At 38.8% G+C, this 144179-nt stretch overlaps 4 protein-coding genes across 8 annotated transcripts; 2 read left to right on the top strand and 2 right to left on the bottom strand.

The window, feature by feature from the left end:
* The first annotated feature begins 40557 nt into the window (after positions 1-40557).
* On the top strand, positions 40558-65857 carry TMC3 (transmembrane channel like 3). Of its 2 annotated transcripts, XM_086620632.1 has the most exons (23): positions 40558-40604; positions 44302-44458; positions 45709-45852; positions 47166-47241; positions 50205-50286; positions 50995-51101; positions 52132-52230; positions 52323-52465; positions 53204-53351; positions 54252-54295; positions 54456-54603; positions 55391-55500; positions 55661-55739; positions 56238-56477; positions 58052-58180; positions 58858-58925; positions 59164-59292; positions 60113-60223; positions 60756-60881; positions 62252-62330; positions 62528-62570; positions 63692-63989; positions 64715-65857. In XM_086620632.1, the coding sequence occupies exons 1-23, from the start codon at positions 40583-40585 to the stop codon at positions 65559-65561; spliced, it is 3429 nt and encodes a 1142-aa protein (XP_086476758.1). In that variant the 5' UTR covers positions 40558-40582; the 3' UTR covers positions 65562-65857. The 2 variants fall into 2 exon arrangements, with proteins under 2 accessions (XP_086476758.1, XP_086476759.1); XM_086620633.1 differs by lacking the exon at positions 52132-52230.
* A 706-nt stretch (positions 65858-66563) lies between these two features.
* Positions 66564-71635, top strand: STARD5 (StAR related lipid transfer domain containing 5). The gene is made up of 6 exons (XM_086620634.1): positions 66564-66653; positions 66729-66778; positions 66919-67051; positions 68402-68519; positions 69527-69620; positions 70182-71635. The coding sequence occupies exons 1-6, from the start codon at positions 66564-66566 to the stop codon at positions 70327-70329; spliced, it is 633 nt and encodes a 210-aa protein (XP_086476760.1). The 3' UTR covers positions 70330-71635.
* Positions 71636-74209: 2574 nt separating this feature from the next.
* On the bottom strand, positions 74210-107074 carry IL16 (interleukin 16). Of its 3 annotated transcripts, none has more exons than XM_086620087.1 (20): positions 106691-107074; positions 96897-97033; positions 96050-96182; positions 93671-93764; positions 93080-93219; positions 91133-91243; positions 89653-89767; positions 89369-89442; positions 89062-89275; positions 87458-87575; positions 86164-86296; positions 85208-85295; positions 83986-84461; positions 81450-81588; positions 79166-80258; positions 78483-78666; positions 76749-76850; positions 75783-76035; positions 74786-74911; positions 74210-74528 (listed from the first exon to the last, which is right to left on the bottom strand). In XM_086620087.1, exons 1-20 carry the CDS (start codon positions 107057-107059, stop codon positions 74335-74337), a joined length of 4293 nt encoding a protein of 1430 aa, XP_086476213.1. In that variant the 5' UTR covers positions 107060-107074; the 3' UTR covers positions 74210-74334. The 3 variants fall into 3 exon arrangements, with proteins under 3 accessions (XP_086476213.1, XP_009989000.2, XP_086476212.1); XM_009990698.2 differs by having other exon boundaries at positions 81450-81585; XM_086620086.1 differs by having other exon boundaries at positions 93080-93224; positions 93673-93764; positions 106691-107059.
* Positions 107075-135498: 28424 nt separating this feature from the next.
* Positions 135499-140730, bottom strand: CFAP161 (cilia and flagella associated protein 161). 2 transcript variants are annotated; one of them, XM_086620515.1, is made up of 7 exons: positions 140668-140730; positions 140413-140502; positions 140004-140239; positions 138730-138814; positions 137789-137947; positions 136613-136686; positions 135499-135685 (listed from the first exon to the last, which is right to left on the bottom strand). In XM_086620515.1, the coding sequence occupies exons 1-7, from the start codon at positions 140728-140730 to the stop codon at positions 135499-135501; spliced, it is 894 nt and encodes a 297-aa protein (XP_086476641.1). The 2 variants fall into 2 exon arrangements, with proteins under 2 accessions (XP_086476641.1, XP_086476642.1); XM_086620516.1 differs by lacking the exon at positions 140413-140502.
* Positions 140731-144179: the final 3449 nt, after the last annotated feature.

Genomic DNA, 144179 nt, shown 5'->3' with positions numbered 1-144179 from the left:
CTTTTCAGTTGAGTAACAGTCACTTGCAGAGGCCCTTTGGATTGCTTTGATAAAAGCATTCAAAAAGATCAAAGAGAAAGCGAGACTCAGCTGGTGGCCTTTCCCTTTAAAGCAGTAGCTTTTAGGCCATGTCTACACTACAGACGTTTGCTGGCAGGGCTTTGTCAAGCCAGGTTTGATAAGGAGTTTGACCCCTGTTGGGCAAATCTGTGGAGGGAGAAGCCCTCAGAGCAGATAGAGTTTTCCCGGCGATGCAATGCGTACTCGCTTGGCAGGAGGGAGCAATAACCGGACCTGAATATGCTCAGAGGTGCAAGTGCAGTTTTGTCAGTTGAAAGAGCATTTGCACACAGGAGTCCTTGACCCTCCTGCTGCAGTGGCACTGACCTTCTGCAGTGCATCACTGGCACGACCTCAGCCTGGGCTTAACATTGTGCTCCCCAGTGCAGCTGTGCTGCCCAGGAAGCAAAGCAACGGAGCCTAAAACTAATAGTGCTCTCTTAGCGAAGACTCTGAAAGAAAAATGGTGAAATAACTGTCTGGTGTTCAACTATCTTCTGTTTTAGCCTGTACTGACACAGAAACTCTTGCTAGGGCAGGCTTCTCTTTCAGCTGGAATGGGTTTACCCTCTACAGTTTAATTCTATCTCATTTGCTGGAAAACCTTTATATACAAGCAAGACATCAGTTTCTCTCCCCATAGTTGAGTTTTTAGTCAGTAGAAATCCTGCTGTGAAGATCAAGAGAGAGAAGGTGGACCTTTAAAACGTGAGTGGCCTTGGAGGTTTTTCAATTTTATTTTTCCATTTTACTGTTTTTGCTTTTATTTAATCTAGGGTTTTAAGGTTTATAATGTTGCTAGGTGTACTGTACTTCCAGTAAAGGTTGAGTTCTTTTTAAGTATGATTTGAATGTATTTTTTTTCCCCTCATGTTATTGTTTTAATGATTTTTTTAAAAAGCATGATCTTCAAGCCTGCTTTTTGCAACAACCTACTCACTTGAGAGACTGATCCAAAGCTCTCTGAAATCAATGGAAAGCCTCCAGCAAGTTTCATGAGCTTTAGCTAAGGCCTTTTTTGAAAGCATGAAAATGAAGGCTTTTTTGGTTTTCACTGTTGCATTCTTAAATCTGAATAAGTAGAAAATTGGATTTATTACTCATGGAAGTGGATCTACAATAACAAAGGACCTGTAGTTCTCTCCTGTAAAAGATATAGTTTGGCAAGATGTATAGCAGGTAAACCTTACAACGTGAAAAATGTAGACAACTGGAATTAGCTGCAACCAAATGTACCCTGGAACCAAGGCTGTAATTTATAATATAGTCAAGAATGCATTTCAGACTCCTCAGTCAATAAGCTAATGAGAATAAGGTCTGTAATTAATTACAAATCAACTGGATCAATACCCTGTAAATGAAAGATATGAAATCGCTAACATTTGGATGAAACTTCTTTGCCAAGTATATTTATAAACCTCATATAAAATATGATATTTATTAAAAGAATAAAAGCTCCTTTCACTGTTCCAAGGCAGCACCGTGAGTGCTTGATTTCCTTTTGCTCTGAAAATTCAGCTGAACTGACTTTATTTCAACAGGTTTTCTTCTGTGTATAAAAGAACTGAACACACCTTTTACCTTTCATTCGAGACCTTATGATGAAACATAAGAGCCATATATAAGACTCTCAGGGTGATGTTATCCATGACTTAACGGTCAAAACGTCTGAAATGATGAAAGTTTGTGGCCAAACGATTCTCCTTGTGGATGGTAGGACCTAAAGCATTCTAATTGATGATCTTGTTGGGAACCTAACATCTTGTCACACTTAGAGAAATAGTACCAAAAAGGGCAGCCAGGCAGTGAGGAGATGGGCTAATACTAACACTTGAAAGCAGCTCATCATCTGTATGGGTCTCCAACTTCAAACAACTCTATGCCTTTATAACTTGCAAAATTGGGAGTGCTACTTAGCTGGAATCCTTTTCATCTGGCAGCGATGATTTTCTTCATCTATATTCTATAATGTTTTTTCTTTTTATTAAAAAGGCAGAGGACGGTAATTTCCAAGGAGGAAATAATAGTATTAAACATGTGAATCTGTACCTTTTTTGTAAGGAAGTGTGTTTTATTACATTGCTACGAACTTTTTACTGTCCTTTTTGTGGAGGCAATGGAAATCAGAGGATATTGTATATATGGTAAATATTGTAAATGTACGCAACATTAATGAGAGTTTAACTGAACAATAACTGTTCTTGAACTATAACACATTAATTGATATTTGAGATTTTTTTTCAAGCAGGCGAACAAAATGTCCTAAAAGACATTGACAATAAAGGAAAAGGTTAGGGCTTTATTACATAGTTTGCCCCTGTATCTTCACTGTAGAAGCTCCAGGATTTAATTTTTGTCATCATAGTTTTTCCACAGAGATGCTACTAGGCTTCCCAGGTTGTCTGAGTTCCTGGGGTTGCTTGTTCACGTTAAAAATGTACCAGTTTTGTTTGCTGTTGCAGAGAAGAGCGATTTTTTTTAATCTTTTTTTTTAATATACAAACAAGGAAATCAAACTTTGCCCGCATAATGTTTCTGGTTTCCCTATGGAAGTCCAAACCACAGTAGCCATGGGAGTTGCTGAGGCATGATGCGTGAACAGGATGCCTTTGTTTTCTTCATCTTTTAGGGTAGACTGGGGCTGTGCTTTCCAATTTAGTGAAAGAAAAGATGAAAATATGGAGAAAGAGAGAAAGAGAATCTAGCAAAGTACATGAAAGTCAGTGAGCCCTGACCTACTGAAAGAGGTTGTTCTGTCTACAAGGGGAAAATATCTGGAGCAACTCTTAGCAGAAAGTACAAGACTAAGGGTGTTTACTAACTTTTTTAGACTTTCCAAATTCAGAAGTGTGTTGATGCTCAATTTTTTTTTGCTTTATTTTCTTCGCTGCTTTACTTTTCAAGAAAGCCCCTGAAGCCCCTTTTTATTTAATGGTAAAATACTAATAAATCAAAGTATTTTCAATTATGTTAAAATGCTGGTATTCGTCATGTTGACTATGTTTCAAACAGATATTTCTTACAGTACATCAGTTGATTATTGACTGAAAGTTTAAAACACTAGAATGTTTGATACAAAAATATGTTAGTCTCTCAGCCTTGTATATTGGGAAGGATACATAATAAGAAATATAGCTAAGGTGTGTAGTACTGGATGATTTTAGAGAAAAACGTGTCTGGCTGACAGCTTACAGTATAGGAAATGACAGGAGTGATATTTGGCTGCTATCATCATCTTAAATTGCAGCTCTACCTTCATGCTGCTTCTGTCTGACTTCAGGTGGGACAGTAGTTGCGTTGAAGTCAAATATTTTGTGCTAATGTTTGAGGCATACTGAGTTTCATTCCCCGTTTGCTTTTCCAGCTCATGAATCTTGCTGTTTAGAATATATTTCTTTTTCCCCCCTCCTTTCCAGATTTTTAGTTAAGACACAGTGTCCCTATCTACCCAAACCTTCAAACCCATGTGAGTAGTCCCACAAGCACAGTAGTGACAGAAGTCGTCTTAGAATCTTGGCTGCTGTCTGGGTTTCATGAGACTTCCATGAAACCTCTTCAATCTGGGCTGTGGTTTTCTTTTCAGGTAGCACATTGCTGAGCTAGACTAGCTCTATCAAGGCTAAAAGTATTAAATCACCACTGACATTGCAAGTTTTCAGGTGAGAGAAACACAGTCTGTTTCCATGTGAATGACCTCCTTGGCTCCCAAGACACTTTTGATACTTGGAACAATAGTGGGATTTGTTTCTAGTTCTCTTTGTTCTTTCTTATACTGCATCTTTTCTCAGTTTCTTCTAATGAAATATTTTCTTTTTACATGTTGCATAATAAAAAGTAGATATGTTGGTGTATTTTAATATGTCCATTAGTCTAAAGATAAGAAGTAAGAAAACTGTAATGACTGTTTGTGATTCCATCAAAGAAAACCCTTCTTGGAGTAGAAAATGTGTCATGATGGTTGTGTGTTATCACAGCCGCTAGAGTTTCCTGTATCATTTACCTCTTTCATTATATTTTTTATACAGCCGAGAAGCTGTCCTACCACTTATTTTTCACATTCAGACTTTTAGTACTTTTGTCTTGGCTATTTCATCATTCTAAAGACTCAGTTCTGATTTGAGTTGCTATTTCTCACTTGCAGTGACAGTAAGAAATATTACTTGACCTCACCTGGGAGAGGGATTTATTATATAAATGTCCAAGCATATGCTGTTAAAAGAAAAAAAATCCCAAATGAACAATGAATGAATGATTCTATTTTAATAGAAGATAATATTAAAGTAACACTGACAAATAAATACATTATAGTTTTAGTCAAAATGTTAGTGGTATCACTGATGATGATACAGACACCTGCAAATTACCAGAGAAAATGCCTGCATTTCACATTTGTAGCATTAGCACTGCAAAGCCAGGACTGCTCCTATTTCAAATGCATCCTACGTGCTCAGGAAGTTGCAGATAGAATAGAAACGTCTATGAAATTTGTCCAGCAAGAAATTCTGTTACAGTAACATTAGCTAATTTCCATTTAACCTGGAGAAACATAATCATTTTTTGTCTGCATTTTCCTCATTAGATATTCAAATGAAATTTAAACATATGAAATCTGCATTACTATGAATATATTTTTTCATTAAGCCACAGAAACTAATTGGCACTGAAATTAGATTTCACATAAAATTCATGAAGTTAAGTCTTTTAAAAAATCGAAAACATAAAACAAACACAACAAAAAAAAAAAGCCACAGCAATCAGACAAAACCTGCTCGTGGTTTCACACAAAGATTTTAGTCAACTAAAGAATGCTGCCTACACAACTCCATTATAGGCCACTTTACTTTCTTTTCAGTTAATCATTAGGTTTCCTAAGTACAAACACATTATGACAATAATCAGGTTTTAATTTAAATGCATTTTTAGTTTACCAAGTCAAGCAGTTTTCCTTCCTTCCTTCTGATGTGGCTCTTTTGGGGAAAGTGAGGGTAACATCATAGAATTTCTTACTGTCTTTGCCATTGTTTATTCAACTATTTTTTTAGGGACAGACTGTGAACCTTTTGCAGTTACTAGCATGATAAACCTATTGGCATTCATTGGTCTCATGGTGTAAGTAAGCGGGAGAAGAAAAGGGTTTCAGTATGCCCTTTGTGTAAGGGACTTGTAAGTGACGCAGCACAGGTGAGCTGAGAGAGCTGGGAGAAGCAGACATCTTGAAACACGAAGCTAGATGTAATTTCTAGTCTTACATTATATACCACTCTTTCAAGAGCTAGCAGTGGTCAGATATGGTGCTTGTTTTGTGGTTTGTTTTTTTTTTTAAAAAAAAAAAAAGACAGACAACACTTATCCTAGTATTACAGGCTAAAATTCTGAGATATACCACAGTATGGCCATTTAATAGGTGATAGAACAGAAAAGCAGCCAAAGCAGCCTCTTTGGTGGGGTTCTCTCTCACCGTACAGGCATGTTCTCTTCCACAGAAATTTCAAAGGTCATGCAACATTTTCTTCTTTAAAAAACAAGGGGAAGAAAGAGTTTATAGTATATATGAGCCTTTTCTGTTCCACATTCATCATTTCCAGCAAGGGAGATGACTTTTGTGTTGGCAGATGACATTAAGCAACAAGTAGTGCTCCGAACAGCAATGAGTCCCTCTCTCTAAGAAACATCTGCTGCATGGGGAAGGCGTGCAGTGAAGAGTGTGTCATATGTGCTGCTTATATCCGGTGGGCTTAGTTAAAATAAACAGCGAGATAAGATTTCTTGCTTTGATTTCCAAGTCTGCAGTTACTTTGTTCCATCACCTTGGTCAATTCAGTTCAGTTTACCTAGTTGTAAAATGTGTTCCATAATGTTTACTTGATTTACTGTGATTAAATCTTCTGTTACTAGTTTAGGTCCCCTTTGTTCTAGTTATTGTATACATTTATGAGAAATTGAAGTCTGCTTCAGGGAAGGTATTACCTTTGTAAATAATGTAGGCAGAGGTAGCAAGAAATTCTAGGATGCATTAGGGAAAGTTGGGCAGCTGGGAACATAGCTAACATGATCAGTTTTGCAAATACGATTGAGAGGTGCTGGATATTGAACTAACATCTAGTAATTCATGAATTAGTATGTTATCTACTCCGTCGTCTAAAGGAGCTAACATAAATTTTTTGGTAATTCGTTAAAAGATTTTCTGAAATCCTTGAAAGATTCTAAAAACTATTATATAAACCATACACAGTTTTTATGCAAACTGCACAAAGTAAGCCATATAAAAACAATATCTGGTAGGAGTGGGGTTGTTTTAAAACTTGTATTTTATCAAATTGACAAATGGAGAATTTTGATTTTTTTTAAACTAAAACAACCACTAATTTGTCATAAATGTTAATATTAACTAACTTTTGCATTTTCCTCCTTGCATGTCCTCACATAATTTCTGGAATTGGTTTTAGTAGCTACGTAGATTTATTTAAATGCTGTATCTGGAGTCAAACACTCCTTCTGATACAGCTTTTAAGTTAAAAATACACATGTTCATGGCTCACAGTCAAGTCAGCCTATAATAAAGCTCAGCTTTGTTGTTTAGTTTTTACAAGACAGCAGTGTAACAAACACTATACATGGGTTGCTTGAAAGTAACTACAAAAAGATATGTTGTATAGAGCAATCTCTGGATTTTTAAAATCTATTTTAGCGTTCTGACACAGCATCTCTTCGGTATAAACTGCTGCCAACAATAAATACAAATTAAGTGTGTCCCCAGCCTGTTTTATGAAATTATAGCACAATATTTTGAAATTATGCTGGTTTAAGAGACAAGCAAAAGTGCTGCTGGCTCTGGCTTGCTACTGTAAATGTAAAACATTAAAATGATGATTAATGAGAAATGGATGGCATTCAATCCTGCCCAGGAAATTCAAAGTCCTAACAGGGAAAGCAGGCAGAAATATGTGTCATGGCTCTGGGCCTCATTTGTTTTCTTGAAAGTTGCAGATCTCGGGCAGAGGAGGATCTAGAACTTAAGGAAAACCCAATAGCATTTGATTGCGTGCCCTAGGAAGGAAGGGATTGCTCTAGGTAGTGCTGAGTGGTAATTTCATTTTGGCACTGTTTGTCTCCCCTCTCTTTCCTCATCTGCCAAATTCACTTTACTTTGGCACTGTTTGGTCTGTGACCTTTTTATCTAACTTGCTTCTGGGGTTTGTTAGTTATTTTCCTTCATTACCCTCATCATCTGACCTGAGTGATTGCCACTGCTTACACATCCTTCTCCAAAGGTAGAGATTGTTATCCAAACCCAGAAGAAAATGCTTGGGCAGCATTAAGAGCTAAACATGAGCCAGTGGGTTAAAAGTAAGCAGACTGAAGAGTTGGTCTACACCAGCTTTTTCCAGTTTTTGAACATGGTTAAGTGGCAGCCTGGAGAGCCCTCATGTGACAGGGAGACAGGAGAGAAAAGAAGGAAGAGAAGCCTGTTGAGAGTTTCACTTCACTGTCTGAAAAACTGTGCTTGCTCTTATTCTTCCCTTGTATCGATTCCATCCTTCTTCCAAATGTTTCTGTGGCCACCTCTCACCTTCCTCAGCAATAAAATAGCAATAGCATGTACGCCTAGCTGCTGCTCAAGTGAGTGATTCATGTTTTAAAATTCCATTCAACACATAAAGTATGAAGTGGTATTACTGATCTGTTAGCACTTACCTGTTACTATCCTAGCAACATTCCACTCTAGGCATTCGTTTTAATTGCTCAATATATTTATTCTTCAGAAATCTTCTCTCCCCTGTAGTTTGGAAATACGAATGGATCTGAATGACATAAAAGCAAAATCTGACTTGGGATATACTGATATGGATAGAAGATATATTGATATGTTCTTTTAATGCTATATTTATGAGACAGGTAAAGTCAAAAGAAGAGAACAGTTATGTCACTTATGCAGAAGACCCTTCAAAAAAAAAGTCTTCACTGACACTGCTAGAAATACCCATAACTTCATTCTGATCACGTTTAGGTAACATAATAATTCTGCAGCCAGGACTCTTTTTTCGTGATTGTTATAGTTGTGCAACTAAATTGAAAGGAAATAAGTAACGTATTTGGGGTGAATTTAACGTCATTAAGTTGAAGTGTATCATCTCCTTAAAAAAGTTAATGTGGCAAAAGATTTAAAATGTATGTTAATTAATAGATACTAATTACTGTAATCACATCAAGGTATAATTTTCTGTAATCATGACTGGTTAAATCCTTCAGTGATTATAATGCCATCATTTCAGTGTCTTGTTTCTAGCAAGATATTAATTTCTTGTGAGTAGTTTTGTAATTGGTATAACCATGTCTTAAAAGCCCATTGCTTTTGGGGGGAAAACATCACTTTCAGAGGCAACAAAGATTCATAAAGGCAAGAGAAGCTATTGTAGGTGGATGTGCAAATCAGGTAACTGCAGGTGTGCCATGCCATTGCTACTCCTCTTTTGAAAACCGTTGTGATCGCACAAGGAAACCAGAATCCAAAGAGACATCCGATGCTAACACTGACTTCTCCCAACTTAAATGAAAAGCGGTGGGGGGAAGTGAAAAATTTTCAGAAAAGGAGACCTGATGTGTATGAGAGTCCTGGAATTCTCCTGGGCACTGCACACACACAACACAGAGGTCCTTCATAGAGAAACACATGTCCACACTGCTGTGGACATCTAGAGTGACTTGACAAAATTGTTGTGACAGTGAAAAGGGCTGATATCTTCTACAAATTTAAGGGTAAACTGCTATACTGCTTAGCTCCTGCTTTAATCAAAATTAATATGGACTTTTGTAAGCCAAAACAACAAAGAGGAGTCTGTTTTGTAACATTTTTCTGAGTGTCACTTTTCCCAGTGTGGCAAAGGGAGAAGGAACTGTTTTGCACTGGAAGATTCTGCACTGTTGTCAAAGGAAGGCATTTGCAAGTTACAGATGTTTACTATGTCAAAGATTTTTTTTTTTTTTTTTAAATCTCTCTTTTAGGACAATTTTTAAAAAAAATAAGTGCTGAAAAAGAAAAGTGCTTCCTAAGTCTAAACAACTCCTTGCTTGATAGCATCTTTGACCATCTATAAGTTAAATAATTGCACTTTTGAGAAATTTATTGTCCAGCGAAATCTTTCTTATTTCCTCTTAATGGCCTTGTTCATTGAGAAGAAATATGTAAATAATGTTATTACCAGGGAGGAGAGTTAATAGCCTTTAATGGCTTAAATTCTGCTAACAATCATGCCCATGAGGAACTTCTTACATGAACAGTCCTGGTAAACCCAACACGTGGTAAAATTACTCATACAAGTAAGTGTCTGAGAGCAAAATGTCAGTGTTACTCTCCCACATTCCTCTTGTTCCTCCACGAAAGAAAACCAGCACATGAACATCAAAAGGCATTTTTAGTCTTAATATGTCCCAAATAAGGATTTAATCTAGATTAAATAACTGTTTTGAATATTTGCTGTAACTGTTAATTATTGTTTGATTTTTTTTCTATTTGTTTCCTAGCTTTTAGTTCTTGATTTAAATCATCTGTAGTGTTCCTACTTAGTGTGTTCACTTGGTATTTAATGTTTGTAATATCTGTTCATTACAATTTAACAACCTCTACAGTTAGCTGCGTTTTACTTAAACTGAACTTATTACTCTAAAAATGTTCTGGAATGAGTGATGTATCAAAAAAACCCCAAAAATAACTTAATCTTGTGTCCTGTTAACAAGGCACTGCATATTTGTTTAATTATAAATGCATATTCAAAACATATACAATAAGCCATAGTATACTTATCAAAGACATACTGTCTGTAAAAAGCTGTAAGTTTTATCTGACATAAGGTTACTTCAAAAGTTGCATTTTCCCCTGTGGATACTGAAGTTATCCAATTATACTTATTTATTATAATTAGTGCATTCTTTGTACTGTTGGTTCCTGGATGCATGTTTTAATTAATTGATAAAACAGTTATTTCTCTAAACCAGTTAGTAAAAGTGAGTTTTTGGAAGCAAGTATGCAAAATTTCCCATGGTGATTTTTTGGGGTTTGGTGGTTTGGGGTGTTTTTTGGTCTGCTGTGTTATCCTTCATGCTAATGGCAAAATAAAAACTGACTGCATTTAATTTAGGCTGATTGTAAGTTAACTCTGTTTCTGATCTACAGCTGCTGAGAAAGTTAACTGAGTCACCCCATAATTAGGTCTTTGCAGCAGTGTCCTCCTACATAAATGGGCAGACAGATTCCTGGTTGTTCTCCTGAGGTCATCAGTGCAACTGAGGGACCCATCTAGTGACAGGTACTTACATTCATTTGGAATTTTTAATCATGGCTTAACACTTGTCAGCTTCAAAGCACACACTGTTGGGAAATTAGTGTCACATCACGTGATACAGCGGTTGTAAGTCTGCAAAGAAAACAGATTGATTATTTTTTTATCTTCCACAGCTAAGGTTAACTGTCCGGACAGCTGTGAGTCAAGCCTTCAAGACACGCTGCTTTATCTGATTGGTCTCAGTCTTGATCTGGCACATGAAAGGAAATGTGAGGAAGTTTCAAGCAGAGAGCGTTTTGCAAGTCCAAAGATCAGGGTAAGGTCAAGTTCGCGTGCATTTTCACAGTATCTCATTACAAACGTAAAAACAAGTGCTGTGCAGACAGTAGGAGGTTTAGTGCAGGAATGGTTTCACCGTCACGAGATTTACACTGCTGGAGTATTTTTCATGTTCTGTTTACCAGCATCAAGGAAAAATACTACAGTAAAGAAAGAACAGTTTGGTGGTGTTTTGGTTTTTTTGTGGTTTTGGTTTTGTTTTTTTTTTAAAGGTGACTTTTTCCATCTAGGGAGCAAACATACAGTGACTTCATCTAAGTTTTGATGTTTGACTTTCACAGGTGTTGCCAACATCTCATGGGGATGCAGGGTAATGTTAGCATTTAGTTAAGGAGTAAGTTGTCATTATTCATGTTACATTAATTTGGCGTATAATGTGACTGTAAATGCTCTCCTCCTGTAAGAAACTCCCACTTGTTCCATACATTAAGAAATGTGGAGTTACTGCAGGAATCTACGGGGTGTGAGAATACAGCTTTTAAAAAAAATAAAATTAACAATGTCCCTTATGGTTATAGCGAGCCGTGTGTGAAACTTAAGAATTTTAGTCTGCAGGGTAGAAGGGGCTGTCTCTGCCTCATGAGACTCACCAAAAACATCTCCTGAGCTATGGATGAGCATTCCCTTACAAAGCTGATTCTACCTATTGCCTTCCCTGTGGAGAAACTCTGTTCCAGTCTCAGGGCTGGCTCCTTAGTTTGTAGAAATTGTCTGAATTCCACCAAGATCTTGGTGAGATTTCTTAATTACTCATTTTCCTGAAAATTTTTAGATCTTAAATGTGTGCTTTGTTATGCTGCAATGCTTTATGCAATCAGTTTTTCTTACAGGAGAATTGTTAATTAGCTGTACCTTTGAGTTAAAACCACAATTTAAAATTTTGTTAGCTGTTGTAACATGCAGTAAATTCTGTGGTTAAAGGAAGAAGCATATTGAGCAAGACTTGGTGCACTCTCCAGTTCAATCACATAAAACACTATTTTTGTGTGTGCTGCACATGAGGAACAGGTCTGCGCGCTTGTGACTGTTGCAGTGTAAATGTTGTATTTCTCAACATGAACCACAGAGAAGCAGAAGTTGAGTTAGGACCTTTTTTCTCTCCTAAAGTACAAACGCAGAGGGAACAAGAACAGATGCTGTCATTGGTTATGTTTGAGCAGCTCCCATGGGGTCACTGAGTATCAGCCTTTTTCCACTTGGCGTGTTCAGGTATGCACAGATGCTTTGTGCGTGCAGTCATGGTGGACGCTGAACGTCATCCGTACCCAGGGAAAGCACTTTGTTTCCTTAAGCATTTTCACATTTCAGGCTTTTATGTACAGCTCCATTAAATGTTGGAATATAGATGATGCAGCTGCATGATGAAGAATCTTTTCTGAGGTCTTCAGATATCTTCATTGGAGATCCTAAAAAGTAACGTCATCATCCCCCAAACTAAAAATGTACGTAATGAAATTTCAGCTGCCTTTCATGAAGATGCTAATTATAAATGCCATTAAAATATAAGACAATAAATTAGCTATCTTAATAGCTGGCTTGCAAATTAGTCCACTTTAATCATGTAAATAAGCACAGTCAACACATTATGTAAATGGCCACAATAATGGACACCTTTCTAAACCATTTTAGGATCTCTGTTCAAGCAGGTAATTATAATGCTGCAAACTGTAATGTAAAAATGAAATCAAAGTGAGGTAAATGATGTGTTGCTAGACAAAACGTGAAAAGGTGGAACACTGGTCTGTTAGAAATTAGCTATGTTTCTATTTTATTTTAAGTTTGTAAATTCTCCAAGATTTTAGTCTGTTTGGGATTTAGAAGTGGGTGGTGGTAGTGCTTTTGTCTTCAGAAAAGTATGTTTTATAATCAAAAGAGCACAGTGTATGTTTTATAATCAAAAGAGCACAGTCCTGGGATGTTCTGGTCACTTAGATGTTTATTAGGGAGAGCTGTGCACAAGCTGAGACTAAACTAAACCTTCAGTGCAAATCTCCACTGTGCTCCGAGAGGAGGATAATAGAAAAAGGAGCATGACACGTCCTTGTGTTTCCCTTGCTTGCCTTAGTAAGAGCAGGGAGGATTTCATGGGGAATAATAATATGTGCATGTTCAGCTATCCTACAGAAATCAGTACAGAAGTACCCTCACATTAGATGGAAGACTATGTTTGAAAGGCTTGAGGGCTAAATATGTTAGAGCAATTCCTGCATTATTTGTATCACTTCCTTTAAAGTCCCTTCATTTACAAATATTGAGAGCCTAAAAGTATTCCTCTGCTTTTCTGAGTTGTTTTCATCATTTTTTTATAATACCATAAAACCATATTTAACGTCATGCAGTGCTTTCTTCCAGGGAGAGCTGATCTCGATACAAATTTATCCTGATCAATCTGTGTCCAATCTGTTACTGGCTTGATCAGATAGAAATGGATGATATCAGTGAAGCTGGCATATTGCTCCTAATCCTTCCTGCTAGTATGTTCGATACTTGAAAATACCAAAGGTCTAAATTTAAAGGAAGATCTGTAAAATCATTGTACTCTTTCCAAGAGAAAGGGGCAATTCCTATAATATATATCTCATCTCTCTTAAAGTCTTAGTCTGAAATCACTTTTTGCTGCTGTTTGGTCTTTATTCCCATTTATGCTACATTCCCCCAAAAGACACCCCTAGCTTTCAACTTTTCCTCATTATTTTGCAGGTTTTCATAGGTAAAAGTAAGGAGTGTCTGCCTTTAAGCAGGATCTGATTTTCCTTTCTAAGGCAGTGTCTGTCTTTATTGACTTTCAAAGAGCAAATCAATCCCACTAAGCTGCTATGCTTTTTATCCTAATTATTTTTCCATTTGCTGTGAGTGTTTCTTATTCTACATGTGCATTATTATAATTTTGGTCTTCTCCCTTTTAAAAATAATATTAATACTCATTTATGCCTCTTTACTTTCCAGCTTTATTAAGGCATTATTGACTCTAACCTTCATGAATGTTTGCCCTTACATTTTTTCAGTTTGGTGATAAATATGCACTATTGTTGCTATCATTAGCTGTCATTAGTCATAAATTAACTGCTTTAGTTCAAATTCAGCTCCCAGTTCTCCTTGGGTACTGTCAAGAATCCTGCTGCTCCTAGCCAGCCTTACACCAGAGGAGCTGGGAGACCAATTTCAACAATTTAAGAGCCACACTTCAGTACAATCATGCTGTTTATAGTCCAGAATATCTTTTCCTTAAGTATTTTCTTACTCTTTCTTGGCTAACAGAAAACCTTTGGTTCTTTCTGATAGCGTATGCTCCTTGCACTGTCTATGCTAAAATATTCAGACGTTCCAAGACAATGATGTTATAATCCTGAATTGTAACTGCAATAAATTTTTGTGGGTGTTGCTGCCTTTTAGTTCTTTGTGGCAGATCGTATCTTTAATACATTCAATCCCTTCTGCTGTCATGTCTGTGATTGTGCATGAAAAGAATAGCTGCCCAGTAACATAACACATTTTAGTGATGTGTACTTGTGACTTAGTTAATTTTGAGGTGTATTTATCGACTACAAGAAGAATCTGGTAAGATATAGGTTCTTACTTAGTCCTCGGATAAAAATGTCATGCCCTTAATAAATATGTGATGGACTCTATGAAAGACAATATTGTTTGCATTTGTCTCATAATCCACATTTTTAGCTTATTCATTCCATTGTTTGAGTTTGAAAAGCAAAGACAAAATGAAAAGGAGATAGTTTTCAAGAGAAATGATGGTCAGTCTGTGATATTAGGCAAGAAAACTTCAGTGGTGTCATGAGTCAATTTTAAGAAGTTAAAAATAATTCTGACGGGGTCTTCCATGTTAACAAAGTTTATATTTTAGGAATTCTGTATATTCTGTTGTTGATTTGTAATTGGTGCTACACATAAACATAGATGTGTTTTTACCAGGTGAACAATATAGGTTGTTCAGGTCTCCTGGCAAAGCCTGTTTTTATGGTATGTACAACAGTTTTACTTCACTGTAATTTAGTCTTTTAATTCATTTCTTCTCAAGTTCATGCGGATTCCTTGTGTGCTGATATTTGAGCTAATGATGTGTATCTTTTTCTAAGGTTTTAGAAGACTACTATTAACACCTTCTCACTGTAACAGCGAAGATAACTGTCTGGGTATCAACAGGGAAGATGATCTAAAAGCTACAGAATAAGATTTAAGAGTCTTGTTCCAAGGGAGAGGCTAGAGCAGTATCAAGTCATCCTAGAAGATCTGATTTCTTCTGCAAAAAGACATCCTAGACTCAAATACATTGGAAAACTGCGTATTAATAAGCTTTTATAGGGTCAGTCTGTGCGGAGACTGGTGGAGTCTCTCTCTGAACATAGGTTGCCTCAGAAACCCAAATGTTTTTTTTCCTGATATTTAATTATTTTTTCTTTCGTTCTACCCAGTGTATTAATTTCTTTGCTAAAGTTACTCCTTAATTTACACATAAATATGCCAGTCCCCTTCTGTTCCTATCTTAGAAGCAGCATAAGAAATTCAGTTTTTTCTCACTTACTTTTCAGTAGAACACAATCAAAAGTATTTTTTTAAGTAGAAAATAAACTCACGCTAGAGATCATTTTAATAGGTAACATTTAAAAAAACAAAGACTGATGGCCTCTTGTACTCAAAATTCCTTGTTGTTATAATGCAATTTGAATTACTCTCAGTTGGTTTGGAATATATTTTTCTAGGTATAAGCCAAATTTTTTCCCCTGTAGCTTACAGAGAAATATGCAGCAGATAATATAGTACTTGATGCATAATTTTTTGCTCATTGTGAGATGCCTCTTAAATATACACCTTGTATAAATGTACATATATTGCAAGCTAACAGTAAGAAATCCTAATACAATCTATACTGGACAGTCATGTAGATTATTCAGGTATTTTAGCATATAGAATCAAATAACTTTTACAATTAAAAATTGACAGGAAGTGTTCTTAGGATGCAGCAGTATTTCAACATATGCTGCAGTTAATGCCATTAGGAAGGGTTCGATGTAGTGATCTTACACTGATTTCAGGACAGCTGGTGTCCGTGGTGTGAAGGCAGCTACACATATGTATTTATCCTGCTGGTTTTGCAAATAGTGCTTCCCAATATTGGTGCTGCACCTTTCCATTTTAATAAGACATAATTATATTTTTAAACAATGATTGTATTCAAGGTGCTTCTTTAAAGGGTTTTCTCTTCTCTCAGAGGGCTTTCTGGCCTCTGATTTCTCCAGGTCCTGAAAATTTAAAGCAAAATGCTTCCACTAGGCTGGTTTAGGTGAATGTGGACTTTTGAGGGGACAGTTGTGTGTTTCATATTCAGTGGCAAGGAACAGACGTAATGAGTAGAGAGGTGTTATAGATAAAATGCTTAGCTTATGCCTCTTAGCCAGTTGTAGCCAACAGGTGGTACTTTAGCAGCCTTGCCTAGGAGTGACTTTTATATGAGGTAAGGATGAACCCTGGGGCCAGTCTTCAGTGACAACATAAACGAATGTCAGGAAAATTAATTCACTATATTGTCTTCTAGATGTTTGTTTCATCTCTGGAGGAAGATGGAGGAAATCCATGCAGGAAAAATCCACCAAGGGATATTTAATAAAAAGACAACATCTGACTTGAAGTCCCTGAGCCAGAAATTGCTGGAACCTGGGAGAGGACACCTGGGAAAGTATTCCTTACTCTTTTATTACAGTCTTCTGCATTTATCTCCTATCACACAGGATAATTTGGCTTAACCTAGTACAGCTGTTCTTGTGTCTTGCACTCAGATTTATACAGATTTTTTGATACACAGTGGATATTTACATGTCCATTTTAGCTAGTATGTGGTATAGTTCTTCCTAAATCCCCTGTATAGCTAATGGAGGGCAAAATATTCCTGCAGAAGGTGTTTCAGAGAAAAAGCCTAGCTTGGGTTCTCTTTCTCCACATAATTCTCTACCCACTGATAGCAGAGGGAGATAAAACAGCTGAGCTGACTGATATAAGTCCACATAGTGTTGAGTGGTTTCTCCTGATCCCAGCCTGTCCATTGCCACTGAATGTACCCCCTTAAAACAGAACATGCCAATCTGAGGCAAGTCCTTATGTAAGGAAATTTGTGTTGCGCTTATCAGAATATCACATCAGATTTAACAGAGCATCTCAATCATAAGGCAATCACTCAATCTCATTGCTACAAGGAGAACAAGACACAAGGGTGCTTTTTGTTGAGTGTGTGTGGCTTTTTACCACTATTAAGCTGCAGCCTCTGTATCTCTCAAGCCCCCAAGGGACATCTCTTGACCCAACCACTGCTCAGCATGGTGGATTGGGCAGCTCAGTGTCTCTGTGAATAGCTGTCGTTTCAGTGGCGGACCCGTTTGCTGCCAGCGCAGTGGCAAGCAGAGAGCCCGACAGAGGAACAACGTGCAGAGTTGTTTCTTCACGACAGTGGGGAGGACTGTGGCAGGTGGGGTGAGGCTCCTGCAGTTTGGAGGCACTGGTGTAAACGTTGGTGACCGAACCTGCTCCTTGAGCTGGGCTGGAGCTGCCGTGGCACCTGGTCCCATGGGCCCCCAGCCCTGCCTGCGTTTTCTCACTTTCTATGAGAGAACCAGCAGAATAACAAAAGACTATTTCTAACACGTTTCACTGTTTGTTTGTTTTTTTTTTTTCCCGTCTTTGTCTGGGATTATTCTGAACATAGCTTAAACCCGAGTGCCCTCTTCTGATCTTGAAATAGGTGTCAGCTCTCGGCACACCTGTCCCTGCAGCTCCAGCTCAGCAGACAGTGGCAGCCCATTGTTTGAAGTTAGGCAAGCGTTTGGGGACACAATATTTTAATTTTGTAATCAGCTTTAAACCTTTAAAGCCTTCAACATTTACTCTGATCAGAAACAGGAGCTTAGGCAGAAATTGGTCTTTCCGATTTATAAAAAGCATTTTTTTTCTCCCCTGGCAGGAGCTGTAGGCTTGATCTGAAGTCCGCAGAAGTAAAGGGATAAACCCTTATCAGCTCTGGCCCAGCCCTTAACACAGCAGGTTCTGTGGCCAGTAGAGCCACTTAGGCTGAAAGAGGCGTACTACTAACAAGATCTTCAAGGGATGAATACTAATTGAGGATAATCTTGTAGAAAGTGTTACTTTTTTGGACATATTTAATATTGGCAATACTGGTAAGTGATAATTCTACGATTCCTTATTTGGGAGGTTTTTCAGTGCTTCTAAACCAAATTTAGTTGATGTGTACATATATCTAGACAGATGTATGCAACGCACATCAGGTATTCCTCTTACACTCAGACAGCTATAGACTGTATGAATAAGTGCATTCATCATTTATGGGCTGCCACCTCCGGGATGGAAAGCAGCAGCTGTCAAGGAGCACGCAGCAGTGCTGTGCAGCACTCTCAAGGCATATTCAGAAACTCTGCATCCAGTTTGCATTGCAGGGCGATTCCATGCAAGGGGAAGTAGAAACCTCTTCTTTATAAAAATCTATCTTTGTTTTCTAAAATAACCTTAAAATCATAATTTTTTACTGATAACCATTAAAAAAACCCAAATCTAATAAAATATTTGCCCTGAAGGCATTTGATATTTTCAAAGTATGCTAAATGTCACTAAGTCTTCTAACACTAAATTTACTAAAAAAAAAAAGGTTAAGAATTAATTTTCCTGGTACTATTTTTTCTAGACCTTGGCTGTTTGCTAACATTTTAAGCGGCTAATATTCTGTGAACTGAGAGTCGTGCAACTGCAAATAAACATTCTCTACTGAAAAAACTATTTGTTGATAATTTTAGATAGGAATTGTTGAGAGACTGATGGGCAGATTAACACTAGAGGCCTCTCTAGCAAGAGGTTTATCAACACATTAAGCAACAAAAGAGATATTTATAGTACTTTCTTGGAATATGCTTTTTCCAGCTCTCTATTGCCATCTTGAGTCTCTTGCTGCCTTCAACAGAAAATCCAAGGTAGGGCGTAACACATATAGAGACAAAAGGAAAATAGATTTCCAGTCCTGATGACTAGAACCCTCTCCAGTCATCAGGGGTAAGCTAACAGTGTAAGAGAAATGACATTATTTAGTTTAAATGAGATCATACACATCGTGACAAACTAAAGCAAGAGTTGAAGTGGAATGCTGAGCAGTGAGATGTTAGCGGAAATTTGTCGTAACGGGTGGCAGAATAAGGTTTTGGAAAGCAGCTGAGCTCGGGCCTAATGTAGAAATCTCAGATACATGCATCACGCAGAAGCAACTGGTAGTGGCTGTCAGAGGAGCTAATGAGAGTTTAGAATATATTTGCAGGAGATAGAGAAGTACCAAAAGCACAATCCTACCTGTCATGCAGATGTTTTGATATCATCCTCTGTCCTCTAATTGCCCTTCACAAATTTTTTCACCTTCTTCTGAAAATCAGTAAGATAGGACAGAATCAGATATTGTGGTTCCTATGATCCGAACTGCATACTAAAGAAAATGTACAGATTTTAAAGTCCCTTGGGATAGATGACATAAAAAGTAGAATCCTGAGGTCTTCCTACAGGGGCATCTCTCCAACACCTCCTGCTTTCTACTTTGTAATGTTCAGACTTCTTTCTATAGCGGTTTATAACTCTGAGAAGTCTTTTTTCTTACTATTGCCTCTTATTGCCTTATTTCATGCTTGGTGACAGTATTTTCAGCCAGTACTCAGAACTCAGTATTTTATGAGTAATCCACGTCCCAGGCAGCACGAATATGATTGTGAGATCATTGTTACTAATTGAATACTTGGTGGGGGATCTCTTCCCCTCCACTGAGCGCTTGACATATACTAAAAATAAGTTGTTAAAATATGATTCTAATAAAATCTGCTGTCCGAAGCCTATTTTAGAGTCTGAGCATATTTGGGCATAATATTAGCAATTCCAAATACTTTCCTCTTCCAAACAAAAGATACTGTTTTAAGGCGCCATTTACACTCCTTTCTAATAAATCTCATAGTAGTAGCTAACATAGTTTAAACTGTGCTAGTACAGGGTTAAATTAAACCCTGATGAAAACAGCCTGAGCTGGATTTTCCACCCTGCTTTCTGCCACTGCTCTGCTGCAGAAAATATTGGTGTTCCCTCTTAGCTTGTTGACCTGGGAGTTTCTGGAGTGTGTGCCAAGCCGGTACAACCAGCTTCTAGACCCTCTTGACTGGTGCATGGGATACACGGTGGTGAGACACAAAGGTGTAAATTCATTAATGCCCAAATGCAAGTAAAACTTGGAAGGTGTTAGGCCTTAAGACCATAACTCTATAGAACAACTGGCAAAAAGGAAAAAATGTATATTTTGTGCCCGCTGCAGCTGAACAAATAGATGTCTCCCAATCCTCTGGAAACCTAAATTCACTGATTTTTTGTGGCTGTGCACTTATTTCAGTACTTGTGTTGCCTTCCTAGGATTTGGGTGGTTCTTCTGGTTATGTATCAACCTTAGCATTTCTTCAAAAGAACAGCCTAATTTATTGAATTCTGCCTTCTGTAACCTGATCACTGGCAATGGTATTCCAGAGAGGTACTCAAGTACGTGCTAAACAAACCCACCTTAGGCTCTCAGAATTCACAGAGCTGATTTATTTCTAAAAACATTCTTTGGATAGTGTCTACTTGCATTTGATGTTACCACACTGCTGTAGTGCTGCCTTCAAAGTTCCTTTTTACATATTTTCTCCAAGTGCTACATTAAATGATCATGGGATTCTTGGAAAAACAACAGGAAATTATATAATAGTGTCCATAAGTTCCGTGTATTGACTTTTCCACAGACTTGCTAATCTCTAAGCCTAAAAATTGTTAGTAGAACAAAGATATTTGATCTTATTCTCTCTTCTTGGTTCTTGTTTGCATGCTAGAAGCCCTGACCTTTTGCTGGTTTATTACAGAGAGAAAAAAAAAAAAGAATAAGAAAAAAAGAACTAATTATAGAGATAATTGTGGTTTTGATTATAGGAATAGTTATTTAATTTAGTTGCTTTACATTTCTAAGTAACTATTAGCAGGAATTCATATGGACACACTCTGTTACCTGAAAGTAGGTTATAGCTTGCACTGAGCTGCAGCAGCAATTTCTGTACAATAGAATCATAGTTCTGACATAAAATTTGTAGGACACGGAATAAGTAACTGCCTTTTAAGTCTACCTCAGTACATTCAAACCATAAAAGATAACCTATAAAAACGGAGGAAAGCTACAGGGAAAGCTGTTGTCTGTGACATTGCTCCTCAGTAGCCTTATGGGGGTCATGAGCTGTGGAGCACAAGACAAAGATTTCAGTGGAAAATTATAGAAAATCACTCAGTGTCAACATCACAGACACAGGAATAGCTGGAAGGTCTATGCTTTTGAGTATGTCTAAGGGGATCTCAAAGTGCTTCTTGGAAGACTTTGAATATTTATATCTGAGAATTCAAAATCCTTATCTCTTCATTGGCCCGAAAATAGCTTTGCTTTTGAAGATATGATGACTCTTTCTGGGTTTTTTTTGTGGTGAATTTACCAAATAACTTTCCCCTCTTTTGGGTTTAGTTTCCATCTGAGGGATAATTTATCCCCTAGATGCTAGCAATAAACAAGACCTAATTCAGTGTTTAGAGCCTTCCAGCCTCATTTGGATAATTCCTTCAGTAAATTCCCTCCTCATCCAGGATGATTCCTCAATAAATTCTCCAGGCCTGCGGCGGTTGAATGCACGGACTCTGTAGATGTGATAACAGAGTGACCTTTATTATTGTTATACAGACAGCTTTTATAGATTATTACTCTAGCCACGATGTGTCCACGCACCCCTCACCCAGCTGTGATTGGTTACAAACAATAGTGCACGCACCTATTTTAACTTTACTATTGGCTATGCCTAAAAAGGAGCTATTTTTCACCTGCTAAACTAAACATCATTTCCTCACACACTCTATATCATCTTCCCATACTCCCATGTCAGCTTCTCACACTCCCTGCACCAGCTGTTCACACTCCCTTCTCTTTCTCATCCTCATTATCGGTGTTTTCCAACTTCAGAAAAGAGCACAGGCTTAAATCATCAAGGCCGGGCCCCAACAGTAACTGTGTGTATGATTCCACACAGGCCAAGTTGGGTTTTCACCACATTCCTTTACGGTCTCATCACTGGATGAGTCCCAATAGATGTACTAGTCTAGTAAAGTGTTGGAGTGGTGAAACTGTGTCCTTGCCTGCCAGGCAAAGTGCTTTCTCTTCACTTGGGCTGTGCTGTTGACAGTGGCTTACTGGGAGCCTTCGGTGATGCTCCTACCTTGTGCATTCTCCATATACGTTAGAGTAGAAGATATGAATGCAGTTTTAAACTGATAGTCACAAAACCAACAAAATGAAAAGAGCAGTCTACTTTCTCTAAATCCTACAATGAAGTCCTTCACTGTGTTAAAATCACTCAGGTACCAGGAATAGCCTGATATTAGAAGGATAAGGTCAAAAAGTGCTATTTTACCTTAAAGCAGGATACTTTTTTCAGGGAGTAGATGAATTTAATCTCTCCTGATCTCTCCATTGTGACTGCTGGATGGCTTCCAAGACTCAAGCAAGCTCGTGTAGCATTAGGTCGAGTATTTCTGGTTCCTCTGGGTTCCTCTGTAATGAGGCAAAGGACAGAATGCAGTGGCAGACCTTGGTGGTCGCATTTTCTGAGCCTTTCAGAAGGACTCAAAGCAAGTGTAGTTGCTCTGGTTATAGCCCATCAGTCCCAGACTTTACCCTCTCTAGAACAGAAACACTGATAGTTATCCTAAATCATTAAGCACTTTCATGATGATTTAAAATAAAAAAAAAATAATAAAAAAACCCCACAAAACTCAACAAACAAAACAACACAACACCAAAAAGTGACCCAACCATACACCCCGACTTCCTTCTCCACTCCCCCCCCTGCCCACCCCCCCCCCCCCAAAAAAAAAAGAGCCACTTGAGGTGTAACTGCTGTCTATATTTTATCACCACAGGCAGAAGATTCTTTCTCAGACCCACTGTGATTCTGATTCCTGAGTTTCCTACTTCACAACGAGTTGAACTGAGATATGGATTTGTTATTTCTGAATGAGAACAGCTGCTCTTCAGCATTTATATTGACAGTTAACATGCAACAAATTCTGAATAAAACTGATATCAGCTCAATGCAGTAATACACTGAACAGAAAGTTTACTGAAAAATCTTTGATTTTTCCTCCTCCAGCACAAAGTCACTGTTTAATTGTGCTACATAAGCTATTTGCTTTTTATTGCTTGGGAGTTTAGACTGTTTGGAGAGTCAGCAGGTGAAAACAAAATGTATTGGAAACTTGTACTGTATTTCTTGAAAAAATATTGCTCTTATTTAGTTGTTAACTTAAATTTTTTCTCACAGCAGATCGTTGTAGCCATGTTATACTACTATCAAAAAGATTTGATTCAATTAAGGAGGTAAATGAGAACAATGTGTTTTGTCATGATTCAAAGTATAAAAATATTAAACCTCTCCATTGTAAACACTTACATATTGGATAGTGCAAAAATTTGCTTTGGGATAAGTGTTTACAGTGGAAACACTGACCGTTCCTTAAGTAGTCATCATGTTCTGAATGTTATTGCTAAAACCTAGTTACTCTTTCTTCTTTGTTTTCTGACAGACGTGTCAGGTAATACCCTTTCAGAGCATGAACTATCTTCCAACTTTACTGTTTTTAATCAGTGTGGAAGGAACGATTTAATTCACTATCCAATTACAATTCTGAGTATGCTCATTTTAATAGGCTGAGTATTTTCTTAATTTATCTGCTAATCACTAGGAACACATTTGGCCTCAGTTCAGAGACTGTTGTGTCCTAAGTTTCAAGATGGGATTAATACAGTGCTAAGAAATCCAAAGCTGTTCTAGGTAATGGAATTAGAGTATTTTGCACATGCTCAGGTGAGAACAAGTAGGGCTGATTGTACGCTGAAGGTTGTGTGTACTCATCTACACCAGTGCTCATAACGGTCAGGGTTTTTACTAGCTAATGTAACTTTCTTAGCAGGGTTTAATTACCAGGACTAAAAGTGCATGCAACGGCAGAAAAGTCAGTTTATCATGTAATTAAATTAGTCTTGCACTGTTTTAGAGAGATGTTTTTGAGCTAGGTGAATAATTGTATGTAGTTTCATGTATTGACTGTGCTGTAAATGGATTCATGTATTTTCCCTGGAATGAAGCATAGTTTTCTGAAAATTTACCACCTGGTAGGAGTCAGGAAAGGTGAGGTTAACTTCTAGCGCTATCACAAATTTGTTAAGCACAAATGTGCAAATTTTATCTATAAATCAAGGATTAGTTTTGTTAGGATCCCTTCCCTGCATCAAATTAAATGCCTGAAAAACACTGCATGTTTTTCTTATCTAACGGAATATAATCCTTATTATATATTTATGGGAATTGTGGATATTAGAGATTTCTACAGCATTATTTATAAAACTAAATGTTTATTAGAAAGAAGCCTGAGCAAGGAAATCAAGGAGATTGTTTTAAATGTCTAAAATTTGGCCATGTTTTAATTTGGACCTGCTATGAATATAGAACCAAGAAAGGTATTTCTAATTAGTTTCAGAGCATACTGCTAAATAAGAGCTAGTCTCAAAAGTAATCTGTTTTAAAAGATTATTATGTGATTTCATAAAACCTTGAGTCTTATTTTCACTACGAATGGCAGTGCTTGGACATGATATAATGTTCTGTTTCCTGTTGGGCTATTCTTAGACTGAGAAAACCAAGCTTCCCAGACCTCCCCTGAAACAGGCTTATTCCAAAAAAGAAAAGCTGAAAACAAGAATTATTAACATCCCCAAAAGTGAACTCCTACTCTGCAAGATAAATAGAAATAGTTCAGCCATCTGCAATAGTGTCAGAAGAGTTAGGTAACTTACATAATATTTGAAGTCAAGAAGAAAAGATAAGGAAATCATTAAAGTCATCATATGGGCAATATAATACTTTGTGACAGCTACAATATTTAGGAAAGTACATATAGACTAAATGTAGTTTTGATATCACTCCAGGCCACCTGCAAGAGAAATTATATAATTTTAACAGAACTCCTTTAACTGCAATGAAATGTCTGCTTTGATCCCCTCTTGGACAACCATGTCTGCATGTTCCAGGATGATGTACTTGTTTCTCTTAGCATTTTTGTTTCTAGCTATGCAGTGAGAGTTGACTGACAAACAGCAAATGTCATATGCCTCCTCCTCACCCTGTAAACAGAAGGTTGGGGTTAAAAGTGGGAGGGAAGAACGGGAGAGGAATAAATAAGAGCAGAAGAAATTTGGCAGCATCAGAAATCTGTACGTACAATGAAGTGCTGAATGACACATTAAGGTGAACTGCCTTAATTGTAAATTACATTTGGTAAATCACAAGATAAAAGCATTTTAGAAACTAAATCCAACCCATATTGGTATGTTGCATTATCCTGAAGTGACCCTGGGCTACCAAATGTTCTTGCAGTCTGTCCTTGGCAACTTTTGCATTATACAGGTTCCTAAGCCAAATTTGCTAAGTTAAACGTCTGAGCTGTAAATAAAGATCCCCAAAGCCTACTGTGCTTTCTTGTTCTCAGAGTCCCTTCACAGTATGGCCCCAATTCAGCTAAGTACTTAATATGTACTTAAGCCCCACTTAAATCAATGGGATTTAAACGTTTTCTTAAATGCTTTGCTAAATCATGGCCTATTAAACTGTCTATGTTGGAGATCAAATTGTAATTTATATCGCTATGATTTCTTTTTCCGGAGAATTATACAGGAGACCCCAAACTACATTTCACTGTAGTCTTGCTCGAACTGAAGGCTGGAACTGTTTAGAGAGAATGTGTGCAAGACCTGTATTCATCATGTGCAAGAAACAGGTTTTAATTCTTTTGGACATCAACTATCGTAAACTTCTGTTTTCGATAAAGTGAAGTCAAATAAGCACAGTTAAGAGACTGAATGTTTTTCAAGCACCAGCACTTTGAAGATTAGTAACATGAAAATTTTCTTTTTCAGTAATGTTTGCAATCATAGAATCATAGAATGGTTTGGGTTGGAAGGGACCTCAAAGATCATCTAGTTCCAACCCCCCTGCCATGGGCAGGGAAACCCTCCAGTACACCCTGGTAAATGTGGGAACATACAGTTTTTACGGAATGTAGATACATGAAAATATTTGAGGAGAAGAAGACTTAGAAGTTTTTTCTTCTTTGGTTGATTTGATGGCAATTTTGTCTTGGCTATTTTTTTTCCACAAATGCAATTAGGACTGACAAGGAAAACAGCCTTTTGTAGCAGAGGAGAAAAGAAGTTGCCAAAAGGGCCATCAAGAATCCCCAAGTAATTTGATGTGTAGGGAAAATATGTCAAAAATACTGTAACTGTAAATACTATAATTTTTTTAGAAGAGAGTCACATGTCCTGCTATGCCTGGGATGCCCAAAGAGATTACTCTGGCCTTATCACTGGTTGTTTTTTTTAAAGGACTGAGGACGAATGGTGGGAAAGTGAGGACTCTTCTTGACTTATCCTATAATGCAAGCTTTCTGCTTGTAGTGGAAGTCAGCCAAAAGACAGCTCATATGCCAAGAAAGCCCAAGTTAAGAGATAAGTGGAAAATACCAGATGCTTAAATTTGTCTTGGATTTTCTTAAAACTGCTAATACTGGTTTTCTTCTTAATTAGCCAAATAAGGGATAGACTGTGCTTCTCTTTCATGTACAGATATTTTCTGGATCATATAAGAATGAGTTAGTCACCTCTAGGGCATTGCTGTCCATGTAAGAGGAAGTGCTATATGTTGATTTCTTAACATTAACAGGAGATAATTGCTGTAGAGGTCATCTCATACTTCTCACAACACAGATATCCTACCAGAATTGCCCCAAGATTAGGATTCCTGAGACAGCTCATTGTCTGGAAGTCAGTTTAGGTTTCTGTCCTGGAAAGAAATTACTCTCAATTAGGTACATTTCTCAACTAGACAATACTTATTTCCAAAGCATTGTCTCTTTTGTTCACCACTTAGTTTTCTTTTAAGCAGCTAGGTGTTTCCCAAGAGATCTCAGTATTTGGTCTATAACCTCAGGGGTATGGACAGACAAATAAGTTTATCTCTCTTGGATATGAAGTGACCTTCCTGTAAGAGATATTTTTCATGAGCATCTATAAGTGTTCTTCAGTATTTTTGTGCCTCCTGAGAGGTGAGAATAAGTCAAACGTGCATTGAGGTTGTTCAAACTGCAGAATCAAAAGACCATACAGAAGGGCATTTGAAGTAAAGAAAAGGTGAACCTCTCAACTGAGAAAAACTGGTATGGTATCGATCAACTGTAGAATCAGTAGAGTAAAAAAGTAAACAGGTTCTGGAGAAGAGTAGGTGGGATCAACAAAATCATCAATATCAGATACCATAAAATCATTTAAAGTATACTTGTTCTTTGTGTCACTTCTTTCGCTGCATGTTTACAAAGCCTACATCACTTGATTAGTCTATCAAACATATCTGATGTGGCCTCTTCAGACAGAAGATGTAAGTGTTCTGAACACATGTAATTTCATAATAATTTTAATGTTCCATTTGTTTCCATAATTTCATCAGCTATAACTATCTATTCATCTACAGAACTATCATTCACCTACAGAAAAATGAAATACATGCAGGATAGGTTGTGTTTTAAAGCAAATGGATATAAAGGTAATGTTTATATTCAGAATATACTTTAATAATAATTTAATACTAACATTTATTTTCCAAATGATGATGCATGAATTCTAATCCTACTTCAGAATATAAAACATTCAAAAAATTAGAGTTCATGTCTGACTGACAATGCTTGTTATGTATTAAACGATATATATTATCAAAGTGTTTGGTTTTTTTTTTTAACATGTTCAGTGAGCCTTTACAGGACTTCTTGAAAGGGAGGAAATAATAATTTGTTGAGCAGGGAAAGTAACTCTCTTCTCATACTTATCTGATGATACAATTTCTTCATCTTTGTGTCCTCATTGAGGAATCTTTCTTCTGCAACTTCCTTTGTTCCCATGCCTAGATAAAAATTATCACTTCTTTTAAGAATCTTAGAACATTGCAGTGCATTTTATTTCACCTCAAAGGCTGATTTGTGAGTTGTGCATGAAAGCCTTCCATGTTTTCATGGGCTTTTTGAAGATTTAAAGTTTCCCCAAATATTTATTACTACCCACTCTTTTGTCGCAACCATGAAGTATAGATATAAAAAAAAATGCCCCCTCCTATTGTCACATTCTTTATCACGTATTGAATTAAATTAGTAGGGAAAATGGAAAATAAATTAGATTGCAATTATATGACTTTCTTCAAATGATCATGATTTGATTTAATTTCAAATAAAATATTAATAAAGTATTATTTTTTTCTTGGTGGGAAAGTCCATTAATGGAACAGTTTCCCAGGGAAAGAGAAACAAAGTGATTAACTGTCTTTTCTGCTTTAGTAATGAGATATTTCTAAAATAGTTTTGCCTGTTTCAGCACTTGACTTTTATGTATTTATGCACAGGTCTAGAACCTCAACCTATACAAGGTAAGTTGTGGACTTTGTTTTGGGGTGTCTTAACTCTCTTAATTCTCACACTTTTTAGAGATTGTAAATTTCAAGCAGGTTACAAAAGAATATCCTTCAGATTCTATAATAAGAAATAAGGAAAAAATTATACAAATGTCTAATTTCAGTGATGCAATGACTGAAAGTATTTAAAAAAAAAAAACAAACACAAATAAGAAAGATGTCTAAATGTAAATTCTCATGAAAAGCTTCAGAGTTTCAAAATTACATAATTTTGATGTACTTTTATGGTTGTTCTTCAGTTAGAAAATTGAACTCCAGAAATGTCTCGCTAGCTACATGAGGTTTCTGCAATGTTGAAATTAATCAATCAACTCTTCAATAAAAACCAAGCCTCAAATCCACAAGCATGAAACAACAGCTAGTAATGGCTATATAAATTGATTTTAGAAGGTTAAATGTGCACCTTCAGGGCTTAGAGAACAAAGTCTTTACGACCTTATCCAAATGGACAGCTGTGTCACTCACGTTACTTTGCATACACTGTAACGATGAAAATTAAGGGACAGGGTTTAGATGAGGCCACGAAGTTTGATTCATATTGAAAAGTTGCATCAGGGTGGGGTTTTTTTTCAGATTAAGAAAATTTTTTTTCTAATTAAGTCCATGGAAGTCCAACACTGAATCATTTTGTTCACTGCTGGGGCAGGAAGAGGGATATAAAGAATCCGAAGGTACTAAGTATGTGAGAGTAGACTTTTTTGGCTGATGGATGGGCACATTTAAAGGATACCAATAGGGTTTCTTGTTAGACCTAGATGAAAACCAAAGTGGGCAACAGTAGCTGACTTTCATGCTAAGGTTGTGGCTGAGGTTGACATCAGTACTTTGACTAAATTTTAGAAGAATCAGCCTGAAAAATGGGTGCATGATAAGAAGGGGATGTAAATCTGTAAGTAGTTATGCCTAAAGCCTGACTGGGTAGAAATATGTAGGCTTTGGTTTATTGTTTAGCTAAAAGTTTGCTCCAACGTAGGTGTATCAAATGGATTTGAATAAGTATAAGAAGTCTGAATTGCAGAGAAACCTGATAAATGCTAGATTTCAACCAAGAGAGGGATAGAGATGCATTTGGAGAAGTCTTCTGTAGGATAGGTGGTATAGTGACCAGGCATGCTGAGCAGTAATAAGAACAGCTGAATGACAGCTAAACCCAGGAAAAAAGACAGGTTTGACAGTCAGAGTAACCAACACAAAAAGCCTAATTGCAGAGGGCAGAAATGTAATGGCTTCAAAAGATCTTCTAAACCCCATTTATTTCAAAAAAGCAGAAAGAAAACAAAAAATAATCTGGTGCTGATGATTTGAAACGTGCTTATGCAGCATGTAATGACCTAAAACTGCATAAGAAGAACAAAATTAAAAACAAGGAAAAAAACCCAAGACACAAATAAAAAAACCCTCACCAAGCTCAAAATGGGGGGAATTGTTTAATTTCATCCTTTTTAATGAGGTTTTGAAAAATCTCACACGGATTTGTGTTTTTGAAAAGTAACTTTCTGGAGTGTCCCAGTGCGTTTGAAACACTTGGAGCCCTTTGCGGCGCCGCACGTCCAGCCGCAATGCCGCAGTCTCTGCAGCCATCTCGCGGGGACTCTGGGCATGTCCTCTGAGGCAGAGCCAGAGAGGGACACTCCAGTGGTAAGCAGCACGTAACCGTGCTGGTAAAGTCTAAACTCTAAGTTTTACTTCCTCGTCACGGTGAATTTTTATTGGGTCAGAGTGAGAAGAGTCCTATGGTATATGTCAGTGAGTAGTGACTGTTGATTGTGGTAAACAATTTCTCCCTTACATTTAAATCCTGTTTTTTCCTCCTCTAATCACCATGGATTTACTATAAGAGTAAGTATGCAGAGTTTGGGGCACTGGCTACAGAGCAGCTGAAGGTTCCTTTCGCGCTGAAGCTAAATCTATAATGTTATAGCACAGCAATTGTCAGTTATTGCCAATTGCCTTGGAAGGGTTAGCTGTGTTTGACAGCAGTACCAATGGGCTGAAGGCTGAACAGTCCGTTTCTGTTTCCTCCTTCCGTCAACTTAGATGCCTTTTGTTTTCCTGTTCTCTCTGATTATACCCTTATGGTTTCCGTCCTGCCAACTCAACCAGCCAAATTTTACTTGGGGGACGGTATTTCCTTTCTTCTCATAGCTGCTTTACTGTCTTCCCCTCTGTCTTCTTGGCAGTTCCTTGCTCTGTGAACCAGTGAAAGAAAAGATGCTCACTTCACTAGAAATAGCAATCATATTCCTGAGGGGTTTGTGGATTCAGCTTATAGGGAAGGCAGAGATCCAAGAAAGCTTCCTTCAGAAACAGATTTGTCCTGACAGGATCAAGTGATGGAGGTACAGACCATTGAGTTCATAAATTCTTCTCTAAGAACTCTTAGTGCCTTTTGATGATGCTTCTCCCTCAGCCTTCTGCCACAGCACGTGCTATGTGTTCCAGTCGAAGCTCCCTTTCTGCTTCTAGTGCTTCATCGGCAGTTCAGGTCGGAAAGGTAGTCAGAGGCTGTTAACCCAGTCAGGTAGAAATATATTCCTAATATCAGATATCATTTTCCTTTGAATTCCTTAGGGGAACTTCCTGAAGATCTCTAGCGAGGTGGCCTACCACCATTGTCCTATCCCCATGTGAGCTGGGCACGTTTAACTGTCCCCTTGCTGACAGGAGGATTCCAGTCCTCAGGTTTATCTCCAGGTGACCTTGTTTCCTTGATATGGTGGGCAGTGCGGAGACAGTTTCTTGATGATGGTTCATACCTGTCTTCTAAATACCTGGTTTATCATGGGTAAATTTCTGAACTGGAAACTGAGATTGTGTACCATTTTAGGAGGCCATAGCAAAAGGCTGCCACAAAAATCTCATGTCCAAAGCTCTGTGAAGAGCTGAGTAGTTGAACAGGCTGTGGCTTCTGCTTCCTCCTGAGGTTCCTCTGGCCTTGGTCCATCACTGAAGGCAGCTCTGTCAACTGTGCTTCAGAAATGCATACACAAATCATTAAAAAATAAGAAATCTTGTTGTTTGATCAGGGAATGGCAGTTAATTGTATCACTCATTTAATTTGTCAGAGACTATTATCTCCAAGAGATGATCTTGCAATGAAAAGGATTAAACAGCCAAACCACCTACATTTGTGTAAAAAAGCAACATAAATTGATTTGACAGTTATCAACTGGATCCGAGACGCGGGATGACATGCGAGAGCTAAATTGAAGTATAATTACCAGCAGTGTAATAATTATCGATATGGCTATCTGCGTTTTGGAAGACATTTATTACTCAAAGAAAACCTTCAGACATATCAATATTTTCCCTGTAACTTCTGTTCCTAAGAATCTCTCAAGAATTTGTCCTAACCTGATAATTCATATGTTGCTCATATTATTTGCTAAAATATGAATGGCTCATGAACTCTCAGTAAAACTCATTGCTAATTGATCTTTTAGATATTCTTACATCTAGACATTGTGGCACATTCAGGGATGAGAGTGTGCTGTTTCTCATACCAGTCTCACAAAGGAATTCCTTTCAGATTGGTTTGGATATGGTATGAGTCACAGTGTCCTGAGTAAGCGAGCTCCAGCACCAGGTCTGATGCAACCTGTTCCTCTCTAGTTCCTCCTGTTATCGGGTAGCTGATGTATTGCAACATTTCCCACTTCTACAAAATCATATCTTGTGGACACTTCTCCTAATCAGGAGACAAACATTCTAGTCCATTGCCTTCATGCCTTGTCTTTCCATTCCAGGATTTCCTGCTAGGTGCTGCACTGGCCAGAGGGAGAATATTGGAGGAGAAATGCGTGTACAAGAATTTTCATCTTCTAAAATGGGGATTCGTGATCCAGTGACTTGAACCTTTCCCTTTCAGGTATTCTTGGTTCCTAATGGATCTATAGCAAATCACATTAATGTTAAATGTTCCAGGAAATTATTGCATATCATCTCAAATGACAGAATCTTGTTTAGCTACACTCATCTCAGACTCCATTGTTTTGTCTATGTGTACGTCTGTTAGCTTTTTGCCTCAGAGAAATGCAGGTTCCTAATCTCATTGATCTGATTTCTTCATATTAGGTCATGTTACAAATTCCAAATCAGATTACAACAAAATCAGATTAGTTTCTTGTTCTTAAACATAACAGCTTTAATGTCTGGACCTGGTACTTAAAAATTTATATTTTACAGAATTTGTCTACTTTGGGCGTGCAGGAGGGGCAGAGCACTCAGTACTGGATGCATCACACCCTTAATTTTATTTCAAGGAGACTTTCAGTAGTAAGCAAACAATGGATTAAACCAATAGCCTGAGAAAGTAGTTTTCAAAAGAACGCTCTGGTAGTTGAAACAGCACTGTTGAAACTTACAGTGGGAACATTTACCTTCTTCAAAAACTATGAACAGGACATACCATGTGGTCTGCACTCCCAGCTTATTTTATGATCTGGCACTTCCAGGATATTGATTGTATTATTCATCATTATGAGAAGAAAGAAATTTGTTCTATGACAGACAATGGAGTCACATTTCTAGGAAACATATTACTCATCTGAATCAGATGCCTCTTTTATCAAAAACTCGACATACACAACTGTATCTGGAGTTGGTTTTTAGCTAGAAGTGTTTCGTCACAAGTGCACTGCAAGTAGGTTAACAGACAAGAACAAGGAGGGGGAATAATAAAAAAAAAAGAATTGTGTGAGTTAAGGTTATTGCTATTTGAATGGACTGTATATCTGAAGTTCCAAATTGTACCAATTACTAGTTCAGGAACTGTGGCAGAGTTGCTGCTAGTCAAATGGCCAAGGAAAACATTTCAAGTCTTCCAAATGAAATTGTGGTAGTTGAAAAGAATACATGTCCTAGTATACTATTCAACTTATTTCTTGTTTAGCTGAAAACATCTTCTTTTCAATGTATTGTTTGCTTTCCCAAGAGCTAATCTGAATTTTATTAAAGATAAAACACATTTACTAAAGGAAACCATTAACTCTGATGGCAAGGAACACACAAGGAAGCAGCTTGGCCACACGGTGGAGCTTGCTGCTTTCTCTGCAGGAAAAAATGGTCAAAGGAGCTGGTTGACTGCCAGAACCCTCTAGCGAAGAGGGAAATATTAGGTCCTGTAAGGTTCTTCTAAAAATACCATTCTTTATGGTTATTTGTGCTTATATGTGCAATGAGAGGTGTGGGTGGCTCCCCTGCCCCAGGTCTGGGAACTGCATCTAATGGTGAAAGGAATTACCAATGCATTTCCTCGAGACTAGCAAATTCCAGTTTACTTCTAGCATTATGGTTGCACTCTTAGCCTACTGTCATGTGCAGATGGAAGGGGTCCTCAGTTTATTCATCATCCCTAGGTGCATAAAATTCATCATACATATACATTAGTTTTACAAACAAAAGCAGCATATTATCCTCACTCTGTTTCCTCACTGGACTTCTGCCTACAAGAAGCTCATTATGTCCTTTGCCTTTCTTCAGGCTCATCTTGTATAGCACTTGACTTGGATCACATTGAAGGGAAAGGCTAAGGACCAGCAGCAGATGCAGGAACATTACTTAATAAATTGCTAATCCATCCTCACTAACAAAGAAGTTCTTCCAGAGTGGATATTAAGACAAAGAGCTTTTGATGTTTGTGCAGGCTTAAGAGAACATCTGAAATGTTCTCTTAATAGAGAATAGAAATAGAAATGAAGCCTCAAATGAAAATCGTTTCACTAAGTAAGACTTTTTATAAGAACTCCTCTTTTTTTTTTTTTTCTCCCACTTTATTTTCATCATCTTTTCTTACCAACTGGTAGATATGCCATCCGTTTGGAAATGAGTACTCATCTTGAAAGAACTCATTAGATCATATGCCAGTAATTCCAGGGGTTCTGTTCTCTCACTCACTTTTGTGTGCATTGAATTAGAATGCAAATTTAAAGGTCTGATTATGTGTACAAACTGCACAGGCTGAATTAACTACCTTCCTAACCTGGAGTTGATTCAGTTTAATTCTTTAGGCATTTAAACCAGTTACTCAATTAAACAAATCAGTATTAGTTACAGCTAAGATGATTTACGAGTATACAAAGAGATTGCACTCAATTAATTAAACCTGGAAAAATTTATTTAGTTCCATTGATATAATTTCTGTGGTTAGGTTTCACCTTGGAAACATTTCTAAATTGTGAAAAGAACCACCTATCTTAAAACCTCGAGAAGACTATATGTTTTTTGAAAAATGTGTGAAAGTTAAATTTGGTGACTAGAAGATAACTTTGTGATCACGGTGTAAGCAGGGAAAGACAAAAAGGGGGAGCAAAACACGAAGCTGATCAATTTAATTTTGTTATGCGATGTTAATAAAAAGCTAAATATTAACGGTAGGTCATGATCCACAATCCTATTATTAGGGCTATGAGCTGAACCTTAGAGGTTGTCCATATGCATCTTCATAGCACATATCAAATCTTAGATGAGTTAATTTAGCCAAGCCCATGCTGTCTATTATTGGGCTTTCCCAAAGCATTCCACCTACAAGGCGTATAAAAATACTGTGAGACCAGTGAACACAATAGGCACTTATGAATACCAGCATGTGTTTAAAATGTGCTGGCAGGAAGGAGACAATCATTACCACGGTATCTGAGAAGGTCTGCACTGCTTATATAATTTAAGATTTTTCTAACTTTTGGGGCTCAAACACTCCACCTCCATAACCTCGATGATAACACTTAATTACATAGTTGCATCATGAGGTCCTTGGAAAAAGGACTATTTGAAATATAGATATATTGCAATTTTGTTAATATTTCCTTGGTGTTTATAAACTGGATTTTGCATTTTATGCATTGTTTTTATAATCCTTTTGCTCTGAGGACAGCACGCACAAAAGTCCTCCAAATCCAAACAAGCAAAAAATGGAGGATCCTTACTCTGCAAAATGGGTAAAGAAAGGATCTTCCCTTTGAAGATGTAAGTGTTCTGTGCTGTCTTCTAAAGACTAGGCTATGAATGCTTAATGAAAGGCTATGGCTCTGACTTATTATCTAGTCAAGTCAGGGGCAAAAATGTGATTTTATTCACCATCGTAGTGTTCCTCTGTGCTCAAAATTATTATAGCTGTGCCTTTTCCTTTTGAGACTAAAAAGCTATTATGAGAAAATTTGTTATGTTGAAAAAGTGAGGGTGCTAATGGATTATTAAATGTCTGGGTTAACCTTACTGGAGATGTTTTCATTGATATAACTCAATTTGATACAGTGTAATAGAATTTTCTAGTATATGTTTAAGTCCAAACGGCAATATGTAAAAGCAAAGAATGAAAGTCCCTTTGAGAAATCTGTTTGAAAGCTGATTATTTGAAATTGCTGTAACCTTGTAACTCCTTATTCCAGCGATGAGATAACCATATAATTTAGAAACGGGTGGCGTAGTGATATATGTTTCATTTAGATTCCTCCTAATAGGTGACATTTATTGAAAGCAGACTCTCGAACTGTGTTCCATGTCTTGTGCTATCTATCTGCCTTGGAGCTGTTGGACACTGTAATTACATTTTGCTTCATTTCCTGTATAATTTATGTGAAAACCCTTCCACGGTAGGAAAATATAAAGTCCATATAATGAGAACATGACAATGTATAAGATTTAAGACGGTTGTTTAGATTGCAGCTCGAACTGCCCATGACTCAGGCACTTTCAAGGTCAACTTACACATAGTGAGATCAGACAACAATGCACTTTTAAGGCTGTATAAAACAAAAACCTTTTGCTACTTTTAATAAATATCAACCTTAACATCATTGTTCCTAGAAACTGAGGTGTGTCTTATGGGTAGAGTAAGAAGAAATGCCAAATCTTACTGTGCTGATTTACTGTGGCATTTAGCCACTAGCATGCTTGTTTGTGTGAAGAATATTAAAAATAGTTTTGTGCCAGGGCATAATGTTTTGAAGTCTTCCAAAGCTTTGCTATTTTGTTTTATTACACTGTCAAAGTTTTCTCCTTGGCAGTTTCTTGATGGTACTAGATGTACTTTTTTAATTAATGTGTTTCTTAATTATTTTTTTTTCCCTTTAGAAAACGCTTGTAGCTAAATCATTACGCTGTCAGTTCCTCTCATCACGAACCTGGTCTACACTATGTCTAACCAGCTGGATTTGTTTTCCAGCCTAAGGATATTGTGTATCTTCATTATGTACTGTTGACTCTGACGGTTTATGGACTTGGTCTAAGTAAAATTTCTGAATCCTGTGTTAATACTGCAAACTCTTTACAGGCTTGGCTGTCTTTCATTGCGCTCTTACCAAATGCTTCATGAGCTAAGAAACAGAAATGGGCCACAAGGCAACGGCCAATGAGCATATGGGCTACTGAAAGTGAAATTTGATTTTGCCTCCTAGGTCTAAAGAGAAAGTTTGCTCAAAATTCCCTGTGGGAAAATGACAGGAGAAGCAGTTTCCACCAGAGAAGAGAGATGGATTTTGGTGAAGCCTTTAAAGTCTGGTCTTGAGACGACTATTACAGTTTGACACAAAATGAGGAAACGAGGAGACAAGCTTAGCAGAGGAAGGCAGGTACGTTTTCAAAGAGGGGACCAGCCAGAGCTTGAGGGAAACATCCTGTAAGAGGTACAGGCTGTAAATTAAATACTGCAGGTGGATCCTGTGGCCCTTAAAAATACTCAGGCAGTTGTTACATGGTACCTTTGACATAAGTCCATGCTATCGTTGAAAGAGATGAGCTCATACAACCCCCTGCATCCCTTTGGTTCATTCCCACTGACTCTTTTGTGCTCACAGTAATGATTCTGCTGTTGAATGGTAGATGAAGTAAAGAACTTTTCTGCTGAAAACTAATCTGGGAGGTGGAGAGAGGTTGAAGATTGTTAGTATTATGGAAAAGTGCTGAATTCAAGTGATCATGTAACCACAGCCTTGTACTGCTGGACTTTTCTGAGTACTGTGTTGATATGATATCCTCAAAAGGAAGTGCAGCAAGTGCATCTCCTTGCAAACAATACTTTGAATAGCTGTGTTTGGAGTTTTTCCTTGGACAAAAGATTATTGCTGTTTGCTAATGAGTTAACAGTTGTGTATCTAAACGGCCTCCTAAGTGATGCAGTAATAGAATTAATATAATTCCTTATGCAATAAATTAAGTTGATCTGGACTTCCTCTCCAATTTTTTTGAGAGCATCTGCTTTGTGAAGAGGTTAGATATTAAACGTGGGTGAAATAATCTTCCTATTTTAATGACAAAGGCTCTGTAAAATTGGGGTGCGATTTAAGGCTGGACACAATTAACATCACCTTTTTCATGTTCCTTTAAACGAGGGTGGTTGTGGTAACTCTGTGGTGCTCAAGCATGTTGTTCCATGTGGAATAAAACTTTGTGGGAACTTAGACATGATGTAACCACATAGCACTTCCACTCTCCTAGATATGGTAGAAGATTTGGGGAAGAACAAGGACTGTCTAAAAAACTTGAGAAGTGCAAAATAGAGCTCTGAGAGATCAGGAGGAAGGTTAGAGGCTTGACTATAGAATGGTTAGGGTTGGAAGGGACCTTAAAGATCATCTAGTTCTAACCCCCCTGCCATGGGCAGGGAAATCCTCCACTACACCAGGTTGCCCAAAGCCTCATCCAACCTGGCCTTGAACACCTCCAGGGATGGGGCAGCCACAACTTCTCTGGGCAACCTGTTCCAGTACCTTACCACCCTCAATGTAAAGAATTTCTTTCTTATATCTAACCTAAATCTGCCCTCTTTCAGTTTAAATCCATTGCCCCTTGTCCTATCACTACACGCCCTTGTAAAAAGTCCCTCTCCAGCTTTCCTGTAGGCCCCCTTTAGGTACTGGAAAGCTGCTATAAGATCACCCCGGAGCCTCCTCTTCTCCAGGCTGAACAGCCCCAACTCTCTCAGCCTGTCTTCATAGCAGAGGTGCTCCAGCCCTCTGATCATCTTCGTGGCCCTCCTCTGGACTCGTTCCAGTAGCTCCATGTCCTTCTTGTGCTCAGAAGCCCTTGCCTTGGCTGAAAAAATTGCTGACTGCTCTGTTTCAGTTCTCCTTAGCCGAAGAGCTTCATCCCACACATTTCAAAGCAATGCAAAGCTCTGACTGAAGATGTGGTTTTGGTGAATATTAGAAATGGTGTAAAGCATTCTAAATGCTTAGATGACAATGAAAACCAATTTAAATTGAATCAGACCAAATTTTTCTGCATTTCAAATGTTGACAGTTCTTTGCTTTCTCACCCTGGGCCAAAATGAGACAATCTTATGGAAGAATGTGTTGTCAAATGACCCTTACATGCAGTTTTGAAATTAATATTTTTCATTTCAGTCAAAAATGCTGAACTAACCCCAAGCCTTGACTATTCATTTACCTTCTGCCATTGTCAATTCCTTGAACTTTTTCTCTTCTAAAATGTGTAATTTCTCCTTTTATTTATATATTTATTTTGAAATGTTCTATAATTATCTTCTTCATTTTCCTTGACTCCTAGGTCTGGCTTGTAATGACTCACGTAAGTCTGGAAAATAATTTCATTACAGTGCTTTCAAAAAGGTCTCTGGTGAAATGAATATGTCTGTAGGATGCACGTCGTACTGCTGGATAGACAAAGCTGCACAAAATACAGATTCCCTCATAGCAGAAGTAGCTACAGCCTATGACACTTGAAAAAAGTTTTCTTACAGTGCCTAATTTCTTTCGTGCCACCCAAAAGTAGAGAGCTGCGAGTCATGGGGGCAGCATGTCATGCAAACCAGGGCAGTGCTGCAATTCATGTGCATCAGTTGAACTGGCTGTAAAAGCTGGGGGGGCTTGCTCTGCCCCACCGTGAATGATTTGTTCTGCACGTGGCTGCTTCTGTTTGTCCTTAGCCACTGTCTTGGCGTTAGGCTCTTAAAATACTTTTGACAATTTTCTGAATTTGATGTATTTTGTTGTGGATTGTACTGTCACGGAAATGTATATTTTTAATAGCCATGATCCCTAATGAATAAATATAGTCATCTTATGGTGATGTAAGATCAGTTAACTGCACAGGACAAGCTTTTTAAATTGAATATTTTTTACATGGGATGTGAATTCACAAAGAAAATTGAACCACTATGGGAGTATTCCCCTTGATGCAAGTCTGATAAATGTCAGCAAGAGTTATGAACATGCTGAAATTGAAGAGCAAAACCTACTGCATGAAATTAAACTGCCCAAACAATCTTGTGGGGAGACAGTGATTGAACAGAGTTCAGCAGATCAATTTTACTCTCAGTAAGTAAAGACAATGGCTTTGGCTTTGTTATCCTGGAAATCCCATAACTTCTTTTATGTTCAAGTGTGCAGCTATAATATCTCTGGGGAACAAACAGGTGAACTGAGATTGGTCTGTCTTTGAAGCCCAACTGGGTTTTCTTTTGGTCTGAGCTCTAAAAGCAAAGGTCCTCAAACTAAGAGAAGTTCCACTGTTTTCACACGAAGCCGGATGCTGTACAGCATCATTACCTATCACTGCTTTCTGAGGGGTTTCATGTTTTTAGCACTAAAGATAATTAGTTCATTTAAAGATGCATCAGTCTCCTTTTTCAGTGTTTCCAAATACTTTTTTTTCCCCACTTGTTTTATATACTTAAGGATCTGGAGGGATAAGACTCTCTTTTTACAAAGATGACTGGAAAACTCCATCCTTTCTGAATTTTCACCTTGGAACTGGGATCAGCAGTGTTGTGAACCTTCCACGCAGAAAGATACTGAAATGGCCCCAGAATTTAACTGCAGTGCTGGAAAGATGGGTAAAACTTAAACTGAAAGTCCATGGGAACGGACAGGCACAGAGAAATATAGCCTACTGATTGCCTGAATTTTCAGTAAGCAGAGTTCACCAACCTGGCTTTTTCCTGGATAAGTGTTTGAAAATGCAAAATGATCCTATGGATCAAATGTGAGGCTTCCTATTATGCACAGAGAGCTGCCGCTGTAAGTTTTGCAGTAAAAGGTTGATGTCCTGGTTTACATCCAGTTAATGGCAACTGAAATCAAATCTATAACCCCTGAAGTATTCGTTCAGAGTAAAACAAACGCCCCAGTAGGTTTCTGGATTCAATAGAGCATATTGAAACGGGCAGCTGGGTGTTCTGGCTGCTAATCTGCTTGCTGAGTTGAAAAGCAAAACCAAAACCCTCTTTATGATCTGAGTTAACGCTTGAGTTCTTTAAAGAGGCCTTTGCAGGGGTCATGGGCAATGGAGAACACCAACTTCAGGGGTAAGCTCTTGAAGCCTGCTTTCTGTTTTCTCTTAAAAAGCAACCTGCATCTTCCTGTCAGATGGGCTCTGAATTCACGAGCCTCTTGCTGCTTGTTGTGCTTTTAGTGTTTGGTAGTAACTTCAGATTACGTATGTGATTCCAGCACTGGCAGTATTAGAGCTATATAAATGTCAGACTTAAACTGCCCCTTTGTTTTTTAGACTTTAGGCTTTCTTCTGACAACAGAAACAAAATAAAACTTCCTTGTGGAAACATTAAGATACCCTAGCTAATTAAATCTATGTAAATCATTAATGTTAGCATTTTAATGTTTTTGGTAGTGCTATACTAACATCATATTAAAGGATATGGCTTTATCTGTGAAGTGTAGTAATCTCTGGGAACTGCCAATGATGTTAAGTCTTAATCTCTCCAGTGTGGTTCCTTCAAATGAAAACTAGGGCATCTGAAAGCCCAGCGAAAAGTGGAAGTAGGAACAGTAATACAGAGGGAGAAACAGCTGAGTCTCTCTCCTGTAGTTTTTGGAGATCTAGCTTATGTTCTCTGAGGGACTCGGGATGTTACTGTGTCAAAACTTACTTTGTGTGTGTATGGGAATTTTCCTTAGTGAGATGTCTACATGCAACATGATTTTAACATTTCTGCACGTAACTGGAATAAGCAGGCAGCTAATGGACTTTAGTAGATTGGTCTGACTAAGGAGGCGCTTATTCTCATGAACTAAGGCAGCAGAATCTGGCCCCCAACACCATGTCACTGGCCAAGATGCAAAGGAATAACTACAACCAAGGAAACATATTTGAACTGACATATTTATTATTGCTTTTAAATTATAGAATGGAAAACATATCTTGCAGCAGGTCAAAAAAAGTGGTGAAGTGGGTGTGTTTGCAGTACACCCGCAGCATCAAAGCTTTAAAGGGTGTTTCTGGCACTCACAATAGTTCCTCTGTTTTTCCAGCTGGAAAGAGGTGATAAGCCTTTCAGTGGAGACATGTTTCTGGGCTGATACTCATTCCTTTTGGCTGTTTGCTTTCACTTGATGAATGGTCTGACACACAGGGAGGATAGTAGGATGATACTTCTGCCCTGTGATCTAGAAGCCAAACAGGAAAGCCATTCCAAGGCTGGTGGATTTAAGAATGGTACAGATAGTTTGATATGTCAAAGCTCTAACAGCCTTTATTTTACAGGCTTCACTATGAAAAATAATAAAATGCAGCACAGAAAAAGTAAAATTATTACAGTCCATCCTTCTTGGGCAGCTGGAAATTGGAGCCCACACCCTTCAGTCTCTGTTGTGGCTCTGGTGTGTGCAAGAGATGCTCGGAATGCAGTTGGGATAGTGACTTCAGTTCACAGAAAAACTCATGTAGTAAGTAGGACATGGCTAAGTGATGTTTCCACCAATGATTTTTACTAGGTTTAAGCCATGCAAGAGGGAGTGAAAGGGGTGGTGCAGAATACAGCTACCTAGTTGTACTGGACTCTGAATAGGGGCATTTCTTTACCATTTTAGTGCTCTTCTGCCTTGTGCTAATGGAACTTCCAGATTTCTGAAGAAGCTTCAAACAAGATACACCCAGGGCTCTGGACTTTACTGTTGGCTATGTTTTGGAAATGCAGAGTTGTCCTTCTCTAAACCGATCCTTCCTTGTCATCTAAAAAGTGCGGAGTGAATTATACCAAATGGACTCACTCTTTCAAAACTGTAAAACCAGGTAACTAACTCTGAGTATAAATAATGAGGCTTGTGACTACTTAGCCCTTTAGTAACTTAACTAAATAAGCATAGTACGACAGACAGAACCACGGTCATGGAAAAGTAAAATTTCTCAGCGAGTGGCAATATTTTAGATAAACTCAGGGCAGAGGGAAAAAGCAGCCTGTGCTACTCTCTACAGGAAATTTTGCAGCAAGAACTTAATGTTCGTTCTTGTCAGAGGTTGCAAATAAAAGTTAACTACAACAGACCATTGATTTATGTAACTGAAACCTTTGCCGCATAGTGCACAGAGCTATTAAGGAGAGAAAATACCAAGTTAGGAACAAGTGAAAACCCTGTAAACTCTTCCTTTCTCCCCCACGTTCTCAGCATCAAATTATGGTCATAGAAACTATTCATAATGAGTTTTCTTGATCTGTTTTGCTCTATTGTAATAATGTGGCCCAGAATACCTGCAAATTCTACAATGCAGAAAGGCACTGTAAAGTCACTTGACCACATAACAAGTTCTTCAGCTGCCCTGATCCCTGCAAAGCTTGGAGCAGTCTGTTCTGTCCCAACAACCCCAAACCAGTATCACAGAGATGCTGACAGACAAGTGGTGTTGGTGCTGACTATAGCGATTGTGTCAGGGGACTCTCCACCTTGAAAATATGACTACTGGGAAGTACAGTATGTAAGTTGTCCAGAAGCTAATCTTGGATTAAATGGATGGATTACATTTTGAGTAGATACAAAATGAGTCAAAGCTAATGCTACTGTATTTTGGTTCTGAGACATTCGAAACTGAATACTGGTGTTTTAAGATCAGTTTTATCATGCACATGAATATTTTGACTGAATTAGGAAGTTCATGCCCATATGACGACAGTTAATGGTGTAATAATACACAAGCATCATACAGTCATTCCCGTGAAATGCAGAAATACTATCCTTCTTAGAGGATGGAAGATGAAGCCTGAAAGTGCAAGAGTTTGCCCCAGGACATACAGAAAGTGAGAAAGAGAGAATGGTTATTTAATAAAGGCTCCTCAAGCTAACAGCACCGGTCCATTTGTTGTCTTTTAAAGTGATTTTTTGTTAAATACACTTTTAGTCTATCGAATTAATTTTGTAATAAAATTTATTTGGTAGAGCTGAAGAAACGGGAAACAAGCATTGTATGGTAATGTTTTCCAGTGGTTTAGCTCTAGAAATAACCACTATGATGATCAATAATCTAGGCAATGCTTATTGTAAACGTTAAAGATGATACAGTAATTAAGGGAATTGAGCATAATTAAGATTACAACTACTAAGAAAAAGTGAAGTGCTTGGTAATCTGCACTCATCTGAATAGCAGGTATTGTGGTACCTCCAAAAGAAAAGCTGTAAATTTAGGTACAAGGAATGGAGGTCATGCTGAGGGATAGGGGCCAGGGCCCAGGAAAGCAGCAGCTGTGTGTTCTATCAGGGCTATCCTCCGGTCGAGGATCTGGAAGTCTTGTGGGAAAATGACGTTGCGTTTTTCTCTGTTAGTAAAACCCAAAATGCAAACTGTCCTGCTTTACCCAACCAATAACATTTTCTGAAGCACGTGAAGCAAAGATGTCCACGGTACGTCCAGCGCGTTCCTTGGAAACGTCACCCAGCGTGGGCCAGCATGGTGTGATGGGATGTTGCTTTGAGAGAACACCTCATCTGTGACAAGGGAAACTTGGCTTTGATTTAAGGGCCCACAGCTGGCCCACACTTGGGCTCTGCTCCCCACGTTGCTTCTGGGCATCTCACTAAAAGCACCCTGCCGGGGGCTGCTGTGTGCTGCCGCTTTAAGGCATGCAGGAGCTGCTGGGCAGAGGTCCTCTCCAGGCTGGGGCTCCCAGCACAGGCAGCAATCCTCCGCTCCGCTCCTCAGGGCTCGCAGTCGCTCGCTGCTCTCTACTTAATAACGTTTGGCTGCTTACGAGCCATCTGACCAGTGAGCTACAGGCTTCCTTCTAGCAGAGTTCCACCTGGCACGGGCAGCAGCTGCCACCATGGCAGCAGCAACGGGCTCGGCTGCAGCAAGAAATGCCAAGTCCTGCAAAAAGTACCGAACGGTGAAGCGGCACGCCGGCATCTACACCTACCAGGAGCCACCCCACAGGTAAGAGACCCTCTCTCATCTAAAGGGCAAATCCGCTTTATCTGGCACAGAAATGGGATCTTGTCTTTTCATTTAGGCACTGGAGTAACATGAAAAAGAGCATGAGAAAAATCACTCTTCTTTCTGTATTCAGATGTATTTTAAACCTCTCTCTTTTTTTTTAATTATCATAAAAATCATGTTTCATACTGCAAAATAAACACTGCACATAAAACAGTGTAATTTCAGCAAGTTCAGGGTATAGCAGGGTAAGAAATCCCTCTGTGCTTTTCCATTATATATTTCCCTTGAATGTCGCCTCTGACCGAGGGGACAGGACAATGGATCAGTGGTCTGACAAAGTATGTCTTTTGAATGTTCTTACAAGCCATGCTTTAGGTTATGATTTGTTTCTAATCAATTAAAAGGTGTTGCTTTTCCAGCAAAATTGCAGAGAATTTTCCCAATGAGTACATAGCAGTACAATTAGAAAACTTCCTAGCTGGTGGTTGTTGCAGTACGTCAGTTTTTCTAATTTCATTCAAACAGTTGCCACGGGTTTTTAGATCTAAACCTCTGTAAGAACAAATATTGCTGCTGTTTCATATACAACACCCTGTTTCAAATAGATAACTGAGAGAGATATAGCTTAGCAAATGTGGTGATAGCAGAAGAAAAAATGATTTAATAATCATCCACAGAAATCTGCATCAAAGCACATGAATCTTTTTACAGGCACAAGTAATTCCTGGGGGGCAGGGTCCTACATTCCCGTCCCACTCAAAAGGGAGCAGGAATGAAGGGAAACCGCGTTCGAAGTATCTGTTCCCCCCATTCTAACAAGGAAATATTTTATCATTATTACAATCAAAATAAAAGGCTGACACTGCGTGGTGAATAAATGAATGTTAAGTGCTCTTGCTGGAAATGTTTAGACAGCACTTTGTTCCCGAAAAAATATACCGAGTGTCTTCTAGCATGATGTACCAGCTGTAAGTCTGGAAATGCTCGGAGAGGAAAGACTGGGATTCGTGGTGGAGAGCGAGGATAATTTATGACTGAGCAGCAAGTGGTGGGGAGGAAAAAAGGGATCTTGGAGATGGGGAACTCATATGAATAATTCATCGACTTTAAAATCATAAGGTTGTGCAAGTTCCATAGCTCACTGCTCTAATAGGTTGGATCCTGTGCAAATCAACAGTTTGCTGGGGATCTGATTGGGAATAATTTGTCTTTTTTTTCCTCTCATGGGGTGTGTGTGGGGCTGCCAGCAACTCGGACGATGATATCAGTGAAGAAAAGGCTGAGAGCCATGACCCAGAGCAGATCTTTCAGAACATCCAGTACCAGAAGGAGATAATGTCCAACATCCGCTGCCGGCCATGGCCGATGAGGCAGAAGCTGAGGGCGCTCAGGTAATGGTGTTTGCACAAACACTTTCAGCCTCACGGACTGTGACTCAAGTTTTTCAGTGTAACCTGGGATGGATTGAGCGCAGAAGTTACGAAGAGCTGCTAGGAGAGTGAGAGTGTGCTGTGAGGATGCCCTGATGAGACCTGAGAGCTAGCTGAAGGCAGAAACCTCGAGGTGGGAAGTCTGCAGGTGAAGCTGTCTTCTGTGCGTGCCTGTGGCTCCCTTTAGACAGTCATTGTACAGGAGAGAGGGCAAGAAATCACACTTAGGCTATTAACTATTAAAATTGTGTCAGCTGTTCAGTGGTCTAAGGAAAGGCTGTTGGTGATGCTCAGTAGTAACATTTTTAAGCTAAATAGTTTCACTCTGTGCCAAAAAGGAAAAACAATCTGCTATTTTCAAGGTAATTGCATGGAACAAGAACAGAAGCTGGTCATAACCTTCAGGTAATATATTGTAAATGGCAGTAGATACTGGACACTTGTAGGTTTAAAAGATACGTTCAGTGTAGTAATAACATATTTCAGAGTTTAAGATTGCAATTACTATACTAATAATTAGAAATTTACAATGAAAAAGTGGGTGCCTATCTCTTTGGGCCACCTGTCTAAATTGTGCCAGGTCTTTCTCAGAGTGATCTGTTTAAGACTTGTTTTATTTTTCCTTTTCGTCCAGCATCTTTCTCTTAAAACCTTGCTTGATGCTAGGATGGCATTTTAGTCATGAGGACACCCAAGCAGTAGTAGAGCCCTTGCATAAGCCTGGAAGCAAAGAGAGATTTTTCTGTTAGGCACAGTCTGTGACTTGCTGCCTTCCTGCTCCTGTTGACAAGATTTTGGTGGTCCCCATCTACCTTCTGCTGAGGTCAAAGACTATGTATGACCAGATAAACATGCACCTCTTTGCATCTTACAAGAGGGCTGCACCATATTTCCAGAAGCCTTAGTATCCACATGAGATCAACCAGACTGTAATGGCAATCTTTTTATTTTACTTGTTTGGGCTGCACCATTTTAAAAGAAAGACTTTGAATCAAAAGGACGAAGAAAAAAAATCAGAAGAATAGAAAACTTTCCCTGCAGTCAAAGTTTTGAATGCTGAGTTTTCTCAGACAAAATTCCCAGTGATTTTAAAGTCTCAGTAAAAAATGTCAATAGGAAAAGAAAAAAGCTTTGCCTGGATAAGGATTTTATGGTAAGACAGTCCACAACTGTATTTCAGAGCATTTGACAACTTTACTAGTAGCTGCTTGTGCAGAATAAGGGGCTCCGAGTCATGGGATCAATGTAGAATGAACTTCCACCTTCTCGTGCAGACAGGCGAAGGAGATTGTGCTGAAGTATGAAGGGAGGCTCACGAGAACAAGAGGTTACCAAGCCGCTGGTGCAGAGGTACAGCTGCTTTTTCTTAAATTACAGCTCTTCTCTATAGCAATAGTCATGTGCAGTTTTCATTCACAGAAGCGTATGTTTGCTATGCAGTCCTCATCTCCAACTCAGGATCTCTGCAGAGGGAGTAAAAAGCATTTAAAAGCTGCTTTTTGTTTTTTTCCCTGTATTGTGAATTTTGAAATTACATTTTTGCAGACTAATTTGATGTGTTGAGGGATGGATGTCCTTCTATTAACCTGGTATAAGCTTCCTGCTCAAATAATCTACAAGTATCGATGCCTGCTAGAGGGAATGATGGGAATGGGACACCAACACCACAATGCAAATATTCTCTGGAGAGCTATTTCACCAGGCTCTGGGGTTACAGTTCAATAGTTTAGTATGAAAAATGCTTCTAGCTTTTAGTTTGGAAGACAATCCTACAATAGCTTATGGTAAATACATTGTTAAACAAGGTTTTTACTTGCATAATACTCAAAGAATTTGAATCTAATCTTAGCAAACCTATTTACACCACTGAAAACAGACTCTGGCCCTAACTTCTGGAAATTAATAACATGTAGGCAATTGTTCTTAATACGCAACCGTGAGAGAAGAGCTCTTTAGTCATCTAAATGGTCAAGAATATTTTTGCCATCGTAATTAGACTCTTAATGAGTAATGTATCTTAATTCAAAAAAATCACAGTAAAATAGGTCACCATGCGTTTTATTCACGTGAACAAACGAAAGGCGGCATGTGTATCTGTTGTTCCATTACACGGGCCCACAGCAAAGGTTAAAAGTACAATTTTCAAGGCAAGACTCATCTTGTCTCGTTCTGCCTTTGCATGTGTGGCAAATGGAGCAGCAGTAACAGTTGTTGTTAAAATAAACACTGGTTTTTGCCTTTGACTTCAGTGGAACTAGGATGTTACCTAGAAAGAGAAGTGCTAAGGGTCTGCAACGCACATCAGTAAATCAGAGATTGGGCTCATTGCTTGTTCATATTCCCCTTCCTATCAAAAAAACCCAGAGGCTTTCATCTTAGAGTTCATAATGAATAAAAGTTTGTATCTAATCTAATTGCCTCTATTGTGTGTGCTTGCTTGAAGATATTCAGCACAGGGATATAATTCAGCAGTTAATTAGCACCACTCATTATGTGTAGGGGAACTGTATTCTTTTTTCCTAGCACAAATTAGGGAATATAGCCTTTACATCAGAGCTAAATTCAGCAAATGCAGAATGAGCTGCATTTTTTTTTAATTGGAAGGGCTTCATTTTCACGTGTTTTCTCAGAAAATAGCATGGTGACCAAGGAGACAAAAACTGTAGCACACCAAAACAAGCGCTACATCTTCAAAATTAAGAACTCAATGGTTGAACATATACTATGAACAAAATGTAGCTGTAAGTGCATATGTTTTTAAACAAGTTTTTAAAATTGGCAAAATACACACTGTTCATAATTGGACAACATATTCGTGCTATTATTGATGAAAATTTGAGTGAAAATAGCTTTATAGTTTTGACACTGAAAGCATTTTTTTGTTCTCAGTTCAATTATTTTATATTTGCATTGTATTTTTTTACATTTGCAATTAATGCCAGATGCCCATACCCTTCATCCAAAGTATAAATTATCGTTCAGGTATGCAGTAGGCAGGAAAAGAGGCAATAGCTATCTAATAATAATTTTAACAAATGCTATTCCCACGTGGACACCTTTTTTATGCTTTATAAATGGCACAAGCTGCTCGATTCCTTTCTCAGCCTTGTGAACCCTGTTTCCAAATGAAAGTCGCAATCCCAGCAATTCCCATGCAATTCACAGCATCTACAATTTCTTCGTTTAATTAAAATACTTCCCGTTCATGCAATAAAATATGCATACCACCATAAAAATTAATTAACTTCAGCCAAAGAGACTGATGATATATTCGCATATCATATATATATATATATACACACACATATATATATACACGATATCTCTCCTCTTAGGTTTTAGGAGAATAGATTACATGATATAATATTGACACTGCTGCTGCCTAAAATATAGAGTTTATTTTAATATCAAGCTGTACTAAAGACACTTAATAATGCATGACATACAAATACTATTTTTCTGTTGATACTGTAAAGTTATAAGTCTAATTCAACAAACTAAAAACTGCACTCGATTTTACACAGGCAGATTTTGTTTCTTCTCCCACGTGTATGCACATCCCACTGCATGCAGGAAGATGCTTTCCTCTGACCATGCGAAAAACGGAGGTTAAAGACTCCTCAAAATATGAGCACAGGTTTTCTGTAGGTGTCAGCTGTAACACACAGAGCTGAGAATATAATAGTTGAATTTGCTGCTGTTGAATACAAAAGCTTATTCTTCCTCAAAGAACATTTCCTCTAAGGCATTATGATTCTCTTCAAATTTGAAGTTAGTTGTCTGTTGATTTGTTTGTCCCAGAAATCAAATTTATTCCATGTAGTGCCGTGGGATTCCCTCATAAATTACCCAGAGGCCAGGCATCCCACCAGTACCCAGCTCGGATGGCTCCTGCTGCCCGGAGCCGCTGCCTGGCCCTTCTCCGCCATTCCTCCCCCGCAGCCCCCAGCCATGGAGAAGGTGACAGGGAATGGTGCCTGTTGGCTTCCTTCTGTTGGTTCCTCACGATCTTTATGTATAGATTGGCGGCCCCTGACTGTACCCTCAGAGGTGCATAAAGGGCACTCTGCCTCATCATTGCTGGCGTTTGGCTGGTGGGCAGAGCCAAGGACTCCTGTGCCCCCATCTTTTGTGTGTTTGAAACACACTGGGGTTTACTTCACCCACCTTACTCACAGACATGCTCTAAAGTCTTAGTAATTAACATTTGTAATATTTCCTATGATACCAGATGAGAGAGACATGAGCAAAATACTCTGCATTTCTTTTTTTTTTTAATGCAGAAGTGTCTCATTTCTCTACTTTTTTCTCAGCTTTGGAGGAAGTTTCTTCGACTTGCGTATAACTTTGTGGTAATCTTTATTCCTTGGGAAATGAGAATAAAGAAAATTGAGAGTAAGTATAAAGATTTAATGCTATTGAACAGTAAAGCACTTGCTAAAATACTGGGTCTTAGGGTTTACTTTTGAATTTACTGAATTAAATAAATAATATTTGGGAGAAAGAGTTAGATGCAAACTTTCAGCAGATTGTTTTAAAACTTTGCTTTTTCTACTTTTCCTGGTGCCTTAGACACTGTATAGTTCTCACTTACGGTGTTAGTGGGGGGTAACTTTTAAAAAGTCAAATTTGTCCCATTGTCATTCTGAAAATGCAGCAAGATTCGGTTACAGTTTATCACAGTCAATGGGGCAGCATCCTCAGGCCAACAGCCCCAGATCTGCCCGGGGTTAAGTGTGGTTGTAACCTGCGTCACCAGCCCTTGAGTCTTTGAATTGCATTAAAGCAGCCCTTAACATTACATCAGCCGTCAGGTCACACCTCTGCGCTCCAGCAGCAAAGGGATATCAGATGCATGACGTCACCCAACATGGCAGTTTCTTGTGTAAACACTGCTGGTAATGGCAAGATTTCCTCAACAGAGTTTGTGTTAGAATTATGTTTTCCTCATGGAGGTGTTAACATTTTCTCTGCTTTGCTGTATGCCCTGCATGAATAAGAAAGGTTTTTCTTTTGTTTTATTATTCAAATAATACTTCATGAATTAATGATGTGAGCTTTTACAGACTGTGTAGCTCTGATAACTATTTTCTGTGGTTTAAGGTCATTTTGGGTCTGGAGTTGCCTCTTACTTCATCTTCTTGAGATGGCTATTTGGAATCAATATTGTACTTACGATAATGACAGGCGCGTTTGTAGTCTTACCAGAGGTAAGAACATGTTGTTAATATTTACAGAAAAATGCTTACTGTTGCACTTTCCTTTCTGAATTAAAAAAATACTGCTCTTAAAGGCATACATCAATTTGAAATGTACAATTGAAAATGAATTATTTAAAATAAATTCTACTATTAAGAGTTTTTTTTTTTTCTGGCAAAGGATAAAAGAATTTTGCTGTTAGTGTTAGAGATGATATTTTGTCAACATGGTACTAATGCTTTTACAGAGTATGTTTGTATCTGATTACTAAAACGGAGAACCAAATTCTAAAAGCTGTAGTTGGAGTTGAGTACACTCAAGTCCTGTTAGTGCCATTTACAGGCAGAAAAATGTAACATCTTTCTCCACACAATGGATTATTGTCCATTAGAAATCATTTTCTCAAAGTTCTGAACAACCACAACTCTGTTTAGTTCTTGCATGCAAGCAAGACTATTTGATAACTTTGTTAAATTATTCATAAATATTATTTTGCCTTACCTAACGTGTGCTTTAATAAAATTATTAGAAAACACAGGAATATCTGATTTTTCTTCTCATTGACTAAACTAAAAAAAAAAGTACCCTCAAAACAAACAAAAAAGTAAATTGAAATAGAAAAGGCTTTCTCTTTCATTTTATACCTTTTTAAGGAAAAGTAGATTTAATCTTCAAATACCATTTAGAGATCAAGCAATATCATAATTAATTTAAAAATGCTTAAATTAAAACTAACATAACTTTTAAAGCTATTTTGTTAATGGTTTCAGTTGATCTCTCTTCATTTCTCACCCATTTTGAAGATGTCTATAGAGCACTAAATTTCCCCATAGGTAGACCACAGATAGCAAAAAACAATAAAAATCCTGTCAGGTTTAGTGGAAAACGAATGCAGAATTTCTCATGGAGTTTCTAGCTTAGAATGAGAAACGACCCAATACTTGCTATCCTGACAGCATCACCCCTGCAGGCAGCTTGTGGTGGGTTCTGCTGTGCAGCCCCAGGCCAGGCAGTTTCCAAGACCTTCTCTCTCTTTCCCAGCTACTGGCCGGAGAACCGTTTGGCAGCACAGTCAGCAAGACCATTCCCAAGGAGCACATTGCATCTGCTCAAGACCTGGACACCATCTGGTCACTAGGGGCAAGACTAAAACCACTCTTGATTGTTTCAGTATCGTTATTCGGTTATAATCGTTAGTTACTGCTCTCACTTATGGGCTCTGGTCTTTGCAGGGCTACCTTCAGTACTCTGTTTTGTTTTATGGCTACTACGGCCGTGACAGGAAGATTGGGAAGGCTGGATATCGACTGCCTCTTGCCTACTTCCTTGTTGGAATGGCAGTGTTTGCTTACAGCTTCATCATTCTCTTAAAAAAGTAAGTCTTCCCATTCATTGCTGTTCATGAGATGATCTGTGCGCTTTGCGTTTGTATAGTGCAAGGTCTGACACTCACGGAAGTCCCTTCTGTTTTCTTCTTTTCTGCTTTAATTATTGCTATGACAGATATTTATATTTTAAGCATAATGCTTTCAGCATTATTATTGCCATCTATTGAAATACAAATACAAAAATTCCATCCTAGATGTAATACCATTTGCATTGTTTCAGCCAGTATGTGGCATCTTGTTTGAACGTGAGCTTAATTCCTTTGCTGTTGAAGGGCTGGGAGAAGGAGTTACTTAGCAGAGAGAGCAAGGCTGCTTGTGCTGACCATAAATCTAGGGATGTGCAGTGCATGGAGAGGGGCAAGGTCACGCTAGCCTCTCCTGATCTGCTTTTCCTTCCTGATACTTATTTATCTGGCACAGTGCAGTTCAGGGACATTTTTAGCACTGCCTGTAATAACTTTCACTTTTGAAGCTGAACCTTCCCTTTTCCACAGTGAGTCACTTCTGCACTAGAATAAAACTGAAGCTCATTCTGAACCTCACCCTGTTTTATTTTCTTTAGAAAGCTGCCAACAATGTCACTAATTGCTGCAAACTGGTAGTTACAGGCAGACACATCTGAAAACTATAAACCTTCGTTTTCATCTTCATGTTCATCTTCACGCATTAAAAACAGTTACAGCAGTTGAATATTTATTGCCTTTTTTTTTTTTTTTTTTTTACAGAATGGCAAAGAACTCAAGAATGAGTTTAGCAAGTGCCTCTGATGAAAATTACACTTTCTGTTGGAGACTGTTCTGTGCTTGGGACTATTTAATAGGAAACCCCGAGGCTGCAGAGAGCAAAGCTGCTGCCATAGTTAATAGCATTAGGGTGAGCAACTGACCTTCAGATTATTTAGAGTTGATTTGTTTGTTAATCTGTAAACTATGTTAAGTCTTTCCTCTCTTTCCCTTGCATTTCCTATTGGGTTTTGGTATTCATTTGCAGATCTGTTTGCCTAGGAGAGGGATGGTATCGTATCTCTGTGTGGTACTGCAGTCCCAGCGAGGCCATCGTATTCTTCAGAAGAGTTTTATTTAATGCCACTGCATGTGTGACAAGAAGTTAGATAACTAGAAACAAATTTGCTAGTGGTGTAATTTCATTGAGTAATAGAATCAAATTCATGTTAACAATGTGAAAACACTCATTTATTTCATCTCTCCATAACAAATGGTCCAGGGACGTCTTACAGCTCTCTCAATATTAGAAAATTGCTTTAAATACAGATGTTTTCCATTTAGAATTTAAGAACAGATGCGATTTTCATCAAAAGTAATTTATTTCTCAAATTTGGTGCATTTTCGTAAAGCCATTGAACAAAATTATTTCAAATTGTGATAAGGATAAAGTAATAAGCTCTGATATTTAGTAATTTCAATGACTGAGAATATCTTTTTACAGTTCTGTATTACATTACTGACACATGGATTCTATAGGCATGTCCTGCAAAAAGATCTGATAGTGTAAACCTCTGGTTGTACTCCATTGAACTTGCATGACTGGAAGTGCACAAATATTCGATTACTGTGGATTTGTTCGTCAGAAATCTCCTTCATTACTTAAGCTCACTTATCAATCCTAAAAAGCCATGCAGGACAGAGAGATGTTTATCTGCTTGCACTTCCAGGATGTGAAGTTTTTTCTTATATACTTGATACCTTCTGTGAAAGATATGTCCATTATTTTTGCTGAACACTACTAAAATGATAATGCTGTGTTTCTTTCAAGGAAGCTATATTGGAAGAGCAGGAAAAGAAGAAAAGCAAAAACTTGTATGTATATAAAAATTCGAGATCCTTTTAAAAGCGCTGTTTCAATGCAGATGGCACTGCTAATCTGTTTATCTCGTACTTCTAAAAACCATGTTAGAAAAGACCCCCTGGTGTCACAAAACAACCTACTGTATTGGCTGTGTCTTTTCTTTTTTCCTAGGGCAGTGACTATAAGCTTAAGAATTATTGCAAATATCCTTGTGCTTCTCTCGCTTGCTGGAAGTATTTACATCATTTACTTTGTTGTGGATCGATCCCAAAAGTTAGAGCACGCCAAAAAGGAATTGACTCTTTGGGAAAAAAACGAGGTACGCTGTCTTTATGCTGCCGCTGTATAGAAGCAGGGTTATTTTCTCAGGGCTCTCTGTAGCAACAGTGTGCACTGAGGTGTAAATCGCAAGAGATTAGCCAGGAGAAATGAAGGATGAGAGGGCAGAGCCGTGTGGATACCTGCATCTCCCTTTGCACACTTGCTCCTTTCTTTCTCCCTTCATCTTGCAGAGCTAAAGCGGGTAGGAGGATGCTGCAGGTCCTCATTTCACAGAGACTGCAGTTCTAGCTGGCCTCTATTTTGTGAGGGCAACACATAAGCTCTCCTGTCACTCACAAATCTACTTTTGCACCCATAACTGAGCCGAGTGAACACTGGGCCAACAGACGGGAAAGGAATCAGCTTTGATAATAGGTACAGATATCAGCTGGGGGATACTGAATGTTCTGTGAATATTTCCATTCAGAGGAATGAGTGGATACTGAGAGTAGGAGGTGAATATAGGTATGGAGAAGCTACTGAACCATTTCAGAGGAAGGTGCTGGCTTTCATGTCTTCCGCATGTCAAGTTTTATTTTAATTAATAAAGTAGTAACTTTAAAGCTCAATGTCTGCAGTAAAGATTCCTCAGTGGTATTCTAGATCTATAATTTTGGATCATAACTACTGTTACTACTAACGTAAATAATAACTTTTTAAAGCATCTCTTCTAAGAAAAGCAATCACCAAAGCAAGTGCTTCAGCAGTATTCCAATCAGTACTCAAGGTACTGCAGAAGATCTACATGAAAAACTACAAAAATGCTGTGTGTCTCTGTTATGTAGGTAAGCGTAGTTGTGTCCCTGATTACAATGATTGCACCCTCTGCTTTTGAACTTGTGGCAGCTCTGGAGATGTATCATCCAAGGACCACTCTTCGCTTCCAGCTAGCCAGGTATGGCCATTATGCAGTGCAGAAAATATGTGGGGAGAAAGGGAGGAAGAGGAGAGGTGTGTTGTGGTCGCATGTTTTAGTCCAGCCAAACCAGAGAATGTATGAGAAGCTGATGGGATAACAATGCTGGTAACCCATATCTCATTCTTCTTGTTTTCAGGGTTCTCGTTCTATACCTGGGAAACCTCTACAGTTTAATCATTGCTCTCCTGGATAAAGTGGACAGCATGAGTGGCACTGTAAGTTTAACTCTGATGTTTTCTGGTGTGTAAAGCTAGTGGACTTTATAGAGACAATTCCTTTTATTTTGATATGTATGAAGTCAGATCAAAATTTCTTTGAAATTGATTAAAACATATTGCAATTTGATAGGATTGTAAAGTGAAGTTTAGTTTGTAATGTTCATTTACAACTACTTGTAGATTTTTTAAGATAACTGGATCCATTTGATTGCTAATGTATCAAAATAAATAGATTTTTGTGCATTGCTTACTACTTTAAAAAAAAAAAAAAAAGCCATTGCTTTAGACCAAGTATTTCCAGCTACCTAAAATCAGCTTTCTGTACTGTCCTTACAAGTTCCATCTGACTCTGTACATTGGCAACTACTTAAGTCACCTGACTGCTGCTTAAAAATACATGCCAAAACACCTCTACGTGTGTACATCGTAGGAGGTACAGATATCTGCATATGTGTACAGTTGAAAAAGTAGCTTTTGGAATATTTATTATTTCAGGACTCTGATGTTAACAACAATGCAAGTAATTCTACCACCACCTTAGCAACCAAAACTCTTTCTAAAGAAGACAATCTATCTACAACTATTCCTGATGTACAAATCAAAAGAAACGGCATTGTTGCGTTGGAAGAAAGTCATGCTCACGGCTCGATGGTCTCTGACTCGCTGGTTAACAAAACAATTTCCTTTAACACCCAGAACCCACAGGATCAGTGCTGGGAGACGTATGTTGGTCAAGTACGCAATTGTTTTATTACATCATCAACCTATTCCTTATCTACATTTGACAAAAAATTAAAAACATGTTGTGCTGTGTTAAATTTAAATTCTAGAATTTAGCTAAGGATTTTGTAGAAAGAGTAAAGACTATGCAAAGTGATATGGCCACAGATACAAGCTTCGTTTTTTGTTCAGTATCTGCAACATATTTAGCGTTGTACAAATGTTCTTTTGCCGGGCTTTGGTCTTTGTCTTCAGCTCTCCACAGGCAGATCTCCACAGATCCGTGATACAGATCCTATTTTAATAGGATGCATCCTATTAAGGTCATACAGAGAAACATGACTATAAAAACGTTTAAACAGTAACATGCACTCTGTGTGGATTCAGATTGCTGCCTGGATAGATGGGGATGCAGACCCGAGCCAAGCATGAGATTGTGCTCTTGGTCATTTGTACAACATCTCTGAAGTTTCTACTTGTTCTGTCTTGGTAAATCACTAGAGAATCAAGTGTTCTTCATTTCTTCCAAGAAAAAGAGGACCACAACAAAAGGTTTCAAAATACTGTCAGTCTATAAGAACCGACCCAGTTGGGTGGTAGTGCCATGTATGCATGTTCCCACATCAGATTGCAGAAAATCTGCAGACTTAACATGACATTCTTTTCTTCCGTACATGTGAAGTATACATAATCTGTGGCCTTTGCTTTGAGTGCCTGGAAGTGGCATTATAACACATACAGAGAGAAGTTTTAACCACACAAAATTCAAAAGATGTCATTTGACCCCAATGTACTTTGGTCTCTGTCAGTGTTCCATTTCTGTCTAGGCCACTAGATAAATAATTATGCTAGCGTGCTTCTCACTTGCTGAGCTCCTTGTTCCAGACAGAGCAATATTAAAGGTCTTGTTCGACTATCTGGAGCAAAAGACCCCTCCTAGGTTTATTAGCCTGACTTCTATTCTTGTACACCCCTCTCCCTATTGCAAAATTTTCAGGAAATTTTTAGAATCAGTGTTCATGGGGTTTTTTGATTATTTTTCCCCAGAATGGGCCAGAAATGTTTGGAATTGAATCTTTTCTATTTAATTGTATGTTTTTAAAGCTCAATTAAATATAGGACAACCTCATTCATTTGCAAGCACTAAACAGATCTCTTTTATGGCTTGATGGATCCTACTGCTATTTGGTTTTGTATTAATAATAAGCAATTCTCATTGTGAAACGCTTAGCAAGTATGTATTACAACACTCAGTATAATAAAGGATTGGGTACAACAGAAAAAACAGCCCATTTCAGTTTATCTAGATAAATTTTCAGAACAGTCATTAAAAAGAAAGCTTGAAGCCATCATGGACAGAGTTTTATTGCTGCAAGCAATAGAAGGCACATTGTTCTCTTTGCTAGAATAAAGACAAGCAAGAGAAAAATCAAACAGGAAAAGCTTAAAAGGAAATAATTTATATATTCAAATCGTATTTTATCAGGATACTAAGCTTGAGACAAAATACAAGTACAAATGCAGAAGAGCCATATGGAGTCCATTTGCTTCCAGAATGACTCAGTATGTGTGAACAATATGTATTTCAGGAGATGCTAAAGCTTTCAATTATCGACATGATTTTCACAGTCGCAAGCATCCTGCTAATTGATTTTTTCCGTGGTCTGTGTGTTCGATATTTAAGTGATTGCTGGTGCTGGGATCTAGAAAGCAAATTTGTAAGTATAGTCTTTATTTTATCAAACTAAGATGCTGAAGATGGGTAGGCTCCTTCCCTTAGTACTAAACGTCCTTAAAGCCTTTCAACAGATAAATAATTTCTTGGTAGCGCACATCTATAAAGGCACAGCTCACGTTGAGTTTAAATTGGAGGGCACAGGGTAAATGCTGAGACTGGATGTTTTTCTCAAGCCTACTCCCATGACCGTGGTCCAAAAATCTTTGTCATTCCCAAAATGACATCATGGAGCAGTCTCAGAGTCAAAAATGAGACAGAGGGCACGGAGTTGCTTCCCACATCTTCTTTTCTGTAGCAGTAACATCTGTCTATAACAGATAGTGGTCTAAGAAACAATAACCAAAATCATATAGCCCTTGAAGAAAATTATGGCGACTAATGTTTGGTTAGCAAGAAGCTGTTGGCATGAAAGGCTGAGGCCTGTTCTTTGTCCTTAACTAAAGCAGTAAAGTAAACTAGAGAGAAATTAGTTTATTTAATCCCCTGCTGCAGAGTGGTTTTTACTGTCTTCCCACTACCTGCCAAACATTCGTATTCGATCTGGACGTTTCAGGCTACGTGCTGTCTGCAAACTGACTCAGTCAAATGCTTCTAATAAATGATCTGAAAAAAAAAAGATTAAGGCAAGGTATTAATTGTACACTATGTTTCTTGTAGCCAGAATATGGAGAATTCAAAATTGCAGAGAATGTATTGCATTTGGTCTACAACCAAGGAATGATCTGGTATGTAGTCCATAAGCAATTTTTCTTGTCCTTTGTTGGCTGATTACTAAACCAATCTCGTGATTTCCAATGAAACCTATTCAAGTAGGACATTGGTAATGTAGTCTTTTATACTTATTATAGTAAGAGCTCATCTGTTTGTAGTGAGCTGTTATTTACCTGGTTTTTTTTGTATGTTCTTTTGCTATTAAAATTGCTTCTGGCAACACTGAGCACTGACACAATATTATTTTTCCAGGATGGGAGCTTTCTTTTCACCTTGCCTACCAGCATTCAATGTTCTCAAGTTGATTGGACTCATGTACCTGAGAAGCTGGGCTGTATTAACGTGTAACGTACCACATCAGCAGGTTTTCAGAGCATCTCGGTTAGTCAAAATAAGAACAAAAGATAAAGAATAAATCAAATGCAGACAATGGACATGTCTTCTGTGTATAGGAACAAAATGACAGGAGTTTTAGCTCTGAAAGTTGACAATCAAATTTGACAGTATATCAGTAATACTGATAGCAAAGGTCTGTGAAAAAAAACATAATTACTGAGAAACTGGAGGGTTTGTGAAGCGGGGTAGTTAAAGGTATGCAAGACCTGAAAAATACATCAGGGAAGAGATATTTTCCTAGATCAATTTACGTGGCCTAACGTAAATGCTTTATTTCCATACAAATCTGGTTGAGCACAATAACCTACATGTGTTAACTGTGGCAAGTCCTATTTCTTGATGTTTCTTTGTTTGAAAGCTATGAGTATCTGCTTTTGTCTGTTGCATTGCACAACAGCATTCCCCATTTTTCTTCTATTATGATGAATATCTTTTTTACTTGAAATGGAAGTAATTTAGGGCATTTTTAGTTCTTAACAATCACTTATTTCTAATGTGTTTTGAAGATCAATCTTTTTCTCTCCCAACACGACTGGGCAGTAAGGTCAGGTTTTGTAGAAGGGTGCTATAAACACATCTCTAGCTGCAGCAGCGGTATCTGGAAAGCAGTGAAAATAAGATTTTCGTCATTAAGAGGCTGTTTAAACTGGCTCTGTTCAGACCTTCTAATCACAGCAGAATGATATTGATCTTTCAAAAATGCAGATCTTGAACTTGTTAGGTAGATACAGACTTGCACTTTTCCTGTTGCCTCTGGTTTTCTCTCTGATTAGTATAACCTGAAACATGTTATGCCTTCTTGCAGATCCAATAATTTCTATTTGGCCATGTTGCTGTTCATGTTGTTCTTATGCATGTTGCCAACAATTTTTGCTATTGCCCGATATAAGCCATCTTTAAGCTGTGGTCCCTTCAGGTAAGTTGTTATGGACTAATGAAAATTCCAAAGATCTTATTTCACCTCCTCACAATAAATTCATCAGGTTCAATAATACCCAAATTACTGGTTTTTAAAAAAAAAAAAAAAAAATTATAGACAGGACAATGCTTTTCTGCTGCCAATGTTTTCCAGTTTAAGACTTAGAAAGTTGACATTTTCACTTAACTGAGTGAGACTTGACATTTTGCTTTAAATACATGGTTCAATTATCTTATGTTTACATAATGTAATGTGCCACTGAGCAGTCTAGCACACATCACCACCTTGTGTCTCAATTCAAGCACTCTCCAAGCCTGGCCAATGCTTTTGTGCTTTGGAAAAATTGTTAAAAAGCAAATCATGAAAGAGTTGTTTTTATCTTTTTTTTTTTTTTTTCACTATACTGTTCCAAAGTAGTTTTGGATTAAACTCTTTGTTCAGTGCAACACCGCTTAACAAACTGGTGTACCTGGGATTTTTGACAGCTTAATTTTATCTTTTTTTTTTTTTTTTCTCCCCTCTCTTGTAGTGGACAAGAAAAAATATATGATATTGTTTCTGAAACAATTAAAAATGATTTTCCTACATGGTTCAACACAGTGATTACTTACATCAGCAGTCCTGTGGTTGTCCTCCCTGCACTACTACTTTTATTGTAAGTAGTTTGGTTTTCACAGGCAGGTTAAACTGACTGTATTAATACTGGCTCTGTCTCTGGAGAGTCAAATCTTGTTACTGAGGAACAAACATTAAATTATTGTAATTTTATTAAGCATATCTGAAAAAAAAAAACCATCTCATTGAATATACGGTATATGGATCAGACAGGAATGAGAGTATGTTAAGAAAATCTGTCATCACATGTTCAAAAGGAATTTCTTGTTCTGAGATACCATGTTAGAGCAAATTCATTACACTGTGTCAAGGCTTGCAGTGCTGCTGGTTCCAGGAAGTTTTAAGATCCTTCTTTCCTCTCAAGAGCTCCTCAGAAATTAATTTCTCATTTCCTCATGGTCATTAGTTCAGTTTACGACTGTGAACAGAGCTCAGTCTATCATTTAAAGAAGCTATTCAGTCATCCCGATTTCTGACAAGATAAATCAATTATGAAGGTCTGCGCTTAAGTGTTAATGTAATATAAGTTGCTGCAGGCTTTCCAGTGGAAGTCCTTTCTTACTCTAGTTTCTAAATTATTGTCCACAGCTGGGATTAATATTTACTTTGAGCTGTTTGAAATTCACTTTGCTTCTACGGAGTATCATTTGTCTTGCATGTACCATTGTATCATTTTTTTCCCCTGTAAACTACAGATGAACACAGAGTTTGTCCCACCAGTGGGCTTGTCAGACAAATCAGAATAGTGAAAAAATACTTCTTATTTGTAACTGTTTCCTCTAAGGTCCCTGCCATGTAAATATGAACATATTTACAAATTTAAGTAGATCTATTGACTGCTTAAAACTGATGGCTAAGCACATATGTAAATGTTTGTAGTGTGAAGTCTAGCTATTAAGACTTTACTTCATCTGAAAGCCAGTGTAATCCATTACGTCAGGCCAGATCTGATCTCGGCTGTGCCAGTGTAAACAAGGCGTGATTCCAGTCAGTCAACAAAATTACATTGATATGAGTGTGCAAACTCAGCTGTAATTCTACTGTCTCTGTTTTGTAACCTTGGACAAGCAAAAAAAGACAAGAAAATATTTACCAAAATTCTTATTTTGAATGTGTCCAGAATTTAAACAAAAAAAAGAGCCAGAAATGCACTCAGGGTTACACACACAATGAAAAGACCTGCAAAACACAAAGGCACAATTAAAACTCCTGTTAAATCTGTTTCCAGTGTCATTTCTTTCTTTCATATACATTTGCTTGAAAGAAGGCTGTGAGCCATTGTCATGGCATAAAGGAAACGCTACAAAGTAGCTACAGAGCCTGTACATCATTTTGGTGACCTATAAACCCTCAAAGAGAAAACTGTCAAGACTGTTTGAAGTGACTCATAATCACCTCTTTCATTTCTAGCATGCTAATCTATTATCTACAAAGTATTGCAAGATCATTAAAATTCACCAACAATCAACTGAGAATGAAGATCCAAACAGTAAGTACAGCGCAAAGCGCTTTTACATGTGATTTGGTGGGTCCTCAGTAAAGTACCAGCCTCATTAAATCTCTAAAGTCACTTTCAGTGTTTCACAATGTAAAACCAATCCTGTACTTCTCATCCTTACACAGCAGTGGATTTACTCTCTAATCTATAATAATTTACTGCTTCTCATTCTTCTGAATGTATTTTAGGAAAGAACTGAAGATAAGAAAAAGGTGGTTCAGATGGCAGTAGGTAAGTTGGTGAGCTGTAGAAATGCCACTGTTAATGAAGCATTTGGATGCAAAACCATTTTGATTTCTCATACACACAGGGAAGTTCAACTAGATTTTAAAGAAAAAAAAAAAATATGTATTTCCCATAGTGTCCTCCCTTTATATGGTTTCTGAGCTCAGCTTGACTTGATATTGGCAGCACTGAAAGACAAAGTGTGTATTTTATACCTAAATTCTGCTGAGATCTTTGGACTGGATATTTTCCTGCTTTTACTACCAACAGGGCAGAACCTGGGAGGCATCTCTAATTCAAATCATGTCAGACCTTGCATAAAATTCAGAGGCTAGTAGGCAGAAGAGGAGGAAGAGAATACCCTCTATTCTTTGACCTGAGATGGCTGAGTATTTCATCACCAATGAAAGGAATTGAGACTTAATTGTCTACTGTGCCTGAGGGAATTTGAACCCTCATCTTCCACTTCTTAGCTTTTAGCAATAAGAAACCACAGAAAGGATGCTGTCCTTCTAGTGCCTCCCAGTGAAAGGAACAACTAAAAATTTGTCAAGCCAAAGAGAACACATGATTCAGTAGCCTTATAGCCACATCTTAATGCTACTGTTGAGCCCCTTATAGCTCTCCAGCAGACATATAAATGGTGAAATACCTGATGTACAGCAAAATAGTGATCAGGAGTGACTATTGAGGACAATGAGGTATGTGTCCTAATTGGGTTTCCTTTGTTACAGAAACCAAATTCAGCTTTTGACTGTGAGCAGCACAGTCACTGGAGCCAGTCTGCTGAATTCGGTCACCTTCATGTTGGAAGTGGTGTGCATTGTGAGCTAAAACAGGGCTCTTGAAAAGAGATATCGGCTTGTTGCCCATGTTGGAATCCTACAGAGCAATGTCCAGTGATTTCTGTATTCCCCAATACTACATCTGCCATGCAGCGTAGTGTGCTGATTCACCCCTTTATCACCATGTCTTCCAGTGTGACGCCAGTTTCTCTTTTCTGAACACAGTGGGGATCTGTTAGCATTGGATCCCCTCACTGAAGGTGAATTTGAGCTACTGCATTTACACAGCAGCTTCTAAATTTAGAGATTTGGATGGCTCCTGTAATCATTTCTGTTTTCTAGCCAGAATCCAAAATCTGGATGGCAATGACAAGAGACCAGAGCAAGAAAGTGACATTATCAGCCAGGAGTCTTCTGTTCGGTCTTCAACTCCCCGAAAGAACGGCACTGTCTTGAATTTTGAATCTCCTGTGAGCAAAGGCACCAGAATACAAACCATTTCCCAGTCTGTGCCCCAAACCGTGCCCTCAACTGATGTTGCAAGACCTGTCAACACAACTCCTACAACTTCAACCTCCTTAACACCAGCTCCCTCAGTATCAAGTGTACAGAAACCAAGAAACGATCATATCACAAACAGGCAAGCCTGCTTTGGTTTTGAAACGGCATTTCTTCCAGCAGCTCCATGACATACCTGTGTTTATTTATGAAATAGCTGTGTATTTGGACTGTCTGGAGCAGTAAAACACCTGAGGAATTTTTTAAAAGCAGATTCATTCACGAGTACTATTCAGATTGCTGGTGACACCACCTCAACTCTTTTTTAATTGAGATGGGATTATAAAACTTTTTAAATTATGTAGTCGATGGAGTTTACACACACCCTCAAGCAAAGGTAAATACTAAGGTTCCCCTCAGGCATATAATTAAAATAGTTTGTGCAGGATACTGTCTCCATGAACAAGACAAACACAGTAAGAGTGAAGGAACTCTGTGCAGGTCTAGTTGTAGGACAAGCAGTTTTGGAATGAGCAGGCTGATGCTTTAAGCTACCTGTTGTGTTTTTTTCCAAGTGATCAGATAAAGAGCAGTTCTCAGAATAAGAAAAAACAGAACAAGAGCATAACTTGAGAGGTCAATTGTCTGCTGCCTTTTCCCAGGGAAGAACAAGTATCTCCTAATTTCCCAGGATATGTTTCTCAAACTGGTCCTAAAAATTTGGAACAATGCAGATTCTGTAATCTTCGCCCTTACAATTTAGTGTTTGACTTCCAGAACTATTCATTTTTTACACATTTTAATTGCATTAATAGATAAGCGTGTATCTCAATATTTCCTCCTTTTTTTTTTTTTTCCTTCCTAAAGGTACTCAACAAGCGCTGTGCATGGGAGTGCGAGTGAGCTCTGTAAAACAAAGCCCTACACACCAGTCGCTTTCAAAAAGCACACTGAAGATGTTCATTCTGAGCCTCTCTTTAGAAAAGGCATTCGGCAGGTAAATCCAGATGCTCTTGGGGCAGGGGCTCCTGTTTTTGTGGGACGTAGACCATATGCTACCAGGTACTTTCTTGTTAATGAAAATGAGTCCCGCAAAAAATCGCTCCGTTCTACCTCCCGACTTCAAAGGCACTTCAGAAAGGATGAATCGGGAGACATTATTGAGTTGTATCCACGCAGTGTCAGAAGATATGTGGTTCGAACACCACACCAGATGTATTCCCCTCATCCCAGCGAAGATGAGGAGGACGAAGAGGAACTTGGGAGAGAATTTATTGACAGATCCCATCGCCCTCGCTCCCTGTCTGATCTTCGCCCAGCACCACGATTTTACATTGGAGAACGTGCTGATGGCCATGTTCTTATGAGCAAAGATCTAGCCAGAGTGCATTACAAATCCTGGGACGATGGTTTTGAGCTAGACCTTGACAGGCCTCCGTATGCTTACAAGAAAGTTCACCTGATGAACTATCCTGAGCCGCGTGTGAAACCAAAATCAAAGCAGAAGCTGGAGCAATCTCTAACAGAATCTGATTCCATTTCCATTGAATCCAGCAGTGATCCACAGAACAGCAGTAATGACCAGTATATCCAGGTCATTCATAGCAAGGAAAAGTATCCAAAACCTGGGACAAAACTCACCAGAAAGAAATCAAAAAACAGTGTTGATCTAAATATGTCTGAGCCTAATGAACTGGTATGCTCAAATGTCTGAGAAGGTGTCCCAGCCACCTTGTGTTTTGAACAGGTGTAGGTGCATTTGTTGTACTTGCTGTTTGAGGACTATCGGAGTAACTACACCAGTCTTTGCAACAACAGCATAGGCAGCCATTCCAGGGGAGGAAAGCATAGTCAGCCTTGTGTTAACTGTATCTTGCTTTAATATCAGAACTGATACATTGCAAAATTTGGAAGAGAAAATTATTCCAATTGTTGCTTACTTTTAGGCTGTTAAAATACAAAAGCCCTGTCTACTGGGAAATCAAACGCTATGTACCTGGGGCACTTTAATTAAACCAGTACAAAAATACGTCAGATGAGGCTCTCTTTTGTCTCTTTGACACAGTCACAGCTAAAGATGCTTCCACTGAATAAATTCAGCAGGTAAGGAGCTTCCTACAAATAGAGTTGCTATTTACAGTACAATTTACGACACCTTAACATGCCTGCTTTGAATTTGGCGTAGCTCAAACAAACCAGCCATAGGTTAATTACAGAGAATACAGTGTCCTGCACGGGCAATGGAGTCGATTGCAGCAGTGCATGCCAGCCTTCCAGATGAAATCCTAGAGCTTCTGTTAATTTTCTGGGGAGACCCCTCAGCCCAGCCTAAGCTTCGCTGCGGAGAACTTTCTATCCATGGCCTTTAAAAACTTGCTTTGTTACTCCTAATTTAATTGTCTCCTGTTCTTCACGCACCATTGCAATTTTACACCTTCTTTAGATGATGAAGACTGTTTGTTGGGTTTTTTTAATGTAATTTGGATTACACCGGGGCAGAACCGTTGGCCTTTAGCTAGAACCGCAGCGTCTCCTCCCAGTCGCTTCCTCCGCCCTGGCTCCGCGTGCTTTCCGAAGGCCGGCAGCGACCGCGCCGGGCCGCCGGGAGACCGCGGCCCCTCGGGTGAGGGGGCGGCGCCACCATCGGCCCACGGGGGCGGCGCGACGCGGCGCCCTCAAAGGCGGCGGCCGCGCGGCGGCTGCGCCCTGGGCGGCCATGGAGTACGCGGCGCTGGCCGAGGCGGCGGCCGGGAAGCTGGAGCTGTACCGGCGGGACGCCGGCGGCTGGCGGAGCTGCCGGCGCACGGTGAGCGGGGGGGCGGCGCGGGGGCTGCGGGGGGGCTGGCGCGGCGCGGCGGCTGAAAGGTTCCCCTCCCCGCAGAGCGAGGTTTCGGTTTCGTGGAGACCCTCCGCGGAGTTTGCTGGCAACGTGTGAGTACGCCCGGCGCTCCCCATCTCGTTCGCTTCCCGGGATGCCGGGGTGAGGACTCGCCCCCCGCGGTGCTGCCGCGGGGTGTTTGGGGCCCGGCGGGACTGAGCAGCGGGTTTGGTTTCGTTTTGCCCCGCCGCAGGTACAGAGGAGAGGGGATCGTGCCTGCCAGCCCCCAGGATGTCTGGGAATGCATAAAGCCGGTGGCCGCTGGGCTTAGGACCAAGTGGGACCAAAACGTGAAGGACTTTGAGGTCGTTGAAGCTGTCAGTGATGTAAGTTCCTCAAAAGCTGTTCTGGTGTGATTAATGGAGCACTGGGCTCTGCGCAGACCTTCTCTTGCAGTGCCTCGGGAGACAGCCTGTGTTATGTGCGGGGAGGTGAAAATGCCTCCAAGCTGCACAGCCTCTCTGTCTCAATCAGTCTGACCATAGTGCGATTAGGAATCTTTTTCTCCTCCCCATAAATTACATATATTATCTTAACACTGGCTTATCTTTCTGAAAGGAACTACTAATACATTCTTGGCTAAACACAGCGTACTTAAAACGTAAATGTGTAACAGTAAAGATTCCTGTACTACCTTGTCGCTAACGCTGCAAATCAAGCTAAGCATGATTATTTTTAACAAGCTATTTGTGAGGGAAGAGGAGGTTTAGAGAATACGTAGCCTGTGCTAAGCAGTGAAGCGTTCATGTCATCAGCCATTAATTCAGGCTCCACCTTTCACCATGGCAACACACGATGCTGGATGCTGTACTTGTCGCACTCTGCCCTTAACTGGTGGAGTGACCTTGACCTGGTGCTTTGCCTCAATGTCTGTATCATTAAAACAGAAATGCTGCACTTGGAGCATTACAGATGAAAATGGCAATGGATGAGCAGTAGTTTCTGCTGCTGTGGTTATATTGCCTAATTTCCTTTTTTTTTTTTTTTTTTTTTTAAAGCATATCAGAACCTTAAAAGGTCTTTGGATTTAGCTCTACAAATCTAAAGTGGATATAGGTGCTTGGAGGCAGCCAGGATGCAAATACAACCAGTCCCAGGATGTTTGTGGAAGTCCTGGGAAGGTTATTTTCCTTGGGGAACTTTAGTGTTTATATTTAACGTTTAGTGTTAATTATAAACTTAAACTTTAGGAATGATGCATCTTGCCACTTGAGATTCATAGACTATCAGACTTGCCAGCACTTACCAGTGTGATAGAAACCTCTGCTTTGGGGAGCCTCCATAGAAGAGGATGGTAGTGTTAAGGTTTCTGCAGCGTAACAAATCTGGGTATCAAGTTGTATTCCATGTGATATGGTACTTCCTGGAAAGGAGAAGCCTTTTAACAGTCCTATGAGCATAGAATGTGCCAGATTTTCTTTTCAGCATCCCTTGTGGTATCCCTCCTTAAACAACCAGGAAACAACACATTATCACTCTGTTTTTCTCCATTAAACTGTCCTTCATCAACACACCAAAGTGCTTTTTGACTGTGCTGATTCACATCGTGTTCAACAAAGGACGTAATGGAACTTCGTAAGATAAAGTATAACTGAAAGAGTACCAGAAAGCACAGGGATTTTTCTGCTGTACTTTTGAAAACATCAATTGACATAACTCTGTTTTGTGATTTCCAGACTGTCTCTATATGCAGAACCACAACCCCTTCAGCTTTCATGAAGGTTATTTCACCAAGAGAATTTGTGGATGTGGTACTAATGAGGCAATACGAAGATGGAACGATGCTATCTGCTGGTAAGATGCTTGTGTTGTCAACATGTTAATGTTACGGTAAGAGATAACCAGCAGCTACTGGAAATAAATTTAAAATAAAAAGTAATTAATATGCTGTTTAGTAGTTGTTGATCTGATCTTATTCAGAGATAAAATACTAGGGATCTCTTTACATCATTGTCCTCAGACAGAGTATATAAGTCAAGTTAACACTCAGATAATGATGATGCTGTTGGCCTCTGGTTTCTTCTCTTGCTATGCTTTTGAGATGGAATAAATACTTGATGTACTATTAAGTTCAGGGGGGTGGATGGGTGCTTTTGTACTTGTTTTTTAAGAATTTACAGAACTAAGAGGAGTCATGTTTAGGCTAAATTCTGTTTTAACGTTTTCTGCAATGCCTCTAGATTTTGGTGAAGCCTTTGAATAAATATACCACTCCTGTATGTGGAAATAATGTTCTTATGAAACCAAATAGTGCTGATTTTTAAGAGGCTGCCACTGCATGGAAGGATGTTTCTTTGTTTTTTCACTTCCATCCTGTTGTTTACCTGTTCCAAGTCAGGGCTTTTATTGTCCTGTTGCTCAGCTGCCCCCTTTTCCCATCCTGTTCAGGAATGACCTGTAAGGAATTTATGTACTTACTAGAGTGCAGCTTCTCAACAGTCAAGTGACATGTACCTCTGTGGCACAGATTTGTTGGAAGTAACTCGAATGACCTCACAAGAAAAGCATTGCCCTCACACAATATGGGTTCAGTGAAACTCCCTCGAAGTGTCTTGCTTGAAGTAACAATTGCTTCTAAATTCAACAGTTCTTTGGTTTTCATATTCCATGGCCAGAGTGGTTTCTTTTAATGATCTTTTCTGACCGCTTGTATGGCACAGCCCCACACTGAAAAGGTTATACTGCCATTCTTCTTAAATCTGTTCTCATATAGTGAGTTTACTTCTCAACTGGTGCTTTGAGTACCAAGGACTCTTTCCCATCTTCTGTGAGAATAATACCTTGAATGCTTTTTCTTATAGCCACCAATGTGGAACACCCACTGTGTCCTCCTCAACCAAAGTTTGTGAGAGGTTTCAATTATCCCTGTGGCTGTTTCTGTATACCTCTTCCAGGGTAAGAAGCGATGTATTTGACCATTATGTGTTTTAAAGCCCTCCTTATCTGTTGTGTGGTGTGTTTATGTGTATATGGCCACATGTGATCTGTAGCCTCTTGGCAACAACATGGTTTCTGTCTTCTTTTGACTGGTAATTGTTATGCACTGAGTGGCCTTTCTGTTCTCTTTTTTGTGCAATGAATTAGTCTCTCTCCGTTTCCTAGACGGAAGCCTTTAACATTACAGGAACCATCGTCATGGTAGGATTCTCGCTGACCTCTTAAGCAGAGATTCAGCAGAACGTACAAGTATGATCTTAATTTTTGATAAATGAGTATCCAGTTGTTTATTATGTGGCTATAATTCATAAACAGAATCATGTAACTAATTAAGGCCTAGTTTAATTTGACTTGTGGGGATAGCCACATTAGTTGAAATTTTGAATTAATGTCTGTTGTTTTTTTTTTTTTAAAGTAATTGGAAATACTTATCATCAGATAATGCACGTAAGAGTCATTGTAAAGTTCTTAATGCTTTTAAACTGCTGGCTGTAAAGATTATTTCTATTGTCTTTGCAGAGAGCCAGACAGGACTCAACTCCTCAGTTTCTTTCAGACTGATCTTGGTGGCTATCTTCCCCAGACGGTGGTGGATTCCTTCTTTCCAGCTAGCATAGCTGGATTTTACAGCAATTTGACCAAAGCTGTTAAGACATTAAAAGCATGACAAGACCAAAAGCTGACATCACCAGCTGAGAGCAGGAAAAAACCTGGCAGCTTGAGGGTAGAAATAGGAAGTTTGCCTTACAGGACTTTATTACCAGCAAAGATGCTTAGGAAAGGTGAAGAGGAACAATGTATCAAGTTAAGTAAGTTTTTAAACCAGCATTTTCTACCTGTCTCTACTCAAAGAAATGGATTCTTTTCTAATACAATATCCTTCATTCTCATAATTAGAAAAATATCACACCAGAGGCTGGAAGAACCCTGGAGGCAGCACTGGTGGCTGTCTGTGGGGAGAAGATACCCATACTAGATCTGTTCTTGGCCACACTTACTAGTCAGAGTCTGTGGGGAGGAGCATTGCTAAAATCCTCGTAGCACTACAGTGTTAGCCAGGTGCAGGTCAGCCCTGTTTTGTTTTGAAGCTCCTCATAGACTCCTGTGGAACAATGTTCCTTCCCCAAAAGAAGAGGTAGCTCCTTTGCTGCTAACACACTTCACTGGGTCCAAACCAGCAAATGGTAAAAGCCAGAACAAACTGGATTGTGTGGAGCATCCCACTTGTTTGTTCCAGCAGATTTCAGTACTTATGGTGAACATGCTTTAAGTGCTTTTTTTCTAAATCAAAGTCTACTAGTGCAAATCAATTCATAGGTCTGTGGGTTGGCAAATAGACACTCTTCCTTTCTCATTTCTGTACCAAAACCAGTGATTTCCACATTATTGTGAGACAAACTGCACTGACATGGTGGCAATAAATAAAGAGGATTAAGCACTTTACTTGCCATTTTTTAAACTGCACTTGAAATGACTATTTTTAACTGCACTAGAATGTTTTTCAGACTCTTGCAGTGAGAGGTTTTAATGGGTAAATAATCTTTTCTGTAGCTGAGTCTTGACAGGTTTTAAGGACTTTGCTTTTTGTCTAAGACTGGTTTGCCTCACAGCATTTTCTTGGGAAATCAGCTCCTGATCTTGTGTGTGGTGATGCATTCAGCCTTAGAAAATATTTCTCGTGCTGATTACTGCAGGAATGTCAGACATTGCTATGGATTACGTATAATTACGAAAGGAGAACTAATTGCTGAATTAGGAATTTAAATGCAGGTTGTGATTTTAATGCTGTAACTTGATTATTTAACGAGGTTAATATGCTCTGCTTTCTGTCCCTGTGTTTGGTTTATATTTAGTACAGGGCATGGACTTGCACACAAAATTTCCCACTGCAAATCTCACCTTATGGAATAGATTTTTCAAGGAATCTGTTTTTAATCTAGTCTCGTTTGTGTACAGAGATGTAAAAACTTCTATGAGTGATTAAATAAATATTTTTCTGCTACATCTTGCTGTTTTTCCTGAATCATCCTTTAAAATGGTTCCTCATGCACCTGCTTTGCCATGAAGGAAACATAAGAGCCACTTGGACCTCTGGCAGCTCTCTGAATTCAAGGCAACAAGAGAAGGAAAAGCCTTCACTTCCATTTACACCCTTGGTTGGTCCTTATTTCCAGTTTAGATTGCTGCTTTCTGAACTTAAAAAGAGTAACAAATTCACTGAGGAGAAATTTGGGCCCTGATATTAGAGACTCATACGTATTTATCTACATATACCAAAGTTAGGCATGAAGTTCAGTATCCTGACAAGTTGTTGCAGGATGATGATTAATTTAATTGGCAAAAAGTTCAAGGAGCAGAGCTCAAGTCACCACGTGTTATTCCTGCAAGTAAACCTTTTGCAGACAATTGGGGGTTTTATTAACTTTTTTATTTATTTATTTTTTAATTGCTCTGAGCAATAAAGGTGGTAGGTGGGGCTCTTCCTTGGAGTAAGTTAAGGATCCGTTTTCTGAGTGCTCAACACATTCTATCCAGAAGGAATTAAGAGCCCTTAACATTCAGCCTTCTGCCCTGCAAAATTGGAGATGGAAATGTCTTGGCAAAGATCGTCTTGCAAGATCTTGGAGGACTCCTCAGTGAGACATGCTGCCTGTCACACAGCATGTTTTGACTTCTTTTGATCTTGGCAGATGCCAGGAAATGCAGAGGCATGCAAAAACTTAAAAACTTTGGAAACAAAGTGACAAGAGCACCTCTGGAAAAAAACAAGATCAAACCTGTCTTTAAAAGTTCTATGTCAGTTCTTAAATTGATGAAATTAAATAGCTATTTCAGATGAGGACACCTTCAGCAGAGGGCATTGACATTCTGCAGCTAGTTCAGTCTCTGTTGTTTAAGTTATGAAGCTCACCAAAAAGTGTGATCTGTCTTTTACAGGAAATAGCTTTAACAGTGCTGAAGAGTTCAGGCCCACTTTTCTCTACAGAAATCATTCATGTTTTTCCTATATTGGTGGAAGGGACAAGTAGCTGAAAAATCTTAGAATCTTCTGTATGCACCAGGCCTTTACTTAAACTTTGTTAAGCCGAAGCCAATAGCGCAGATTACATTAAAAACAAGCAATTCTATTAAAAAGAATTAAAACATTCAGAGAGTTTCAGGTATGTACCAGATAAAAAAATATACAAAAAGATTTCCTCTCACGTTTTTCTCTTATTTTGGTTGCTACCCAATTCATAGAAATTTTGTTTTGAGGATTGTTTTGTTGATTTTTGGAAAAGACAACTCAATTGGGAAGGAATTTCGAAGTGTGGGGGCAGATGGCCCATCAAGAATGTGCTCTCCAGGTTTAACATGGAGTTGACTTGTGAGGAAGGGCCAAAGCAAGTCATATACCTGGGTTTGATTCATACCTTCTGCTGCCTGTCCTACTTCCCTTTCTCTCAATTGCTGTTTGTGTGACATTGTGTTAAATGCATGGAAAATAGCCTCTGAACTGCAGTTTATAATTTGGTGAAATTAAGTAACCAAAGAAGGGTGCAGCAAATTCCCTACTATGAGAAGGTGAACAGCCGAGGACAATGACCAGTGCAGTCATCTGGCTTTCAACTGGTGAGTCGCTACTTCCATCCTAATGTTGCATCTGTCCCTTTAGTGAAGTAGATCAAAGAAAGCCGAATGGGTGCACAAGACCATCTTCCATGGATACCCATGCTGCTGCAGGTAGAATTCCATGCAGTGCTTAGAGACCGCTGCCAAAACACCGATAGCAGCATTTGAAGCATAGATTAATTTCCAGGTTATTTAGTGTGTTCAGAACTTTTAACTCCCAAATACTCTCACTGGTACTTTCGCTTACAAAATTAACGCAAAGACATTCCAAAAAATACGGTTAGATGGTAAGAGTTGGTTCTAAATGGCCTCGTTACTCTCCTGCTGTAGTCCTCTGGGACCTCTGGCCAGAGGAAGAAGAACCTTCGCTATATGGCCCTCAGCTTTTGCCTCACCCTTCAATACTGAGAGACACTCCTTTTTTCCTGCCCCCTCATCCCATCCCTGCCATGTTTGCCTGAAGGAGTTGAGATGGTTCTGTCAACTGCTAGCAGACAGTTACCCTAGACAGGTTTTGACTATTCTGGCTGTTCTGTCATTTGAATGGAAATCCTGGAGTCTTCCAGGGCATGTTGTCATTAGACACACAAAGTTGCATCTCCCTTTCTCTGCTGTTTACACATTCCCTAAGGCTTTTCCTTTGCTGCAGTGTTCAGCTGTGGGCTTGTAGACACATTTCTTCCTCCCTAGTAAGGTAGGGAGCAAGACTTGTAGGGTAGGACTGAAAACTTCACGCAGAATGCGCTTCTGATATTTAACTTAACGGCTTAAAATAGGAGAGTAGTATAGCTGTCATGTATTTTATTACAACCAGTATATTATTAATAAAGTCAGTATTTTATAATTCTACACTTTGTAACATCTGTTTCTGAACACTGAAATAAGAATCATGCACTTTTTTTGCACGTTATTTTATCCCAGGCAGCTTACTCTGCAACTGGCAGTAAGATCATGTGTACTTTTCTATGCAGTTTCTGAGTATCTTGCTGTGGTAGCCAAATGGCTGCAAGTAATAAAATCCTTTTTTGTTGTAATATTGGCAGTAGTCTAATTGCTTCTCTTATAAAGTTTCAGATGACTTGGTGGTAACAGAGCTCGAATTCTTCCTCTTGATGATAGCTGTGATGGGCCCATCAGGTAACGACTTGATTATATTCCATGCTTCAAACCGAGTGAGTCCTTGCATGGTAGTTGTGTGCACTTGTAGCAGCTCATCACCAGGCTGAACAGGGCTGCTTTGTTCTAATGCAGTCCCTGGAGAAAGAAAATGAATTTCCTTTAATTCTTTGTGTGGAGGAGTCCTTAATGTAGCTTTCATTTATTAAGGATCACCAGCATGTTCGGTATAAACCACCTGGTCTCAGCAGGAAAAAAATTACTGGCACTGCACAGGATAATTCTGAATTTACAAAAAAATACCATTTTCATGGGTATAAATCAGCAGTCAGTTATGAACTGCACAAGTTTGCATCAGCTAAGAGCCTGACACGTATGCATTTAAGTACGTTTACCTTTAAATATCCTGTTGATGACGATGGGTTTATCTCCATGAATAGAGCCCTTCCCTCCTTCCAGACTGAATCCTAAACCGGCAGGTGTTTTTTCTAGAGTTACAGTGCAGATTGTATCTTCAGTTGCTGGAAACAAATGGAAAGTTAGCAGATGGGCACCACATAGTCTGAAAAGCTGAAACATCTGTTAGAAAAAATGAACTGCTGTTTTGTTTGCAAAGGCACCATAAACTGCCGGCTAAAAGAGAAAACCATAACTTTGAATTCCTCTTTTTGCCATTGGAAGGCCCTCTGGGAAGCTTGGGAGAGAAAGTTGTATTTGAATTCACAGCAGAATGGAAATAGAAAAATGAAAGCTGGTGACACTTACTAGAATTAGAAAAATCTGTTTAATGAACAAAATTTAAGGTAAATATATTTGACTTTAGTTATGAAGTTGTTATCAACTACAAAGCTGCTAATGTTTATTTGCTATATGTAAATAAAGCTACAAATATGCAGATTAGGCTTCAGAAAAAAAAAATCTTAAGAAGGTGAAAGGTTCTGCAAAAATCTGACCTTGCTATGTTTCAGATGTAGCCATCTGCTATATCAAACAATAGCACATTATTTGTTCAAACCGAAATTCTCTTTCACAGAGAAAACGTCTTGTAAACTAGAATCTAACAATATTAAAATAAAGAATCACTGCTCGCTGAGTAGTCATTATACCTTCAATTAGGTGTAATAATCTTTGTATGTCTACAGAAGTTCACACAGAGAATCACACTTGTTTTTTTCAGAGGGTTCCTTTATTTTAGAAATCCATTAATACTTTCCAACAAAGCTATTCCAAATGTCTGTTTCGGGAATGTTTTATTAACCACGCTGTCTTTAATCAGAGTTCTCAGATTTACACAGCCAAAGCTGAGCTGCTTTATGAACACGCAGGATTTCAGGGGAGGAGTAAACACTTAGGAGGTGGGGGCTGCAAGGTAAAGCCACTGAACTTACTCACCAGACTCTTGTGAGGCATCACTTGGTGCTGAAGATGTGCTAGAGTCAACTGAAACACTGAGATTTCTTTCTCTATCTTTAGCTTTTCTAGTGACAACAACAGCTTGTCTGGGTTGTCGAGCCTGTCGCATGATCGCTGAGGCGTCGTTGTGAGTCGCACCTTTAAGAGACTTTCCGTTAATGGATAGTACTTCGTCTCCTTTCTGAATAGTTCCTTCCTGAGATGCTAGTCCATTGGGAAACACTTTGTGGACCTATTGAAGAGCCCAGTCACCACACACACACAAGGAAAGAGGAAAAAAAGGACAAATCACTAGATCACTCAGTTAATGCTTTTTACCATGTGCATTTTCCATTTTTTTGCCAGGAACAAGTTGCTACTAGCATGTTTCAGGACTGAGGGCTGAATAAATTTCTACAGAGAAGTTCTCCCGGGCACAGCCCTCCTCAAGCAGCTAGGAAATCTGTCCAGCCCTGGTATCAGATGGTCTCGACCTTGCTGCCCATGGTACATACCTTGCCTATGCTACTTCCTTACCCTGTTGCTGCTCTGCTAGTGGGAGGAAGAGGGCATGAAGCTAGTCTCTACCTTCCAGACCATTTACATGTCTACACGCTGACCTCATTCCACCTGACCACCCTGCATGGTCTTCTACAAGCATGTGAATAAGTTGTTGGTTACTTCTTGCTGAAGGCTGTGTGTTGTTCTGCTTTGGCTTTGAGAGCTGTTGAGGGTCTATGGTGCTCAAGGAAACAGGACACCACTGCCAGTCACCTAGAGAGGGCAGCTCTGTGCAGAAGGATGCTGTATCACCTATTAAGACCATGATTCTTCTGACAGCATCAGCACAGCTGCCTACTTTGATTATGCCAAAAGCCAACCTCTGTAGTAGAAAAACCAGTAAGTTATATGTTTTTAGATAAAGTAGTTGGATTTGGAGTATTTTTTACAAAAGATGCTACTTACTGTTATCACTTTGTTTTCTAGATCAACGCCCCCCGCCAGGCTGAATCCGAGCCCAGTATCTTCTTCTTTATGCAAAATTGTAACATGAATATCATCAAATTCCTAGGCAGAGAAAGCAATATCATCAAGAACTTCCCAATAGGTTTGTCACAATGATTGGAACACCAGCATGTTTTCGTTTTGTCTATAATGAGACTTAGTAGCATAAGCATAATACTGAGACATGTTTCGTGTTTGGTTTTGATCAAATTTGCCTATCGGTTACCTATTTTATAAAATGCTATTCTGTGTCTAAAATTTTTCTGGTTTGGTAAACAGGTTTTCAGTTGGATCTGGACCATAAACTGAATTATATTAAAGAGTATAGATACGTACTGTAGAAACTGAAAATATTACTGAATCATGTTAGAGGACCTTCTACTTGAAAAAGTGGAAAAATAATTTGGTATACAAATCACGTGGTTATAAGTGTCACAGCTTAAAAAATTGGTTGCCACTCTTATTTTTATTTTTTAACAATGTTCTATTAACATGTAGAGTTAACTAGTAGTTAGTCTCTAGTAACTACTAACTAGTAGTTAGTAACTAGTAGTAGTCTCTGACTACGTTATCCCAAAAATGAGTTTGTATGGGGTAACAATCTAGTTTTCCAAGGAAACATGACTTTCTTGACCACAATTTCGCAATCATGTTTGTTATGTGAGCAATTGTAGTTGCATCTTTTTGGTATTGTCTTGTTTCTCTCTGCAATTGAATCCACTGGCCAACTGCAGCCGGGCAGAGGCTATGTTGCTGCTCAGAGATTGTCCTGAAAATTCCATGAAAACAGTTGACTTGATATGAGAGAGGCTGACATTGCAACGTACCTTTTACTGTTAATCAGACCAAAAATATCAATGCGGGCTGTTGACGAGAAACACAGACTGACACGAAACTTGGCTTTCATGAATTCTGCTTGTCAAACTGCTTTTTGATTGCAACACACTAGCAAAGTTTGATGTGTTCAGTAAGAGTTTGTCTCTGACATGGGAATACGTCCACCTAGTGTTCTGACAGGCAGACATGAATACTGTACCATGCTCCACGCAGCACAGGCGCTAACCAGGACTAACCTGGAAGACATGCTGCTGCAGTTAGCTAAGAGGCAAAAGCTGCGTTAGCTGAGGCTCACTGGTGCGTCAATGCAGTTACGCTGCTTTTGCACAGCTTGGAGTGTCTTAACACAGCAAGCACGTAGCTGCCAGCAGAAGCTGAACTGTTTTCAGTGCAGAGCTCTGGATGTTACCTGCTTTTGCTTTCAGTGTGAGCAGTCTGTAAAAGTCTTTACAGTTCTGGAATGCATGCATTTAACCTTGATTTTGACTTGTTCTGAACTTTATCGCAATTCTAGATGAATCCAGTAAGACTAAAGGTTGTTTAGTATGCCAGAAAGGAGGCACTAGGCATCTCAAACTGGCAACCCAAATAAAAAGAAGGGCCTCCAAATTATCAATGCCTACTTCTGCATACACTGACCTTGCCTGCTGAATAACTGTTATCCCATTAATTAGGTAGGTATTACTCTTGCTTAGTTATCTTTGAATACTTTTTCAAGATTTTTGATCTAGACATTACTACTGGTACATATTGAGATGACTGATTTATTTGTTATAATATCAAGTTGCAAATATTAACCAAGCACGTCCACTCCACAGCTTTCTGGAAATCATGCACAAAAAGAAAACGGAGATTTACCTTTAAGGTTGCTTCATCTAGCGATTTGACTTCCTCTATAAGCTTTGCTAACTCTTCAGGGGAAAGCAGAGAGATGACAGACTGCCCTGACACACCGGATGCTTGAGGTGAGCCGTGTTCCTGTTTCTCTTCCTCTTTCTCATTGTCTGCTAGGCTCTCAGTATATTCTCTCAACTCGGAGAGGCTGCCCCATTGTGACAGGAATAAAAAAGAAACGTTGAGTTTATGAAAGAACATACCCACAGAAGCATAGCACAGACAATTTTGGAGCAGTCGTCTTTTGATCTAATCAGTATTTAATTGGGCTGGTAGCTCCTGTAGTAAGTATTATAAATACATACAAATGTAAATTCATCATGTTAGCTTAGGATTAGGATCCATCACATAAAATAATAGAAATAATTTCTTGGCCCCAGCCAAAAACAGACTTCAATGTATTTTATCATGGAGATGCTAGAAATATTCCTCGAGAGGAAGAGTGAAATATACAGGTGTTTATACAGTACAAATTAAAAACAAGTGCAATGGTCATGTGAGTCATTCAAATTTTTTCTCTAAAAAGTTCTTAATCTAGTCTGTGCTTTACTGTTGCGTGCTGCTACCTCAGAATGTTAATCTGCCAGCAGATCAGCACAGACACTAATGCTGCTCTGCAAATCTGATTTTTAAATATGGTATCTTACTTTAGAGAAAACCCAGTGTCCAGATGATGATTCTCACTTGCGGGTGAGAGAGAAGTCCCATCCTCCTCCACAGAGGACTGAGACAATGTGTCCAGAGCTTCCCATGCGCTGTTTCCAGACGAGACTGGAGACTGAGGAAGGCAAAGCAAAGATTTCATTAAAGCAGATGACACCTGGTTACTGATGGAATAGATTTTGCTACACTTTTCATCATGTGCCTTCATCATCTCACAAGACTGGGTAGCAGTAAGTGGGAAGCTTCGTGATCTTAGGCTGTGTGCTTTCGCTACTGATGGAAGATGGGAAGTTGCAATAGCTTCTGTAGTTAAGAGATCCGAGGAATTTCCAGTGTTGGCATTGTTGCTTTTCTCTGAGCTAGCTGCAAGAACCTCCCTGGGAGAGGAAGATCTATCTAGGCTCTTTGTACCCGTGACCACAGGTGACTTTGACTGTTGTTGGCTAGTTTCACAATGTTGGAAGAAGGCTTGGTGTAAATGGGCTGGAGCCACTTCTGACTCTGTTGCAGTGGGAGAATGTTCTTTCTGAACTGATGGTTTCAGGCTAAACCTTCGGTGTATTTTTTCGGGTGACTGCGGAGCACTCAAGGATTCAAACGAGCTTATTCTTTGTTTTATTGAGGATCCCCTTGGAGAGACACGGGATAAGCTGGATAGCAGTTCTTTGCTGGAAACGCTCTCAAGGTTAGGAGGACTTTGATTTGCCTGTGGTTTTAGATCTGAATTTGCTTTCCTCAGTCCTTTCAGACTTTGACGAAACCAAGCTGGCTTAGGTGCAACAGGAGGACCCTTTTTCACGCTGTCATTTTCATCTGATTTTAGTACTTTTGAACCAAATATTTCTGACTCTGATTTCTTCAGAACTGTCTCTGAGCTGCTTCGAGTTTGATTCTCTTTGTTTGTGTCGATTCCAGGTTGCAAATCTAAGTGGACGTTGTCTTCACTCATGGTAGGATTAAATAAACTTTTTATGCAGTCGGAAATTTTAACCCAAGGGTCTTCTGTTGTATAAAGACTATAATCTACCCGTGCTTGTCTTTTAAGTATAGGCCTTTGTACCGATGCAAGCGGATTCCCTGTATTAGAGAAACATCGATTATAAACAAGCCTCCTTCTAATTCTCCTTCTCTATCCCTTATCTATGCATTGCTATTAATTCATTAAATTTGAATTTCATTCAACCCTCCAATAGGTACTTTTTTAAGTTTCTAAAAGGTATAAACTTTTTTAAATTTCAGAACTCTTGATCTGCAAGTTCTGATTCTTGACACTGAAATTAACTGGAAAACAAGACTTTTCCATACTTGTATACAAGATCCCTTTTCTAAAGGGCCTGCAATTTCTAAAGGTAACCTGGAGTTATTCTGGGGTGCTACAGTCATGATATAGGCTATAACAGTTAAAATAGAAGGCTAAAATTGCAATGTTGTTTGCAGCCTAGTGAAAAAGCTGGTATTAGAGTAAATTCTTTTAAAAAATAATTTTTCTTTCCTACCTTTATAAGTATATCCTGCTATAGAAAGACTCTCCCATGAAGATCTTTAATATTTATGCTTCCTTAAATTTGTGCAGGCATTTCCAATTGTATTTTTCTAGGAAGTAAAAACTTAATTCTAATGTAAGAATATTTTTTACATTACAGATTGATTAAGCTTTTTAATCTTAGACTTGGTAGAGCTAAATGGCAGCAAACTTTTGTTTGTGCAGTTGCACAGTTACTATTATCTGCTTCAGTGTAAATAAATAATTTTTTTTTAAGGCACAATAATTTTTTTTAATGATTTGAGCCAGAAGTTGCAGAATTACATGATGGTTTAGGTTGTAAGAGACCTCTTGAGATTGTCTATTTTTCTTAACACTAAGTTTCCTTAATTCTATCTAGCACAACAAGATACTTACTTATTATCAGTGGTTTGTCCCATTGCAACACTTAAGCCTTGAAACTATATGTAAAAATGCACTTTAGAAATGCCAAAACTTACCTTTAATATAAAATTTTCAATATAAATGTTTCATCTGAAGAAATAAAGTAATAGCATACCTGTCCATTAGTGCTTTTTTACAATAAATCATCTGTTATGCTTCACTTTTTCAAAAATTATTGAATAGTTTGAAATTTCATCTGTTCACCTCAAAATTTACAGATATGAATTGAAGTCTATGTTTAAAGAGGAAGGTGAAGTCAGCTTGAAACCCATTTTGGAATCCAAACTAAATGCTAGGTTCAGCTGAAAAAAAAAAAAAAATTTGCATGGAATTAAACATACCCAAGTTTGCTTTTCTTTCTTGATCTCTGCCCGCTGGAACAGCAGCTATGTGTTCAGTATCGTATGCTGTAGAAGTGGTAAAGACACTGTGGGTTACATCACTTTGATGTCCCTCTAGCATTGGTTCTCCAGCTTCCTGCTGTGAACAAACAGGAAATAGTATTGTGTCAGAATGTACTTAGACAAACCACACTATATGTGAATCTGAAAAGAAACCTATATTTTCATTTGTTTTTAATCTGAAAAGAAATACTGAATAGAAATCAAGGTTTTACTTCTGCTTGGGACGTAATCCTCATAGGACTTAATTTATTCTGTATTTCAAGAGTGCTGGCATGATATTTTATGGTTACACTTGTATACAGACTGTGAAAAAAATGCAATTAACATCTCAAAAATTTAGTAATAAACTAAATATTCTCTGACATGATATTAAACTTTTTTCTTTTGAAGGCTTTTGCCCTTGAGCGCAAGCTAGACAAGCTAAATCCTTACTGCACTTTTAGAGCTCTCCCTTTCCTGTTTTTGGCTGGAAACATAGGGTCAGAGGCTTGGTTTGAGATTGCAGTAAGTGCCACTCTCAACACCATTAACGCCTACTCTGGAATCGTTTGATTCCTTTGTAACCAGTGACACCAATTTACCATCTGCTCTGCTGTGTCACTGGGAGTGCTCTCTGCTATGTAGTTAAGCTTCAGGATTACCAATAGTAACCAAAAGCAAACAAAAAAGACAGCAAAGGTCTAGGAACAAATGAGATTGTCCTGAAAAAATCAGTAATTGAAAAATTTCTTAGCTTTTCTGTAATGAGGTGGTGTTTGTTATGAAGCTTTCTTATTCTAGGACAACCTGTCTCCATCCCCTGCTTACTAGGGTCCTCCTTGAAAGTTCCACTTGTGTTCTGTTGCTGTTAGATGTGGACATCAAACATTCAGTAAGAAAGTAGCCAATTTGGAAGTACTATGAACGTACAGTTTGATCTTACTCTTTACTTTTTTACTGATGCAGTTTAAAGGACAGTCAAAAATATCAATTGAGCATTCTTAGTTATGAAAAAGCAACCTTACAGTCTGCAGGACTCCCATATAAAACTGCAGTATGCAGGCCTCTAACTAATACAAAATGTTTGGGAATAAAAATTAAAAAAAAAAAAAAACAAAAAAACACCACTAATAAAACCTTCTCTTAATGATCTGAAGTATATTCTGACAAGAAACACTCTCTCCTGGGGACTTAAAGGAGCTATTGCCCTGAGATACACTGACTGTCTTACTAGAGGAAGTGATCTTCATTAACAGAGCTTTACTTTTCATGGACTTAATTGACCTTAAGTTGTTTTTTTTTTTTCTCCTTGTAATTTAGAATAACTGAATACCGAAGAATAAGAATTTGAATGCAGTGATAAACTCAACACGTACTTATGTCCTTGAATTTTACTTCTGAAAAGTGATTTTTTAGTAGCTGTTGATGAATATGATTCTGCTGCTCTCTTCTTAGGGGATGGTAAAAGAGTGACCTCACACGAGGTCCTGAATTGAAACTTTCTGGGATATTAACATTATACATGGACTTCAGTCTGAGCTGTATCATTTTATTTTGATCTTTGCAGCTTGGGAACTGATTTGTTGGGGGGAAGTTTTTTGCATGGCATTAAGATCGGTTCATTTCTACTGACATATTATTAAACTCCAGGGGAAAGAGGTTTCATTTTTAAACAAACCACAACTTTGTTTCAACATGCAGATCTCACAATCCCTCACGCTCATGCAAATGTGAAACGCTGTCTTTCTGTTCTATCTTAGATCTAAGAGAGGGAACTGAAAATTGTAACGTACAAATATACACTCAGTTTTTAAATACTGTAGCTCATCAAGAAATAGGTATGTGCCTCACAGTTTAAATGAGTTTATTTAGTACCTTCTGGTCTCAAGAAACATATATGAGCCCAAGATTACCTGCTGTACATAACGTTAATGCTTTCTGCCAATAGAAATCCACTACTGAAACAAAGACATTGTTTCACGACTTCTCTACTTCAAAAATGATTTGATCCTGTAATTGTCAAAGTTAAGATTGATAATACCAAGCTGACATCAGAGACTGTGCAAACTCCCCCAGTCCCAATCCAGATCACATCGCTGTTCCAGTCACAATGGAACCAGGGAGTGCTTGATACCACCAGTGGCATATGTTTGCGAGAAATGGCAGTGAGGCACTCGTTCATTCTTGATGCTGCTTTCACTGGGATTTTAACTTGGATTCCTTGATATGGAAGAAAATTTCTTTCAGACACTTCTCTGCCTCCTGACCTTGGTTTGAACATCAAGTTTTGACCCAAACTGGCTTCACTAAGATAAACACACTATTTTCCAAACAGAAAAGTCTGATCCTCTTCCCCAAGTCCTCACATATGCGTGCACACTTTCTCTTTCATCCTTGCCTTTCTTCCTGCCATCATACAAGTCACTTTGCCTTTCTCCATCCCCTGCCTCACAAATATGTGAACACAAGAAAAATTTTGCAAATTTTGTTTTACCTGAACAGTTGCAGAAGGTGATACAGCCACTTCCGATACAAGCTTTTCTTTTCTGTCTGCGTCATGCTGGTCATTACAGGTACAGTCCTGCTTAAAATATTTCCTTGGTGGAGGTTTGGGCTTTGATGATTTAGGTTTTCTAACGAGGATCTCTGATGATTTCTTAGTGTTTTGCAAGGGTCGACCTTCCTCACTACAAGTAGGAGGGGAATTTCTCTCTGAATTATTACCAGACAATGAGTACAGCAGGCCAGGTTGTCTGGTAATTGGTACATCCATGCTATGTACTCTTGCTTTCAAGTCAGTCAGTTGGTATGCAGCACCATTACCACAGGAAGACCTAGGGTTGTAGCTGCTGTCGCTGCTGGAGCGGGTCATTAGCTTCTGTGTCCTGTGGTTGCAATGAGCAGCATTCCTTTCAATATGTTTTTCACATGGATGTCTTCCATGCCAGCTCGTTTCTAATTTTTTTATACCTGTATCAGGAACACGTTCAAAATGTATATTCAGATACATGCAAAGAGCTCACTTCTAAGATTCAGCTGATTAAATTTGCAGCTAAATACTATCATCAGTTGATGCAAAGGTATGATTTATGCATTAAAGGGTTTTGTAGATCAAAGAGTTAACAGCTACATTCTTGGGCATCAAAATAATGTTCCATTTTCCCTTAGAGAGAGAGAGGGAATCAGCAGTATAGTTTTACTGATGATGATTCTGTCACCTTTGGTCCCTTAGAAGAAATAAGGACACCAAAAGGAGTATCATTGCAATATGTTACTGTGGGAGGATGTCGTAGCTGAACTGGGCAAACAGCTCTAACCACGACTGCGTATGCCTTTCCTCACAAGGGGATTAACAAGCTGTTTGTCCCCAGGACATCACCTGCATTGTGCAGTTCCTTGCTATCACAGTCCTGTCACCTACTGACAGTTGTTTGAAAGGCTTTAAGCAGAAGTTATGAGTTTGAAAGGATGAGCAAAAGGGAGAGGAAGTTTGCACAAACATTTTTGCTGACGATCAGATAGATGTGTGTTTTCTCATCGCTTTTCTCATCACATATGTTAGGAGGCACGTTAAGAGCACTGTGCTGTGAGGTTTTCTCCTCTTCCTTTCTGCTCCAGGTTACTTCGCTGTTACCAAGATTCTAATACAGCATGTGCTCATTCTGTGTATCTTTTAAGTCAAAATTATGTCTCAAAAAATGCACTTATTCCTTTACCTTCAGTACTCCATTGGTGTCTCTCCTTTCCAAATCTGTTGTTTTCCACAGCTTGTGCAACAGCTTCTTTTAGCTGTTGCTCAGATACCTAGGAAATATCGTGCCATTATATTCTTATGAGATTGCTGTGGGGTGAGTAACATGTAAATATTTATTCCTTTCACAAACTCTTCCAAGTCCTGCAAGTCCTCTAATGGAAACGAATAGTACTATCACATATCAGTTAATTTTAAAGCTAAGTAAGTGCACACCACTATATTCATATATATTCCAGTATAGCTGAGGTATATCTCTAGATGTGCTGTGTATATTGGTTGCTTAGATAAAATAAGATCTTTCAAAGATAAATGTTCTTTTGTATATTTCACTAGAAGTGGACTTTTAGATTTACCAGTATAAGATAATTTAATACTGTGGGTTTTATGATAATTTATGCAACAATTTAAACTTGATAATCATTTATACAGTATTTAGTGTTAGAAAGTATTTTGTAGAAAAATCTTTCAAGAATAAAATATTTTAGTTTAATAGTAATTTAATTATAAATATTGGTTGGGCAAGATCTAAATTTTAGTTACTGAAAGATGTGTATAAACATTTTTCTTTTGGGGGGGTATGCTCCCTCTTTCAAATTGTTTTCTTATTATTGGGAATTCTCTCTCGAATTAAAAAAAATGGTTTTTAGTTTATTCCTTAAATGTTATTTCTGTAGTTTCCTTATTCACAGCACAGAAACTCATGCAAGACTGTCTCCAGTGATCTTCAAATCTTGCATGATTATATTTAAAACAGTGCATATCTCAGGTTTGTTTGTGTGCACCAATGCTTATCAAGAAATCAGCATCTTTGTTATCAACGTTTTTCCACCTGTTTTAGATTAGCACTTACTCCCTCACTTATTCTTAGTTCTTAATATATGCTTTATTGAAAGTCAGAAAGAATACGGAGTGTGCTACCTGTGGTTCAGGATGTCTGCTAATGATAATCTGCACTGCACCTGGATCACAATGGGTTAGCACAGCATAAACTTCATTAAGGGTCGTATTTTGTACTGAAGCTTCGTTAATTTCAATAATTTCATCTCCACACCTGCAGAGATATTTTTGAAAAAGAGTGAGGATGTAAACAAAACAGATTTTCTTTTTCTCCCAACCTTGTCTCACCCATGTGAAAACAAAAAGCAAATTCATGTGATTGACCTCTAATTTGTTCACAGATTAAATTGTTATGTGTAATTGTTCCTGGTACAGAAAATGGAATGGGAATGAGTTAGATGTCAAGGTCTTTTTGATGTAACTGCCTTGTTGCATGCAACCTTTGAGCTTTCTTCATGTTTAGCTATGCACACGTTGTATCTGTGATCTTTCTGCTGTATGCAGCTCAGCTGCAGCTTCTACCTACATCTTCCTTCCTTCCTTGCAAGTTAGTGCTTCACTTTTTCATGTCTTTATGGTCTGTAAGTGTTATTTAGGGTCAGAAAAGATCTTATGTTTCTGCTACGTGTAAGTAAGTGTTAACAGAAAAATCCTGAACCTTTCTAGATGAAATCTAAATTTGACCCATGTGGAAATTGAGATTGCCCTTCTCTGCTTACTGCAAATACCCACATGCATTAAGAGGCTGACCGAAGGCACTGATTTGTGTCATACAAACTTTCATACTAATAGTGTAAGACCACGGTTCTTTCAGCTCAAGTCTTAGGCATGTAGAGAGGAGGATTACAGAGCACCTAAAGTTAAACCAAAAAGCCTTTACTGAAAATGCTGTGTTGAATTCTAAATGTGTTCAACAATACTAATTGGTCATAAATCTTAATAAGTGAATTTCTACATTCCCACTAAAGCTTATTTCAGCAAATCTGTATTTCTACTGGGCAAGATGGGATAAAATTTGAGGAGCTTGTGTCAGGAAATAACAGTGTTTAAACAAGCCAGAGTATGCCATATGTTTGAGTTTTTCCAGACACTTTCTCACTGGGAGATCTCATCCAGGAAGAATGGTATATGCTTGTCTAAGACCCCCAAAGCTAGCCCAACCTGGACAAGAGACAATAAATTCACTGTGTTGCTGTATATGTGGAAATCCCCCATATCTTAAATAAGCATGCTTAAACCCTTAGAACAGAACAAATGCTTTAAACACGAAACTCTGAGAAAGCACTATGACTTCCTGCCCAAACAGGTCAAAAATAAACCCATAAAACAGAGCAATGAAAAACTTGTGGCATAAGACATGTTTTTCTCAACCTACCTGAGTCTCCCATCCATATGTGCCACAGAGCCTGGTGAGAGGGTGTGAATAAAAATCCCTGAAATACACTGGAAGTAAGGGATGCTACATAAACCAATTCCAAGGCCAACACCTGGCTCTGAAAGAATTAATAGTAATAAAAAAGACATAAGAAGCAACCAAAACAAACCATTGAAGAGACCTTTTTTAAAACTGTCTTCAATTTAATTATTTTTTTCTATATAAACCAGAACCAAAGCCATGTGTTCATGAAAGTTTCACATTCAATGTTAGCTGCTGCTCCTACCGCCTCTTTTTTTTTTTTTTTATGTCCTCCCCTCATGGTTAAAGCAATTGCACACCGGTATTGCTCGTGGGTTTCCAAGATCCGGTTTGCAATTCATTACTGATGTGTCACAGACAGTATGCAATACAGGTTTATTTTGCAGAATATCTGTCGTTGCAGAAGAATTCAAACGACTTTATAAGGAGACAGAATAGAGAAGGAAAAAAAAAAGAGGGGAAAAAAGAAAACAACAAAAACCCCCAAGAATTATGGATGCGTGGCTATTTTTTGCTATATCATCTAAATCTCCTTTTTGTTTTATATAACACTGCAGGGCTTCTCACAGTAAGGATTACAGGTGATTATTAATCACAGGACTAAGCCTTCCAGTACTTAAAGGGGGCCTACAGGAAAGCTGGAGAGGGACTTTTTACAAGGGCGTGTAGTGATAGGACAAGGGGCAATGGATTTAAACTGAAAGAGGGCAGATTTAGATTAGATCTAAGGAAGAAATTCTTCACTCAGAGGGTGGTGAGGCACTGGAACAGGTTGCCCAGAGATCTTGTGGGTGCCCCATCCCTGGAAGTGTTCAAGGCCAGGTTGGATGAGGCTTTGAGCAACCTGGTGTAGTGGAGGGTGTCCCTGGCCATGGCAGGGGGGTTGGAACTAGATGATCTTTGAGGTCCCTTCCAACCCTAACCATTCTATGATTCTAATACATCCTACGATTTTTGTGAACTCGCCCTCTTTGCTCTGGACAATCGCTCTGATGTCAAATCCCATACTGTGTGTTTGCTAAGTCATACTATTACCTCGTAGAGACTTAGCTTTGTTTGTTGCTTTTGATGTTCCCATATTTAAAAGTTTATTTCATCTTGCCAGAGGTTGTTTATAAATAGAAAATGATGACAGTTGGAGAGGAGGTGAAGAAACTATAAGTAGATATGTATTTTGTTTGGTTTTTAGGTTTTTCAAGAATGAAATTAACTTCTTGCATTATTAAGGTTGAGTTGCATAATCTGCTTAATAATTGGTAGTTTTTGCCAAGAGGTTTACTTTTTCATGCCAAGGATATGAATGCAACTGTAATGCTTGAGTGCAAAAAAAGAAGAAGAAAAAAAAAGAACGATTGGCTTTTGATGACAGATGGTGTTCAGAATCCTGCTGTTGATAGATAGTTGTTAGCACTAAGACAGGCACCAACATCTAATTTAGTGTATTAAAAACTTAGTTGAGGAAAAGAATCAGGTTAGTGAGGAAAGACATTCAGGGAGCGAATGAAGAGCGTTTTGTGAATCAGTGCCTTGTTTGCCAGTGCTCAGTTAATTTTAGCACTTACCTTTGTTTAGGGTAACTTCCATTATGACCCTGTCATTGGGCTTTGTAGAATTTAATGAGAATGCTGCACTTTCCGAACTGAAAGAGCTGTTTTCTTTGGTTATGCACGTACTAGAGCTCAGGGACTGGCACAAGTGGGGTGACAGACAGCTGGAAGCAGAATGAGGCGTGCTGAAGCTTGTTCTGACTGTAAGTGTCAGAAGACCCTTTTTGGCCTGCAAGAAAGAAAATATAATGATCGAATGGGTTGAGTTCACATGCGTGTTGTGTGTAAAGACTGAAATTGTGCCGGAAGGAGAGTATGTAACCTTGAATTTTTGTAAAGCATCATAGTGTGTTAATCCGTGCATGGATTCTCCATTCAGTTCCAAGATTTCATCACCTGTTTTTAAAAAGAAAAATAGCACTGTGTTACTATAACTGTATTGTGCAATAAGTTACATGATACATACGTGTAAGGAGTCTTGCAAATGCAATAATGGATGCAGGTGTAAAAGTCATTTATGGCTCATTTCAGATTCACTTTAATCTGCCTTTAAGTATCATACTTTGGGAACTTGTAGTGGGGAAAGAGAGAAGAGGGATTTCCCACCTTCTTGTAGCCTTCCGTCAGCAGCAGCAGCTCCACCAGGAAAGATGGTTTTGACATAGATGCCTATTGGTCCATAAATGCTGTCTTTCCCTCCAACAATACTGAAGCCCAAACCCTAATTTATGGAAGAACAGTGTGTGTGAGCCCAGGTTCAGTTCTCATAATAGTTCATTTGCAATTTCTTCTGCGTTAGCTACATGGGCAGTACTATTTAATAGAGTAGTATAATCCATGAAAAAATAGTTAACCACATGCCAGTAGCAAAAGCAAAGGAAAATTTCAGCTGAATACCGGCATGATATGCTTTTTGTTTGTTGCCATCAATTAATTCACTATTATAAACACACAGGAAGGTGTCTAAATTCTTTTAATTTGCCCTTGAACCAATAAGTCATCTTGAAAGATTAATTTATCTGTTCTTCTCCTTGGTTTTCTCTCCCATAAATGAGATTGATAAAAAACACCATGTAAGATCTCAATATTGCTACTAACCTCAGACACACAGGTGGAGATCTCTCTCTCTTACCCTCTACTAAACAGAGTTAATGCATGTGCTAAGTTTAAGTAACACCTATAGACCTTTGTAGGTAGACACTTCTCATCTGTTTATTTTTTTCTCTTTTTCTCCTTATATAAAAGTCAAATGCTACCTGTTACCCTTAGCAGGATGTTACAGGACTAATTCACACCTCTGAAGCCATTTAATGTCCCTCAAAGAAAAAGTGAAAGCACTGTGTTGATGACATCCTTATAGGCTCCCAAAATAGAGATGAAAAATTAGACTTTTTGTAAATGATGACGATGAATATACTTCATGGAATGATTTCTGACAGTCATCTCACATTTTGAATAGTTATAAATAAAATGTTAAATATTTACACTTACAGTTATTAATGAACAAATCCAGAGCCTTATTCAACAAGTTCAAAAGTTATGTGTTTAAGTTAATACCTTCTGTATTTTCTTTTTAAGCATCTTCAGTGACTTTACTTTTGTAGATACAACTACTGTCTTTCTCTAGACTTTATTGTGATTTTTGTAAATGTTGTTTTTTATTGAGGTCCTGTGTGTTCCTGGTAGCTCTTCTTTTTCTCTCCACATAACCATCTTTATAGCTCAACTCTGACTCAAAGGAAGCTCTAAGGTTACTGTGCTAGTGCAACTTACAGATGACACAAAGTCGATGATTTCAAGTCTGCCTCCAGCTGCCAAAAATGGTGAATGCAGTGAATGGCAGTGCTGAAGTTGCTAGCTTGATGTGTTATTAGAACCTGAAGACTATGCTTCAGCAGAGATACTTCAGAAGATTAAGCAGAAAGTGAGTGATAACTGATCACTCCTGGCAAAGCCTGGATAGGAACTGGCAACCCAGAAGTAGCAACCTTCCTGTGCTTTGCAGGATGTCACTTCCCTGTGCTTTGCAGCTTACATTTGTAAAATGAAGTAAAACCCTATGGTAAATTGATACAGTCAGTCTCACCTTCCCTTGTCCTTTCATCAATACGATGTTTGAGATTACAGAAGCCTGCGAGCCACAGGACATGTGCACTAGCTGTGCTGTACTTAGTGATCTAGACGGCCTCGAAATGGCCTGTGAAGATAAAAAAAAAACCAACCACAAAACAAAAAACAAACATTTTAATGCAGAACCTGAAATTCTTGGACATGCATTAGGACTTGTTTATTTAAAAATTTCCTCCTTATAACTGATGGTACTAAAAATTTTAAAAGGACAACATTAATTCTCTCTAATTTTCAGAAGCGACTTGTTACTCAGACAATCACTTCTCACTGAAATTGTCCCACAGTGACTAAACTAGAGGGAAACTGGAATGTTGGCACGAAGTGGTGCAATGGTGTAGGAAGATTTATTTTTGCTCTCATTTGATTTTCCATGCCAAAATCCTATTTGTGGCCATTAGGGGTTCCTAAACCACTATTATCATATTTGCCTTTAATAACTGAACTAAGAAATAGTAAATTCTAACTCCTTCCCTCATCTTGCCACTAAATAACTTTGAAATACCTGTGAAATAAATAACTGTGAAATACCCTGTGCTGCCTTCACTAAGCCACCACAGGCTGCTTTCTCCAGCTGGAAGAGGTGAAGCACATCCTTTTTGCTTGATAAACAAAGGCAAGCAATTTCTCAGTGCTTTTCCTCCCTCCATTCCCCAGACAGTGGATTTCTGAACTCCAGCCTCTGAGATTTGACCCATTTTAATGAACCTTTAATGAAATATTTAACAAAAAAACCCTCCTATTTGAACATGGAATTGGATGTTATAAACTAATTAAAGCATTGTCAAAAGTCATTACCTAAAGCTAATGATGCATGAAGTTCAGCAGAGCCAGTTAATTGCACTTGTAAGTTGCAAGTCCAAGAGGGTTCAACACCTTTTTTTTTTTTTAATGGAGCAAAGTGAGACTAACAGGTGTTGAAGTGTGTGGAAAATCAGCCAAAATTTCAACTTCTGCATATGCAAGAAAATAAGTCTCAATTTTGACGTGAAAAGATTATTTATTCAACATGGGACTGGGAACACAATTAAGAGGGAAATGTCAGTGCAATACAAAAACGTACTCTCTGAGAAGCGTACCTCTGCCAGATCAGGGTGATTGTTTATTCTGTTGTAGGTCTTCTGAATCTGAAATCGGAAGTTTTCAAATTTGTTTTGCCTCTGTGTGAGGGGCTGTATTGTGTATTTCTGTATGTGATGGGTAATGATACCTGAAACCAGGATGCCACCGAAGAGCCTCTGCGACTGGGCAGCATCTGCCATGGAGGACCTTCAAGCAGGAGGATCTCTGAGGGTCTGTCTGTCTGCACAGATGTTGTTTGGTTGGGGTTTGTCATCCAGTTTGCCGCCTCCTCACCCCCATTAAAGCCCTAAGTCAGGCTGTGGTGCCTGCGGGGTGAGGAACTGGCCAAGAAAAGGCAGGGGAGCAGTCGTGAGTCCCTCAGGCAGGGTGAGAGGTGGCAGCTGAGTGTCAGGATCATCTTCTCCTTCTTCCTGCTCCAGGCTTGAGCCTGGGGACCTTTGTCCATAAATACCCACACCCTCTCTACTCTACCAACCTCCACTCTCCCAGCCTGTGGTGAACCACTTGGCATCATCTGGATAGCAATAGACTGTCAGTCTCCAGCCTATGTTAATGGGTGGTTTGAACATGTCTGAGTCACTGTGGAGCAGAAAACGGGAGGGAGAAGCTGCTGAGGAGCTGGGGTTTTGCTGGCACAGAGCCCTTCCTGCTCCTCACAGAGGAGGGGTAGGGTTAAAAGTGGAGGAAGCAGAGCGCCCCATCTTCCCTGGCAGGGCCTGCAAGGAAGGCAGGTTTGGGCGGGAAAGTGACTGCCAAGGTCATGGAGAGATTCCTACTGGAGACAGTTTCATCTGTTTTTCAGGTGATTTCCTGTGGCACTTACGGGGGTTCTCCCTCCAGAGCAGTCCAGCTGCTGGGAAAGACACTTGCGGCTGGTGTGGAGAGCGTGGGGCTGCCGGTCTCCGAAGGGCACGGCTTTCCGTGCCGCGCCATCCGTCTCCCCTCTCCAGCACGGATCCACGCCTGTCCGGTGTGGGGAGAGAGGCTGGGTTAGTTCTCACGCGTCGGACGTTTTCACACATTCATTTCATCAGGTAAATATTACTCAGAAGTGTTTTTCTTCCTGTAAATCTCTCTGTGAAGCGGGTGATCTTTTCAATCCCTACTGTGGAGATAGCCATTAATGTTGGATATCACAAAGCAAACATTCTCTACTGAAAGAGCATTGGCCTGTTTAGAATACACCTTAAAAAACAAAAAAGGAATTCTTATGCACAGAACCTGTGATTGTAGGATGTTGTGAATATAAAAGCTGATGCCTTAATGAATCCGCAATTTTTAGCCAAGAATCTCATTTAAAATTTGGACAACAACTGCAGTTTCTTTCAATACTGCAGTACCATCACACGATGAACTGCTGAGCTGTGCATTCCCTGAACATTACAAGAGAAAAGATTACTTCTTTGCAACTTACTGGTTGAGTTACTGCGAGTCCGTTGACATGCAGCTTTATTGTGCAGAAAACCATTTTGTATTTCCAGAAGCCTTTCCTTACAGGTTGGTGTTTCCTAAAAAAACCAAACAAAACAAAACAAACCCAAACAAAAATCCCACCAAACTATTGCTATGCAAGAAGTTCTCAAAAGTGATCTAAACTTAAAATTTCTCCTTATTTAGCTTGCACAAATTTCAGCCTGAAACAAAAAACCAGGAGCAAATTAATTTTTTTAAATAAATAGGATGATAAAGGAGAGCGCAGCTCAAACCTTTGCTACAATAATGAGTATAACTTGCCAAAGTAATAAGATAGAAATAGATTCTGGTCTTTAGTCAAAATGGAGAGAAAATTGATTGGACATTCCCAATTGGTTCATACAGGCTAACAATTTTGATGTATGGGTAAAATGTAGCCGTGCTCGCCTAATTTCTGGACATAACTGATGCTTTTGGGTGCTCAGCCTCCATCACCTTAGAAGGGCATTATTTTCAAAAGGAAAATTCTTAAGCCTGCTTTGCATTGGTGGATAGGTGTCTAACTTGTGCTGATTTCAGAGGGATATTTTTAGTTAAAATATGATCAGGGTGTTTAAAAACCTTTGAGGACGAGGCTTTAGTGTTTTCTACAAATTCAGCCCCTTCTACTGCAAAACTCTAAGTTGTTTTGAAAATATGGCCACTAATTCTAGCATTTTAAAACTTACAGATAAAACATTCATGCTTCTAAATGCAGGATTTTAGAACAGTTTGAAAACACAGTCGCACCTAAATAATAGTTGATGTTAGAAACAATTTTTTGATGTGTATGGTTCCTGAAATCCTGCTTCTGTTGTGATATGAGGAATGCCATCAATCCTGAGGCAGGATTCTTCCAGTTAAAGGAAGAACATTATTAAATACAGACAGCATATGGAAACTGATTGAAATATAGTAAAACTCCAAATATAAAAGGGATTTGCTCAGCAATATTCTGCAGGGGCTAAGAAGGCTACAAGAGCAGCATCAGACAAAGATATATATGCTCAAATCTATCTGGAGCTGACCAAGACAAACCCTTTCTTCCAGAAGCCTGGCTTTCATAGTGCTGTTTGGAGATACCTCAAGAACTAATAAATGATAATTTTACTCTTCAACAGTAGGTGGAGGCATTGCCAAGTAGCAAAATCCTACTAGGGATTTCCAGTCCTTTTCCTCTAGGGAACTCTTCACAATAAGAAACAGAGAAGATCCTTAAAGAGGGATTTTGAAAATTATTTTGCAGTGTTTCTCTTACCAAGGTAGCTAGCTTGAAAAGCCATTGCTAATAACTCTTGATTAATTTGGTGCAGATTTGTCCTTAAATGCACAGTTCACCTGACTGCTGAGAACTGTGTTATGTGCTGCAAAAGTTTGATAGAGTTAATCGCTGGATGCTTAGGCATTTAAGAGAGAGAAAATAAACAAAAATCTTAGCAGAATCCAGCAGACATCTGGGTGAGACAGTTCACTGCCGTCCTAGAAAGAGGCGCGCTCAGCCCTGATAGCAGCTCCACTTAGGGATGTTTTCTCAGTTTGGGATTGTATCAGAGCTTTCTGTGTGACCCATTTGCAGATAACGTGCAGAAAGTGCCTTTTTTCTGGGAGTATCAAGACCTGAAACCTGCAACAAATCCTTGGCTGAGCTCTGCTGTCTTCGGATTGGTAAATGTGTGATATGGGACTAACTCTGTCCAGTCACCATCCTTGAGTTTCCTCCAGTTTGCAAGTGAAAAGCCTTTGGTGCCATCTGGTTTGGGGCGGTGATGAAAGGACAAGAAGCCTGAAATGCAGTGTATGTAATCTAATGAAATAAACTCTGTGAAAGAACGATTGAAAAAGGTTTTCCACTGAAAGATTTGGTGACAATGTGTGGTTTCTGACCTGTTGATGTTGCCTCCTGTTCCCGTCTCTCTGTAGCAGACTCCAGTAACATTCACCAGGGGAATTTTCTAGCTATAGATGCTAGATCCACAAAATTACTTCAGTACAGAGCCTGCTCTCTGGCTTCTGGATTTCTGGATCTTCCCCTAAATCTACCTCTGCCTTTGCTCAACTTCCAAATGGAAAATTAACATTGGCAAGCTACGTGTTTCTAAAAGGAAGGGTTGTACAGCCCTTGCTAAAATTTCCCAGGGCCTTGGCCTCCCCATAGGCTCTGTTTATCTGGGAAAAAGCTATGCTGAAAGTCACCAGAGTCTGACCACAAGAGGTTTGGGGTTTTGTCAGGAAGAGCAAAACCATGTTGTCCAAATGTCTGATGCACAAATTCCTCTTCTCTCTCAAGTAAGTGTCAAATCGCCCCACAGTTGTGGGAGGGGACCACAACTTTCGTGCTTACTTTGCTAGCCATCATGATGTTCATCAGCCGCGTTGTTGGGTGAATGAGAGATTCAGCCTCCTTACTGGATAGATCTTTAAGTGATTGTCCATTTAGCTTTAACAGTTCATCCCGTGGGCTTAGATGACCATCCCTTAAAAAAAGAAAAAAATAAAAAAGGAACATGCTTGCATATTGTTTTGCAAAGAACAATATGGCACTGTTGTGCTCTGTGTCTCACTAACCGAGGAGTCAGCTGCAATCCTCCCTTTGTCTTGAACAGAGCTGCCATGAGATGTCTTGAAGTGTGATGCACCCTATCCCCTGCTAGGATTTTTTTCCTGTTGCTGCTCTCTTCTGCTCAGTCCTGGTGGTCAGTAGATGCTTTTCCACACATGGCTTACACCCAGGCTATGATGAAAGCATAGAATAGCCCAAGCCAGGAAGAATATTCCTCCTCTCTGTCTTGTATTTGCAAGTTGATCAGATACTATACACTTTATTCCTTTTCAGGAACTTTGGCTCATGTTGCTTTCCAGTGACCTTGCTAGGCTGGTGACATCTGACACTGCCCTTTAATAGGGCAACTGTTTGAAAACTTAATGGTATGTACAATCTTCCATTCTTCCAGGTTTTATTTCTTGATGTAATTGAGAAGCATTAGATCCCTGAATGGTCACAGTTTTATTTTTCTAGAATCTTGACCCCTCTCTCCAACTGGAAGCATTGTAAGGAATTATTCCCAAACATCCCTGCCTTTCTCTGAAACTGAGGTCCAAGGCATAGCTTGTCACAGAAAGCTGGTCATGCAAAATCTGTGCAGACAAAGGGCTCCCTAATAAGCCTGCTGACTCCACATGTACAGTACCTGGTCGCTGTGCCTCCAGCAGGCACGTGGCTGCCTGTGAACCCTTTCCAGAGAGATGCACAGTTTGGACTCCTCGAGAGCTTGATTCCTGAGCTTCTGTTCCCTGTGGTTGTACACAGCCTGCAGATGCAGCTGTCCTGATTCAGAAGATGAAAGGTTGCATGAAAGAAAATGTACCAAGGATGTTAAAAGTTAATTACAGTTGTGTTAAGCCTTTTTAAGAAATGAAGAAAATGTTCTTAGAACCAGATTGCCTGCAAGTAGAACAGGAACAGGCCTTTAACACTGTGCAGTTGTGAAAGAACAATTGTATTATAGATTCAGTGTTTAAAAGTTGTTGTTTTCCTTAGGACTTCAGTGTCTTCTGACTGCAAGAGGGAAGTATTAGAATAGAGTGTCCCTTTGCATAGAGGGAAAGAGAACAGATAATAGACTTTTCATAGTAACTGGATAAATTTTGCCTGTGCTAACTATTATAAGAAAAGACAGGGAGATAAATAAACATATGACAGAAAAGGAAATACTCGGGAAAACGGAAGAGGTCTGAAAGGACAATAAGTGTATACAAAACACTAGAAGCTCCATCCCTGCTGCTGACTTGTTAAGTGGGGGAAGGGGAGCAGAGGGTACTGCAACAATGGAAGATTCTTTGTCCACTGCAGACTGGTTGAGGTTGCTGTAGCCTGAGTGTTGCATCTGGAGGACTAATTGTAAGCACACTTTTAACACAGTTATGAATCATTAGCATATGGTCATACAGAAGGAGAATGTCTTAAGTCATATGAGTAAGTAAAGCAAAGAACGGATTGACTAAACACACGAAGGACAACACATTTGTCTAGCAAATACACTCCTACAGCACAAACGCATGAACACTTAAAAGTTCTAAAGAGACAAGGAAAGCTGGAAGAAGTTAGCACACAATTTCTCTTCCATTTGCTTAGTAAATCTCCTAATTGAACTATTCGCTTGTTCTGCTCCCAGCTGAACCCACCTCCTCTGCCCTTGCCAACCTCTCCATATTCCACATAGTGAAGAGGGCTCTCAGTGTTTCCTGGATCCAGGCTTGTTGTCGAGAGATTTATGTGACTGGGGTATAGATTTCTGAAGGGGAGGCAAATTTCATATGTTAGGACCCGCCGCCAAACATAGCAGTGGTCAACTGTCTGCATTGCTCCTGGGTCCCCCGGTCAGCATGGCATGAACTATTTCCAGTAATCTGTAGTCCTCTGAAAGCACAAGGAAAGCTGCCTTCTTCACCATCAGTAGGGCTTCATTTCTGCCCTAAACAGAGTTCGTCCAGCCCTGAGGGTTACAGTCATTGTGCTCTTTCACCACAAATCAATAGGGATCACATCATACCTGACTTACAGCAAACACAAACTTCAAATTTACAGCAATGTCAATAAAGGTCATTATCTTTCGGGCTGACTGTTGAAGCCTGGCTCTCGTTCTGAGACCTGACAGAGTAAATCTAAGACTGTGAATGAATTAAGTATTTAACTTTGAGCCTTAGCCTCACTGCAGACTGATTTCAGTAGATAATGCATAAGGGTTATACTTGTATTGACTGACGACTTTTTAACTCTGTGGATTTGCTTGCATTCCAGATTGTCCGCCATTAATGAGGAGCATCCAAATTTTACGAAGCCTCTTTTGTTCATGAAGAGTACTTCTAGTGAGTAATAGGTAAGTGTACAAGCATGGACAGGATTCTATTTTAAACCAGTTCATTTGAACTCTAGTATTAGTTTTGGAGCATCTATATCTACTTTTCACCCAAGGCAAATATCTTGAGAAGTACATACTTGAAATCAGGACTACATTATGTTCTTTTTTATCTTACAGCAGTGCTTTGAAGTCTTTGGCATGGTAACAAAGATTAGAATTCTGATGTCTTAAAATTTCAGATCTTGAGTAGCAAAAAGCCTGAACTACCTTTTCTGTTTATTTGCATCGGTGCTTTGTTTTAGGTATCCATAAGAAATTACAAGCCAGATTCTGCATACATGAAGCTCACAGGGTTTTCATTAAGGTAGCGTTCTTATTCTAAAACAGGAGAAATGTAAGATGGATATGAAAGGTAAGAAATTATTCTGCTTGTTGACAAAGTATTTTGAGGCCTCAGCTAGTCATCGATTGGAGCTGTTGTGAAAAAGTAATTGTATTATAGAGTTTTTAAAAATGTTGCTTTCCTTTTTTTTCTTTAGTCAGAATTCAAGTTTGGACTTGCCAACCTCTCTTCTTAGTAAGGAGTCCTTACTCTTGTGTACTGCTCCCTTGAAAAATATATATATATACTCTCACAGATACTGGTCAGGCACGCACACAGAACTTTACACAGCTATTCTCCATGCTTCATTTTCTTCTTTGTTTTAACTTAACTGTAGGCCTTTTCAGACTGTCTCAACTCATCTCTGTTAAGAGCACAGTCATACTTATGCAATTCCTATATCTTGTTCACAGTGTACAGCTGCTGTGTTCATGGTGTTTATAAAAATCTTCATAATTAATTGTCCAAAAGTCATTTGACTCTCATCAGTTTCACAGGATATCACAGAGTGCACTGGGTTTGGCTCTGAGGTCTTTCATTGCAGCACCGTTTAAGTCCTTTGGGGAAGACATTGCGTTTTGTACAATGGGACACATGCCAGGCTGAAAATTCTGGGTTGTATTGGGACACAAATGTGAAATGACACCAAATAAAAACTTGTATGAATGTTCTTTCCAAGAGTAATCAGTTGCATGCACTTAGTCAGAAGGAAAGTAGAGGTTAAATCCATTGTACACTGAAGAAAAATATTTGGAACAATTTTTGTTTGAATCTATAGTCATCTTACCAAGTTGGGCTACATTTCAAATGAGGTCTGTGTGTCAATCGTTTCTGCAGTTCATTTATATGAATTACTTTAAAAAAAAAAAAAAAAGCTTTTATTGGGCTATAGGGACATGTGGCAAATATCTGTATGTTATCAGCATCTGCACTTCTTTGGATCCTGGATATAGATCACTATATTCATATCCAAGTTATTGCAACATGACAGAAAATTAATAAAAGCTGTTCTTTAGAAAAGTAAACATTTGACCAATTCATGTGCCAGCAGCCAATTTGCTTTGGGTTTTGTTCTTTAATATGTTTTATTTCCTATCTCACATATTACTTTATGCATAGAAATACTGCTGATGGTTCCAAGAGTAAAGACAGTATTTATTTTGTAACCTCCACCTTTTTAAAGAGTCCTGCTCATTTTGAAAGGTGATTTATAGCTCTGAATGTAATAAATGCTGAAAATTGGCTAAAATAAGGTTGGCAGGTTTCGTATGTAGGCAGGTGGATTCTAGGTCAACCTTACCTATTCATTATTAGAGCAGTGAGGCTAAGGCTCAAAGTTAAATACTTAATTCATTATTAGAACATACGTTTAGACACGTATTTGCTGCCAGTGAACAAAATGTGCCTGTTTATAAGGGGCTTTGCCACCAAGAATGTCAAGACTCTGCATTAGCATATCCACTCATCTCTGTGAAAACAAAATGAAGACAGTCTTGTAAGAGTGCATTATAGTCAAAATTTGTCTTTAAGCTGAATCTGCTTGGCTGGAAGATAAAGATCAAAGGTGGAGTTCAGCAGCTTTCTTGAGTGTATTTTTGTCACAGGTGAGAATAGATTTATTTTTCATGTGTTTAGTTCTGGAAAAGTAATTTGGCCATCCAGGCCAACTCTCTCCTCCTGCTCCCCAGTTTTTGGTCATGTGAAGTGCAAAGCTTCTGAGGATTTTTCTTCTGTCTGCCATTTAAAAGATGTCTTTTTCCCTCATGCTCTCATTAGGCATTTCTAGCCCAGAGTCCTGTCTCAAAACATCTAATTCCAGATGTTGTTTAGAAATAAGAGTAACCATGGCATCTGTGGAAAACTGAAACACTTTTGTGCACTCTTAATATAAGACACAGTAGTTAGATTGTCTGCAATGAAGTAAAGTGTTATACAAGGCTAGTTCAAGTAAGGTCTTTGACTAAGTTAACCAAGCGTATGACAATGAAGTGATTGACTGTTGTTTAAAAAAAAAAAAAAGAAAAAAACCAAAACAAACAAACAAAAAAATCTAACAACAGTACAATAATGAATTTTAATATTTAGCTTTTCTGGCCTCCTGACTATGAAATGTCTGGGATTTCCAAGTAAAAGATTAAGAGAATACAGTCTTGGGGGATTTTATTCAAGAAGTATTTTTTTTCCTGCATCAATTCTAACAAAGAAAGGGCCAGAGTCTCTCTGGTATAAACTGACATGACTTCACCAATTCTGACGTACTCTAGCCGATGCCTTGGTCTTTTCAAAATATTTATAATAGATGTAATTCATTTTCCCGGCAGCATATTCCCTTTGTAATTAATAAAATGGCAGAAGCTAGAAAGCCTTTGGATTATGCAAGAAGCAGAGCATGGGATTTGGGTTCTACCCTAGGTAGATGATTCAGCACATCAGACATTACAGATGGACCTTTTCACCTTGTCCTGGCCTTTGGTATGTTTTTCTGGGAGCCTTTGCCCTGGCCCACATTTTGCAGCACACACTGTCTTAATATAACAGCCTCTTTTCCAACTTGCTCTGGGGATACCATGGCCTTGATGTCACAAAAGCAAGAAGGCCAGGAAGACAGAAAGAGAAAACAAATTGGAAAAGGCAGGAGAACACATAAATGTATGAATAAACGCAGTCTCCTCTCCTGTCTTTTTTTTCCCTCCTGCCCATAGGCTCATGTTTGAGACATTACAGTCTGTTGCTGTGACACTTATCCTGGTACCAAAGAGCCAGCTAACTGGTGTTTGCATAAAGGTAAGCTAATAAAAGAATGTTCTGGTGATGACCAGGGGAGAAAAATGACCTTTGGCTTTTTTCCTTCTTCAAGCAGATGGTCACGGACCAAAGGCAGTAAGGATGGAGAATTTTCTAGACCTGAGTGGAACCATGCAGTCAGATTTGCTTGGATCCAGTGTTTGCATAGAGTGTCAGCCCTTCCCTGTTAAGTTTATCCTAGATGCTATTTCAACCCTGCTACCGGCCCCTCTGGCTGGTAACTCTTGGTGCTTCCCAGGGTGTTGGTGATGCAGGGCAGAGGCAACGGAATGCTTCTTGAAGCAGCTCTCAAACCCAGCAGAGACTGCTGTTCTCTGAAGAATAGGAGTTGATACTGTCAAGCTGTGTTTGTTCTCCCTACAACTGGCATAGTTTCAGTCTTTGTAATGATATGAGCTGGCAAGGCCATCTTCCACAGTGTTTGCTGTGTCAGTGCACAAGGTATCAGATAGTATCTATAATTTTTTTCTTTTCTTTTCCTTTCAGGCCACCTGAAAATTGCTGATTTTGTGAGAAGCAAACTATGAAAGAGATCTGCTTTTTTGCACACTGACAAGCTGGCTTTCCAGCTCTGTCCATACCAGACTTACATGCACCTCATCTTGGAAGCTAAGTGGTCCAGGAGCTGGCTGAACAGGTGAAACTCAGGAAATCCTGAGTGTTCTAGACACAATGAGCAATAGTCAATATGAGTCAATATTGGAACGTAGAAACCAAATTAATTGAAAGACTGCTTATCTGCTCTAATCGTTGCTGATAGTACATTAGAGCAGGGGAAAAAAATCTTTGCTATTTAGAACATATAATGAAAGATATTTTGAAGAGGATGTAGAGATTAATGAATCAGACTGAGATATTCTTTCCCAGGTACTATCTCACAAAGCATAAGTTGTTAAGTGCTATAAGAATTTGATACAGCTTTTCTTTGCCTGGGTGTGCATGGTGATGTATTACCTGCTTCTACTGCTTTCCTGTACAGTCAGCCAGGCAGAAGAGAGATGGCTGGGAAGTTTATGAAGCAATAGTCCTTAGTGGAAACATCTCTACTTGCCTTTCTGCTGAGCAACATGTATATCAATGAAGATATGGTTGCAACGCACAAAACATGCTGAGGACACAGAGAAGAAAAGAAGGAAGAATGGTATTTCATAGGAAGCAGAGAGCAGTTAGGTGATGCACTTTGCTGCAGATACAATTCCTTCACTGCTCCTGACTGTTGCTTTCCCCTCCCCTCACTTCACTTGCTTTAAAGTATTCCATGGTTAACTGTTTCCTCTTTTCCTGTCTTTGTAATTCCAGACTCTCTCTTCCTTCTCCATTTCCCTTTTCCCAAATTGTCTCTTGTTTTCTTTCATTCTCTGTATGTCATGGCAGCAGCTTTTCTGTGACAAAAAAAAAAAAAATTACTGGAAATAGGACTGCAGCAGGGAAGTGAGGTAACTGTGGCAGCAGGGTAGGCTGAGGCCAAAGAAGGACATAAGAGCTAAGGATTACACAGGGCCCTATGTGACATGTAGTGGTCATGTCTTGGCAGGATGCGAATAACCTGTCATCCAAACGTCTGAAGTAACTGCATAGTTCACATGGATATAGCACTGACAGGTTTTTGCCCAGAGTGTAATGAACCACTGAATAGTTGCTGCTGGGCTCCTATTTAAGTTTTGTCTCAACCTTATTTTCTTCCACGTGTTATGACTTCTGTAAAGATGAAAGATCAATTCCTGCAGCTTTATGTGTTGGATGTGCCACCATGCCACGTACTGTTGGAAAGAAGTTGCCTGGAAGGTGCAGTTGTGAACTGAAACTCGTATCATCTGATACTGCCTACATATCATCACAGTGAAAGTGGTAGGCAGCATCACAGTTAAGGTCCATCCTCTGCCCTTTCAGTGCACTAGCGGTGTAAATGCATACTACGGATGCTTCGATTAAAAGCAAAAATATCTGCACAGGTGCAAGTCAGTTTTTTGCATCTGTGGGCCAACCTTGCAATACTCCTCACGAGAGCCAAATTCACCCAAGATACAATGTTGTGGCCCCTTCACAAACACATGCTAGCGCTGAGCTATGAGTCAGAAGATGGAGGAGCAGTGACATCAATTCGTAGTCCCATCCCAGTCAGCGTAGTACTACTGGCACCAAAACCTGTGTGTATTTTGTTGAAAAGAATGAACAAAACCTGGTATCATTAGAATTTCAGCCTTCTGAAATTCTCTGGAGTAAAATAAGATCTGAGTTCCAGCTCAAAGTCTTTTCTACACGTTCTACAGTACGAACAAAATTTTTCTGTGGGGATTCTCTGGAGTCTAATGTAGATTGTGCTCATGCTGCAGCACTTTCCTCAATAGCTTCAGTAACATTTTCTATTGAAGACTGAAGTGAAAGGAATTGATGTCATGATGTATAGATGCCCTTTCTTTGAAAATCCTCTTCTTACCTCTCGTTTTCTTGTTGTAAGTAGCACCTAGTTTCTCAAACTGTTAGTAATGGGACATAGGACTGTTTGGGATCCTAAAGATTTTGGAATCAGGAAAAAGTGCCTCTAATACATATGCAGAAGTCCTGAATCACTGTTTGATTTGCTCATGGTTTATGCAGCAGTGAACCCCATGCAATCGACAGAGCATGGTTCAGGCAGATTCTTAAGTTTCTGAACAGAAGAGAGGAACTAGTATTTGGAATACTGATGTTCCAGGTTCCCCCTCAGCTCTGGAGAAGAAATGCACATGAAGCATTAAATCATGCAGGACTTTTAAACGTTCTTCTCTCCTTCCAATGTGACAGCAAAAATTAAGTTGTTCAGTTCTATGGGAGTTATTAGCACCTTCAGAATCATGCTTAGGGCTGCAGGTGCAGGAAAGCAGAATAGTGGAATACGCTCAGCAACACCACAAAAAGAATGGAATCAATTTTCTTGAACAAAGACAAGGATCCTTCAGCTCTGAATCACACATCATGAATTTCTGAAGTGTCACATGCTGATGGAGAGTGTTACGCTGGGACTTGAAAAATGCTTGTTGACTCTTTTCTTAAACAGGGAAATTTTAAACTTGAGCTCTCTAAGACATGTAGTATAGAAAGATTGTTCTGACAGGCTTGTGCCGTATGGAAGATAGAGATCACTGCTTTTATAATATAGGGCAAAGCCTCAGCAACAGTAGTGCAGGAGAAGGTCAGTTTAACTAAAGTTCGTCTTATTTAGCATTCTGAGATAAGACTTTTTAGAATCACTCCCTGATCCATGACTCTGAAAGGTATGGAAGATTAGCAAGTAGCACCTCAAGAGGTTTTTATCTCTATGAGAGCTCTGGAGAGGGAATTTAATGTACCTGTTGTCTACAACGGCACTAAGTGACCCAAACGCTGCTGTAATGGACTGGGTTGCTGACTAATTTGTGTCACCATCCAGGTTCCTGACCCATCCTGTTCAGTGACACTAACACTCCAGCCGAAGTGTAGATTTATACCTTTAGCAGTTATGTTTTATCTGTGCAATGGCGTTAGTTATGAGACTTACTCTGTTCCCCAGATCCCTATTTGAGCTGCTTGGCAGCTATAAAAGCAAATGATCTAAACTTACAGTCTGCAATAAGATCCTGAGTAGTTTCATACGGGTATGGATCACAACAGTTATTGAAGCCCTGCATGTTTTGGAGGCATGGAAGCAAGTAGACTGTGACAGCTGACACACACCTAAGAAAGGGCTTCAGCTTTGTAAAAAGAGAAGAGGGGGGAGTTCACAGAGGCCAGCTCCTTCTTCGCTCACAGAAGGAAACCAGCAGAGTGCATATGGACTGTTTCCAGAAGGGAACAGGAGGTATGGTTTTGCAGACGACAGAGTGTATTTTGGGACTTGGGTGGGTGTCATCTATTTGTGTTTTCTGTCAGTATGTAATAGAAAGCTGGCTTGTTTTTGTCCTTGTGCTGGGACTTTGCCAGGGGCTGAAACATCTCACATCCAGACCTCTGTCCTGCCGCAGTCTTTGCCATATGGGGCTGCAGGCTGTGATCATTAGCAAGAAACTCAAGGAGTAAGGGGAGATTCTGATTTTCAGTACCACTGTGCCCACTGTGTTTAGATGTAGAGGTCTAGTTTTAGCCAATTTCTACTGAAGGTAGGTAAAATAGAATGTATAAGAAAAATATTTTAGGTGAAAGAATCAGTTCTTTCATATAAGCTGCTATTTGCACAGGTAAAAGGCATATAATAAGGGAGATGCCAGAGGACACAAACTGTATTAAAAAACATGTCATGCTTGCAGTGAGATTACTTTTGCACATCACACCAACAGATAGAGAGAAAGCAGAAAAATTAGGACATGTCACTGAAAAAGAACTTTCTAAAGGCATCTAAAATATATTGCTCAGACTGAAAAACTGTTCAGATCATTAGGATTAACGTAGTTACTTCTCGATTAAAGAATACTGTTGTAATATGAGGCTGCTAAGATTTTTACATCTCTAGGAAAAAGTGACATCTCTGGTGGTTTTAGAGCCATCACTACCTCCTTCCTGAATTAGAGAGAAAGAACATCTTCCTGCTGAATCTCCTGTGACTTTTATAGTATTAATATAATTCATACTTGCATAGCTTGTGAGATGTCATGGTCTCACACTTCACAAATGCACTTTACTATAGCGATAGTTTTTTATTTTGAGCTGAATACTATATTGCAGGTAGAAAGTACCAGCTGTGCTAGTCTGAATACACTGAAAGTAGCCTAGCAGTCAATGATTTCAGCAGAACATCAATCAGCAGAGTGAAACAGCACAGCGGGGAAGCTAATACGTTTTCATGCTGGTTATACAGAGCAGGAACACTACAGGCTCATAAGCTCTCAAAAGCCAAGTAGAATCCTGTGTTGCTGAGAAATATGAATTAATCCATTTAGGAACTACTGCAATAGGAAGTGTTATACTGCACCGAGTTGCCTACCTTGGTGAGTAACTTTCTTCTTATGTTGTTGCAGTTCTCGTTTCCTGCGGCTCTGGACTGGAACATGCTGGTGATCACACGCGGAGGATCAGGTGGGCTGTGTTCTGTCTCTGATGTGCATAGCGGTTGTGTTCTAGCACAGCAGTCAAAATCATCTTGACCCCAACTGGTAGAGATCTCAAAGGGATCAGGGCATTTCTCATCAGGACTCGACCCATCGTCACTGTTTTTGGCATTGCAAAGTATAAGTGATCTTGAAATGGAGCGAAACTTTCTTGACTTCCTGTTCCCAGCATTGCTCTTTCGATCCATCTTCAGAGAGCTGGTGGTGCTGCTCTTTTTCCTATCGTTCTCCCATTTATGTGACATGATACTTTCAATAACTTTCTCCACTTCTCTGGTGCTAAATAACCTCCAGGAAAGGAAATATAAAAAGTAAGTTGTGATATACCCCACTTTCTCCCACTTAACCTACACTACTGAAAAGCCCTAATGAATAAATCGAATCAACAGAGCCTTTCAGTCTGCTAACAGCCACGTGATATCTCATGACTTGCTAATTCTGTTTCTGTGCAGTGCTCTACTAAATTCTCCTTCACCTTTTTATTCTCTTCCCATGCTCCCCAAGCACAACGGAGTGCTTTTAATAAATGTTTTTGATGCTTCCATTGTGCTGCTTCCTTTGGGCTTCTGCTGAACTTGCATGTTGAAATCCCAAATTGAGAAGGAAGATACTTTAAAAGCATTATTCTATCCTCCTAACGTTATTTGGAAAGAGGAAGCTCCTTCTGAAGTTTGATTCATGAAACCACTATAATTCACAGAAGAGGTTAAGTTCTCTGCCTGGCACATCTGATTTGTAAGTGGTTTAGCAAAAGTAGATCTTAGCCATGAGAGAGTAAGGAATATCAGGCTGCTATAAAACTCCCACCTTTGCAGACCAGAACTCATTTAAGACCATGCATTTAGCAGGAACAGAAAGATCCAATGATGCACTTAAGATGTGAATATCTGATTAGAGTTTGAACTCTATAAAGGAATACAGCTCCAATACATCAGTCAAGAAGCGTCCCGTTGCAGAAATTATTTGTTTCAGTGTATGATTCTGCATACAAAAGTCAGAGAAAATGAAAAAAAATGCTATACAATCAAAATGTGGCAAAAGTTGGAGCTTTTGTGAAATAAGTAATGAGCATGTTAAGATAGCAAAGGGGAACTTTATTAAACTGTTTCCTTTTTCTCTCCGAAAAAAGGTTTTTTAGAAATATTTTGGTAGGTATATGTCTGCTGAAAATTCAACAAAAAGAAGTCTAAGTTTATTACTTTTACTTTCTCAGTTCATTTTTATTATCATATTTATTACACAAACTTTGCTGTTCTAGTTCCTACAGTAGCTAATTGATACTGTATGCTGCCATTCTTCAGAAAATACCTATTGAAACTAAAGGATTTGCATAAATCAAAGATCCTATAGGTGTTATAGACAAAACTGAAAATCAATGTAATTTGAAAAGCAATTCTCAAGTATACTATTCAGAAAAGAGTTTTGTACATTGTGCTCTAAACTGGATTGTTGTGGTTTGGTTTTGTTTCCTGGCTTCTATGCAGAATTAGACAAGCATGTATGTATGCACTTTGTACCTGAAATGCCACTGGTGATATAGGAGGCACATTTTTCTAAAGGCTCCTGAGAGCCACAGTAATAAACACAGGCCTACAAGTTCTGACCAAGCCACATTCACATAATAAAACTGAGCCAACCTTATAATAAATCTGCAGGATTGTTTTTCTTTTTTTTTTCCTTCTCATACAAATAAACAGGAAAAACCAAAACAGATGATAAACAGTATGCCACTGAATACCTGTCTAAAGAAGCTGTGTGGCATTGCTGGAGAAATACACACTTCAGCATGAATCTGAATTTGTTTAGATTTGTAAAAGAAAAAAAATTGCACATAGCTTTTTCAGGAGCAGCAAAGAGAACTCAGCAAAGAGATCTCCCAGGGAGAAGGATGCTTGTTTGTGCAGTCCTTTCTGGCATTTTTGATAGGTAATGCTCCTACAGCCTTCCATCATAACTTACTTTATGTCATACCGGTCCTAATAGTGCTCTGCTCCCTGATGTCTCTTTTCCAAAGCAAAATCCCTTACACTTCAAAAACCCTTGCCCTGAGTATCAGAACTCATCAGATCTCCTATCAGGATGCTATGCTAGGGCAAAGTTTAAGTTCGAAAGTATCCAGAGAACATATCAAGTACCACAATGCTGGTGTGTTTTCTGCCCCTCTCCTGTGTGTCTCTCAGATCCTCTCTACTCCTGTGGAAGAGTCTGACCCCACTGCAGAGGAACATTGGAACCAAAGTCACTGGGCTCCCAGCCTCCCCCACACTGGCATGAGGCGAGCTTTCAGGGTCAAACTGAACAGACATGTTCTCCATTCTCTTCAGTATTCAGAATGTTCTACTTTTTCCTTTTTTTTCAGAGTACCTTCTCTTCTTATAAATACAAGATTTGCAACCATGGCTGAATGCAGCCGTGGTGCAGATGGAGGACTGCCCAACAGCACAGCCACGCTCACTTCTTGTGACACAGAGAACGTGCTGAATAAAAGGACATCTAAGCCTATGTGTGGGTACAGAGGCCAGAGAGGATGGGGAAAGGTATGACATAGATGGAGCTCAGCTTTAACTCATAGACTTTGTGGTTGACATGGATGAGGTCTTATTTCTCTAGGATTAATCTCCATTCCTGCACTATTGAGAGAAGCTACTTTTCAGAACGTCTATGCGGTAATTTATGTTGAAGTATAGAGATGAAAAGTGCTATGAATTATATTAGAACATTAATTTTGAGAACTGAAATAAGTAGTTGTTGGTGGTGTAATTCAGCATCACAAGTTTGCAATTTTTGTATGCTTTTTGATTGATTACATTAGTTAAAAGCTGACTGACACTTATCCCTGCTATTACATAAAGACTTTCGAGGTTTGGAGATTTTGTTTGTTTGTTTTTTAAAAAAAACACTTTTTAGTATTTTAGTTAGCCTAAAGCTTTAGTCTACCATAATACAAATGTACTTAATTGCAATTTTTGTGTTGTGAAATCCCTGTTAGTGTTCCCAGTGTGTTAGGAAATTAGTCTTGTAAAGCTGGATGTCGCTTTTTCTGTATGGCTGAAGGTAGGTAAAAATGCAATCTGACCCGTTAGACCAGAACGTGGAGTTGAAAAAGTAGTAGGATGGCTAGGATGAGGGGAACTTCTGCAAGCACCTCCTCTCAGCACCTGGGTGGGAAGTAACAGAGCTAACTTGCTAGAAAGCATATCGAGTGTGCATAATCTGAAAGTCTGTAACAGCGTTTGTTGCTCCTTCTGTGATTCTGGCGTTCACTACCAGACACTAGCAATAAGAATGTCACGAATGAGTCCAAGTTGCACATTCAGACCTAACCAATCTTGCCTGTGGGGGAAAATTAGAAGACATAGCACTTTTCATTCAAGGATTTTGATGTTGTACAAATATTAACTGCATTCTTACTTCCCCAAAGAGAAAGAATTTTAAAAAGAGCTATTAAGCACATGGGTAAGTGGAGGACTTGATAGCTTAATGCTCAAAATACTCCTCTCCAGAGACTGGGATGCTAGAATGAAGGATGGAGACATGCAGGAGCCCTTTCTCACTCTGCCTGAAGCTGCTGAGCTTAAGAGGAAGCACTGCCATCAGTTCTAAATGCTCCAAGAGATGCCTCCCTGACTATGCTAGGCATCTAGGATGCAGGGAACACACAGAAGCACCTGTTGACACAGTGAAGGAAACATTGATTGTTTTAAGTGCATTCTGCCATCCCACCCCCTTGCAATGCTCCTGAGGAATTTTATCGTATGCAGGGAGAAAACCTCTCTTGCCCTGCTGCATCAGCTATTTCCTTCTCCCCCCCTCCCACCAGAGCTCCATCAGCTCAAAGACCAGGTTTAATCCTGAATGACTTACCTAGTGTCTCAAAGCAAGCCAGTGGCTGAGGTGAAAACATGCCCAGTAGACCTGAAGACTTCCAGTTAAATACTTGCTCTTTCTCTAAGTGTTAGATCACAGCTCAAGTCTTAACTAAGGCAACATCCTTTCCAGAGCTGCTGATTCAGGGTTGCATAAGTGACAGAAATATAGGAGGCACCAAAGGCATAGTCTATAAGTTTTCCAATAAAAATATCCAGAAATGTTATTTTACACAGAAAACAATATCACAAGTGCCAGAGAATCTTCGTGATTCATTGCCATCTTCCACCAAATTTAATTCAAGGTATTGGTGGCATGAACAATTACTTCAAAGTCAATTCTCCAAACCATTCATCTTTTCCTCCAGTGCACTCACTGCTTGTCATTTTCTCTTGCCATTCTTATACCTCCAGCACGCCTGATGGAAGTTGTCTGTGGTTTGTAATGCAAACCAAATGTTGCTTCTCTGTTTCTTTTTTTTTTTTCCCTCCAAGCTTTATTTTTCCAGCTTTAAGTCTAAAAAGCCCTAACTCAGTCTGTCTTCTGCAAACAAAATACATGATTTGAGCTGTGCCCATTTGGTTCAAATTTTTGGTTGGATATTAGACTGAGCATTTACAAGATGCAAATAATTTACTGTAGCTCCCAGATTGAATGCAAATGCTCTGCTGTTAACCAGACAGTAGGAAAGGTAGAACTTTTCTTTACCAGCAAGAACAAGATGAGTTTTACGTTACCAAGTGCTAACAGCATGATATCTCACATCCCATTTTAATCTAGATCTTGTGATCTCTGTCAGATTCATTACTGAGCAGTACTATTAGCTCTGACCTATTGCAGATGTCTAAGATTTCCAGGCAGCAGGAAGAGCTAGAGATTTGGAAGTTTTCTAATAAACAGTAAGAAACTCTTGGAGAGTTGAATTTACTGTGAAAAAAAAAAAATCCCTAATCGTAAAATAAAAATTAAAAAAGAGGAACTTACAACAGCGAGGCAGACAAACCTGACTCCTGCAGAAGGCTGTTCCTCTTCACAGGCCTGGCAAAAAAAGACAGAGTGAATAATTGAAAACACACTCTCATGGTGTCATGTGACTCAGTTTCAGTAATTCTGCTCAGTACATTGGAACGGAGCTATTGTTTCCTAATTGAAGAAAATGTCAGCAAGGATAGATAAACAAAAGCAATGGGATGCTGTATTGGAGAAACTGTTTCCAGCAGGCTCTCAGCTACCCAGAGAAGGCAAGACCATTTAAGGAGCTTGTGTCATTTGTTTTTACCCAGTACTCTCTGGTTCAGGCATGTTAAACCTACTTGGGGGGGGAGGCGAGGGGGGCCAGCTAGAATCTGCACTAATCAAATGCAGGATTTCCTGCTAAAGACTGAGATGGCAAGCATGTTTCTCGTAATTTTTAGCAGATATTTTGAACATTAAGCTAGTAAGAATTTCATAGGCAACTTCTAGGTTCAACAAGGCTAAGTGTCAGGTCCTGAGCTTGTGTCACAACAACCCCATGCAACACTAAAGTCTTGGGGAGGAGTGGCTAGAAAACTGCCTGGTGAAAAGGACCTGGGGGTATCGGTTGATAGCAGGCTGAATATGAGCTAGGAGTATGCCCAGGTGGCCAAGAAGGCCAAAGCATCCTGACTTGTATCAGAAATAGCATGGCCAACAGGACTAGGGAAGTGATTATCCCCTGTTGTGGTTTAACCATGACACTGTACTTGATACTGGTTAGGATGCACTTTGAATACCGTGTTCAGTTTTGTGCCCCTCGCTACAAGTAAGACTTTGAGGTGCTGGAGTGTGTCCAAAGAAAGGCAATGAAGCTGATGAAGGGCCTAGAGCCCAAGTCTTATGAGGAATGGCTGAGGAAACTGGGGTTGTTTAGCCTGGAGAAAAGGAGGCTTAGGGGAGATCTTATCGTTCTCTACAACTACCTGGAAGGAGGAGCTTGTAGCAAGGTAGGTGTTGATCTTTTCTCCAGAGTAACAAGCGATAGGACAAGAGGAAATGCCTCAAGTTGCGCCAGGGGAAGTTTAGGTTGGATATGAGGAAAAATTTCTTCACTGAAAGGGCTGTCAGACATTGGAAGAGGCTGCCCAGGAGCCACCATCCCTGGAGGTGTTTAAAAGACACGTAAACGCGGTGCTTAGGGACATGGTTTAGTGGTGGACTTGACAGTGTTAGGTCAACTGTTGGACTCAATGATCTTCAAGGTCTCTTCCAACCTAAATGGTTCCGTGATTCTGCTCCAGGAGGAAAACATAATAGGAGCCACTTTTGAATGCCAAGCCCTTGTATTGTGTACCACGAAGTGGCATGGTCCCTTTAACCTTCCAGTTCTTAAATGGTCCCCCCTTTTTGGGCTAGACTGCAACGTTGTGATGCAACCTGATCAACGACTCAGAAAATTGATGCTTTTTCCATAGAGCATCTAGGGAATGAGAACTCTGCCATGGGTTCTAAATTGCCTTAATTAGACCTTTCATCTTCTGCAAATTAAATGGTGCAGTCTATTCTACTATTGTGGCGACTTCCCCCACAAAACACTGCTTGAGTTGCATCTACCATCAATTGTGGGAGCAGGCAGCCACCTTTCTGCTATGTGCCTTTCTAAGGCACACTTAGCTGTTTTTCAGCAATCACACAGGTCAATCCTCAGTTCTGCTCATACTGACAGATAACAGTCTTGCTGCAGAAACCTACTTTCTCTCAATGAATTTGCATGATAAGATACATAGGGAGTTTGTAAACTAAAAAGAAAAAAGTTCTGTAACAGAAAGAATTGTCTCTGAAACAATTAATGTCAGTTTATTGAAATAGAGCGGCCTCTTTGGAATGCTCTCACAAACCATAAATCCTATGCTTTTCAGGAATACGTAAATAGAAACCTGAATATTATGCGTGGCCCTGTCTGGTCATGGAAATTGTCAACAAGAGAGTGCTTAGACACCTGCTGCCCTCTGTCTCCTGTGGCTCGAAGGTCCTCGTTTTATTGATCTGCCACTAAACTTACAAAAGAGAGAAATTATTAAATAGGTTTAAAATATTGCACTGATATGGTCTCATGTTTAGTAGTCCTGTGAATGCTAGATAAAACGTGTCCTGTGGAGACAAGTATCTGCCCCAGGAGAATGATGTATGTACTGGGTGAAAAAACGAAGATGAAATCTCTGCTCTGTACAGTGTCTGCAGGAACCCCACTGTCCCTGGTAATACGATTGTAGCTAATTTATATAAATTTAAGTGTTTACAAAAAGAAAAGAATTTGGCATTTTTCTCCCAACAATTAAGTTTTCAGGATGTTAGTTCCCTGAAGGATATCTGTTGTAAAGGAAATGATTTTAACCTGGATCGCTGAATGACAATAAGCATGGAACATTACCCAACTCTCTCAAATTCTGATCTTGCAGAAGAACCATGATTTGACACTGAGTAGTGAACTAGTAGCTTTCCTGGAAAGGAGAAGAAATAGAAAGCTGATTTTGTGTTTTGGGAAACAGTTCCCTGCTGTATTTTAATGGAGAGGACAGTGGCTCTGTACATAAAATGGGGTTTTATAGCGCTAGTACTGTAAAAATGAAATATCAGTGAGGAAGCAAAGCCACATACTGTTTACTACTTAACTGTTTTACACTGTAACACACGTGTTTTTGTTTAGCAATAGAGAACTCATTCACACAAAATCTCAACAGCCCCTGAGTTTTGATCCAAACTGATTAAGCTGGAAGCTCAAAAGCATTGGAAAGCTTTTTTTATTTCTTCCCATTGTCACATGCTGTTGCATTTCCTGGCTATGGGCTGAATACTGTAGTCCCTAAGCCACTGGGAGTTTCGTTCATTCAGAATCTGGACTTCTGCCAGGGCCAGCATCAGAAACATAAATATCACAAGGAGGGGCTGTTTTTTCGTGTTGTTTCACTCTAACCTTTTGCAGTTTTTTTCCGTCTTCTCTGTACAGTAATTGTTCAGTGCCCAGTGCTGAACAGAAAAGCATGTTTTTAGAAACCATAAGGAAAAGAGGAGCAAGAAAGAATCTCTGCTGTGCCTGCCGTGTTGCACTAATGGTATGCTTTGATGTTGGATACTGTGGTCAATCTTCATTATTTAGCTCAAAGGTATTGTACTAGGAAAAGGGCAATGACTACTGATCAGAGGCTGGAATTTTGTACTAAATGATTGAAATTATGTGGACTCTCCTTTGCAGAAAGGAGCTGCATTGGTAAAGGTTTATGAGATAATAGGCACTATAAGGAAAATCAGCTGGGTTTCTTTACTGCCTTCTCATGTAAGAGACAGGAAAAGAAGAATGCAGTAAAATGAAGAGAGTTCAAACAAGAAAAAGGAAATACTTGAAACTTAAAGCATAATTAATGTGTGGAACAAGAAGATAGCAGAAATCATGAGCACTTTGAAGTTAGCAGTTTTGCCTTTGATTTCAGTGGGACAGAGATTTCAACCCAAGAGGTGAGCTATCTACGGTTAAAGGGAATAGCATGCAGAAGAGGCAGCAACTCTTGCTTCAGAATAAAAGTCAAACAGTATTATTCACAGGTAGAGTGACACTTCTCCCCTGGGATAGAGTCCTAGTTACCATAAAATGCAAGAACTTCTCTGGAGTTAATGTCTATTGGAGGTGGGGAAAAGAAATAGGAGCCACTGAATTTATTTTTTATGACAGTTCTTCTCTTTTGCCTGACTAAAGTCAGGATGTGTCTGGAACCATGGCAGATACAGCAGCCGATCCCTCTTTTCTCCAAATTATTTTACATATCCAAGGGTTTGGATTCAAGAGGACAAATATGCAGACCATTTAGTACTAAATATTTTGCCTGTTGCTACTGGTGATAACCTTTTCCAAAAACGAATGTATGAATTTAAACAGAACATTAGTACTGGGCAAAGCAAGTCTAAGTAATGATGGAACTTAGCCTTAGTCCTGATCTCCACCCACCTCCAAATACTACTTGTGTTAACAGGAAAGAAAGCCAATAGTTTGGAGTGTTCTAGTTTTTGTCCTGTCCTTATGTTGCTCAGCAAACTGATGGATTACTTTTGCCTTAAAGACAGTAGTAATTTTCACATTTTACCAAATTCCAGGCAACAGTTATATTGCACCGCACAATCCATCCCTCATTGCTGCTAAGCCAGAACTTGATTAGCCATCTCTTTCTTGGGTTTCACAGTTTTCACTCTGCCCCTCCATCCGTTGAAACATAGCAACGTGACATGTGGAGTCACCCTATTAGCACAGTTAAACCAGTATCCTTCTCCAGCAATGGCTAATACCAATTGCTTCAAAGGGATTACCTTGTTAAAAAAAAATAATCAAGAGAGCGCTTGTTTTTAGGAAGAGTTTCTTCTGAGTACCTTACTGGTAAGAGTAGGCTGGCCCTTTGAGGTTTTGTACGTATTCCAACATTGTTGAAGCTTTTTACATTGTGATTGGACGGTCTTGTTTTAGCAGAAGCTACAGCTGCCCCACAATGGATGAGTATTGCATTATGTCAAATTAGGTAAATCTCTTTCTAATTCCTTTCATCACTTCGTACCTAACTTTTGCCAGGAATTGCAAAGAACTTTTTTGTTCTTCTACAGATGAAATGAATCCTGTGTAATGTAACTATAATTTATCTATTTCTGGCTCCTGTTAAGCTTCTGATTTCAAGAGTTTCCAGAGGCAATGAGTTTCACGTGTTAAGTAAAAATGTACTCCCTTGTAATTGTTTTAAATTCACTGCCTCTAAGATTTGTTCAGTTCTTGTAGTAGGAAAAATATCCTGGTCTTCAAGTCTCCAAAGAATCTTTCTCTCATTGATCTCTGTACTGATGTCACCCTCTATCTTCTACATACTTTTATCTTTTGTTCTTCTGCCCCTCCTTTCTCTCAGCTTCACACTGCTTTCATATGTTTGGATCTCCTCCTTTTTCTTCAGATCTTTTTTCAAAAATCCGCTTCCTTTTGTGAACTTTATTACCTGACTCTCATAATGGCATCCAGCTCTGCAGCCTTCTAGACTGTTTTCTAGTGAATTACCTTCCTGTGAGCTAATAAAAGTTCCTAGACCTTGTCTTCCCAAATACATTTGTGTTGCATGACATGCGCTCACACTCTGCATGATTCCTAAACTTATTCTGGTGTCTTTACTTGTTGCAGTGCCTTAGAGATAAGCCCTAAAATGTTGCTTATGTAGTTCCATGGAAGAGGGTCTAATACTAAGTGTGTACGTCCTGCAAAGAGTGTTTGTACCTCATCTTGAGAACATATCCTGAAACTCTATGAAGAATACGTTACTGTATACATACAATGCTTTGTTTACAGAAAAAATAGCCCATGTGATCTACATAAGTATTGTATTAAGAGTGTGTGATTGGAAAACTACAGCACTATCAGTGCAAAGAGCATTGACTGCAGCCATGATGTGGTATATAAGGCATAGCAAGAATGGTACCCTTTTAACAAAGTGGTGTGGGTTGTGTTTCTTATTTTAATATAGTTTTACTGGATCTATAGACTATGTGTAAGCAATTATGTTTGGCTTAGAGAAACACTACAGAATATTTGTGTCAGCCATGAAGTTGCTGAATATCTGGTATTGAAGAAAAGGTCTATCAATATTTTTTTTAAACCGTTGACCAATACACAGTTTATAACTCCCAGCACCAGAGTAGTAAAAACATTATGTGAGCTCCCCTGTATGGTGTCATTCTAATTTAAAACAAATATTTTAAAAAGTTATGACTTTACCTCTTCTTTCCACATTTCCAGTCACATAATGTTCCTTTTTCACCTGACTTTGCATTCCTTTTGATTTATATTCCCCTGAACTGTAGGCTGACATAAGGGGCCCTTTAGGTTGAATGAAAGGAGAATTATCGATTGCCAAAACTATGATTTATCAGGAAAAAAAGTAAAGGGTAGAAGAAAAATGAACTTACTCTACGTATAAAAATCATATGAAATTTTTGTGTTTTTCGTGAGCTCAGTATAGAAGGCGTGTTTAGACCTGTCTTGTTTCACGTTTTATTGTGAGTCTGTGTTGGATTCCGTCATATTCATTGCTACTGTCGTCGTCATCTTCTTCAGATATGAATGAATAGAAGTACTGAAAAGGTGAATAATTAGTCCATCTGAGTTCCAGTGGCAGAATTTGCTCCGTGTTTTATGCTGTGGCACAGACACCGCTTTCTACAGCAGCCTGATCTCAATCTCACTGAAGTCAGGGGCTTGTTACCCTTTAGCATTTCATGGATAGCATGCATAGTCCTGTCTTGGTTGCCAGGTTTGTTGGATTGGAGGTTAAGGGTTGTTTGGGTTTTTTTGAGGGGGGGTGTTGTGGAGTGTTTTGGGTGGTGGTGGGGGGTGTTTTGGGTTTTTGGGGGTGGGTTGTTTTTTTTTTTTTTAATTAGCATTGTCAGTGATTGATGAAGAATTATGCGATCTCTTCTCTTGGATATCTATGCCTAAATAGGATGACTTCACCATGTTTGACAAATGAGTTGTCATTTTAGCTGCAAGGCTTTAGGAGTAGCTACTTCTGAGTATTTGTCATTCCTGGTGCCTGGCAGAGACAAAGCTACTTAATACAGGCTGCTGCTTAACTCTGCACTAAATGAGTCTTGAGGACCCGTCACATTTCTGCTGCTCCACTTTATCTCTAAGGCTGTGACAATCAGAATGAAGCTGAGTGGATGGGTTTTATTTGTGATGTTAAAGGTAACAGTGTAAAGCTCCAATTGCAGCTCTCTTGCTCTTAACTTCTGCAATACTGTAGCTTTTAACACTAACTTTAGTCATAAAACACACCAGCATGTTACTCACTAGCGTTATTTTTGGCAGCAAGATGAGACTAGACTATTTTACAGGTTTCTCATGGGTGAGACAGTATAATCTGTCACATAAATAGCTTCCTGGTAAGACGCAAAACACAATGCTTCTGATGCTTCATGAGATCTGATGATACCCTACTCATAGGTGTGATAGGTGGTGCTGGAGTCAGCTGTAGCATCCTAAACAGTCTGGGATCTTCTGTCTTTGGGAGATGACTTTTCTTCCATGTTTTGAAATCAGCCTACACCTTTGGAGCAGCATCTAATGTTAAATAGCTTGGAGCCAGTGACTGGGAGATCTCAGCTGAGGATTCCTAATCTTGGATTTCATTTTTTCTAAAGAATCACAGGTTTTAAGCCCAGAAGAAGTTGTTCCAATTAGCTAGTCTAATTGACCTGTCAATGGGATAAAATTAATCGTCATTCCTGTACTGATTGCAAGAACTTCTGCTCCAGGTAAAGTGTATCTTTTAAAATAAGCACCAAATCTGAACGTAAAGACATTATTCCACCAATCTTGAAAACTTGCTATATCCTTAGACAGATCGTTACACTGGTTAGTTATGGTTTCTTTTGAACATTGCCATCTCCTGATACTCATTTGCTTTTATTTCTGTATTTGTTCAAAAGAGCTTGACAGTTACTGTTATGGCACAGTAAAGGCCCATGATCACTTCTGCAGCATTTTTTTGTGGAGATCTATAAGGAGGACCATGGAGTGGGAGATGTCATGGAACTTTATTGCATGTTCTAATATTTGATTGCTTCCTGATGACCTCAGTTTAAACACTGGAAAAATCACTCTTAGCTCCACAATATCTGTAGTCCAGGGCTATCGGATAGTAAGTAATTAAGCTCCATAGCATTAGGGAGTGGCAGGGATACCTTAATCCGTAAGAAATAGGTATAACTCAGATCACAAGTACTGTATTTTTCAGCTGATAGAGGGGATAAGAGCAGCTGTACAATTGGATGGTGTGACAGATTGCCTGCCTCCTTGACCACATGGCTGACTTGTGAATAGGCTATCTGGAAAGTCTGGATATTCACAAAAAGCCAGTATGTCTGTGAATGTATAAAACAGCATATTGAGGCTCACACAAGGCCACATACTACAGTAGGTTATCCTGAGGGCAGCCACTGAATGACCCTGATGCTGGAGCAGAGACATGCTCAGGGAGGTCAAATTTTCCAGCGTCCTTTCCTCATGTATGCTCATCTGATCCAGAGAATATCCAATCATCTCTGTATTAATACTATATCCTTGTCTTGGTTTGGATTTCCCAAAAGCAACAGCCTCTTCTGGAATTTAAATCCAAATTAATGCCCAAAATCGTGTTCCAAGACAACCATACAACCACCAACATAACCCAGGATTTCCATTCTGGTTCTTTCTCCTTCTTCAACATCTTTAAGTTTTAAAACTTATTTTAAATTTTGTCATTTAATTCATGGAGTGAATCTTAAAAGACTTGACTCAAATAAACATTTGAGAGGTAAGAATACCTAGACGTTTGGGGGTTGCATACAAGAGGAAGAGTTTTAAAGTTGGATTTTTTCCTATTTCTGGCTAAAACAAAGGACCTTAAATGCATAAAACGGGTAGAGGAAAAATATTAAGATCTTGACAATATCAGTTTAAGCTCACTGTTAATCTTGGGTAAAGGTGTAAACTACCTATAACCGAACCTTTCCAACCATACCTAATACGCATCACTCACTATAAAGCAGTTACAATCTTCCCCAGCTCATTTTTTTTTGGACAGAACACTGTATTTGAGTGTAGACATCTCCTTCTAGCTCCGATAGTGACCTGCAGTTTTGACCTTAGATAGGTTTACTTTCCCTCACTTCTGAATCCTTGTCCTCTTCAATGAAAATGAGTTGTGGTGGTCACCTTCTTTCTTGGATGTGTGGGATGGGGATTCCTCTGATGAAAAGTACTATAATTAAATGTGGGGGGTTTTAATGGGACAAAGAACAAAAAGATGAAGGACTACTCTTAGAAAAGAGTAAGAATTTGCTATGTCAGATAATGATATCCTACACCAACCCATCTCATATTATACGGAATCTATTGCATACCAAGTTTACTCCATATGATAAAGCATGCAAGTTATTTTACAGTGTACATTATATGTCAAACTGTAACATAAACAGCATAAATAAAATGTTATAACAGCATTAAGCAAATAAAAGCAGCAGATCACATCACTGGTGCTGTCTAATAGCAAAGAGTTGTAGAAGTGATGAAGAGGCCATCATCTGTTGAGTTAGTCCTTCAGCAGAAACTGAAGCAATTTGACAGCCCCACAGCTTTTTGTCATCCGTTCACAGCCACAGGCTGGTACAGTGGGGGAAGAGGGGAGTGGTTTGGCCCCACCTCCATCCTGACAGCAATCCCCCCGCAGAGGAGCGGCAAGGGGTGCTGCAGAAGCCTCTGCGCTGACTGCGTCTCCCAAGGGGCCAGAAGGTGTGTGTTCACCTTAAAGCTTACCAGCTCCGCAACAGATGAGGTTACACTGGTGGTATGGATAATATATCATCAATATGTGGGATAATATATCATCAATATGTGTGTGCTCTACTAGCCTGCATGTTTTTTTCTGCAGGTTCATACTGTATGAATCAGTTACTAATGAGGCTTATAATAAAGGGTACTATTAAGTGAACACTGCATTAATAACGCTGGCAAGGTTTCAAGTCTACAGATGTTATTTATAGTATATGACTAAACAAATACGTATCCCCTTTGAGGCTGAGACTCTGGAGCAATTTGCTGATTTCCTGTATAGGCTAGCTCATACAGAGATTCAAGTAAATAGTGCATTTGGATGTCTTGCTTGGAACTATTCTCTGAAACTCTAGTAGATAATTATATTAATGTTTAATTTTAAAATGGTTTGGAAACGTGCATGTGTTTTCAGAGGATTAGATACTACCCCTATGCAGTTCTCACAGAGAAATGCATTTTTCTGCATTGCTTTGTTAAAGAAAAATAAAATATTTAAAGAATATAGCCTACAGTTACACAACAGAATTGAAATGAGTAGAAAGGTTAGAAACAATTCTGGAAAAAAAATGGCTTAGCAAAATCTAAAAAAAGCCCATCTCATATCCTTTCCATCTGGTTTTGAAATTAATTCATTTTTCTTATTTATGAAAATTAATTGCCAGTGAGAGAGATTTTGTAGATTTAAAATGCTTTTGAGTAACGAATCATTGTTAGACAGTCCTGTGAGGAACAGGGAGTTGGACTCGATGATCCTTGTGGGTCCCTTCCAACTCAAGATTTCTATGATTCTGTGATTTGATTTGTGATTTTGTTTCTTTTCTGCCTGTTCTTATATTGCAGGTTTAGAGAGGCCTTCAAAACTGAAGAAAGCTACGAACTCACAAAAATCTCTGGTCCACTCTGGCTTTTATACTGGTCAGGGGAAATAGGAGAAATATTACACAGCAAACTAAAAGCGTCCTAAATTAAGGTACTTCCATGTAGAGCATCTCTGTTTTAAATCATAACGCTGATAATTGAACAGCAATAATTTACTTCAAATTTCTCATGTAATTTAAAAACAAAACAGCAATGACAGTGAATAGACAGGCAAAAACATAGTTTTGTGAAACACCTCTGCTTTTACCTCTTATCTGTTTACTTTTCTCTTTTATATTCTCAAATTAAAACAATTGAAAATGATACACACTGACATGTAAAAACAGCTGACTGTATGATGCCTAAATAATTTGCTATAAAAATATCACTTACCATTGCCAAGTATCTTCTTATTTAAGCCCACTATTATCATGCCTTCTTGGATATGAAACATGCAGCAGAGTCAATTCCCAGTGTGTTAAATACTTCACAAAATAATAAATGCAGTCTAACTCCACAGTGTTTGGATATTTGACTGTAACTCCTAAGCAGTTAAAGTGACTACTCAATATAACAACTTTTCCTCTGCAGAAAATGCCTTGCTATTTGCCAGCAAATTTTAATGCTTTAGATTGGGTATTTCCAACTACCGCCCTACTTGCTAGGCAGATGTGTATAAAAGAGATGTTATTCCACTGAATCAACCACTGAGATCGTAACCCTTTTCCTGTACCACAAACAGAAATGTAAAACCTCAGACTTTCCTTTTGGACTTTTACTGACTTGTGTCTGTTGTAAGAAAGCAAAACACAACTAGTCCAAGGGCTAATATATGGAAAATGTGCTAAAATGTTTTAGATCATCTCATTGCTTCTCATTCCTGCAATTCATCGGTTAACTGGCTCGTTCTGTGTTTATGTAGTTGCATGGTACAAATACAACACCTAAACTTCTTGCCCAAAGTTGAAATGATTCATTTATTGCTTTTACACCACCACTCCCCCACCCCCACCCCCCCCCCAAAAAAAAAAAAAAAAGAAGAAAGAAAACACACAGTGCTCATTTAACTCAAGTGAGTGAAAACGCCTTTCATAAGGTCTGCAAGGGCTTTAGGAGGTTTTTCTTTGGTGAATAAAGTCTGTGTAGTGGAGGGAAGAGTTTTGTCTGAGGATGGCAGAAATCAAGCTAAAGCAAACAGACACAAACTAGGATCCTTTTGCTGCGTCGTAACAAGATAATAGTAAAGGAGGTGCAAATGTTATTCATATCAGATCACCTGAGAGGAATTCATTGTTTTGGGGAAGTGAGTGGAGGCAGGAGGGGGAGGAGGTGTTTTTATGAGGGTTTGTAAGACTCTGCTAGTGCTTTGCACTCCGAAATTACATCATTGGTCCATGCTTATTTATGTCTTTTCGGGAGGTAATTACTCACCCTAAATAGATAATAGGCAAGCTTTCCATCTTCTGGGTGCTTATAAATATTAGTTAATTAAATGTTATAGCCACAGTGGAGAAAGCACAAGAGAAATCATGAGTGCTTGCCATATTAAGTGGAAAACAGGACTGAGTAAAGACGTTTTCTCTGTTGCTTTTTCTATACTGGAGAGAACAGGGCTACGTGATAAGTCACTATTCCATAGGATGCACCACCTCGATTTCTGATACTGGCTGTGGATCCAGTCATTGTCAGAAAGAACGGATTACAATGGGCAATCCTTGTTCTCCTGCCTGCGTCCCAGCCATAATATAAGTACCTCTAGCACAACTCTGATGGGACAGTGTTGTTCTGCCTTCCTTCATCATCATCTTCTCCAGATGGGTATTAGACTTCATCAAATTCTAGCCCTAACAGCTTGTTTCAGGACTACAGCTGGAATCAGCATGTCTAGACTAGCACTGATTTATTCCTGGCTTTCAGACCTATGTGCATGCTACTCTTCCATATGCTTCCTGTTAGGTAACAATGCCATTTCACAGAATTTTATTTTTGCTTTTTTTCCTCCACTTTTTGTTGTAATCAGAATTTATTTTCCTTATGTGGGAAAATGTCCTACCCCTGCTCTGGACAATACTGCCAGTTCTGCTGGAACAGAGCAAACTTCCAGACAAACAAAATAAAGTTCACAAAGGAAACAGTTAAATTTTCTGACTGCCTTCACTGTCACAGAAAATGCTAAACACATTTGTAAGTTATATAAAACTGCATCAGTTCATATTTTCCTCTCTTGATTTCACAACCCAGAACTGCAAAAGGACCTTGTGACATCTCTAGCTCTCAAGGGTTTAGTAATAAAAATCAAAATCCTCAGCAGAAAACAACACTCCACACCCTCCCACTGCTGGGCAAATGACTTTCCCGTTTTCCTCACTTATCGTCAGACTAAACAATGTTAAATCTACAAATCTGACATCTATTTATAACAAGCACTATACCCTAGGAACCGCAGAGGTTGGTGTATATCATTGTCCGTAATCACAGGACAGCTTTCAACCTGGCATGTCAAGTAATTAGGAGAGAAACCTCCTGCCTTAATTAATATGTAAGCAGTATATGCACTGAGGCATGCTATAGCCCTAAACTCGGAGGGAGTGTGTGTGTGTGTGTTCCTCTGCTGTAAACTAATCACTGATTTTAGGTTTTCTCATTTACCATTAATAGTAATTGATAATTGCTTCTATCGGTGGTCCGCAGAACGCGGGGAAGCAGCCTGCTGTGTAGGTACTGCAGGGGAGGCAAATTAATGGATGTCCAACAGTGCTGATAATCCTGACAGCAGACACGGAAGAAACTGAACTGGTGAGCTGTGCTTGCCAGGAGGGGAAAGTGGGCTAAAAAGCCATGTGGGGATCAGTGGGGTAACTGGTGTGAGACCATGGAAGCAGTAGAGGGTGGTTCAGCTATGTAAGCACAGGGCATGAGAGGAAGGAAGGGATTAAGAGGAAAGGTCTCAAGTTAGGGAGCCAGGCTGGATTTGAGAAAGTGGGTAAAGACTGAATAGAAAGTGATAGTTATAGCAGCAGCTGAGCCAAAGCTGGATAAGATGTGGTGCTGGATTGGACCCTGCAGACTGGGCTCAGGGAAGAGCAGAGCAGAGGTTTGGTGGGGAACTGACCCTTTCTCATTTTCTCTGGAGCAGCAGGGAGATGATATTCAGGCCTTGTACTCGAAATAAGCTCATCCACAGCCTGTATGCCACTTTTTGTCCATTCATCTCAGTAGATATGACACAGGTCAGTGGCTCCTGCTATCCTTGTTTACAAATTGATGAACTGAGAAGCAGAGAAATTATTTAGAGAACAAAAATGTAATTTGAAGGATGTCACAATTCTGATGCCCTTTAAAAATCTTTCACTTTATAGAAGTTTATCTATGCCCCTAAATCCCTTTTAATTCCCTTTTCCAAGTGATTCCTATTTCTTTCCAGATAATGAAAGCAAAATAAGCTAATCTTAAACTGAAGAACACTTTATTGATTTATTCAATGATATTGTTATTGTTTCCAGTATCATTACCCGATCCATCTTTAATATTGCCTGACATCTTGTTTGCTTTTTTGACCACTACTGTGCACTGAGTAGAAATTTCCATTAAGCTGTCTGCAGTAACGCCTAGCTCTTTTTCTTGAGTGACTTTGCAAACCATCAGTGTATATGAATAGTTCAAATTGTTCCTTTCAGTACATGTTACCTCACACTTACCTACGCTACATTTCCACTGCCATTTTGTCCAATTCTTTCCTTTAGGATTGAGTTGTTGGTTTGGGGTATTTTTAAGTTGTGGCTTTTCTAAACAATCATGTATAATTTCCTAATTATGCTGTCTCTGCTATTGCATGCTTGCTTTCCAGATGAGTAGTAAAGATATAAAATTGACCTCAGTTTTGGTGTAGGTCTTGGGATCTCCTGTTAATATCCTTCCTAGCTGAAAATAGCCACTATCTTGTAATTTTATTCAATCTTCACTAATTTCTAAGTCATAATATTTTTCTTAGTCCTCAGCAATTCTTTACCCTTAAACACCTTATGTCATTTAAAATATACAGCTAGGTTATATCTCTAAAATTATACTTTTATCCATTATTCTAGTGTCTTTATTAAAGAATTTAATGGCAATTGGCTGTTAAAACTCTGTATGGACAAGTACAGCCAGAGTAGCTGCAGGCAAAGCTAGCATTTACCTAGAGCAGCAGAATGGCAGGAGAGAGAAAATTATAATCTCAATGCACAAGAGTCCCTTCCAGTCTCCCAAAAGCAGCTAACAGCTGAATTCCATAAAGTGGCTCCTAGGCATTCTCAGCCTAACTACTGAGCCCAAGCATGTTGTTTGGTGCATCCAATCTCACTTCTCCATCTTTCCGTCCCTGCTTCCTTGACTCTAGGGGAACAGTTTGTTCTGGTCTCAGACTGCTCAAGCAAAGAGAAATGAGAATAGGAAGGGGGCTGGAAGATGCAGCTCTTTTCTCCAGCTAGCCCCAGGCCACCCACCCTCACTGTGGCCTTGAATGCAGCTTTGAAAATGGACACGTGCCAAAAAGCATCAAGGAAGAACAGCATCCTTACTACTGAATAAAGCATTAAAGGAGCCACTCTATGTCCAACTCTGGCATCCACTCTTTTTAGCACAGATGTTAACAAGGTGGGAAGAGTTCAGAAAACAATTGTAAAAAGTCCATGGAGCGTGTTTTGTAGCAGGAGACTAAAGAATTTATTTTCTTTCAGCAGACTGTTGCAATGGGATCTCTTTGGTGTCTATGTACATGCCTTCATGAGACAGAATTCAGAGGACTGGAATGTGAAGGCAGATGCATTTGCATCAGAAATACGGTTAAATGAAACTTCATCATTAAGGTAATTAGAACTTCCTGGAATGTTTATTCTGCTCTATGCAATTTACCCACAGCAGTGATGTACTGTTGGGGCATAGTGGCTAATCTCAGTTTAACAGATAATACTCTCACAACCAGGTTTGGGAGATGCGTTTCTGTTTAGCTCTTTTTTCAAAAGCCTGCCCAGCCAGTCATATTTTGCATTAATGTTCTTCCGGATTGGAAGAATTTAATGCAGTAATTTGCAAAATCGGGTAAAATAGATTCACCTCACTAATGGTTTTTCTTTACCTATGTGAAGCTATTATTTATAACTCATTAAATGTTGCCCTGATTGTACTCAACATGCAAGCTGTACATAGATTAATGATTTTTGGGGTGTAAACCCAATACACTTTTTATTCCATAACCAGTAGCTTTATCATATCAGGATCTTTTTGTAGTAACAGGAACTATATGAGGCAAACTGTTTTTATCTGTGGCAAATATGTTATTATTTTTATCTCTAAAATACTGTTTCAAGCAAACTTTTTAATCTTTCATCACCAAGAGAGAAAAGTATCAACACAAAACTGCGTAGACTGTTACTGAATAATATAACTATGGCTATATGTGACTACTAAATTGCAAAGATGGTAATTTCTGATTTCTGTGGGGAAAACAACCTATGTTCATCTGCAGAAGCTTAATATTGTATTGGATTCTCCGCAAGGACAGACAGCTGTGTAAGTTTAAATGTATCCTGAACAGCTTCAGTTTATGTTCTTTTTCTCTGTAATTTTGTTTTTGCAGATGTGTTTTCTGAACTTTTAAAGAACTCCTTTCATTGCCAATCAGTTCAGTTTCAACTTAATTGTCTCACCCTCAGGAAGCCTGTCTTAGCCAACGATGCTGTTATGTTGCAGGTATGAGAACTCTAGGTGATGAATACTCTTTTCATGACAGTTACACAGGAGGATTGTGCTCACTTAATTACACTGTTCGTTTGGAAAAATTGCTGCCCTACTTCAGCATGTTAATAAATTATCTTTCATAGAATAGCTTCAAATACATCAGAAAAATCATTATTGTGCATTTATACCAACTCTGACAACATCTTTCTTTAGAATACGAACCTTGCATTATGGCAGAAACCTAAAATTCCTATAGGTTACATGGGCTGACCAAAAATCCTTCACCACTTGTTGGCTTATGCGTATTTCTTAACTTCTAAAGCCAAACAGCTAATGGTTGTGTCGTGTAACAGGCCAAATATGTGGTATAAATCAACTTTGCCTCAATTCTTTGTTATGAATGACTGTTCTGTTCTCAGAAATAATCGCTTAGATGAAAAGGTTGCACACATCAACCATATAGTGCAAATGGTTGCTCCCCAAATCCTTGTTAAGCTAATTTCATAGGAAGCAAGAATTTGTGTTGGTGTTTCTGAATGCTGTATGAAGCCTAGTGTTCAGTAGAAACCATTCACTAGTCCCAAAGTGTGATACTGTTTAAAATCAGTTAGCACTTAAGGACAAGATTCCACAACCGCCTAACATAGCACAATCAGTGGATATATAGTTAGATATTAGTTAGCATGAGACAAAGGAAAATGTTGAATTACAAGTGTTTTAGGAACCATCAAAATTTTCAATGAGCATTGAGAACACTAAGCTGTGTTGTATGAAAGGTCATACATTGTAATTATTGAGAAAGCTAAATGGATCCCTTTTAAACAGAGAGTCATTTGTGTGTGAAAACAGAATGTAGGAAAAAGAGAATAGATCCAATTTTTTGTCTGGATAAAGTGATAACTTAATCAAAATTGATAAGTTTATTAATTCCACCTGTGAAATGTGGTGCCATTTGAGGCCAAATATATACAGACAAATTTTATGGTAAATTTTAGAATGCCAAGACACTTAAGAACAATGATAACATTTTCTTTGGAGTATTTCTGTGTTGTTCTTATGAGCACCTAATAAACATCCACAACATACTTCTTACTATCTTCTTTTAGGAAAGAGTTATGCCCATTTAACAGGGAGGAATGCTGACGCACAGATATGGTAAATGAGGGCTGAAAAGGCATGATGAAGTGCAGAATTATCATTACAGTTATCTGTATTACCTCGGAAACGTAAGGAGTTTTGTCTTTGTTTGAAACAGTGAATGCAGATACAAAGCTCAAACATAGGGAAATTGTCACACTGACTGGCTTAGGTGGAACAAAGAGCACAGCTTGTAAATTGGCCCGCCTCTAGGCAAGTTTTCGGTTTCTCTGAGACTATGATTAGAACAGGTCAGTTGGATTTGAGGACACAATTGTGCAGCAAGCAGAAAGCTGAATGATGATGAATTAGAAAAAGAGAGCATGGTAAAGCAGTGAGTGTAGCTAAAGTGTTAGTCCAGATTATCATATGACTTCTCAGAGCCATTTATAATCAGACCTGAACATGTCCCTGACCACTTAAGATTACACTGAAATAACTAAGTACTTCAGGTAGTTTCAAAAGAAACCAAATAATATTTTCAGATGAGGAAAGATTGTTCTCCTGTATATGCTGAACTACATGTTATTTCTGTGTCAGCATTACACAGTCTGTGCGTATATAGTGCCAATTAATTTTTATTTCTATATATGTGTATATACATGCATATATATGTATATTTATATGGCAAAATATGCCTCTTTTCATGGTCAGTTAAATTCACTGGTTATTTGCAAGACTATAATACATCTTGGGTGTTCTAGCTAAACTAATGCTGCCAAAACTGTCAGCAAAAAGACCGGAAAAGCTGATGAACCTTAAACTTTTCCCCAAACAACTGCTCAGTTGTTTCTTCAGGATATAGAAGAGGCAGAAAGCCCAAGCAAGAGGAGTTGTAGGAAACCAGGCAGGAAGGATAGAAATTGCTGTCTGATGTGGATTTCACAAACTGCTGTGTTTAATCTTTTAGAGACCTTATAACAATAATCCACAATAATTAGCATTTTAGGAGTTTTAAGAGGTTTTGCCCATAAAGGAAAGATAACTAATATTTTAATTGAGTGCTTTGCTTATTCACTAGTTTCATGCTTTCATTTTACTTAGGGATTTAATGTTTTTGTAAATTCTATAGGTAACGTTTTTAGAAAGAGCTAAATGCTATTTTTGAAAGTTATTTTCTTAGACTAAGGTCTCCAAAGGTATGTACAACCTCATTCCTTACAGTTTCAACGTGAACAGCTCTTCAGCTTCTCAGGAGCGGTGTCACTTTTGCAAATGGGACTTATGCTAACAGTTGGGTAGGTATCTTTAACTAGTATGCCATATAATTAAATAGCTAAATATATATATAAACAAATACTGCCATGTATAATTCTTATTCCCCTCTGTGGGTTTGTCACGGACAGCACTGCGGTTTGTGGGCTCTTCTCATAGCAACTCCTGTTAACGTCAGAGTTACTTGGGCAGCTGCATCTTCATACCCCACACTAAAAGTTTACTATTTGGCACTGGTTTATGTGTGGATTTCATATACCTGTGTCTCTGGTTATTTGCACCAGGGTCTACTTCAATTTCTTGTCATCTTACAACCACTTTTAATAACAGTTTTATGCTGTTACTTACTGAACTTCTCTGCTGTAGTTGCTTGTTTGTGGAAAAAAAGATTAAGATATGGTCCCTGCCCCAAGGAACCTATAATGAAAACAAGACCAGCATTATAAAAACATATATACTAGCTGGCCTGTAACTGGATGGTCTGTTCAGTTTTGTTTTGATGTACTGTACAAAGCAGCATTTAACAGATGTTGGGAAATTAGCTCTCTCAGCTGCTCATATAAACATACAGCAGAGCTGCATGTGTATGAATTAATTTCATCATCAAATATGGGTATTAATATCTTCAGGCATTTTTTAATGTTTGTGTCTATTCTACTGTGAATTGAGTCTTCTTTGCCAAAAAATACAGAAACTTCTTGAGAGAAAGCTAAATGACTCTGTGTAGCAATGCTTTGTAGTGCAGTACTGATGATGCTGTTCTCTTTCATAAAAGACATTGACTTTTACAAGCCCACTAGTGAGAAGAATGAATAAAAGTGTCAAATGTTTCATTACATGTCCCCCCTACACAGTGTTGGCAAAAAAAAACCAAAACCAAACAAACCAAAATGGGTGGGTCTCCCTTGGTCTTTATGGCCAGTTGTCCCTCTCGTTAAAAGTGATGTTAATCTATCATGCAAATCATGCAGATGATATTATTATGGTTGCTCATATCCCTGCTGAAATGACGCATGTCCAGCAAGGTGACAGGTCTTTCCACTCCTCCTGTTACCCAGGGGAATGCAATATTGATGATTAGATTCCCTGTTTCAGCTTCCAGGATGAAGTCAAACCAGCTGGAAGAGGGGAGGAAGCTAGCAAACCGTGGCTTGCCCCACACTATGCTCTCTACAGGCAGGGAAATAAGGCAGGTCAGGCAGAGAATGGAGGCACAACCTGGGACAAAACCGAAAACAGAACAGAACTAGAAGAGAGGTGCAGCTAACAAAATGACATAGAGATTTCCTAATTCCACTTGTATTTAATGCAGTTTGCATTTCACATCTGGGGTTTTTTTTTTGTGTGTGTGTCCCTTAATTTAGTTTTCATGCATTAAAAAGTCTTCAGTGTTTCTAAAGCAACAACTACAGTTTTAGAAGAACATTTTCCCTCCCCACTCCCCAAAGTACAACAGATGTGAAATATTAATTTAGCATAAGTAGGCACAGATGTTATCAAAATCACCCTCTTACCTGCCAACTCCCCCAAATTTTCCAGTGCTTGGATATTTTCTTCCACTGCTGTGTGGAATTTCTTATTGTAAGGTTCTCTGAGCTTTTTTTTTTTTTCTTTTTTCTTTTTCTCAGATATTTTATCCAGTTACTAAACCTGCATACGGCCACCTCCTCTTCTCAGCTGTCGGAGCTACAGCAATACTTCATGACGATCACTGAAAAGAAAAGCAGCCTCTGAAGATACTGATGTGATTAGGGTGAGGGGCCAGGAACCTGTGCTGAGCGCTAGAAGAGCACTTTATAACCACAGCAAATCAGTAAGTTTGGGCTAGACATGGCAGAGAAGTGATGTGAAATATGAGTTGGGGAAGCATGTGAAAGAGAGGGAAAATGAAAGGACAGATTTTAATTTTCCAGTGTTATCAATGTGTGAGTTTACTAAGAGGATGATGCTTTTCTTTGCTGACTCTTTGAATTCTCTGTACTTCTTTACTTTAATATTGTGCTGCCAACACACGTCTGCACAGCAAAACATGCAGATGGGAGTTCTTTCTGTGCCTCAGGCCTATGAAAAGCTATATTAGCACAGCACTACATCTGAACTAATGCACTCTGGCCCTCAGCAAGGACTAATAGCTCAGGACCAGCTTAATGCTAACAGCTTTGAACCATCTGGAATGGAAGTACAGTGGGTTTTATCTTCCCACAACGTACTTTGTAGAGCTATCTGTATTGGCTCTGATTTGGAAGAAGCATTAAAAGCTTTCTTCATACACGGTTTTGCTTTCCATTGGTATATGCCAAAGTGCTTTGCAAACGAGACAAGCATCACTGTCCATACTTCATGATACGCAATGTTAGGACAGGCAAAATACAGTGCCTGCCCTTTGCTACACAGTGGTCAGGTCTGGAGCACGGTTCGGATCTCTGCTGTCCTGTCCACCAGACCATACAGTGTCTCTAACTGGCAGTTGCAGGGTCATTCGGATTCTGCGCTAATATTCAATCACAGAAGTTTTTATATTAAACCCTGTGTTTATCAATAAATGTCCACAACGGCCAAATTAGAAACACTGCAGCGCATTCTATGCAGTCTAAGTTTGTCTAGTTCAATACCTACACAATCAAAGCAGAATTATGTCAATCTATTGTGAAAATGTGCAGAATTCTGATCTCTCTAAGCTGCTGTAAGTAATAACAGTGCCCCTATAAAAACATGCATCGTTTTTCACGCACCATGTTTCGCATCTTTACACAGAAAGTGAAAGAAAAAGCTCCTTAAGATAATTTCCTCTAGGTATGTTTTGGTTACAAATTAATTAGTATCCTAATTATCTTTAAGAAGTTGATTGTATGCAATACACAATGTTCTATGTTCTTCTATCTACCTTTGCTGCTTAACATTATTTTCCAAAAACGTGATAAAACATTAACAACATCTCCTAGCCCAGAATTCATGCCTGATTTAACTCGGTTAGCTTTTGTGGCATTGTATCAGGGGCTCGTTTGGATTTAAACATTTCAGGTTGTTTTACATATGTAGCAATAATTGTGCTGTTTAGAAAAACGTGGTGCCATCGTGTGGACAATATTAAGAAGTGTAAAAATGTTTTTAAAAGAAAAACTAGATAACAAATATCTGTATTCAATATCACAAATCCTCTGAATGATAAATAAGTATTATATGATATAAGAAGCTATGCACAAATCTTTGGGTTTAAAACTGTATCAGGTAAGAAGAAAAACCGATAATGGAATCAGGAATTGTGGATTCAATCCTTTTTATTTTCCAGCTGCTCAGGGAGTCCTTTCCCATGAGCACAGACAGATCAAAAGACACACAAGCGTCTCCAAGCCGCTTTTAATCAGCACCTAATTCCAACATCACCTACTTCTGTACTCATTTCTCTATCTGTTTATCTCTTTGGTTTTTCTCTAAGACTCTACAAAACTTGTTTTTGTACAGTCTGCGTTGCTTCTCTCCCACACAAACGCACACACACTTACACAAACACTCCTGTTCATAACATCAGCCGGCCAAGGCACTCTGCCCACACAGTTCTCATTCCTGCATGAGTTCACACAAAGCTTTGTCTCAGCAATGGTCTTGGTGTAAGGCCTCTTCTTGTTTCTTACATTTAATCAAGAGGAAAGAGACTTTGCCAGATTTAAAATAGCTATATCTAATACCAGAGAACATCCACAACAGTCAAATAAGGAAGACTGCAGTGCACTCACACAGCCTAAGTTTTTCTAGATTAATAGCTACAAAACCAAAGCAGAGTTATGTCAATCTATGTGCAAAATTAAAAACGTCAAAAATGTGCAGAATTCTGACCTCTCTAAGTTGGAGTAATAACAGTGCCTCTATAAAAACATATATTATTTGCCACACGTCATATCTTTACATAGAAAGTGAAAGAAAAAGTTTCTAAAGAGAATTTCCTCTGTTATACCCCATCTTTAACAGACCTGTGAAGGTTTGCATGTGAGGAGCGTGATTCAAAAACTGTCCTCTGTGTTACACTCCCCCAAGGCAAAACTGCATGTCACAGAACCGTAATCTGTGTCCTGTTCCGAGACCATGTATGCCAAGGGCTGGTTAGCCTGTTCTGCAGTCTGCTGATTTAATTTATATTGAATAAAGGAAAGAACTTTTAAAGCTTTGCCAGTGGGTTTGAAACAGATAGTCTATCTGGGATAGAGCTGGAGCACATAACATGTTTGGATGAGTCTCCTCTTCTGTGAAAGTTTCGTGGTTTTGTTTTGGTAAAACTCAACAAGTTTTATTTGACCTTTATGAACATTGAAGATCATTGGAATCCTTTTTGAGAGCAGAGACTTGCGCAATATTTTACTCAGAAATTCATTTACTTCTTGCAGAAAGAGCCTGCTTTTGTGGAACAGTAAGAAATGGAATACGTGTACGTGGATATAATGGAATGTCATACATTAAGAAGATGCTCTGTGGTGATGCTTCAGCTTCCATATAAAGACAGGTAACTGTGAAGTAATGACATCTGTTTCCCATGTTTTTGCATCTCATGCTTGGTTGATTTTGTTGTAAAAGAAAATATGAGTTCCAGCTGAAATTCTTACCATTCTCGGGCCATTTTTTTCATGTGGATTCTCTGATGTCTAATTAGGTATGCACATAGACTACAATCCTTTTCTTAGTGGATAATCTTTCAGTGTTTCTTATTCTTTTTCTACTTTGGTACTTATTTTCGTGAAACTTGTAGGGGCTTAATTTGCTTTGACAATTTTACCTTGCTGTCAAACTTGGTAGAAATGATTATAGATTGAAAAATTCTGAGGGTGGGAGGCTAATGGAACATGGTGATGCATGGATAAAGCTGTCAGAAGTCTCTAGTCTGTATCAGTGTGTTCAAGTTCTTGGTTACTCGACATTTAAATCTTTAGAATACATGGACAAAGGTAAAAAACCTCAGTGTATACTGTTTTAAATTAATTTCCATAAATCTGAAGCCAATCTCAAGACAGAGAGACTTCAATTGTGATTTCTTAATAATTGGCAACGTTGTGCTAGACAGACCATGGAACAAGCTCAACAACCAACTTCCTTTCAGATGAACTTTAAATGTCAAAGTATCCCATGATAGCTTGCATGAGTTTGGTTTACAGTGTTTTGGAAACTGTACACTCATCCTTTTAAAAAGTGTGACACTGGTTTGGTTTGGTTTTGGAAGAATTGGTTAAATATACTCTGAAGGCCAGTAAGGTAGTGAAAATATATTAGATTTCCTGGATTCTGACAACTTTTTTCACCAGTAAATGTGAAAATGAGGGAATGAACCCTTCCTGATTCATTAATTTTTGATGTTGTGCATGGTTCATCAAATTTTACTAGTTTTGCCCACCGTATAACCTTGATGAGTTAACGAGATTTTGCAGTATTGCTAGTGGTAGACTTTCATTTCCATTTTTAAAAGAAGCATCTCTAAAACTAAAATCTGAACAGAAAAAAAAACAAACCAAGAATCAGAATCTCATCAACTGTCAGCTGTACTGGGATTTTTATATTCTATGTCTCTTCACAAAATTCATTCTTTCTGATCTCGCCTGGGTGAGGGTTGGGTCTATCAATCATTGTACCACCCTCATTGCTGGGATTTCCAGTAACTATTACCCAGTAATTCTTATCTTCTTCAGCCTTATGGGAGTCCAGATAAGTGTGACAAGTTACTTCATATTCTTTTCCAAAATAAGACCTGCAAAGTCAAAGACAAAGGGATGGGCAGGAGGAATTAATATATACACAAATTCAGCAAATCTGCATTATTTGTAAATTGTTCAAGGTTTTCTCATATTTCTCTTGACTTACCCAGAAATACCACCATGTACTTTCAAATATCAGACCCTTACAAGAAACACAATAGCTCACTTTGTTTCCTACGAATAATTTAGGAATTTGAAATCAAAGGGAAATGCCACCTTTCTAGCTTCAGAGCTAAAGCTGCCCCTGACCTGGTTAGGTTCTCATCACCATTCTCAATTGCTGTTTCTCTCTGATAGAGGAAGACTGGCTATTTAATAACTATTTCAGCCTCAAACTTTTCAGACCTTGTTTCATCTTCAAAAATCTGATACAAATCCTGTCAGATCTTGCTCAGAATTTAATGGGAAACAATTGGTATACTCCTTAACAATGCTTAATTAATATTCATTTAATGCATGCAAAAAACACACTGCATCAAACAATTGTTGGACTAATTTCAATTTGTTGAGAGCTTGATTCATACAGACTTAAGCAATATACAGTTTGATGCAGTGTGTTTTTATTTAGCTCTCTTACTCCTTATACTTCTTAGTATACCTTTTTTTTCTTAAAAAAAATAATCAAACTGTAATTGCTCAATATATTCAAAGGGAGAACCACTGAGAAACTAGAGAAGGCTAGAAGCATGATATGATATGAATTAAAAGGAAAAAAAAACCAAGTAAGGCTGAGCTGTGTGTCTGTAGCATCGCAGTGGCACACATAGCCCAGAAATAAAATGAGGGAAAGGAGAATGTGCATTCTGCGTTCTTTTCCATTTCCTCAGTACATTCCTAAAGCATCTATCTTGCTTCTTACAGTAGTTCTTGATGTTAACACATCATTATGCATATCCCTGCCAGGTACAAAATATTCTTACCTTGTCCAAAATTTCCTTGGAACGGCTAAGCTCCGATTAGTGTGGCAATGAGTAATAATAATTTTGGAGTCTGCCTGGAAAAAAGACAACAAGCGCAGATACTTGAAAGACATTTTTACACTAATTTTAACTATTCTTATTCAAATTAAATGCTTTTATTTACTGCTCTGTATCACTCTGAGACTGCTGTACGTTGATAGTGTGATATTTTACAGCCCATCAGTTCTCAACACAACTGTCTTAACAGCTCAGACCAGCCAAACGCTTGGCCCTCAGGTCAGACACATTCTCCAGTCCAACACATTCTATTCCACTCCCTTGTGCTGGGCACTTCAAATAAAAAAAAAAAAAATTCAAGCTAGTAGAGAGTCATTCCAGTAGCCTGTGCCATCAGGGTAATTCCATTTACAATTGATATTGGCTGTATGCGACATCCAGATGCTCTGGGGACACAACGTAGAAACAGACCTTTATGTTAAATCCATTTGCGATTTTTTATGTATAACAGAATTAAATTTTAGTCGCCTCCATTTACCACTACTGTGAAAAAGAATGTTGTCTTTGACAATTACATAATTTTGACTGTGTTCATTAGTGAGGTGATTCATGTAAATGAGTCACAGTTCAAGGCTGTAGAGGAACAGTTATAGTTATGATATTTTGCTACACACCCAGCACTTCAGGAAGCCTAGCAGTTATGTGGAACAGGAAAATACTGTCTCTGCTTCATGTATTTCCAAATTTTAAAACCCTCATTTGGAAAAGCTTCCACTTATTCAGATGCCATGGAGTTTTTTAAAACTGCTAAATTTAATGTACAGGAGTTCTTAACTAATCATAGCTCCTAACATTAGAAATGGAATTTAGTGCTCAGAAGTCCTGAAAAGCAGATTCCAAGTACTGCATCCTCACAACATGACAATGTCAACCTTTTAAAAACTCTGATCAGAAAAACAGAACAAGTTGACCTCAAAACGAACACTAGAACCTAACAGTTGTATATGCAGATGCCATGGTTAAAGAGATTGTTCCTTCCCCCTCCCTCTTCCTAAAATCACAGGTCAGAACTTACATAAGGAAAATATGCAAATAAAACAGACACAACTTTTTTCTCAGTACTCCATCTAGTGTTTCAATTAAATCTTCATGACATTTTCTACAGTTTTAATTTCTTACGGGAACTGGAAATCCTTCATTTTCAAGACGCAGCTGTGGATCCAAGAAGACAGCTTGCCAGCGAGTCAAATAGGAAAGCTCATCTGTCAAAAATACTTGCTGAAGTTGAGATTTTTTAGCAGATCTTATAAATGATTTGTGGTCACTCGCTAGATATAACTGTAAATAAAAACATATATTAAGGACAGTATAAATATAACAGATACAAGACACATAATTTAAAAAAATGTTTTTCAACACAAAAAACTTTCAGCTCCTGAAAAATCAGTCTGCCAAGCTAAAGCAATACATACAAAACACATAATTCTATGTTGTTGAGAACTATTCTATATGCAGACTGGTGAATACTAATTTAAATTTGAGTTTACATTCCAAAGACTCTTTCTCATCAAAGTAGTCGTCGAGAGGGAAAATTTTTTCAAAGTTGTGGTGATGTATCTTGATTGCATATGTAACCTGTAATGTCTTATTTGCTTCTAACTTGCAGAGGGAAACAATGTTAAGATTTAAGAAATCTGCTCCCTTAGAATGATAGGATACTATGCTACTTCATATACCTGCTGTAGATTTATCTTCACAAGAAATAAAGTCTTGTCATTTTGGATTTATTTAAACAAAAAGTAAAAAAAAAATCTCCTTCTAACAATTAATTATTTCATGATTCACAAGCTAATTTTTATTTCCTTTTTTCTTTTCTTTTTTAAAATCTCCTTTATCCAGTCGTTCTGGCTGACAGTCCCCTTGGCCTGCACACCTCATCTCAGGTAAGTTGCATAAACTTTCTAATAGGTATTGCTTATCTCGATCTATGTACGATTCTGAATCTGTTCTGTAAAGCTAAGATGCCGAACCACTGTACAGCTTTACATAAATATATGGGGTAATTAAATGCACACTATCAGTGTATGCTACCATTGTCATTTGCAACTTTATTGCCTCACCATCTGGTCAGAAAACCCTCCTGTTGTCCCAAGAACAAACTTTTGCCCGAATCTAATCGGTTCATCCACTGCACCTCCATCAACACTGTTAAAATTGTAAAAAAGAAGAGAGAGACATTGAAGGAATCAGCTTTATGTTTTGTTGTTGTTGTTTTGGCTATAATTAGGTCTCGTGGCAACACTTCATACTAAGTTTTCCTTTAAAAATAGGTAAAATATCTTAACTGAAAAGACATTTCATACTTGACTTACTGGTTAAAATACTTGATAGAATAGAAACAGACTGTATCGATTACTTTTTATCACATATTCATTAACGTGCAAGTTGGAAAGATAACGTCCAATGAAAAATCAATGGGAATTCAGGACTGAAGCCCTCTCTAAAATATACTTAATACAAGCATCTGAAAAATCACAGACTAGAAGTAGAACAGTGTGTGTTTGTGTTTGTCTGTAACTTAACATATGTTGGAGGTAATATATGTAACTGATGTTCAATAATTTGTTTCATTACATCGGAATACATGCTAGTATATCCCTATTTCCAGAATGATTTTGGCATTTTACATTAAAGAATCACTAAATTAAGTGCTAGGCTTTCTAAGTATATTCAGGGTAGAAAACTTATGTAGCAGATGAAGTTAGTAGTCAGTTAGCAAGGGAATTGATAGCATTTCGTGCCAATGACTCTTAAGATCAGACAGCAGCTAAGCAAAAATATTTTGGTTGCAGTTCTAGAAGGCCTAGATTATGCATTTGGCATCAAAATTTTTTCTTATGGCTAACCTGAAGTGTTTTGCTCAATCAGGATTATATGGGTTAGTCTGTACTCTTCTGCACTATTATTATTATTATTGTTAAATACATGTACTCAGGCAGAGCCTTCCATCATTGAGCAGGACCCTGTTCTTCTGGTTTTTCTCCCACAAACAGCGGGAATTAAATATCCCTTTGAGAGACAGAATATGCTGTTTGGTTAAGAGGTATTTTAGGACAACAGAAGCATTGTCCACTTCATGTGCAGCAAAAGCCTTGACACGAATTTCTGCTTCAGAGACCTTATTTGCAGGAGAACGAGTAGTAATGCTAAGTGCTTTTTGGACACGTTTTGTATTCTACAGCTGAAATATGACTGCATTAAAAACAGCTGCAGAGTTTACCAAATGATACGGTGAACTGGATTCTGTTTTCACACCAGTTCTAAGCCGATTTAAACTTCCTTGGAATTATTCACAGCTTAATAATTGAAAACAGCTCAGAATAAAGTACCAAACCTTAAAATACAAAAAGTATTGCGACCCGCAGGGTCCACGCTCTCGACTGCACTAACTCCACAAGGGGCTTGCAACGATGCGGCCGAATATATGGATATCTCATCCAGATTAACCGCCAAAGTCAGACTGCGGCACGCTCCAGGGTAATTCTCCGTTGAGGGTTTGTTGTCTGGGTTCAAAAGCATCACGGTATCTCCAAAATGAATAAATCCATCCTTTGACACCGACAGCTGTACCTAAATTAAAATACACGTTATTTTTTACAGAATTATCTGAACATAATATCGGAAGTATTTTAGCATCTAAAATGCTTATCCGTAGCATTCTCAATGCATAAAGGACACTAATAACAGCCGTGCCATTCCATGTGGAGTCGTAGAGGATTGACATTACCCTCTTAAAAAATTACCTTCTTCAAAAGATTATCTTGAAGTTTGTTTATTTTCTGTATTAAAAGTTCTCCTCGTTCTCTTTTATGCATGAAGTCCCTCAAGCGGTCCTGTTTGCAAAGGAGAGAGGGGGGGCAGACATGTTACCCAGCACTCGCAATCTCGGATTTAAACAGAATTTAAAGAATTTGGGGGAAACAGCGCGAGGTGAAGAGACAGGGGGGGCTCTCCGGGAGCCAGAGGGGAGAAGGGCCCGGCCCCAGCCCCACCACTACCTCCTCCAAACGCGCGTCCTCCTCCCAGTTGCCGATGAGCACCCCGGGCCTGTAGGCGGCCATGGCTGCCGCCCGGCGTCTACTGTCGCCATGACGATCACTCTAGCTCGCGATTGGGTGCTGGCGAGGCGGAGCCCGCCAATGAGCTTCGGGCAGAGGCGGAGCCCGCCAATGAGCTTCGGGCAGGGGCGGGCTCTTTCTGCCCAGGGCGGTGCGGCCCGGAACACGGGGCAGGGAGCGGGGGGAGATGGCGGGTGGCCGCGGGGCGTCCCGAGGGGGGAAAAATGCAATAAATTTTAAAACCGGTTCAGATAAGACGACTGGCGCTCCTTGGGCGTGCCCAGCGGGGGTGGGTCAGTGCAAATGGCGCACTGGCAGACAGGAGCAAGACTCGGATTCGTGCCTTCCCATGAGTACCCGCCAGACCGAGACCTGGCAGGGAAAGGCCTCGAAAAATTAAAAAAAAAAAAAAAAAAAAAAAAAAAGCCATTTGGGTTCCCTTGTAATTTCGCCCAGTCTGCCAGCTGCTCTGGAAGGTTCAGCTGAGCCCCTGGTCTTCCTGGTTTGGGGCTTTAGTTACAGTCAAGGAGCCCTTCACGCTCTGTATCGGTGGAGGAGATGCAAGCTTAATGCAACAAATTAACTCGTAACACTAACGCTACAGTATTACTGAATGTTGTGAATGCATTAGGGGAATGTTTTGATTACAAATGGGTTGGTTTGTTATTATTTTAGTTTTGAAATGTACTATGGCAAGATAGGCTAAGTGATTGTGCTGTGTGTTTACTTTCCAGATAGTTTAAGCCAACGATTTTCAATGATGGTATAGATCCTTGCACAGGACATTTAATCCGTATACAACCCTCACGGTTTTCTTGTAGCGTTGCTATTGTAAGGTTTCAATGCTGCACAACTTAAAAAGCTTAAAATAAAATGTTTTTTTATGTGGACAGCTGGGTTACATGCTATCATCATCCATACCACATCGTTCAGTTTTGACAACAATTCACATGAAATCTGGCACTTTTGTGGGTTGTTTTTTAAACCAAAGGTTATTAGGCAAGAAGTTACTCAGCACATCCCAAACCTTTAAGGACAAAATTAAATCCATTTTTGTTCAAATAGCACTACCTTGTGGTCAGATCTGGTAAGTGACGCTTTCTTACACCAGCCGTGTTAGAGGCAATGCTGAAGTTGCTTAATCGAGATAGGGAGGAAACTTTGTTCATCCTGGCCGAATATAAAATATTTTTGGAAGTATCAGATATGATTTTAAATCTTAAGTGTTTTCAGAAAAAGAGATTTAATTAATTTCCTGTGTTGCTAGTAATTTCTACTTATCACTTAAAATTATTTTCATGCTTGTCACAGAGCTAAGGTTTTGATTAGGGTGACTGGTTAATCACACTAGTATGCAAATGATAAAGTGGATTTATCACACTGTGTTCAAAGGTCCATAATATATTTGAGCTTAAACAATTTACTTTTGTTTAATCTTAATGTGCAATGTTGAAGAAGTTTCAATCTTTTTGATTTTTTTTTTTTTTTGCTTTAGAATTAAGCCACTTTTAAATCAATATTCAGAAGTAAATCATTGTTATAAAACTATGTATTACACTCAACTGTATTATTAAGAAGGCCACATACACTCTGTCTTGCTGCGTGTGTAGCTAATATGGAGTTCACAGAACACCTCTAGTTTTGTAGCATTATGCACCATCTGTACTTAGTTACCTATACATTCTGATGGAAACATTACATATTTGTACTCAAAATGTAATTGTGTACACAAATATCTCCATGCATCTCTTAGTAGGATTATGCTGTGATTAACCTTGTCACCCAGAAGACTTTGATTTCTGATTACATAGTATTCCATGACAACAAACAAAAAGAGCTCTCTATAAACATGTTTGTAAATTGAACATCTTTCCTGCAGCAAAGGTTACTGGTCTATTCAACTCACCTCAGTTTCCTTTTAAGCAGATAAAATCTATGTTTACTCCTAACGGCTGTTTGCATTGTTAAATAGTGTGAAGAAAAGCTGTACTTGTGAAAGAATTGATCCATGTTTTGTGTCTTAAGTGAAGCCAGCGCACAAATTGACCAGACTTAAAGGTATATTTAGTTTACTGGAAACATTATAGTTTCTTTTTTTCTCTAAGTCTTTGTTAAATAAAATTATAGTTAGTGTACTTTCTGAGACTCCTCTCCTACTGCTCTAGAGTTACAGCTCTTTTCTCTCTTTCTTTTTTTTTAATGAAAGAGAGCTAGATGGTTAAGAAGACTCGAAATAGCATATAGAGCTAAGCCGTTAGTTTACATAAAAATCTGGGCTGGTTAGGCTTTTAGTTGCCTGAAGATTGTCAGTAATGTGTGAGATAGAGCATGTTTTAAATGCTTTAACATAAAAATGCATTGGTATTATCAGTAGTACAAATTATCATCATTTAGTCAAATCTTGCAAAAAGGGCAAGGTCTGAATGGATATGAACATAAATTAAGTCCAAGAAAGAGATATGCCATCTCTATTTAGAGGAAGTGGCAGAGCATTAAGTCTTTCTGTGAGCTCTTCCACTCATATACCTACTTATTTCATGGTGGAAAACATGATTTTTATTTGTATCTGCCTTTTGGCAATTTACAAAATTCTATTCATAGTGAAAAAAATACTAAAACTATGTTTAATCATATGCAGGTTGGATTAGAATATTTTTAATACCTGCCTTTAATGTCTTTGGAGAGTATGTTTGTCCTGTTTTCCTTTGTTTTTCCTGTTGAAAATTATGAGTGTGCCAAATCCGATTAACAATACAGAGTAAATAATACTGCTCAGGAGTAAAACATATGTTCTTTGGGACGATTTGTCTCCTTTCATTTTATTATTTCATTAGCATTATTCTGACACACACTATGAATCAGAGCATAGCTATCATTTTCCTTTGCCGTTATTAGATTTCTGGCTATTAAAATGATGAATCTGCTTGTTAATGATATAACTTCAGTTTCTTATTCTAACCTATTCCCCAAACACTTATCTGTCACAGCACAAAAATAATTAAGTAGTTTATGCGATAAGATTTAAGGATTGTTGTTTTGCCGAGCGCTTGTACTGATGTCCCTCATTTTGGCTGTGAATGTCAGTGTGGAGTTTTCCTGTAATGCTTGTTGCTGAGGAGCAATCAACCTGTTCATGGTATGGTAATTTCTGAAATGTAGTAATCCATTAAACAGGCCTCTCAGTCTACCTTTCAGAAGAAAGAAAAGCCAGATTCTTGTTATGTTGTGTTGGCAGTAAGTTTACTGAGTAGGTACGTAAGTGGAAAGTTTCCCAATATTAGATCGGGTTGAAGACGCTCAAAATTACTGTGATTGTTCATTTGGTGTTTTGTAACCAAAAGATTATGCTAGAGAGGGAGGGAAGGAGGAGGGAATAATTTGTAATGCGTCTAAGACTACCACACACTTGCCAATTGAGTTATCCACATTTCCATGGTATTTTCATTCTACTG

This window comes from Tauraco erythrolophus, chromosome 14 (assembly GCF_009769465.1).
Source record: "Tauraco erythrolophus isolate bTauEry1 chromosome 14, bTauEry1.pri, whole genome shotgun sequence".
Taxonomy (NCBI): Eukaryota; Metazoa; Chordata; class Aves; order Musophagiformes; family Musophagidae; genus Tauraco; species Tauraco erythrolophus.
This window is presented reverse-complemented; position numbering and strand designations above follow the sequence as displayed.

What these genes read in the sequence shown, in the direction of transcription:
- TMC3 (XM_086620632.1), top strand. Translation starts at nt 40,583, where the DNA reads ATGGAGAACACCAACTTCAGGG. An exon ending in CTTCGCTTCCAGCTAGCCAG is followed by an intron (nt 55,501 to 55,660) that starts GTATGGCCATTA and finishes TCTTGTTTTCAG; the next exon opens with GGTTCTCGTTCTATACCTGG. An exon ending in GGTGGTTCAGATGGCAGTAG is followed by an intron (nt 62,571 to 63,691) that starts GTAAGTTGGTGA and finishes TCTGTTTTCTAG; the next exon opens with CCAGAATCCAAAATCTGGAT.
- STARD5 (XM_086620634.1), top strand. Translation starts at nt 66,564, where the DNA reads ATGGAGTACGCGGCGCTGGCCGAGGCGGCGGCCGGGAAGCTGGAGCTG. An exon ending in TCGTTGAAGCTGTCAGTGAT is followed by an intron (nt 67,052 to 68,401) that starts GTAAGTTCCTCA and finishes TGTGATTTCCAG; the next exon opens with ACTGTCTCTATATGCAGAAC. An exon ending in TTCTGTATACCTCTTCCAGG is followed by an intron (nt 69,621 to 70,181) that starts GTAAGAAGCGAT and finishes TTGTCTTTGCAG; the next exon opens with AGAGCCAGACAGGACTCAAC.
- IL16 (XM_086620086.1), bottom strand. Translation starts at nt 107,059, where the DNA reads ATGTCACATAAATGGGAGAACGATAGGAAAAAGAGCAGCACCACCAGC. An exon ending in CATATGGATGGGAGACTCAG is followed by an intron (nt 86,297 to 87,457) that starts GTAGGTTGAGAA and finishes ATATCTCTGCAG; the next exon opens with GTGTGGAGATGAAATTATTG. An exon ending in GCAGACATCCTGAACCACAG is followed by an intron (nt 85,296 to 86,163) that starts GTAGCACACTCC and finishes GATATTTCCTAG; the next exon opens with GTATCTGAGCAACAGCTAAA.
- CFAP161 (XM_086620515.1), bottom strand. Translation starts at nt 140,730, where the DNA reads ATGGCCGCCTACAGGCCCGGGGTGCTCATCGGCAACTGGGAGGAGGAC. An exon ending in AGGACGCGCGTTTGGAGGAG is followed by an intron (nt 140,503 to 140,667) that starts GTAGTGGTGGGG and finishes CTTTGCAAACAG; the next exon opens with GACCGCTTGAGGGACTTCAT. An exon ending in CCAAGGAAATTTTGGACAAG is followed by an intron (nt 135,686 to 136,612) that starts GTAAGAATATTT and finishes TTGACTTTGCAG; the next exon opens with GTCTTATTTTGGAAAAGAAT.